The sequence below is a fragment of the Motacilla alba genome, chromosome 20 (assembly GCF_015832195.1).
Source record: "Motacilla alba alba isolate MOTALB_02 chromosome 20, Motacilla_alba_V1.0_pri, whole genome shotgun sequence".
Lineage (NCBI taxonomy): Eukaryota > Metazoa > Chordata > Aves > Passeriformes > Motacillidae > Motacilla > Motacilla alba.
The window spans coordinates 6,257,047-6,374,714 of NC_052035.1; the positions used below are offsets into that span (position 1 = coordinate 6,257,047).

Below are 117,668 nucleotides of genomic sequence, written 5' to 3' on the forward strand. Positions count from 1 at the left end.
CACCTCCCGCGGCCACCAGGCACAGATCACAGCCCTCCTCCACCATCAGCACCAGCTATTAGCAGCTATTAAGCAGGCATTTCCATACAGCTGGCTAATTTGATAATGCTGCAATTATCTTGGTTTGTTAACAAGATTAAGTTGCTAATTGGTTTGATTAAGCACAGAGCTCCAGGCATGGGGTGCCTCTCAGCTGGCCCTGCATAACCTTATGGATGCCGTGCCCAGGGCAGCAGCTCCTCTGCAGACACAAGGAAATGGCAGGAAGGGTTCATCCTCCCAAGACCCGCTGCCTGAGGCCTCCAGGTCTCCCTGTGAGAGGTGCCTCTACCTGCTCTGAGACAGCTTTACTCATGTCACCACTGTCACCCGGCTGCTGGGCCAGAAAGGCAGGAGGAGGATTCGGGCCAGAGGATGCTCTGGGGACATCAAGTCTGTCTCAGTCCTGCTGCTTTCTGTTTTGGAGCCCTGCAAGTCAGAAATCCCAGAGGCAATGCACCAACTGTGCCTCCACCTGCAGCTGTGTCAACAAATCCTCTGCCTTTCTCTGCCCAGGCACAGGTCCCTGCCTCCTGGGCACAGCATTTCCAGCTATCACCAGCTCTGCTGGGGAGCCTGGGGACCTTCCAGCACTGGACTAGGGTCACTTCTACCCCCTCCATGGAGCAGCACCCACCTGGGAGGAGCTGGGCAGTGCTCCAGAACACACACAGGTCAGGATCACTGATTGAGACAAGCTCCTGGCAGTGTGCATTGGCTGAAATCCTTTGATTCAGCTCTCTGGGGAGGAAGGGGATTTCCCTCTTTGTCCTAGATAGGTGCCAGCAGGACAATGGGAAAAGCAGTGAGTGCTGTGCCAGAGATTCTTCCCACATCAGCTGTGTGCCCAAGGCCAGAGCCGCCTGGAGAGGAAGGTGTTCATTTTCTCTGCCTGGGGGCTCAGGACTCACTAACTCTCCTGGGACAGGCCCACCAGGGCTGGTGCTGGGAAGTGGGCAAAGGCTGCACTCCAGGGCCCAGCTTGGAGTCAGAGACATCCATCATGGCACATCACAGCAGCAGCACCATGCAGGGCAGGCTGCAGGTCTGCTCAAACCTTTGCTCAAAGCAAAGGTTTTCAGGCCAGTCGCTTTTGGACAGCTCCCAAAGGAAACATCCAACCCTCCCCAGCATCCCAGGGGATGGAATCCAGAGTGTCTCCCCAGGGATCCACCAGCACCACAGAGCACCCTTGCTCCATGCAAAGTCCTTTGTTCCACTCTGAAATGTACACAGGACAGAGGGTGGAGAAGTCAAGTTTCACCCACAGCACTGCAGAACATCTTTAACATTTCCTTGGAGCCTCCCCCTGCATATATTATGGTCTGGCTCAGAAGACTGGGTGGTTGGGGTCTGAATACAGAACAGTTTGGTGCTCAACGGTGATGTGAGACCTTTTCAAGAGATGATTCAAACCAGCCTAATAAGAATTACTACAGCTTTGACAGCCTTTCAAAGGCGAGGGTTATTTAGCTAGCCTGGCCTAGGAGTGGGAATCTGTAGTCCCAGCAGGATCTCAGCAATCACATTAGTTCCAGAGGAGAAAATACCCTGGGCAGAGCAGATCCACTCAGCAGCAGCTCTGCCCATGGTCAGGAGCTGTGCACAGCCTTCATCATTCCTGCTGAGGGGCAGCAATATTCCATGAGGGAAAAAGAGTCAATAGCATCCTGCTCCCTACCATAAAATAAACAGATACACAGCTCTGCAGAAAAACAAACTATCCTCATGGTTAAAGGAACAAATGTACAAATTCACAATGTGCTTTCGTCTGTGGGATGGTTTACACAAGCTCAGCTCCTCACCTGGACCTAGGCCCTCTCCAGTGGCAGGGAGAGAGGCTCTGGGCCAGAGCTGTCTCACGCCAGCCGATGTCCTCCAGCATTTTCTTTCTGAAGACACAGGGGTGCTTTGTCTTACCTGGCCAGGATGCACCAGTAACCTTTCCCAGTGCCCTCCCACCCTGGCCAGTGAGCAGCAGCACAGGACAGCAGCTCCCACCGTGCTGGGAGGGCAGAGGGGAGCCCTGGAGTGGGGTAGTGGAGGGAGGCAGTGTCTGCCACCAGGGCACGTTTGAGAGCAGGGGTGTGCGGTATTTTCAGGGTCCCCAGATGAAGGGGAGAATGATGAATCTGACTCCATGTTCTTAGAAGGCTAATTATTATATTATATTATATTATATTATATTATATTATATTATATTATATTATATTATATTATATTATATTATATTATATTATATTATATTATATTATATTATATTATATTATATTATGCTATACTAAAAACATACTAAAGAATAGAGAAAGGATACAGCAGAAGGCTAAAAGATACTAATGAAACCTCACGACTCTCTACAGAGCCACGACACAGCCTGCCCATGACTGGTCATTAAGCTAAGACAATTCACATGAAACCAATCAAACAACTTCCTGTTGGATAAACAATCTCCAAACCACATTCCAAAGCAGCAGAACACAGGAGAAGCAAATGAGATAATTTTGTTTTCCTTTTTCTCTGAGGCTTCTCTTCTTCCCAGGAGAAGAACCCCGGGCAAAGGGAATTTTCAGAAAACATGACGGTGACATGGATGGAAGCTGTCCCTTCTGCCCGGCTCTGGCACATCACCCCAGCTGTGCACTGCCCCAGCCCCCTGCACAGTGGGGAGCCCCAGAGGGGTGGGGGCTGGCAGGGGATGGAGCCAGGGCTGAGGGATGCCAGAGCAGCCCGTTGTGATTTCTCTCCTGCCTAAAGTGCTGCCAAAGCTCACAAGCTGCTTGTGACAAAGGCCTTCGATCTGGCAGGGAACAGCTCTGCCTGCCCCAGCCAAGAGGCAGCAGAGCTGTGCTGAGCTGCTTGGCTCCATCCCCCTCCATCCCACCAGGAATCCTCAGCAGGCTGCTCTTTGCTGCAGCTGCGCAGGGCTGTGCACACCCAGGAAGCCTTTCAGATGCTGGCAGGACTTCCCTGAGCCAGGGAGCCAAAAGGAAGGCAAAAAAGGCGAGGCACTGACAGCGCCCTGTAGCTGCGGGAGATCCCTACATGCCAGCAATCCTTTTCCCCATGCAGAAAGAGAGGAAAGGAGACATCTTCTTCCTCTGCAGCAAGCCACACTGCATGAAGACACATGCAAGAGCCCAGAGGAGGCTGGCAGTGGCACAGGCAGGCAGCTGGGCCTCCTTGTGTCCCATGGCAGGCAGGGCAGCTGGGCTCCATCATCCCTGCCCTCTCTGTAGCCCCATCTCTCAGCAAGGCACTCCCTCCACAGCCCCTCAGAGAGGCTGATGTCTGTGTTCAGCCAAGCAGCTGGGATGTTCCACAAATAACAGCTCTGGCAAAGGCTGGTGAAGCACTCTGAGAGTCACATGAAGCAGTTTGCAGGGAGGAAAAGCAGCTCCCAAAGATGCCAGCCCTGCACCAGCCCCTGCTCATGCATCAAACTGCAGCACAGATCCCACCCTGTGGCCCGCACACGGTCAGAAACCCACCATCACTGCCAAATCCACCAGCACAGGAACAAAGGTGCCTGCACACCCCTCCCAAACGGGGCTGCTCGCCTGCAGAGAGCCCATCCCAGCTGAAAGCAGTGCCTCCCCACAGCCAAGGAAGAGGAAGGATGGGTGTTTATGCTGTAGGGAAGCCCAACGAGCTTCTCCCTCTCCCCAGCTCCAGCCCCAGAGGGGAATCCATTTCCCAGCTCCTTCAGGTCCCACCAGCAGCGTTGCAAGGGGGAATTCCTGTCTCTGCAGGCCTGCCTGTGCCAAGGCACACACAGATGCTCCTTTCCCTGACACTATGTAGGTTAATCACATGCAATGTGATGGCAAGACGCAGGGAACCACAAGGCGATGTCAATATTTAGCTTTTACACATTTGGCTAATTAGGAGGCAACCTGTGATTCCCCGAGAAGGAGGCAGGGCTGCTCAGCCCCTCCTCCCTCTGTCCCCTGCTGTACGTTCCCCGTTCAGCAGGGATCAGCGTCAGCTCCCTATTTCTGGAGTTTGCTGGTCGCAAACGGTCTGTCCCAAAATGCTGTTCCCAGGCAGTGGATGTCAGAAATCATTATACTAAATAAAGCTTCATGAATGATTCATGAGGCTGGATTTCACATTAATCAGGGAGAGATGGGCCGAGCAGCAGAGCATCGAGGCCGCCCTGTCGTGCTCCTGCACAGCCGGGCCAGTGGAAGCTTTGGACCTCCAAGGCAGAGCTGTGGTGCCAATCAGCCTGGTCCCAGCATGCTCAGAGCCTGACCCAGCAGAGACTGAAAGAGGCAGCAGATTGCTGCCCAAATGCCCAAATACCTTTCTGCTTCAGGAACTGCTGTGACTGGATCGTGTTAATGAGCCCCAGGGCTGCTGCTGCGAGCATCCCGAGCTGCACGACTGCTTTCTGCAAGAGCTTGGGAATCCTGTACTGACTCCCTGGCTCTGTGCACGATGGCCTCTAAAAATAGAGAAATGCTTTCCTGAAATGTCATCAGGAGGCTCCTTCCAGGGCTCAGGCAAAGGGGCTTCTGCATGGATGCCATGGTGCATCCCAGCAAACCAACAGGCATCTTCTTGGGACACAAATGCTACTTCCACTGCTCCAAGAGTTTGGAAAGAAGGCAGATGTGTTCTCTCTCGGTACCTGAATCTGCCTAAAGAGGCAAGCCCTGAACTCTGTCAGGATCAATGAAAGGATGAGGGGTGCCCTCAAGATTGCAGCTGGTGGAAGAAGGTAATGAAAGGTGGGATCCTGTGTGCATATTGCAGGAGCAAGTGCCTGTGTCTCCCCCAGCCATCCAGACTCAGCCAGCAAGCTCTCATCCACCTGCATCCTGCCTCCTTGGCTTCTCCTCTGCTGCTTGCTCAAATATTCCTGGTAAAAACCCCTCGAAACTACAACAATCCAGTGCCAAGCAGCCAGGATCCTGTACAGCATGGAAAAATCCATAGCCAGCATAGCAAACCTGGGCTCAGACATGGAGACAGCAGTGATTCTCCATGCAGCAGCAGAGGAATATCTATCAGGAGACTCAGGAGCTGTCAGACACCCTGCTCCCCCCTGCCGTGGCTCTGCAGCCTTCGAGGGCTGGCAATGAGTCACCAGCCCTGAACCACAGAACCACGGCATGGCTGAGCCCCTGCCAAGGGCACCTGGGGGGCTTAGGGGGTCCCCTGCCAGTCTGGCCCCCCAGAGGCACCCTGCAGCCCTGGGTGTCACATCACCCCACTCCCCAGTGCTCCAGCATCTCCAGCCCCACATCCTCCTCCTTGGACTGAGGGTCCTGCCCATGCTGGATGATGTCTAAAGGAGGGAGAGGCAGAGATGGGATGGAGGGAATCAGCAAGTCCCTGGCATCTTCAGAGCCTCAAGACCTGAAGACACTCTGGCAGCAGAGCTCTCTCACCTCCCCCAGCACTGCCTGAACCTCCTGCAGAGAGCCCAAAAGACAACATCCTTGCAGAGACTGGAGAGCAGACCCTTCCCTGCACCCAAGCATCTCCAGCTGTAGCTGTCCCTGTGTGTTCATCCCTGTCAGCACAGCGGCAGCTGGAGGCAGAGCTGGAATGGGAGCAGGGCACTCACCCAGAGCCTCAAACCACCAGGGCACTTCCACCTGCAAAACCACCACAGTGATAATTCACCAGCAATTTATAGTTTTGAGTCTCAGCTGTGTCATCACAGCTGGGCAGAGACTGAAGAGCCCCAAATCCAGTGGCCACTCTCTGTCCAGCTCTGGGGACAGGCAGAGCCTCAGGGCAGGTTTGCTGTCCCTGCTTCCACCAGTGATGGGCCCTCACCTGGGTTTGCTATGGGATGAAATTATCCACAGGATCAGATAAATCTCAGGGAAATCACCCTTTAATTGACCCCTTTATTGCATGAAAAGACTGATTTCCAATTTGCCTAAATATTAAATTATAAGGCATTTCCCTGTGCAGTGCAGCACAGGGGCAGGTTGGGACTCCCTGCTCCACCCAGCCTGTCCTTGCTGGCAGGAATCAGAGGCCACCTCTGGCTCCCTCCATGGCCATGGCCTTGGCTGTGCTCAGCTATCAAAAACAAAATGCAGGGCAAGTGTCCTTACTGCACGAGCCTGCAGAGTCATAGCTTGGCTGCACTCTTGGTTACTTGCATCATTCAACATGCACTGTTGTAAGATTTAACTGCAGTTAAAGTTGTGCTTCCATCTTCACCTGTCTCTCTCCTGGCAGCGAATCCAGGAAGTGAGCCCATGCTGCCTGTGTAAGCACAGCTGTGATGACTGGGTTCTGTGGTTTCTCTGTACTGGTGAATGAAGTGTGGCCAGACTGACCCTGACACCAAAGATGGGTGTCAGGGAACAGAGCAAGTCCTGCCATTAACCCCTCCTCTGACACCTTCTGCCCTTCTGCCAGCATCCCTACCTGTGGCAGCTCCTAGCCCTGCTGGGAATGGTCTGGAGAGGGCTTGGCCCTTGGGAAGCCTTGCCCTGAGATGCTCCAACAGGTTAATGATGAGCCTGGGAATAGCCTTTGTTTCTGATGAATTCAGTTTTGGTAATTCTGGGTGCTGGAGGATGGTGAGACAAGCTGGAGCAGAGGTGGAGGGGATTCAGCACATGGAGATTGCAGGTTGCTGTAAGATGGAGGCAGTCCATATGCTCAAGGCACGTGGGAGCTCGCCAGGTAGTAAATCAGTGCTCTGAAATGCCTGACCTTACACTGCAGCATCTCCCTGCTCCCTCACCAGAGGCTCTCCATCTCTGTAAAGAATAGCCACTGCATTGGTACAACTCTCCAGATTTTCTCATGTTTCCTGTTAGAGTTTCAGAGCCCAAACACAAGTAAAGGTCTCCAGCAGGTTCAGTGAGTGTCCATTAATCCTTCCTGGCTCATGCACCCTGTCAGCTCAGTAAAACGCAAGTCCAGAAGAGTTCCAGGCTGTCAGAGGGATGGGCTGTGTCAGGCCATACTGAGAGTGTGTCCCAGGCCTGCTGCAGATGGATTCCAACAAATCACCTTTCTGCAGGGGGCTGGATATGCAGGGGTGTCCAAGGGCCCCAGAGACTGAATGAAGCTGGTTAATCAGTTTCCAGAGTGGAGCAGGCTGATAGCCCCCTGTCAGCAGCATCTATAGACACCCTGTGGCTCTGGGAGGAAGATGGGAGTTGTAGGGATGGAACCCCATGGAATTTGTGTCCTCACTTTTCTCCTCCTGCTCAGAGGACGCTGCCATCACTGCTCGCTTTCTCTCCTGCCCCCCCATGAACTGGCTCCAGGGAGAGGCATGGAAACTGGGACAGTTGACAGCACAAGAATGGGAGCAGCCAATGGCATGGGAAGGAAAAGCCCAAGCCCCTCCGGCTGGAGCAACCCCCTCCCATAGCTCGGGGAGCAAACGCACCAGCGAGCACAGCAACCACCAGGAAACAACAGCATTAAGGAAAGCCCATGTATTTAGTATTAAGTCTTTGCCACTGAGAAACACAAGACCAGGCTTATGCGACTGCCCTAATTTAGCTCTTTCCCTCTGGAAAGGACTATTTGTGAAATGCTTTGTGCTCGTGTCCCCGGCATTAATCAGCCCCTGTCAGCCGCCAGCCCCGCGGATCCCCCTGCACTCGCAGGTGCACTGCTCTATCCCACCCTCCCACGTGGCAGGTACCCAGCGGCTCCAGCCTTTCACAACACATATCCAAGGGGCTCAAAAGTGCCTGAAGATTTTTCTTTTAATTAGAGGAGCTCTGGAGACATGCTATATTCATATGTATTTCCTGCTATTTTTTAAAAATTTATTGCTACATCAGCTATTAAAAAAGAAAAAAAAAAGGCAAAAAGAAGAAAGGAAGGGAGCTGCCACAAGCTGAGCGCCTTTTGGGATGACTCACTGCACTGAAATGGCTGCTGGCTTCAGACTCACCCTGCCTCTGCGATTTGCTTCCAGACTGCAGAAGAGACCACGGCAAGAGGTTTTGCCCCCCGTGCCCGCGTGGAGGATTTGCCGTGTGGTTATCGACACGATCCTGCCCGGCCTTCGGCGGGCGGAGACGTGCCTTCCTCAGGAGAGGAAGATGGGGGGAGACATGAAAGGAAGAGATGGTGAGGCATTTCCAGCTGACCTGATTTTCTGTCTGTTCCCATCTCCACATCGCTGCCGGTTAGCTCAGGAGGGGCAGCGGGGCACGGGGCTGGCCCGTGCCGTGAGGAGCTGAGCTTCACCAGGGCCATCACAAACACAGCTGTGCCAAGGAACAGCCCTTACACCCCAATTCGCTGGAAAACAGCCTTAAAGTGAGATCTCCCTCTCCTGCCACAGCTTGCCAGTGTCAGTGCGAAGGCAGGCCAACAGGCTCTGGCTGGCTCGTGGCAGAGTCAGACCTTTTGCCTCTGAATTTGTGGGGAAAAGGGAAAATTCACCTCAGGTGCCATTGATGCAGCAGCCAAGTCCCCTCTGAAGGATGTCCTGATGCCAGCACAAACCTGCACGAGGCCTCTGCAGCCTGGGACGTGAACTTCCCTTCTCTGCAGTAGCTTCCAGCCAGAGCCTTGAGCTGCAGCAGGAGACATGGAGGTATCTCCTCTCCGTGTCTCTCCAGCTCCTTTCCAGGGTGATCTCTCCAATGTGGGGGCAGTAAGGACAGAGCCCTGTCAACTCCTTTCCCACTCAGGATTCAGCTCCTCCACACGGCTCAGGGACACTCAGCAAACCTCCTCGAACTGAGAAAGCTGATTTTGGGGGGACAGGGCTGAGGTCTATCTGTAGTAGAGCATAAATGGGGCTCTGGTGCAGACACAAAGTGCCAGATGGAGTGGGCGCCCTTGCAGCGCCAGGCACAGCTCCTTCCCTGAAAAATGGCTGGATGAGAACTATTTTCAGAAGGGAAAAGAAAATTCACCCTGATCACCATATGTCAGTGACAGGCAGAGAAAACCCCACGTGGGAGCCAGCCCTCCTCCTACCCTGTGGGCTGCACCCCGCTGGGGCTCAGCACCCACCATCAGCCAGGCTCGCAGCTGCCTGGAGCAGACAAAGATGGGCATGTTTATCTTGCAGCTTCCAGGGATGCTCAGCCATCTCTAATTGCCATAAAAATAAATGCTTTTTGCTTCATATCACAGAACAGAGGAATTTCCCTCCGTTTTTTTTTCTTTTTTCTTTTTTTTTCCCTCTTTTCTGAGGCCTCCCTCAAAGTCATCCCTTCCCCCTCCCTCCGCTGCCTCCTTGCCATGTAAACAAGCACGGGCACACACAGTCTGACACATCACACACATGGAGACACGCTGATGGCCCTGCAGCGGCCAGCTCTGCCTGGCACAGGGACAGGACTGGCAGCACACGCGGGAGGCGGGCGTGCGGGCAGGGGGAAGGATGCTCGCCACCAAAAGGAGCTCTCAGTCCGCCTCGTGCAAGCCTGGAGAAGGCTGAGAGCCCTCAGGCTCCAGCCCCTCGGACGATGATCAGCAAGCCGATGGAAGGGACACAGAGGGTGCTGTGAAGGGTCGCCCCGTGCCTGTGTGACACAGCTGCTCTGTGCTGGCTGCCGGAGCAATGAGCCATCGCTGCGGGGACATGCAGCCCCGGCCGTCACCCTGGGAAGGTCCCTTTCCCATCCTGTCCTTCCCATCCCTCTGCTCCAGCGGCTGATTTCCGGGGCACTGGGTGGGCTCGCAGCGCTCCCCGGGCTGTCTGGGGATGGCCCCGGGCGGCGGCGGCATCTCGCTGACCTGAAAGCAGCGTGTGCCGTGCTCGGGGCTCGCTGCCTTCACCCACCTCCCAGTGAGCCTTTGAAGAGACACCGAGGAGCTCAGCCAGCCAGGGGAGCGCTTCCCCGCGGGGCTGCCCCGGTGCCTCGCACGGTGCCACTTCCAAGGAGCGAGATGGAGATGGATCGCACGGAGGGCAGGGGGGCATCGTGTGCCCGGCGCAGGGCGGCGCCGCTGCCCGGGCCCGGCTCGGCCTGACCGCGCACGGACGGGACGGCCCGGCCCTCCCGGCTGCGGGGGCTCGGCCCCGAGGGCAGCGCTTTTACCCCCGGCGGCTTCGCAAAGACCTGGGGTAGCCCAGGGCCCGCTGAGACAGGCACCCCCAGCGCGGCTGGCACAGCCATCCTGTGAGCTCTCCCGCCTTCCGAGGCACTTCCAGCAGGTAAGACTTCAGGAATGCCAGGGGTACCGCCGCCTGGTCCAGATTCCTGGCTCAGTTCCGCCTGACACCCTCAGCCTCGCACGGAGCTGCGCCGACCTGCCGGCCGGTTTCGCCAAGTTCAGGTCGCTGGTCTCGTCCGGTGCGTTCTCCCCGGCCATCCTCGGCCCCGTCCCCTGTACAGAGCTCGGGAGGGGCTGGTGGGAGGCAGAGGCGGCCACGAACCGGGCACTGGCGGTCTGGAACCGGGAACCGGGAACCGCGCTCTCCCCGACTGTTCCCGCGCCGCGGCGCCGGCGGGCGGGCGGAGGGCGGCTCCGGGAGGGGCGGCGGGCGGGACCCCCGGCCCCGCGGAGCTGCTGCCGCCGCCGGCCCCGCCGGGCTCGCGGCTCCGCGCCGGGCGCGCTCGCTGCGGCGGGGGCGGCGCCGAGGCAGGTGAGCGGCGGCGCGGGGCCGGGCTCCGCCGGCGGGGTGCTGCGGGCTCCGCCAGCGCGGGCACCGCGGCACCGGCACCCGGGGCGGGCGGGGACGAGGGCAGCGGCATCCCGGGGCGGGGTGGGGACCCGCGGCATCGGCATCCCGGGGAGCTGCAGGCACCGACATCCCGGGGACCCGCGGCGCTGGCATCCCGGGGCGCGGCGAGGACCTTAAGATCGGTAACACAGGGACCGGGGCACCAGCAACCAGGGTACCCGGGGTAGCAGAACCCCCGGGCATCGCAGGGGTCAGCAGCCTGGGGTGCGTCGGGGACTCGGGGCATTGGCAGCCCGGGGTGAGAGGGCGACCGGAGCAGCGGCATGCAGGGACCAGCGGGGAAGCGAGGCACCGACATCCCGGGGTAAGCGGGGAGCCGCCGTGCCACCATCCCCACCCCGGGATGCTGCTGGGTGCCGGGGCGCAGGGACACTCCTCCCCGTCCCTGTGCGGGCGGGTGTAGGGGAGTCCCTCGCCCCGGAGCCTGCCTTCCCCGGCGGCTGCATTCCCTCTCCCCGGGGATCGGAGCACGGAGGTCCCTCTGGAGAGCTGTGCACGCTCAGCGTGAGACCTGGGAGTGGAGGCTGGCACAGCGCTGGGCTGTTGGTAATCACCCTCTCCTGCACCCGAGGCGAGCAGGGAGTCCCCCGTCATCTCCATCTCCAGCCCTGAGCATTTTGGTGGCCTCTCAGCATACAGCAGCAGCTTGTGCTCTGCCCGCAGGGAGCAGCCAGTAGTGGGAATCCCCCTTCCATTCTCCCCACTGCCTGCCTGGCAAACCCCCGCACCGCCCAAGGCAGGGCTTGGTCCTGAGCATCTTCAAGCCCATGAGCACAGAGACGCTCAGCAATGGGGATGAGGCTTTGCAGAGGCAGTTTTGGATGACCAGAAGGAAGATGTCTCCCCAGTCCTGTCCCGGGATATGGGGACACCACCCTGCAGGAGCTGGGATGCCACCCAGGCCCACGGACACCCTCAGGTACTCAGCAGGGGACACCCAGTCCTACCCCAGTCTCATGGATGTCTTGCACAGGATCTCCTCAGTGGTCTGCAGCCACCACCCCTGCACACCTGGGACATGCATGGTCACAAGCCCCGGGTGACAGGGCGTTTAGGGTAGGCTACAGGCAAAGGATAAGAGGTTCCTCCTCCTCTACGCATTTCTAATGGCTCCTTTGAGACAAGCCACACGACTCCCTGCTGGGAAGCCTCGCTGAGCTGTAAGTACAGGGTTTTTTATTTGGACTGTTAATCTAAATCCATTGTACCTGGTTGGAAAAGACCCTGTGAGCAATGCTCCCTGCACTTGCTGCATCCTCACTTGAATGTCTATTAGCACCTTCCTTCCCACTCCCTTGAGTTTCCTTTGCCAGGTAGAATAAATATATATAACTTCCATTTGAAAGCCTTTGAGAAAAAAAAATGTTGTCAAGGGAAACTCTTCTAGCATTTCTTATAGACATGCTTGATCTGTTTTATATTTTATTTTTACTGTCATGAATGCATATACCAGGGATTTTTTCCTCCACAAGATAGATATTAATTTGAACGCCCAACACCCAGCTCACACTGGGCTTGTGTAATTCTGACGGTTGTCTCAAAATAGCCTACAATATATTTCAACATCTATCAGAAGGAGACTGGCTTGATCTGTTCCCTTTTTCCAATCATTCATGGAAATTTTGGGTCAACTAAAGGAAAATTTTGCAAATTCACTTTATCCCAGACAGACACATTTGTATTCTCTGTCTGTCGTGCTTTTAAATAAAAATCATCCAAGCTTCCAAAGTGAGCTTCTGTTTCCCAGCTGATTCCCCTGCAAATGTGAATGGGGTGCATGCTTTGGTGGTCCAACAGGGGAGATCACACTGGGTCCCAGTTCAAAGCCCAGTTCTGTTCTAAAGCTGAGCTTAGCTGTTCGTGAAACAAATAGGCAAGAGAGTTATAAAACTATTAATTGCTGCTTTAGATTCCAAGATGAAAGCTGTATGTGGGCAGAAATAATTTGGTCTATTCATAAGGGAACATCATAAAGGATCATCTCTGGCAGTTCGTGACCCTTCTCCTCGCTCTGCTTCCAGTGCAGGAGGGATGGAGGGATTTCCCTGGGGTACAAAGCTTGCAGGGTCCTGACACCCACCTTCTAATTTTGAGCTGGGAGAGAGATAGGAGCCATCCCCTTCTGGCTGTCAGGGTTTGGCACATCTCACCCAGAGCCACAGCTGTGCTCTGGGGATGGTCCTGCTGAGCTGGAGCAATGCTTCAGGCTTGTCCTGCCATCCTGGGCTGCCCTGTGCCCCAGCCCAGCCCCCAAACCACCTGGCCTTTGAGTTTGGTGGCCTGACCTTTCAGAGAGCTGCTCTACAGGGAGGGTGCAGAGAGGGTCTGAGGCTGGTTTTGGGATAAGCTGGATCCCACAGATGCACCTCCAGGGCCCCCCATCTGTGTGTGTGTGCTTATAGCCTGAATGCATGAGCATCCTTCTGGAAGGAACCTGGATTAGTCATCCCTACCCCACAGATGGGCTGTGTGATGTCTTCTCTGGAAAAGCTAATCTGACACTGAAATTCCAATTTATCCCTGAAAGAAGGGTTTACACCCCTTCTTCTCCCTTGCTTTTGGCTTAAGCATTACAAATGGATCCTTCTCCTTCTTCCCTCCCGTTTGAAAGGCAAGACATTGAGTCCATTAAGCTCTGAGGTTTATCACCAGCTGGTTGCCTCCTCCAGACGTGGTGTGATGGAAGTGCTGGTTGTGGTGCAAAGCTGTGTCTTTAAGGAGCCCCGGGCTGGGAGATGCAGCGGAGTTCGCAGATGCCTTTGCCAGGCTGTTTTACACAAATCTGGCATTTCCTGCACCCACAGCCATGCTCAGCTTAAAAAACACCTCTGGGGCTTAACCGTAGCTCCATTACCTGTTCCTCTGCAGCTCTGCTCTGCCCTACAGGTTTAAAGGTGACTGTGTTCCCCAGGTCCCTCCCAGTCTGACAAACCTTTTACACCGAGGTTCTCACACTGGAAAGCAGGTAGAGCCCTGTTGTTTGCCCCATAAATCCTGTGAGATGGCTGGTGAGGAAGAACTCACAGGACCGCCCTGGGTAGTGTGACCCACCTCGTGTCCCTGACCTGGCCTTGGCCCCCGGTGGCTGCTGTGGGACCAGGCTGTTCTCTGTGGGGTCTGCTGGCACCTCGGCATCACTGCAGGGGCTGCAGCCTTTCTTCCCTCAGCTCCTGCTGCCTGTTTGTGCCCTCTGTCCCTGCAGACCCTAAAAGCTTAGAAAATTCTGTGGGTGACTTAAGACAGGAAAAAATGTAATTCCTCCACCAAGAGAGCAAAGCAGTGTCCCTCAAACCCCACCACTCTGTGCCAGGAGCAGGGAGGTCCCGTGAGTACAGGGCTGCTCCCTGCTTGTTTTGATGAATAAGGTAGGTGGAAAAATCTGATTTCGAGTTGGTGCATAAAGATCACGATGCTTTTTATTTGCTTTTTTGCTCTAAAATTCTGGTTGAGACAGGTAAATGCATCTGCATCTAGGAATGCTTCTCTTTCTTTGATGCTTTAACTGTTTCTCATTAGAAAATAGAATTTCTGCTGCACAAAAAAAGCCCAGCTCCTGGAAACTTACAAATCCCTAAAAAACAATAGAAATCAAAACTCTGGGTTTTTATTTTCCCATTGACATACAGATTTGATTCAGTCATCAATGATTCTGAATCATGTTTTTGTTATGTTTCAACATAATCAAAATAATCCTAATATTTTACATGGCAGAACACACAAGAGGAAACAAAACAGGCAGATGAATTGTTTTGACACTTCTTCCTCTCAAATTCTTCCTAAAATCGACACCTTCTGTGACAATACTTTGATTTTGGCAAAACTGCCTGTGCTGCTGGAAAGATTGCACCATCTAAGGACTTTTTGACCAGGTGTAATTAGTAGCGTGGGTAGTGGGGCTACAAAGCACTTTGGCAGAATCACAGCAGTGGTGATTGGACAAGATCTAATTTTTCCTCAGGGAGACTCTTTGGGGAATAAATCTTCTCTTAAGTGACTAATTACCTGTTTGAAGAAGGAGAGCCCCATGGGTGGGGTGCTGGAGGTGAATTAAACTGCCTTCCTTAGGCCATTAGCAACCTGCAAAGGGAGAAACTTTAGCAGGTAAAAAAGCAAGGAAAAGTTTCACATGGAAAAATCACTGGCTTTTCTTTTTTTAACCTCCATGCCACAGGAGAACAACAGTCTAAAGCTGTTTTTCTCCCCTTCTCTCTCCTTGGTCCTCACTTCTCAGAATGCAAACATCTCTCCTCACTCCCCAGGGTGCTTCTGCCCCCCCTCACCCAGGAGCACCCAGATCTGGGGGAGCCCTGTGTCCCCTCCAGCCCCGCTGTCTCACCCACAGGTGGAACCCGCTCCTGCACTGCTGATCATGGTCAACAAGACCTTAAATTACTGGGGTCCCGGTTTTGAGGAGGACGTTATCAACATCAACGTGGGCGGTCTGAGGAGGCGGCTCAGCTCCAGCGCGCTCTCCAAGTTCCCCGACACGCGCCTGGGCCGGCTGCTCTCCTGCGACTCGGAGGAGTCCATCCTGCAGCTCTGCGATGACTACGACGTGAGCGCCAGGGAGTTCTACTTCGACCGAAACCCCGGATTCTTCCTCTATGTCCTGCACTTCTACCAGACGGGGAAGCTGCATGTCATGGAGGAGCTGTGCGTCTTCTCCTTCTGCCAGGAGATCGAGTACTGGGGCATCAACGAGTTCTTCCTGGACTCCTGCTGCAGCTACCGCTACCACGAGCGCAAGCTGGAGAGCCGGCACCACAACTGGGATGAGGAGAGCGAGGTGAGCAGCGTGGACACGTCCCCTGATGAGATCTCTGACATCAACCACGACCTGCTGCGCTACAGCACCCTGCGCTGTGGCAACCTGCGCAAGCGCCTCTGGCTCACCATGGAGAACCCTGGCTACTCCATCCCCAGCAAGCTCTTCAGCTTCGTGTCCATCAGCGTGGTGCTGGTGTCCATAGCCACCATGTGCATCCACAGCATGCCCGAGTACCAGGAGGTGGATGAGAATGGCAACGTGCTCGATGAACCCATCCTGCACAAGCTGGAGTATTTCTGCATCTCCTGGTTCACCTTTGAAGTATCCTCCCGCCTCCTGCTCTCACCCAACCCCAGGAAGTTCTTCAAGCACCCACTGAACCTGATTGACATTGTGTCAGTGTTGCCCTTCTACTTCACCCTCCTGGTGGACGTGACCATGGGCAGTGACTCGGAGCTGGGCAACCTGGGCAAGGTCGTGCAGGTGTTTCGGCTCATGAGGATATTCCGGGTGCTGAAGCTGGCTCGGCACTCCACTGGACTGAGGTCACTGGGGGCCACCTTGAAGGTAAACTGGCTCTCTATCTCCTTACCTACTCCTTTAGACTAGTGCCTAGCAGGCCTGAGAGTGACCTGCTGAGCAGGTAGCAGGCCAGCTAGCAGCTGCTGGGTCTGCCAGCACCAGTGTGTGTGGCTCAGGGCTGCTCCTGTCCCCATTCTGGGAAAAGGGGAACCCTCCTAAGGGCATGCTGCCAGCTGACCAGAGCCAGTGTCCAGCCTCTGGTGTCTGCCCATTTAGGGAAACAGAAATCCTGGTCCAGCTGAGTTGATACTTGAATGCTTCAGGATGCAGTGAGGCTGGGACTGGCACAAAGCAGCAATGGAAAAGCAAAGTGTGAGTCAATGGTGTGGGACAACCAGCCCCTGGCAGGCTCTATGTCCTCAGCTGAGCCTGGGTTTCCAGCAGCTGCCCCTCAGCGTGATGGAAAACTTGGCATGCGGGGCTGGGGGAAGCTGGTCCCAGGACCATGTGGTCCTCAGGAAGAGGGTCTGGAGGAAATGCTGACCAAGTGGAGGACCAGGATTCAGGTATATCTACCAGTGGCATCCCTGCAGGTCTGGTGAGAGGGACCACATCCCCCACAACATGCCCCAAGACTGTGTTTCTCCAGACCCCCACCCACAGCACCCCTGGCCTCTTCAGACAGACCAAGGGCAACTTGAAATCTGTCCTGCAATCTTCACTATCCCGGTGCTGCAGCCAGACCTCCATCACTGCAGCTCAGTGGTGAAGCAGGACCAGCTTCCACACCCAGTGTGGTTCTGCTCACCCTCACCATCTCTCTGCTCCATCCTCCTCCTGCTGAGTGCCGTGTTCTTAAATCTGGGGAGAAGGAAACTCACCTCCTGTGTTTACACAGAAAATCCAGCCTGGTGCAGAGGCCAATTAAACTCAGCCTTTAACTGTCCCTGGTTCTTGGTGATTGCATCAATAGGAATCCTAAAGCTGATCCTTGAGCCTGCTCAGAGTGACACGCGCTCCCAGTGCCCCACCACATGTGGGGCTCATGCTGGGCACGGGGGGATCATCACCGGGGCAAACATTGCCTCTTCTTGGGTCAATTGCACAAATATCCCTGGGCTTTACCCCCTTCAAACAACTGGTGTGCCACATGAATGGCCAAGGAGGCAATCTTAGTAACAGAGCCTGAAATTCCACCAAAGGGCCACTCTCCTCCCACTCAGTGCCTGGCATGGGAGGGAGCTGCAGCTCCTGGTGCTGCTCCCTCTCTAGGGCTATGTCAGGGATGAGTGCTGGGGACACCCTGTTTTTGCTGCTGCAGCAGTGACAGGGCTGGCATGGGGTGTACTGGCAGTGGCTGCTGGGGTTGGACCCGTTCCCGTGGCTGAGTCACGGAGGAAAGCGAGCACTGAGTGTGAATGGGGGTGAGGATGGGCAGCAGGAAAGGCCTTCTGCCAGCTTCTGCTGTGACGCAGGACCAGCCCTGCCCAGAACTAATCTTGCAGAGCCCACAGAGCATCAAAATATTCCTGGCATCCTCAAAAGCTGCTGAGTACAGAGTCCAGGGTGGGATGCTTGAAATGAAGATGCCTGAAGTCCCACCTGCATCATACTTGCTTCTGAACACTCACCTTGAAAGGGCACTGACAAGTGACAGACCCAGGTAAAACCGCTGGTGAAATTTAAGTAAACTTGCACATGTGGAAAGGGTTCCCTAAGTCCTGCTGGTGCTCCATCCAAGCATGAGCACCACCTTTCAGCAGAGCAGGCACTGATGGACTCATGTGCACATTACTAAGCAGCAGATGAGGTCTGGGGAGCCGGCAGCATCACGGCTCTGGCTTCTGACGAGCAGCTGATTCACCCAGTGACGTGCTGGAAAGTGCCCCTTCCTGGGGACTCCATAGCCAGCTCTAAATGGGGATGAGCAAAGACACAAATCTGATGCAGCAGCTTGGCATTGTGATTTAGTGGGCACATAAATTACAACGTCTTGTTAATCATAATTTACTTCCTATGGCGGGAGCAGAAAGCAGGAGCAGAGCAGTGAAGGCTGTTAACAGCCAGGAAGCGGGAGCGATGGCTCTGGCAAGCTGAGTGATTGTTCCCCTGCCACGAGAGTGCTAGCAGAGGGAATTGTGCCATTTGTGCATCGTAAACCCTGAACAGTCCTCAGATTGCTTGGGGCCTGATCCACAGCATGTTTAAATGGAGGAGAGGCTTCCTACACGTCTCTGCTCTTCCTCCCCGCCATGCCCGACATCCATTACCGCTACTGCGGCTCCGTGGCGCGGGTTGGGATCCCCTCTCCCGCTGGCTGTCGAGAGATGTTGGTCCCTGGGTAATTACAGCCCATAAAGGAGTTGCTGTCTGTCTGTCCCCTCAGGGGCCTAAATACATAAAGAGGTTGGAACTCTGCACATCCCATGTCACCCTGCTGTCACTGCCATGGGCCGTCTTTGCTCGGTCTCCACACCCTGTTTCTGGCAAGACTCAAAGTGGCCTCTTCCATTCCGATTGTCTTCTGCTGTGCTGGAGGAAAGATGTGCATTTGGCAGGAACCTGGGGAGACTGCTGCTTGGAGGGCTTTTTGCTGGAGTCTTTTATTACCTAGCATTGCCTCCCCCAAGGCTGGCTGCTTCCCAAGCCTGCAACCCACCCAAACCCTGGTTAAAACTGCATCCCACCCAAACCCTATCCAAGCCTGCATCCCACCTGATCCTTGGCTAAACCTGCATTCCATCTGAACCCTGGCTAAGCCTGCATCCCACTCAAACCATGGCTAAAACTGCATCCCAGCCAAACCCCAGCTGCAGCTGCCTTCCCCCTCAATCAAAGTGCAAACCAGAAGTTTTGCAGATAAAGGGCTGCAAATAGATGGCAGCCAGTGCCTGAGAATCAGCTGGGAGGTTTCTGGAGCCTTCCCTGTGCAGCAAACCCTGACTCTGCATGTAAATTGAAGCAGCAGGAGCTATGGAGCTGCCTGACCTCCCCTTTGCCTTCCCCCTTGCCTTCCCCCTCCAACACATCCCAGGGCCAGATCTGATACTCTTTAAAAATGCATGAGGTTATTTGGTGCTGCTGCTCCCCAGCTGGGATGCACAGACCTGCTGTTAACTTCCAGCCAGGAGCAGTCATTCTTAGCCAAGTGATACACCCTTAGCTCTGAGCTGCTTGTCCTCCTCGAGGAGCTCCCTTGGCACTGCTATAGGGCATTTGCAGCCACAGGTGAGGGAGGAGGAGGAGGAGGAAGAGGAGAAAGAGGAGGTTATTTGGTATTACTGGCATTATCTGAGCAGCTTTTGCCAGCTGTCTAAGCAAAGTCTCCTCATTCCCTGCCATGAATCCACCTCCTTTAAGTCTCATCCTGACCACAGAAGCCTTTTCCCACATCTGCTGCTGTTTGCTTTGCTCAAATGTTGTTTCCTTTAGCCATTATGTGGTCTCCAATAAAGCATTCTCTGCTTGTTAGGAGACTGGGAAAAAATCCCCACAATCAGAGCTCTGTTTTCCTTTTCCCAAAAGATGAAGAGCAAGCTGGCAGGTCAGTGGGCAGAAACATCCAAAAAATTCACTTATGGCAGTCAAAGAGTGATTGGACAAGCCATGCTGGGAGGATGGTGGTGGCAGTCTGGTGATCCCTGCCCGGTCCTCCAACTGCCCCCTGCCTGTTCCCCCGGGGCTTCTGGCACAGGTTTATACTCTGTTCAAATGTTAGGAATATAAAAAGAAAGATCGCAGCACAAAGGTTTTAGGTTGAAACCAGAGAAATGATGTCTTCAAGGAGCTTTGCAAACCACTGCCATCAGAGCTGGCTGTCCCATGGCTCTATTCCCACCAAGGCTCCCAGACCCCTTGGGCTGTATCTCATCGAGCTGGGGCTTGCAGCACCTGTAGGATGGGTGCTAAGACCAGCCCATGCTGACACTGGATGGGTCCCTGGACTGCCCTGATGACCAGGGATGTTGGGTTTCGTGTCAGCTCTGATGTGATCTTTCTACATGTGTGTAACAAAGGGTTTCCTGAATGCTGGAGCTCAGGGGTGTTGGGGTACAGGAGGGACCCTGGGGCTCAGGCTGAGCCTGGGTAAGAGCTGAGCTGAGCCTGCAGCAGAGACCACGTCCTCCCTGCGAGCAGTGCCAGCGACTCAGGAAGGTACAAATTGCTTCTTTTAGTGGCTGCCTTTTAGGTGGTTTCTGGGGACCTGCCAAGATAAAAGGAAAATGTGCTAAATATTGTTAGCTGAGATCAGGCCAGAGCGAGTGCTGGAGGCAGAGGAGCAGCTTCTGCTGGGGATCCCTGGCTGGGGAGCCCAGACCTGTCTTCCCTCCCAGCACTCACAGGCTGGTGGAGTGCAGAGAGGCAGCTGTGGGTGCCAGGAATGACTCCTGGCTGCACCACTTGCTCCAGGTGTGAGTCACTCCTGCCCCATCCCAGCCCACCCTCGGAGCAGGACATCCCACAGCAGAGGTGGATAGAGGCACTGGGATCCCTGTGGAGGAATGCAGGAGTCTGTGCAGGGCTGTGTTTGCACTGTGGGATCTCTGTGTCCTGTCAGTGGCCCCCACTGACCAAGGCTCTGCTTTGCTTTCCAGCACAGCTACAGGGAGGTGGGGATCCTGCTGCTCTACCTGGCTGTGGGGGTCTCTGTCTTCTCTGGAGTGGCCTACACTGCCGAGAAGGAGGAAGACGTCGGCTTCGACACCATCCCAGCGTGCTGGTGGTGGGGCACGGTCAGCATGACCACCGTGGGCTACGGGGACGTGGTGCCCGTCACCGTGGCAGGCAAGCTGGCGGCCTCGGGCTGCATCCTGGGGGGCATCCTGGTCGTGGCACTGCCCATCACCATCATCTTCAACAAGTTCTCCCACTTCTACCGCAAGCAGAAGGCGCTGGAGGCGGCCGTGAGGAACAGCGGCAAGCAGGAGCCCGAGGAGCTGGGGAGCACCTCCAGCCGCGACCGAGACTCGGAGGCCCTGAGCGACACCTCCCTGGACAGGGGCAGCCCCGACCGCCGTGGTCTGACCCCCGGTGCCCACCCCAGCCCCTGACCCCTCGCTCTGCAGCCCTGGGGCTTGTGGGACCTGCTGGGACCCACCCGGGGCGCGTGGGACCTGCTGGGACCCACCCGGGGCGCGTGGGACCTGCTGGGACCCACCCGGGGCATGTGGGACCTGCTGGGACCCACCCGGGGCGCGTGGGACCTGCTCACGGTGAGCTCGGCCCCGGGACACGGCGGAGGAGCCACGGCCGGCACCACCCTGCGAAGGACAGGAGGGGTTGGAGGAGATGCCCAGTGGGTGCTGGCTGCTTCCAGACCCTGCCTGGTTGTGTCTCAGCCTTCACCTTGCTCACCCGTGGCTGCAAAGGGAGCTTGTGGTGCTGGATATAGCCCTGCCAGAAAGGGAGGCAGAAAATAAGAAATAGAAGCGACTCCTGATCAGGCACTGCCCCAGGTGTGTGGAGAGGGATTTTTCTCTGCCCTAATGATTTGTGTTGTCCAGGGTGAGGTTAAATAGCTCAAGGATGAGGCAGCCCTCAACAGGCTGGCAGCCCTTACAGATCCTGTGCCATGTTGACAACTCCAGCCCCAGCCTTGTCCTACCCCCAGCAGGAAACAAGCTCAAAAGGCTCAACTGCCCCTCCAGCCATAAAGGCAAGGGGCCTGGGAATGAGCCTGTATGGGAGGAGAGGGAGTGTCCAGCTCAGGGTGAGCACCATGGTCTCTAGCCCCTGCAGTGGGATCGACTGAACCCCACTTTCTTTCCACTGCTGGGATTTATCTGCTCTCCTGCACTGCCACTGCCGGGACCCGCAGGGATCTGGGGCTGTGCAGGGAGTGTGGCACAGCTGGGAGCACTGCCCACCCACCTGGGGATGACCAGGATGGCAGAAGGAACACTGTGCTCTGAGGCAGCAGCAGTCTAAGGGGTCAGGTTGGGGGAACTGAGGAGCCAATTCCAGTCGGGCTGTCCCCCAAGCCCTGGTCTCCCTCACCACAGCCCCTAGCCTGGCTTTATCCTGCCTCTTCCCTCCCTGTCTCAGGGCCAGGAGGGCTGTAAGGAGGAGTCACACTGCCCCGGGTGTCCTCACAGGGAGCTGAGCTCCCCGAGTGCCGCTGCACTCACCTTCCCCCTGCAGGGAGAGAGCTGGGGCAGAGGGGACCTTGCACTGCTTTTGTCACCACAGCCTCTGAGCGCCTCACAGCCAGGCAGGGAGGTTGGCCTGGAACACAAACCCCTTCCTGCCCGGACCCCCAGCCCACCTGAGCACTTTTGGGGCTGCTCCCAGCACAGCATTAATTCCCTACAGAGCTTTTCCTCACCCTCCCACCCCTGCTCTCTGTTTGGAAATTGTGCAGCTCCGTTGCACACAGAGGAGTGCACCCAGCAATGCCTGTTTTGAGCAGGAGAAACGAGCATCCCACAATCCCAAACCACCAAACACACGCTAAAGGCTGCAGGATGACCCCGGGTACCTGGACCATGGCTTTGCTGCTGCTTGTCCTGGCTGGGTTTCAGCACAGCTGTAGTTGCTGGTGCTGGCTCTGCCTGTAGCCATCTGCTGGTCATGGGCAGGGAAAGCCTACACTGGTGCAGGTCCAGCCTTTCCAAGCCCTGGGGGACTCAGGGAGGGTCCCCAAGGAACGGTGGTGTGGGATGGGAGGGTGCTCACGCTTCTGGCATCATCAAGTCTTCCAGTACCAACTCCATGGTCCTCTCTGTGCTTATTCCTGCTGGGAGCTGGGACTGGAGAGCAGCACCCTCTGCTCCAACCAGCTCCTGCTGCACTGTTACTTGAATACAGGAAGGAGTTTCCCCTTCTCAACATAAATATTCCAGTAGCAAAATGTATTCAAATGTGAAGAGTAAATTATATCTATTAATGAAAAAGCATTATGCAAATAATTAGGAGCATGTAAATTAATTTTCTATCTATGCATGGGATGCATACTGTATATTTTATTAAAGACCTCAATGACCTGCTGTGGATGCTGGTTTCTGTTTTGTGGCAGCTGGAAGTGCTCATGCAGCCCACGGGCTGAGCCAGGGCTGGGTCAGGGTGAGCAGGAGCAGCCAAGCTGCTCCCACAGTGCTGCAGGTCCCTGTCAGCCAGCTCCAGCCCCATCCTGGAGCCCAGCAGAGTTCCCACCTCAGCCCTGCTCTGGATGGTGTGCTGACAGCTGATCCTCGTGCCTGCACCACTGCTGTCACCCTGGCTGGAGCAGTCGGAGTAACCCACCTCCCTGAGGCTCAGTGAACGAGGCATTCATGGGGTGTGAGGGAATGTGGTGGAGCTGGTGGGCTCTGGATAAGCCACTCAGGGAGCCAGGCATCTCAGCTGGGAGGGAGGAAATCCTGCTGCTGTCTGTGGCTCTCAGATGCTCTGAAATGAGGGGGTGTCTGAGGCTGTTGCTCTGCAGGGGCTGGCTGGGGAGGGCACCACTGCTCTCCCTGTGTCAGGTGCATTACTCTGCTGGCTGTCATAAGGGTAAAAATAGAGTTTAATCTTTATTCCTTTGAGAGCTTTCCCATTAAAAAAAATAAAAATCCACATTCTGCTAATCATTGCAAGGCAAAAGCTGCCCTGCCTCGGGGGCTATAAGCAAGGCAGGATCTGTGAGGCCCTCTGCCACACGGCAAAGGTGCATCAGAGGGGGCTGGTGCACGAGAACCCCAAGCTTGGGTTTGGGAAAGCCACGAAAGATGTTTTCTTTTTTTAGCCTCCTGCTCTCTGTGAAGACATTAGGATTTGTATGGCTCTGAGTAAGTGCACCAGGAAAATCCTCCCACTGCTGTGCAGGCAGATCTGGCAGAGCTGGAGCTGTGCAGAGCAGGAAGGTGCCCAGCAGCAGCGTGGGTGAGCACAGCCCACGCTCCCCGGCGAGGCTCGGCTGTGCAGCACCGGGCTGCAAGGACAGCCTCGCTTACTATTGCTAAGGCAAGTAGGAAACTCGTGTTCTTTTGCTAATCCCTAATCAGTTTTCCTGAGTGGCTGCATTTTCATTTGATACAGTGGGTAAATCAATTACACACTTTATCAGGTTATTCCTACAAAGCTGCTTTCCACATTCACCAAATGATTGACTAAAGCATGACTCTCTTGCCTCCAGGGAATGGTGATTAAGGAGTGACCTTATTAAGCTATTTAATGCAGCTGAGAATTAGACAACTCTGCTCAAAGAGACAAAGTAAACTTCATTACCTTTGTTTAAAACTTCTTTTCCTTTGCCAACTTTCAGATCCATGACTACCCTGAGCATGGTCTGTGCACTTGGCTGGTAATTAGAAAACCTGGAGATTTTAAAGGGCTTCATCTATAGGAAGGAAAGCCTCCTCACTGGTAGTGTTTCTGGGATCTCTCCTGCTCACAGATTCTTACAACCCTGCTGACCTCAGCAAAAATCAGATCTCATTGCTTGAGCACACTGCTTGACATGTTGAATCAGTGTTATTCCTATTTGCTGAACTATGTAAGGAGATCAGTAAAAACAAACAGTGCAGTACTTCCATTTTTCTTTTTGTTTTTTCTTTTGCAAAATAATGCTAAACCACTTTTGCCTTGTAGTGAGACAGCCCCAAGGTCTGCATATACTTATGGGTTCCCTTTAGCCTTTACCTGAACCCAAGCTGCTCACTTAGTTGTAGGAAAAACACAAAATCAAGACTTCTATTCTAACCAGCTGAGAAAGCCAAACGAGCAGCCGTGAAGGCATGGGATTAAATTAACCAAATGTGCCTAGACAGGTCTCACCATTTCAGGGAATAAAACCCCCGGGTCAGGCATGCAGGGAGGCACAGCACCAGCAATGCATCTTCACATCCAGACCTTGAGTCTGCTGAGAGCAGCACAGGGGGAAAAACTGCCCCACATTTCTTTCAAGATCATGCTCTCTCTAGTGAAGGAATATTGGTCCAGAGCTTGTGAGCCCCTTGGGCTGAGGAAAATGCACCCTACAGCTCAGCTGTCTGCTGACTGTGCACAGACAGGACTGCAAGAGGCTGCTGTCACCACTCAGGATGGGACTCAGGGACTCTGGGCTCCCTACACGTCCAGCACTGTATTGATTTGGACAGCAACACCCTGGAGGGGAGCAGGACAGTCCTTCATAGATGGAATTGAATTGTTTTAAAGTTTTTAAACACATTGGCTTTCTTCCTGGGCTCTTAAATTAAAGAGCAATTAACTTTCAGTCTTGAAGGAGCTGATGGGTATTTCCTGGTTTGACTCGTCAAAATTTTGCCAAAATGATTAGTGAAATGAAAAATTGTCAACTCTCGAGGCAGGGCTGTCAGCCAACACTCAAAGCATTTATCCAAGCTCAGACCCTTTTGGCCTGTGCACAGCAGGAAATGGTACAAAATGAAGGTGTAGGAAATGAGTAGCTGGGCAAAAAGGACACTGGCACAGCAGCTCCTGTAGCTTAATGCTTACAATTATTAAAAACTGCTGGAGCTATGGGCTTAGTGGAGAGCTGACTTTTTCCCTTATGAGGTAGAAAACCAAGGCTAACCATCAGCCCCAGCTCGTGGCTACCTGTTGTTACTGGGTTTGTTAGTCATGTGCAGAAGTTTGTGCAGCAGGTGCTGCCAGCACAGAGGGAGTGCACACAAACCCTCCCCTGGCATGGCTGCACAACCCTCCCTCCCTTTGCTCTGGGGCTCCACAGTATCCTGGTAATGTTGCTGAGAAGATGTGAGAGCTCCAGGCTTCCCCAGTTACTAGAAAAGCCTGCAGCCTCCCTCCCTTTGATTTCCAAGCTCCTTCCCAACACTTAAAAGCTCAGATCTATTTTGTTTCTTCCGGAGTTGCTAACCAAAGCTGACTCCTGAATGAATTCTGTCTCTGCTCCAGTTAGTCATCCCTCCAGGACAGATTTAGTAACTGCTCAGGGAAACCACATCGAAGCCAACAGTTCACCATGGGAAGGCAGCACCCACTCACTGTCAGCTTCATCTTTTCCTGAGCTGGAAAGCTCAAAGTGCAGCAAGCGAGCCAGAATTAGGAGTGAGCCTCTAGCCTCACCTGTTGTGTAGGAAGGTGGATAAATTGGTATGTACCTAGCCCCAAATCTGCCTGCAGGCTCAGGGAAGCTGCTGCAAAGACAGCAAGAACCCACACACAGCAGAGCTCAGCATCCCCATCTGCCAAAGCACCCCGTGGGGCAATCGTCCCTCCTGCATGGCTGGAGCTCCAGGCAGGGCTGCCTGTGCTCCTCCCTGCTGGAACTGCCTGAGCATCACCTCCTGAACCACACAGAGCTGCCAGCACATGGAGATGCCCCTCTGCTCCAGCAATCTCACCCCAAGCTGCAGAATTAGTAAAGTTTTAACACAAGTGTCTGACATGTTCACTGCCCGTGTTCCTGAGAGCCTGTGCTCTCCTCCAGAACGTTGCATAACGTTGGCTGAGTAGAGGTGCATCATGCCAAAACGTGTCCTGGTAAACAGCAACACCCCCAAGTACTGCAATGCACAAATATCAGACACAACACTGATGCTTTCAGGCAGGGACAGTTTATTTGCCCCTTTGAACAAATAAGGCAAGATATTTGAGAAAGATGAAACAAAATCTCCTGTATCAAACTGAGGAATGCAATAAAAGTTACTGTTCCAGACATATACAAACTAAAGACCCAACACTATTATATACAAACAGCCAGATCTTACAAAACAGCATTTCAAGTCAGCAGTTTATGCCAGTGTAATTTCTTTGTTACAAAAAAAGTTAAAGCTACAAACTTCACATTTTTAAGTCTCACATGACTGACACCATCAGTATCTCTGGGTTTTAGAAGCAAAGAGAATGGTTTGTCCAGAACCCTTTCCAAATGCAGATGGGCCCCAGGAGCACATGAATGCAGCTTCACAGTTAAGCAAGTTTTTTGCTTAAAACATCCTTCCCTTATGGTACCAGCCTTGGTCATAGCTTGGAGGACTCTGAGGAATGAACAGGTTCTGTGCTCCCAGACATTCTACAAAGGGACCAAAAAGGGAAATATTTTCTCCAACAAATTGAAAATCAGTGAAGGAGAAAATAATTCCTCTGCACTACAGCTCCAAATGCAAGAAACATCATTAAGTCTCACCCACTGCAAGCATTTTAGAAAGGTTCAAAGACAGTTAAGCCATTGGACCAGTTTTAGCTATTTTGGTTCGTTTGCTGTATTTTAAGACAATCACGTCAGCAAAGCAGAGTATTTCAAGAGTGCTTACATTCAGTTACAGCAGTCACAGGTTGCATATTCTGTAAATAGACACCACCTCGTGATGTTTCACCTTAAAGTTGGGGTTTCTAATGCCCTCTGATCTCTACAGTTATCTATACAGTGCAGAGGAAAAGATCCTCCCAGCAGAACAGGCTTGACCCACGCCACACAATTTGCCATGTCACAGATCCGTGTCTGTCACACCAGAGGGGCTGTGCCAGATCCACCCAAGTGACTTCTACAAGATCCAACACTGACCAGAGAACTCCCTGCTAAGCTGGAGGAGTTTCTTTGATGCAAAGGATGCTCGTGAAAATTGCTCATCATAAAGACATGGTTAGGGCAAGGCCTATTGCACAGATTCCAGATGAGCAGGGCAGGAGCCCGGATGTTCCCCAGCCCCTGGGGCTGTCAGATTGCTGCCTATCCCAGGATGTAGTCCTCCTGCAGCACCCTACTGCTCACTGCCTCCCTTTTCCTTAGGGACAGCTGTGACCCCACTGCATTAGCAAACGGAGACAAACCCATGCAAGGAGCCCTGCAGAGGGCAAGGATGGCTTGGTTCCTTTCACAGCTGAGGAGCAGAACCGTGAGCAGCAGCCAAGAGCCTGCTGCAGGGGGGAAACAAGACCCTACAGAAACACGAAACAAACACATCACCTCTGTAGCAGCATTGGATTCAGGAGACACTGCTGTTTAATCATCCAGGTGATGTACCAAGGCCCAGTTCAGGAGCACGACGTGGAAACTGTTCCCTCTATCAGAACAAAATAAAAAAAACATTGGTAGAAACACTTGCTTTGCCCAAACGTTCCATCATATGCTAGGCACACCTAGAACTAACAGCTGTGCTTGTCAGAGCCCAGGGGGCAGAGGCATTGCTCAGTCTCTGCCCTGCAAGCAGGCTTTGTTTTCCTCTCCTCTGATGTGAGCTGATTGCACCGTCCTCACAGCGATTGTACACGCTCGGGGCATTGTGGCTGATTGAGCTATGCTGGGCAGGATGGCAGGGAAATTGGAAAAAAAACAACACATCCAGAGGAGCTGGAAGAGACTGAACCTCTTCCAGCAGGACATTGGTAATTGTCTTCTCATCCAGATCAACTCCGCCTTTGCTCCACCACCATAAATGCACATCTTTGTTAATTTAACAGTCTTTACTTTCAGTTTGACTCTATCCTGATATGCTAACCTTGCAGAAATGTGAAGGATTGCGAAATCAAGTTTTTATTCAAGCATCCAAAGATGTAAATTTGAAATGAAGCCTATAAAATATTTTACAAGCTGTGGAGATTTTTAAGTCCTCTTAGACACAGCTGAAGTACCTAATTCCTGAGAGAGGTTCACACAACTTCCACCCATTCAAACGCTGTTTCCTTTTCCCAGCACTCCATTCTCAGCAGGGTCTCGCTGAAGGACATTTCCAAACAGACAGACAAAGGGGTATCAGATCACTGACTGGCTTTTGGTTTTAAGTGGGTGTGGATTTTAAATTACAGAATGTAATTTCTTATGGAGGCACAACATGCTTTATCTACTCGTATAAATTCATGAAGTACACAAAACGAGGACAAAACTGAGGTCTTGAAGATATCACACTTGCTTAAAGCACACAGTGTAAGGCATGGGGCTTATTACAGGCTTTTTAAAAACTGAGATTTAAGTTTCTTTCAAAAGGCTGGAACAGTTTGTACACGTTCTCACCTGCTCTCTTCAGTGACCTAAAACTTATCAGTACCTTAACAGAAGAAACAGTTAACAGCTTGAAATTGAGTCTGTGCATTCACAAAGGAAAACAAAAACAAAAAACCCACAAAAGAATCAGCTGTTACAGACAACCATCTGTATTAACTTAAACCAAAATAGACTCCTGAAAGTTCAGTTGAAAAGAGAGCGAGCCAACTTTCATTAGCCAATTTCTATCTGGTTCCTCTGGTTTAAAAACAATCCTCCTAAAAACAGTAACAGAACTCTTTTGGAATTACGTTTTAAATACATGTCTAACATTAAAACATACGATCAGGATTTTCCACATGATGGCATTCCTGAGTTCACAAAGGTGCTATGGAAAAATAAACGAGCAGAAGTATTGCCCTCTATTTTGCTAGCATATTTCAATAGAAATCAATCTGTTCAGTAGTCATAAAAGCAAGGGGCTGATTGTTTGAGGGTGGAAGAAGGTTCTGCCCGTGGCTCAGAAGTTCTGCTGCCGCCGCTTCTTGGCCTCGATGGCGTCGAGGATGGGCTGCCGCTTGGACTGGTACTTCTGGCGAATCTCCTCGATCTCCTGCTCCATCATGGGGTCCAGGGCAGAGAGCCTCTTCTGAAGCTCATCCACGCTCCAAGACTTCAGCTAGCAGGGAGACAAAAGAGGAACAGACACTGGCATCAGTGCAAGCGCCACCCGCCCACCTGCAGGGATCCTGCTGCTGCTCTGACGGCCACAGAGCATCTTCCAGCAGGGAAAGGCACCACGAGCTCTGCTCCAGGCTGCTGCCCTCAGTGAGAGTGGTGGGAGCCTCAGCTTACTGCTTCTGCTCATTTCACAGGTACATTACTTGCTCTGGTTGCTGGCAGTGTGAGCACACAACCAACCAGTGAAACGTTTCCCCCATGGAGTTGCTTTTCTAATGCTTCACAGAAATGCTGCACTGAGATGGAAGGAAAGCAAAGTTCTCTTCTCCTCCCTGTTCCTTGCAACTAAACCTCCTTATGCTAAAGGACTAAAGGAGACATAGGGAACAGGAAGAAAAAAGTATCATTGACAAAAGCTGCATGTGAAAAAAAATAGGCAATATGTACAATCAGGCTGAATCTCAGTCACGGTGAGGAATTCAGACTCTGCTACACCAGAAATCCCAGAGCACAGACACACACACACTTTGGGTCAGCCTGGTACTGATAAAATATGCGAGTACAATTTGTATTTTCCTGTACACGTGAAGATGTCAGGCTCATCTGGACAAGCTCCCTCTCTCTGAATTCCCTCTCTCTGCCTGACCTTTGTTTAATTGGCTGTCTTTTGCTTGGTGGCAATTTGCCAAGAACTGGCACAGGAAAGTTTTGCTCTGCGATTACAGATGCCAAGCGTGGCCTGGGACAGTCTAGACTGTCCACAGCTACAGCCTTTATGTAATGTTATAATATTGTAACTGGTGCAACAGGCAGGATTTTAGTATAATGTTAAAAATATGGACACTGGAAGTGCTTCAAATGTTTATTTAAGCACCAGTCCTTTCGCCATCCAAGACCAAGTGACCACAGGAGAGACTGTTTTACAGGCACTCCAGAAGGACAGAAATGACTGTGCAGCACCTGCTATCACTAAGCACCTGCTGAGGATGCTAAGAATATGCAAAATAATTTGGGTTCTTTCTTGTGCACAAAGAACTGTCAATTTTTTTTTTTTTGTTTTCAACAAATGTCATAATTAAGTAACTTATCTTTATTTTCCTGCAAGTGGGGCTGTCCTAGTTTAGCTGTTAATTAATCAGCTGTCACGATTATTCTTCAAGCCATTTCTGAACCAAAACACGAAGTGAAATGTTTGCTGCCTACTAAAAGGCAACAAATGAATGTTTAATGGCAGTTTGCATCACTCTTTAAAACTAAGGTATGGAACTCCTTATGCCTTTTCCTGAGGTGGAAGAGAGACCAGTCCCTAAATCACAAAGTCACCTGCTACTTAATTTCTCCCCATGTCTTTTGAAGTTCTTTAGCATATTATGCTAAACAGGATCTTTCCTAGTTGCTGTTTCAAGATCACTAATCCATTTTAATAATCCAGGCACACATGAAACAACCTTTCTGCCCAGGGTATACAGTACTTCAGCCTTTCCAATCAGGCAACTGTTCATTAGAAAGACAAAGCACTTCCTCCACAAAGATATATATTATTTATACACATTAATGCAACTTTAACAGGCAGCAGTTTAAGTTGATGCATGGCACCAGTTGCCTTTTCACACTAATTTATTAAGGAGCAGGTAATTATTCAACATTCCACTTCCTCACAGTCTAGGGAATTGAAAAGTCAAATAAAAATGCAAAACAGAAGAAAATATTAATACAAGTACTGAATACATATACTAAGCAGCTCCACCTCTCCCAGTGCTGGACTGCTTAAAGAGAGTATTGGAACAAATCTAAACCACCTTGCTCAAGGTGTAAGCCCACTGTTAGATGTGAGAAATTGCCCTAGGGCTGCAATCTTCCAGAGATGCCCTTTGAGCCTTCTCTGCCATCCTGCTGAAGTGCCCGGGTGCTGCTCAGAGCCAGAAACAAAGTGCCTGAGCAGGCAGAGCAGATGTACAGCGACGGGCTCCCCAGAACACGTGGCTGTAAGAAAACACTGCCCTACAGCTGTCCTTGAACAGGATGGAGCATCAGGGGACATCCTCCGTGCACACCGACACACCAAGTCTTCCTGCAAAGTCTAAGAGCTGCTTGCCAAGGGACACAGCAGCTTTGACAATTCCTGGGACTGTGCTTGCCAGGACAGATGGCTGAACAGTGTGGAAGATGCTGGAGCACAGCTAAGTCTGGAGTGGGCAAAGCCCACAGATTTATTTGAATATGAACCAACTGGAAGCGGGCTACCTGTGTGACACGGAGCACAGCGGCTGCTCACGGAGCTGATCACGGCTCAAACACAGCAGGGAGGCTGGGAGAAGGAAGGGAGGCAAGTCCATGTGCCCAGGAACCTGGGAGCACAGGAGCAGCCTGTGTGCAGAGCTGTGTCAGTGAGCACGAACGACTCACAGAGCTTTCATCTGGAATAATGGCACACTGTGTGTGAATGCCACACTACTCCTGGAAGGGGTGGAGAAGACAAAGGGCAATGTTGCTGCAAGGTGCAGGAGGTGACTGCTGAGCCCAGATGAGCTGCTGGGAGACTGGCAGGTCCCCAGTGGGAGCCACAGGAGCCACGCAGAGCAGGGACACCCAGCCCTCTGCTCCTGCTGCGACAGCAAGAGCCCGGGGACCCGGCCTGGGCAATGCTCAGCCTGTCCTTCCACTCACACACACATCTTTGGAAGGAAAAAAACCCAGACTGTTCCAAATGTGATGGCCTCCATTTCACTTTGCTGCCTGGCATTTCACTGTAAGGCAATGCCACAGACAGGCTCTCTCCCAGAAATGAAGTTTTAGACTCCAGTATATCTGTTTCTGCACTCCTGGGACACTGACATTATTCTCTTAGAGAAATGCCAGGAGCAAAATAAGACAAGAAGGACAAGGACAGCATCTCATGACAGACAGCTACTCAGGGTAAAGTCTCAGCACTGAGCAGCTGCAATTAGAGCTGATTTTAGCCACGGGCTCAGTCCCATTCCTCTCCTCACTTCTCAGCATTTCCTCTCCTCTAAGAAGTCTAACTGTCTCTGTAAAAGCTATCTATTTTTGTCCACGCTGATCAAATACCTAAGACAAACTTTAAAGGAAGGAATCTCATTTCAAATGTAAAGCTGGATAAAAAATACTTATTCTAAGGTTGGCCAAACAAATCTATCAAAATGGTGAGGAGGCAGCACATGAAACTCTTCCAGGAAGCCTGTATGTTGAGAAAGCTAATTTTTAACCATTTGATTAACAGTTGTATTTTTACTTGAGGTTTTGAGAATGATCTCAACTCTGTAGAAATGCCCAGCTGAAGGCATATGCCAAAGGTGCTTAATCTGAAAGCCTCTCACCCTGTTGGATGCTCTTTGTTTTTAGACACCACTGACAGCAACATCTTGTTTTAACATGCTGATGATTTCTACTGTATAATTCAGAAGGACATACATAATTATATCCTGTGGAAGGACATAACCTACAGCCTTTTCAAGCCTACGCAGTAGTGATGGACAAATCAGGAACAGATCATTTGGAATACAATTTCTTCCTCAAGGAGAAGATTTGTAAGCTATTCATGACATTCCTTTGTCAGCATTTCTGACAGATTTGCAGACAACTACCCCACTGAATAATGTTCAACTCAGCAAACTGCTTCTGAGTTGCAGTTCTTTCAAATCAGCATTTTAAAAACAGGGGGAAAAACCCTCCACTTGCATTTCTTACAGTCAGGTAAAGTGTCACAGCAACATGATATTCTACTGAATGTAAATAAGCCTAAGCAGGAAAAGGAGAATAAGTACAAGCTCTCTGCAGACACAGCCACAGGCTTGGCATTCAAGGGCACCACGGTCTGAACTTTACACCTCTGCTGCTCTGTCCCAAGCAGGACACAGCCCAAAACTCTGCCACCATGCCAATTTCTGTTTCACATAAAACAAACAAACAAAAAAATCTGTTGTAAAACACAAAGCCTAGAGAATTAACTCAGCCTCTGCCCCATCCCCACAAAAACCAAACAAAAACCCCAAATGGTGAAAACTTTTTGAATTAGAAGCTGATGCAAATAATTGCTCACAGTCCTCTTAGTAGCCACAGCCCTCACAGCGAGGAGCAGCCGTGCTGGTTTGCTACAGCAAGGTCTGCACCTTGCCCAGTGTGGGACTTGGCACATTCTCTGGTCCCTCAAGAGCCCTTGAGCAGCACAAGGTCACCACTGCCTGGCCCAGCCTGCACTACTGACATAAATGCAGTCATCCAGTGACCCCTGAGTCACTTCAGCCATCATTCTTATCTGCTCCTCTGGCAAAACCACTGCCAGCCAAATCTCCTTGCTGCATGAATTATGAGCATCAAACAAAAATGAGCTGTTTCCCAGCAGCTTTCACTCATTTCCCTCCCAACAAAGAATTTTGGCCAAGCTCAGTTCACTGCCTGCATAGGAATCAAAAAATATTATCTTGGGGCAAGTGGAAAACATGTTCCTCCTGAAACTTTCTTTTTACTCACTGACACTGCATTTGACCCCTGCATTTAGCACAAAGCCCTTTCTTTGCATGTCTGCAAGGTTTCAAGCTATCTGGGCTTTGCTGTTAAATACTGTCTTTGAAGCCCTGAGGCTTGTGCCAAACAGGAACCCTCCATCCTCTGGGGTGGGGGGTTCAATTTTTCTACCATCACTTTTCAAATGTGCAGATAGAGCCTGACTTCTGGAACTAAAATTGGAGCATGTATGACACTGGTGAGATGAAGTTACTTTCCTCCCGCTGAAAGCATGTGAACAGTTTTTCAGAAAGAGAATATTTTCAAGCCTTGCTACTACAACCAATCCTACAAATAAAATTAGGAAGTTGTTCTCCTCTTCCTTAGCCCTCCAGAGATATTCCTCTACCATAACTCCTGTGACTTTGAACACTTGTCTTCCACATGCTCAGGGTGTTTTCCGAATATCCTCCCACTGCTACCAAGAGCCTGTGGCTTTTTAGGAAGAAAACACCCAGCTGCAGCAATTGCTCTGCCTGCCTTTCACCCAGAGATTCCAGGTGGCATTTACTGCTCAACATAACTTGATGTCAAACTTTTAAGTTTTATATAGCCTTTAGAAAAACTGGCTTGGGCAATTATCACTTCATAAGGGGCAGTGGGAGTTTGAAGACTAAAATACAGAAGTAATAAAATTGCAGCTTCCCACGCTACACAGGGAAATAAATTCTTAGTAGAAAAGATACAAGCTTGATGGGAGCTAAGGAAAAACAAATTAATTGTCTATTTAGCACAGCTTTTATTGTTATAGTTTCCTTTTAAGCCTAGTTTTATGCTGCAATCTAACAGTTCTTGACTGCATACCCAGTGATCAAAGCCCCCCATAAAGCTCATCAATCCCATCAGCAGGGAGCACATCAATCAATTTTTGTGTGTATTTAGACAGGCAAACTCTAAGTGTGGCTTGAGAAGGGGTTTTACCCAAATCAAGTTACCCAAGCTATGCTAAACATTAAATGCCAAATAGGAATTTGCTGTTAGAAATAATGAACAGCACAACCACAGGAACACAGTAGCAACAGTCTGCGCTGGAAAAACAAAACCAGCACAACCAACTGGGACTACAGGTGTGTGGAAGCCCCCCAGGGGAGGCTGTTGATGATCACACTCGACAGCAGAAGTGGCTACATATGAGACAAGTATAAAACAATTCCTGCAAATTGAATTAAATGTTCAGGTGTCCTTTAGGAAGGGAGGCTCTTCACAGAAGAGAATAATTAAACCCTTGCTTCACTTGACCTTGGCCATCACCAAGGCTATCAAGATTTACTCATCTGAAATCAATGGGTTTTTTTCAGAGTAATTTTCCTTGCATTCCCTGTATTTCCCTTGGTGCAGCTTGAGACTGTGTCACAGAATTCACAGAATGACCAGGTTGGAAGAGACCCTCAAGATCATGGAGTCCAACCCAGCAACACCTCAGTAAACCCTGGCACCCAGTGCCACATCCAGGCTGTGTTAAACACACCCAGGGATGGGGACTCCACCACCTCCCCGGGCAGCCATGCCAGAACTTTATCACCCTTTCTGGAAAACACTTTTTCCTGCTATCCAGCCTGTGTTTCCCTTGGTGCAGCTGGAGGCTGTGTGCTCTGCTTCTGTCAGTGCTGCCTGGAGACAGAGCCCAGCCCCACTGAGCACAGGCACCTTTCAGGAGCTGGGAGAGTGATGAGGGCACCCCGACTCTTCCTGCTGATAAAACCAAGGGCACAGTGACACCTCCTACTCCACAGCCCTGCAGATCAGTTTGATGAGTCCACCTCAACTTTCTGCTATCACCTCCTCAAGCAGAGTTTTATTTTTGGGAAGAGCTCTCCCATCAGTGCCACTGGCTGGGGCTGTTTGCAGCAGCCACCTTGGGGCAGAGCTCAGCCTGAGCTGCAGGACTGCAGTGGTGCCACAGAGAGCACGAGCCAGGGAGGGTGTCAGAACCCAGGGAGTCATCAGTGGGAGCTCTGACAAGAGTAAGAGCTGAGATTATCCTGGAATTAGCTTTCTGTAACTTGAAAGACTGGTTAAACAAGGTATCCATTAAATGCTCACATCAAATATACTCTGAGGACACAGATTACTCAAAAGTACTATGCACTTTTTTTAAACCAGAAAAAAAAAAGTCCTCAATTTCTCCGGCCAAAATTAAATTGTAGTAAGGTAATTTCTCAGGCTCAGCAGTGCTCCAGACTTTAGATCTTGAAGATGGTGATATAAATTGGTGTTGGAATAGCATGCCATTTTTTCCCATAGCATTTTTCCTGAAATGCTGCCTCAATATCACTTGGCATATTTTCAATCACTGCTCTAAAAATTAAGTGCCTCGTTCTCGTTTACGTTTCCAGCACAAGAAAGCCTTGATGTAATGTATGAGCAGGCATTAACTATTTATTCACTTTAAGTTGGCAATGCAAAGGACACAAGGACCTACTGGCACTTTCTGACCATTTCTCCTCATCCATCAGGTCCCTACAGCTTCACAGATCTGTCCAGCAGCCATGCTACAGAGGGGCTGCAGTAAATCAGAACAAGCCCTTGTGCCTACACAAGCACTAATTATCTTGCTTTTCCTCCCTTTTAGCATCAGCATGTCAGTGAAGTTTCTCACTGTTATGAAAGCAGTGGATGAAATGCACTCATTGTGGGATTTCATGCAAGATTAAAAATACAGATATTAATCTTTCAAAAGATTTGAAAAATAAGTCTCAGCAGCACAAGCTTCTGCTTTTAAAGCACCTTAATTATTTAGGCAATATACTGGCAAAACACATCATGGGCTGCAGCATCCAGCACCAGCCAAAAGAGCACTGCAGCTACAACTGCCCAAAGAAAGAGAGCAGGAGCTGGGATCAGTGCACATCTGGAGACTCTCCTCAGGCCCCCTCCCTGAGCAGCAGATGGCTTTCCACAAAGAAACACTCTCAATGAGATCATCAGATGGCCCAGAGGCCAAGTCAGCTTCAGCCAGGTAAATACTGAAGTGCAATCACAGCATCACTTTTGTGGAAGAAAAGATGGACACCACCACACACTGAGCTTTTGATCCCCAGCTGAACTGGAAAGTGCATCTTAACAGAGAGTTGTATCAGAGGGGACCCTCTCAAGGGAAGTGTTTGGGGTGGCTCTACCTCACACGCACAGATGTGGAGCTACTGAAAGTGAAGCACCTTATTGTTATGATGCCAGTAAGAATCCCAGGTAATTTTCCATGTAGCTCTGCTTACTTGATTAAAACAAAGGCTCACGACACCAGACCGTGGTATCTGTGCCATCTCTACAGAATTCCTGGAGGGCCATGTGTGCCACCCTTCTCCTTGCCAGCCACACTGGGAAGATCATGTCTAAACTGGGAACTGCCTGTGCAGGAATGACAGCTGCCAAGACCTGTCTCCCCAGCCTGGCATCCTGAGCAAGGCTTGTCCCAAGCAGGCACAGGATCCCAGCTCCCGGGGCAGCTGCCCCTCTGTTCCAGCACCATTCCACTGCTGGGGTCTCACCAGTGCCTGCTGAGGCCACTGCTCTTCTCCAGCAAGAACTGCCACAGCTCTGCTACTCCACTGTATCTTATTTCAGGCTACATTTACACCCATAATGTTTAATCCTGCTGGTCCAGCAATTTCTCAATCCCACCTTGAGCAGCCCATTCCTGTGGCTGCTCTGGAAAAGACACACACACCCTGGACACACAACTGCTCCTCACCAGCTCAGAGGCACCTCTGCCTCACCACCCTCCCCACACTTTGGACGTTTTCCCCAATTCCTTGAAAGCCTTTAGGAACCAGAGAGCAGCCCTGCTGTTGGCAAGTGTCCCAGATGGCAAGGCAATGTGTATTCTACTTGCCACCTGTCAGAGGTGGGGCAGTTCTCTTCTGTTAACTGGGCAGTTTTCCTTATCTCTTCCATAATCCAATCCTCCCTCCAGGAGATCTCTTCTGTCCATGGCCACTGAGTGTCCCTGCATGGCTGATAAAATTCCATCATCCCACGGGGAGATGCTCCATCCAGGGGAGGAGCCAAGCATTCCTACCTGGATACAATCTGAGATTTCAAACATTCCTACCTGGATACAATCTGAGATTTCAAACATTCCTACCTGGATACAATCTGAGATTTCAAACATTCCTACCTGGATACAATCTGAGATTTCAAACATTCCTACCTGGATACAATCTGAGATTTCAAACATTCCTACCTGGATACAATCTGAGATTGCAAACATTCCTACCTGGATACAACCTGAGATTTTGGGACAGCAGAGCAGCTTCACTGGATTCCCAGAGGAACAGCTGCCTCTTCCACTGGATCTTCAGAGGAAGACTACACCCTTTCCTACAGGATCTGTGCTCCACCAGAACCACCCCTGACACTCCAGGAGGGCTGCAGCCACAATTCCAATGGGACTGCTGCCAGTACCCTGACCAACAGGGTGTCAGGTTGTGATCTGACTCTGTCAGTGTTGTTTTGATTTACTGCATTGTTTATTTTATTTTTTTATTTTCTTCCCTAATAAAGAACTGTTATTCCTGCTCCCATATTTTTGCCTGAGAGCCCCTGAAGTTCAAATTTATAACAATTCAGAGGGAGAGAGTTTACATTTTCCATCTCAGGGGAGGCTCCTGCCTTCCTTAGCACACACCTGTCTTTCCAAACTGAGACAGCAAGGTATCAGGAAATTCCCAGTTTCAGAGGATCACAGCAAACATCCCATTCCCCCTGGCTACCCTGACAGAGCTGTGGGAATGCCACAGCCTGGATCAACAGCACTGGCAACCCTGGGCTGCTCCTAGCCAAGAACTGCTCTTCACTAATCCCTGCTGTAATGCTTACAAGGCTCAGGGAAGTTTTGGAAGCTCAGCCATGGAAGCTCTGCAAGCTGTTACTACCCTCAGCATCGTCCTGAAGGACTAAGGAAGAAAACCCATCCAAAGGTGTACTTGCTGATATGAGTGCTGAGTGATCATTTAAAAATACAGCTTTTTAAAAAAAGAGCAATTAATTTTAATCTTCTAAGCTCGAATTCCCTTTTTTTAGCCTTAGTGTCAATTGTGAGTGTGAATAGCCCCATTCGCTTCCAAAATCATCCAAGTCCTGTGCACACTCAGTGTAAACAAAGGGAATGACAAATGGTGTCAGTGTTACTCTGCAGCACTGAACTTCAAGAAGTCCAAACCTTGAAATCCTTTAGGAACTTAGAAAGTGGCTGCCTAATCCTGTAACCACAAAGACAAGTTATCTCACTGCTATTCTTTTTTCAGTAACTGAATTACAAACCAAGCTAAAAGGTCAGCCTGTCTGGACAAGCAAGCAAGAAAAAAAAAAAAGAAAAAAAAAAAAAAGAGCACCGTTTGCTTTTAAAAAGCACTTGCTTGCCAGAGGTTTGATTAAATAAAAACAGCAGGTTTTTTTTCCTTCTCTAAGTGATTACGATTTAATTTTCTTAAGTAAGAATACAAAAATACCTCTGAACATGCTAAAGTAAATCATGTCATTAGGCCATGAAGATCTGGCTAGCTGCACAACTCAGCTATAAAGTACAGAGCTGACCAACGTGGGGTTTTTCTCCTTTTTTTTTTTCTTTTTTTTTTTACGAAGAGCAATCTGTCAGAAAATGCTGATTCCTTTAAATCAAACAAAAATTTTTTACAATAGGAAAGGTTTAACAAAGCTCTTCTAGGAAGGGTACATGTGTCCATAAAGGAGCTCCTTTCCAGTTCCAGGTACCTTTCACCTCTCTCTCCCTTGCTCCTAAGGGCCCTACTTGCTGAAGGATTAACAATTAATTTCTTCATTCAGGATCACTTATCCTGAATGAAGCAGAACAACTGAAGAGGTAAGAATACCTGAACTCAGAGTGATTAATTCATACAACATTTCTCAGTATGAAACACAAATGTAACTGAAGTGGTAACCAATTGATTAACACTAAATCAGTACTTGAATACAGCCTTTATTAATGATGTGGGGTAAGAAGCATCATTAACACATCTGAAGACTTCACACACTCAAATCTGCAAGGCACAGTGAAGGCTTATAACACACAGTTTCAGTTTCAAAGGCTTCAGACAACATCATCCATGGCAAGCAGCCACTATAGCTTTAAATAACTTGGGCCTATTTATCTTGAGAGTATTAAACTTTATTCAACAAACATTTTTGAGTCTTAGTCTCCCATTTTATTTCCAGCTCCAGGAGAGGTGCTGAAAGGGGTTTGTGTTCAGGAAGACCCCACACTGTCTACCCAAAAGTGAGGCTTATTACAAAACCCTGGTCCAGGGCTGCTCTGCCTCCCCTGTTTCACTCAGGGAAAGGAGGAAGCAGCTGCAACTTGAATGCAAAGAAGACAGGAAGGAGAATTAAAAGCTTTCTGAGGAAAGACTGAACTACAGAGATTTCCAGGGCATTCTGGAAAAATAGCTACATGTCCATGCAGTTGTCTTTAAAACCAGGGGCATGTGTTTAAGAGGCAAATATTTTTTGGGACAGTCCCCAAGTGAACCATCTCCACAAAATCTGTCTTGAATTAACCTGCACAATTCACCAGGAAAGGTTTCCCCAGTTGTTCACTATTACTTGGGTATCCATTTATAACCATCCTGCATGATGGCAGGACACAAAAGAAGGAATGAAACACTTCATTCTTGAATAATATTCCTTTTAGACTGTACCAGTCTATATGTATTAAGCTGCTCTTTCTCCCTCTTCCTGAAGGTGAAATCTTTGATTATGAATCATAAAATGGTTTGGGTGGAAAGGGACCTTAAAGCTCATCCATTGCCATGGGAGGATCACATGGGCAGGGACACCTTGACACCTTCCACTACCCCAGGTGGCTCTGAACCCTGTCCAGCCTGGCCTTGGACTCTTCCAGGGATCCAGGGGCAGCCACAGCTTCTCTGGGCACTCTGTGCCAGGGCCTCCCCGGGAAGGATTTCACCCCAATATCTGCTCTAAGACTCCCCAAGGTTGCACACACACAGCAGTTACTCTGGCAAAAAGCAATGCCTCCCTGTTCCTGCAGGTTTTAAAGGAACACAAGAGTGGCTGCACAAGGTCAAATGCACCAGGTCCAGCAGTCAGAGCTGAGGTAACTTTGCTCCTCTCACAGTTCATCATTTCAGGCACTTGTCCAGGTGAGACCCTGCCCACTGCAAAGTGTTCACAGAGCCTGATGGAGGCTTCATGCCCTGACTCCTCCAGATGGTCCAGACTCCATCCCCCACAGGCAACCCAGAGCAGCTATAATAGGCTCTCCATGCAAAGAGTCTCCAAAAGGAGCCCTTTTTGGTACAGATGAGAAAAACCTGGACAAGCTTGTCTTTTTAAGCTACATTACCCTTTGCAAACATTTGCACTGACAGATGAGCTGGAAGAAGATTTCAGCAGCATTTCAAATAGATCTTGTTTCAGCAGCAGTGTTCTTTCTTTAAGGGAGATGCTGTGCCAAGAACACATCCAGCCCTGAAAACAGATCTCAAGGCACAACAAGGCTCAAACAGGTTTTCTAAAGAATTCAGTGTGGTCAGAGGGCATTTTTCCAGCATCACACCTTCAGCTACCAATTCCTCTCCCCTTTCTCCCAAAGCAGAAATGCAGGTTGCAGCCTGACCTTAACCCCGCAGCAGCAGTGGAACAAACCCAATAATCACAGACCCAGGATGGAATTCTTTTAGTTACTTAGCTCATCTGCAAAACTTTCAGTCAATGTCTTAGCAGATTAAATCTACAGTAGGCAAGGGGCCTCCAAGATAGTCTAGGACATTGAATTTACAAGTCTGAGCACTCTGATATGAAGTCGATTTCAGGTTACATTATTTCAGTCTCCATTAAGGGCTATGACCTAAGCAACAAACTACAGCAACTCATTTTACTTCCCACTCGCTGCAGGTTTCATCTAAAAGCCTCATGTCACAGAAGGCCTGCTATATACAAAAATATAGCAAAAAATGAAAATTTGACAGCAAGTTGTGGCAGTAAGTGCTTTGCAATCAATGTCAGTTTGCACCAAAGTGAAAGCAGGTGGTGAGCAATGACCCTGTTACCAAATGGGAGAGAGCAGGAATCTATTCTCTTCCCCAGCACAGACAAGAGTCATGTCTCTGAAGTACCTTTTTCAATTTTAAATATTGCTAACAAATTTTTAAAACAAATGTGGTATATTCTTCTTTTGCTGTTGTTGTTATGAAGGGAATTTGGAAAGGTTTATCAAACCTACGTGCGCAGAACTTGCTGTGAATCACACTGGTGGTTTGACACAGCCACAAATCCAGTGAGGTTTGCAGGGAGGTTCAGAGTGTCTTCCTCATGCAAATGTTACAGAAGATTCAAGTCTACTTAAAACAATAAAAGAGAGAAGCAAGCTGCTCCTGGGCTTATTTTTAAAAAGATTGTTTGACAACAAGGTGACAGAATGAACCATTTGTCCTTAATAAAGATGTCACAAGTTAAAAGTATTTGCTGGGAAGAACATACTAAATGTGCTGGAAAGGTAATGCTTAAAAGAGAAATAAACAATTAACAGAGCTTTAAAAATTCTTGGCAGATGGCTGAAGAGAAAAAAAAAAAGGAAATCCATTCAAGGAATGTCAGTGTTATGAATCAAGACAGGTGACATTTAAAACCAATGAATAAAACATCAGGAAAACCTGTCTCTCTTTATAAATCATACTTCACAGTGGAACTACATCTAAGCAATACACTCAAGATCCTCCTCAGTAAGCAGGAGATACCATGGGGGTACAATTTGGGTTTGAAAGTTAATAATTGTCTATCCTGGACTGCCTCCTGTTGTCATAAAAACAGTCCTTTTATTCATGTTTGTTTCCCTCCTTCTTACAAAAAGGAAAAAAAAAAAAAAAGTAGCCTTAATGCTCTCCCACAGAAAGAAATCTTTATTTTAGATCCAGCACAGCAGAAACAAGTACCTCAAGTTTTCTTGCTTCCCAGCCAGGAAGCTGCCCTAGTTCCATAGTGCCGGGACAGAGATATCAATCAGCCATCCCAGATCTGCCTTTATCTCCCAAACTGATGAATGCCCCAGCAAATAAGTTCACTTCATGTTCAAAGTAAGGCTATTGGAAGAAGTCAGTGCCTGAGAAGTAATTTTTATTCCAGTCACCACTGGGAAAAAGAAGAGTTCATGATAGATGAAGGGAAGAAACACTTGGACAGAGAAATCCCTGAAGATTCACTCTAAGTGTTTGGTCTTCGAAATATGTTATTGAAAAATGCTCTACTTTAACCAAACTTTTTTATTCTTCTACACAAAACTATATGGATTCAGACAAATTTTTTGAACAATCAATCTTCATTCACCACACAAGAGTCAGAGAAACTAGCTCTCTTAGAAAATAAAGAATATAAACTAAGTTTCATAATAATTTCATAGAAGTCACAAGATTATTTGATTTTCAGTGATGCCATTTAAATGACCTACAAATGTGCACACTCTAACACAGCTTTTTTTTTTTTTTGCTGCTGTCCAAGCAGACTTTCTGGTGTCTCAGTAACCAACTCAAATTACTCACTTGAGTAATTTGTCTGGGAGAAAGGAGAAACAGAAAGCTTAGTGCAGAGGCCTGCATCTGACACCTTCACCAAGCTGCTTAAAAGGCAGAAGTAAAAAGAAGATAAACCTAAGAGGATCACAGCAAAGTCAGGAAACACTATAAAATGATCAATTATAAAAAGTCACACAGCAGCAGCTTTCCCATACAATGCAAGTATTCCTAGCATCTGCCTTAACCCTGCATCCTCAGCATGCCTTCTTCCTACTGCTAGCAAAGACCCAAAGACCAATTCCAACAAAATAAGAGCCAATTATTCAGTCTGCCATCATTTTCAAAGCTGGCAACTGCACAGAAAATACTCTCAAGTTTTTAATCGATTGAACTTTTAAAAGGACAAAAGGTAGTAAAGCTATAAAGCATCAATATTAGATTGCTAACAAATGCTATCCAAATGGATGTTCAGAGAAACCAAAGCCGTTGAATGTTCCAGGTACTGGCAGACGAGGAGCTGTTCACAAGACAAATGACACCTCCACAGACAGAATGCAATAAATTAGAGACTCTGGTCATTGTAAAGCAGCGTGTGTTTACTGTTATTGATAAGCAATAAATCACCTGCCCTCCAACAGTTCCTCCCCATAAATCACTGGCAGTGGAAGAAACAGATGGTTCCAGCGTGCAGCCATTGCCAGCAGGGCTGGGAGAGGCACCGAGCTGTGCTGAGCCATGGCCCCGCTCCCTGCAGCTGCTCTGGGGGCGAGGGGAGCAGCAGGAGCTGCAGCCCCTGCCCCTGGGGTGCCCCTGGGGCTGTGCCAGGCTGAGCAGCACCTGGTGCTCCCAGGGCATCCTCCCTGGATTCCAGCCCCCTGCCACCCCTCTGGCTGGGTCCTGCCTGCCCGGAGCACTCCTGACACACACAAGCAGGCTCTGATCTGCAGGCTGCTGTCTACCCTAAAACACAGAATCAAATACATATAAACAAGATACCATGGTGCTAGTGCTCTGGAAGCCCTGCTCTGAAAGAATTCAGCTTTCTGTACACTTCTCAGCAACTCCAATCTTGTGCTTTCACACCAATACCTAATCTGTCTAACCAGAAGGAAACAGATTCTTGTTTTCACTGCAAACAAACAGCCTCTTGTTCAGGCTAAACAAGCTGAAGGCACCATTAGACCAACACACTTCCCTTTTTTGCTGGTAAAGATATCAGAAGTGGGTTTATTTATTTATTTATTTATAAAATCTGTTTCCAATGTAACGTTTTGGACTACTAAATAAAAGCACAGAAATGAGGATGTGAATAATAACAGAATATCCCAAGTCAGATCACCATAATCAATCACTGTCTCCAGTAAACAGAAAATTTTATTTTTCTTTACTACTTCAAGAAAAATAATTACATCTTCACTCAGGGAAGGGGAAGGTTGCTTTTATCTATATTATACTTGTAAAAAAAGAAAAATCTAAGCAGGGGCTGTTAAAAGCCCTGGCCAGAAGCTGCTTACAGACAGAGAAAATATCAGTTTCCTTTCAAATAATCATAAATGGACATACAATTATTCAGCTATTTGAAGGAGACTGCAGTTGTGATACCAACTCTTGCAATTTAAGATCTCCAAAAGATGGAAATACACTTTTAGAAGCTGGACCTAATTAAATTTTAAGAGTTTCTTTGATGTTTTGCTTCAACCACTCGTCAGACCACTGGCTTGGTGAGCCAGCATCCAACTCCTACAGCTTCCAGCTCCAAGGAGTCCTGGGCAGGACTCAGGGTAAGCACACGGAGCCAGAGGCCATGGTAAGCAGTGTACAGACACTTCTGAAATGAAGATGTCTCATTTTAACAGTGGTCCATTTTAAGGAGCACATTCCACAGAGAAGTCACACATGGACAGCAGTTTGTGGCCTGAGCTCTTTGGAAGCAGCAGGAGAAACAACTGGGAAGAGATCAACAGTGGGGAAGAGCTGGGTGTGATCCCACAGCTCACTGAAGCTCCTTCTCTGACAGGCAGGGTGCGTGGACCAGGACTGTTCCTTGTGTCTGGGGGCTCTGCCAGGGCAGCCCTGGAAGAAGGGGCAGCTGATGAGCTCTTGTATTCTTCCTCCCAATTAAAGCAATTAACACCTCCTGCTCATCCTTCTTTGTTTCACCCTGGAAACATTTGCTAAGCCACAGCTCTGTGGCTTGCAGGACAGCCCTCCCCAGCAGCAGGGAAACAGATGCCGCTGTGCACTGAGAAGTGATGCAGGCTGCTTTGGAATGCAGGGAAATCACAGCAATCTCTCCTGTCCAAAGGCATTCCCATCAGCAGCCAGCTGACACTGCTCAGAGGGAGCTAAAAGGATGAGCCAGCCCAGAGAATGGCACTCCCAGCACGGACACAGGGCTGAAACACAGCTTCACTCCCAGCAGGCTGCAGGGTGGTGACACTGTGACCAAAGGCCATGGCAACTGCCACCCTCCACAGAAATCTGACAAACTGGCCACCTCTCCTCCTTCCACTTCTGCAAAGCCTGACATTCTCCTGGGCATATTGTGGTATTTTCTGGGTCCCCAGGACGAAGGAGGAATTGAGAATCTAACTCCATGTTCTTAGAAGGCAAATATTATATTATATTATATTGTATATTATATTATATTATATTATATTATATTATATTATATTATATTATATTATATTATATTATATTATATTATATTATACTGTATATTATATTATACTGTATATTATATTATATTATACTGTATATTATATTGTATATTATATCATATTATACTGTATATTATATTATATTATATTATGCTATTCTAAAACTATACTAAAGAATAGAGAAAGGATACAGACAGAAGGCTTAACAAGAATGATAATGAAAAAACTCTTGACTCCTTCCAGAGTCCTGACACAGCTGGACAGTGATTGGTCATTAAGTTAAAACAATTCACATGTTGGATAAAAAAAAAAAAAAAAAATCTCCAAACCACATTCCAAAGCAGCAAAACACAGGAGAAGCAAATCAGATAATTATTGTTTTCATTTTTCTCTGAGGCTTCTCTGCTTCCCAGGAGAAGAAATCCCGGGGAAGGGAATTTTCAGAAAACATGACAGTGACAGTATATGTTAGTTTTATTTTCCTAAGGACAGAAGCTCTGCTCCAAAGTGTTTCTGCTTCCATGAGAGAACCTGTGAATGCAGATCCTCTCCATTCAGCCAAGGAGAGAGAAGGATGGACCCACATCAGGGCTGTTGATAATTGCAGGCATGGGAACAGGTCTGACTCACCAAGACCTTGCAGATGCAAGCCAATAAGGGTTTTCCCAAAAGAAGCAGCACACTTCTTCAGTAAGAGACATAAGCCTTGATTCTGGTTTTCATCTTCCTTCCCAGCAGGATGGAGAGTGCCAGGGCAGAGAAGCAGGAGCTGCTGCAGGGGAATGGCAGTGCTCCCTCCAGCAGCCCAGCTCCCTCCTGCCGCTCTGCAGGGCAGCACAGAGAGCAGCCACAGAGCCAGGGAGGTGTCTGCACCAATTCAGCTCTCAACAGGCAGCCTCACAAGGCAAGGGATGGTTGGCAGATCCACAGGTGCTGGAATCAAAGAAAGCCTTGGAGCAAACAGCTCCAATTCCATCAAGACTTGATGTCCTGCAGTACTCTTGCCCTGATCTCTGTTACAAGTTCATGTCCTACTTGACTTCACATCCAAAACAAGCCCCTAGGACAGCAAAAATTCACTGATAAATGAAAAAAATATGACTGAGAATTGCAGCAAAACCTAAGCTCAACACTACAGGTACTAAAAAAACCCAAAATTTGAGACTGACTAGGGCCCAACTGCCACTGAACTTTGCCTGTGGAACCACACTCATGGAATAAAACTGAAAAGGTTTCAGTGCTGTCAAAGCTCCCATAAGCCAGGAGTGGCTGGCACCTGCTAATTTGCTAACAAAACAGGCTTTCAATGAAAGGATTACTGATGTAATACCAAACATTCGTGACTGGCTGATCCACAAATATGTGCTACAATGGGTTTGGCAACACTGAGGGCCTTTCAAGCAGGGCCAGAATAAAAACAAGTGATTGTACTTTAACCACAAGTGATATTAGAATACTGACGTGCTCACAGCAGTTAAAAGGCTTTTAAAATAGGAGTAAGTAAAGGATTTGTTGTGTCTAAGGGCAGGAAACACTACACAACTAATTTTCCTATATGTCACAGTACTACTGAAAGATTAAAGTGAAAAAATGTAGGGCATTGTCTAAACAAATCTTCTAGCATAATTAAGTCTGTGCAACAGCATGTGACTAATGTTCATTGGCAAGATGAAATGCAACTACAAAAATTTTGAGATCTGATTATGGCAATTAGGAATTATCCATACAATGCAGCCTGCCTATTATCAGCCTACCCCTGCAGCAATCTCTGCTAGAGTTTATGTTCTTCCTAAAAGCAAGAATTTTTGCCCATAATTAGTATTTTTCTCCCCATGCTAAATAAATCATAATGTTGTTGAAAATATTGTTCACATTCAAACAGGGCTGAAAAGATCCTTGCTCAAACATGAGAGGGGATAAACATTACCAGCATCAGGCACTGACTAATCATTTAATAACAACTTCCACCTCAGAAATCCAAGGCTGGAAATACTCTGGATTAATGCCATCTCTGACCACAACCAGAACACAGCCAGAGCATCCCAGTCAGGAGGAATGGAGTTAATCACCTTTCAGAAGAGGATCTCTGGGTTTTCAGCTCTGCAGTGGATGGGGTTGACTCAATCTAACCCTCATCTAATGTGACATTGCCATTGTGATATAAATAGTGTCTTATTTGCCTGCTTCAGAACAACAATGTTAGTCAAGAAAAGGTCAAATGGTTTTGCCACAGGCAAAAAAAGAATAAAAATCTTTTGTAATTTAATATTGCTTTTTTTTTTGGTTTTGGAGGACAGGAGACTCCAGGTGCTAGTCACACAGGAGGGAGAGGAACACAGAAAAGGAGAGAAGGCATATTTATCTAGTCTGCAGTAGCAGAAAGCAATAATATTTCAATCATTTCTTAAGGCCCAGAGGAACAAAGATTTACCAGGCATCTCACTGATCTCATCTCTACTTGGAATGCTGCAAACTGTAGAAAAAGGCTGCTCAAACCTGCCTACTTTGGCAAGGCAGAAGTTATAGCTGCAGGCAGGTCTAGGACAGATGTACTGGATACAACTGATTAATGCCTTTCTTATTCCACAGTGCTTATTACATTGATGCTTTCAATTAATAAATCATTAATAAGCATGACTTTTACCCATAGATAGTCATCAAATCAATCAATTTTTAGCCAAATGGGAAAAATACATGATTTTAAGTCTTTGACTACATTATACAACGTGAGCTTGTACTAACCCTCAGATAAAGGCAATAAAAACACCCACATTATTTATTAAGGCTGCTTTCAAGCAATTTTCTCATCCTACAGGAAAAAAAGTAACTCTGTTCCAAAATTTATATGCAAGGCAGGCTGGTACATTGATTCACAACTGAACTAGAGAAACACACAGAGCTGGGAAGTGAAATTTCCACAGATTACTTCACAAAGGTGACCCAAAGGCTGATTTATTGCTCACTTTCGTTGCTTCCAGCACAGTGGGAATCTGTGCACATGGCAATACCGCAGTACTAATCAGTAAACAGGGTCACACATGTCGCAAGGGTTGCTTTTCATGTTCTAAAAACATTTGTGGGTCCTGCTTGCTGGAAAGGCAGCGACCTTTGCTGGGGTTGCCTGTGCTGGCTGGGTGTGCCCTGCACCTGCAGCACCCAGGGGAGCACATCCCACTCGGAGGAAATCCACTGCTAAACTGGTTATCAACCAAATCAGAAAGTAAAATAATTACAGGAAATTCCCCCCTGGGCCATCCCCTGCAGACTACAAAAGACTCTGAAGCAGCTCATGTCTCCTGGGAAATGCCACTCATTAAAAAACAATTGTTTATCATTCAATTAAGGGACAGCACGAGGTGAATGAGATAAATGAAGTATCTGACTGGACTGGAATCGTGTGTTGGGCCCAGGCCCTGTGAGACACAGGCAGCTTGAGCCTTATTTTTGCACAAAACACATTTATGCAGCGGCTTTATGCCTTGAGACCAAAGATAACAGAGTTAATAGTGCAAAGGGCTACGAGGGAGGGAATGCAGGAGGTCCCCTCAGCTACTCTTTGCAGCCTGAACAAGAAAATAAGAAAAGCAGGAGCAAAGAGAACAAAATAACAGCAGTAAATCCATACAATCTACAGAAAGAGAGTGAAAAGCTCCAGCTGTTATTCCAGCCTGGAAGGGAGGCATCTCCTCAGTTGTGAACAGCGGAGGGAATTTGCTTTGCGCAGTTTGGGGAGTGAATATCCCCAGCTGAACCACGGGCAGCACAAGCAGGCACTGAGAGGGCAAAAAGTGCTCACAGTGAGAGATCACTGCAGAAAAACGAGGAGGGAGCAAAGCTCAGAATCTTCTGGCTTTTTGAAATCAAACGTGAAATTTTACATCCTCACACACACACACACAATTAAATCAAGTTTATGAATAATAGGTCTTTCTTTGAACTTCTGAAAAGTTCCTGAAACTTCTGAGCACGTCAGCCTTAGGAAGGAAGAATGAAAAAAGGATTTGAAAAGAGAAATGAAGACAAGCTTGATGTTTGTATAATAAAACAAAAATCCAGTGCCAAAGCTTGAGAAAAACAAGGAAATTCAATAGTTCTAACACTGTTCTTTGTCAAACACTAGACACTGAGGATTTGCATTTTCCAACTGCCATCTGGAATTATTTTTTTTAAATTTTAAATGCATAATGGGGAAGTAAAGCAAGACAGCTTATACCTTCATGTCCTCAGGCTTTTTTGTTCCTTTGTTTGCTTTTAAACAAGGAACGTTTACAGATAATGACTGGCTATGATTACTGAGAAATACATAAAGAAAACCAGTTTCTCAAAATGCCCCATCCAAATGCATTAGCAATTAGAACCTCCTCAAGTTTCCATTAGTCTGTCAAAACAAGAAATAATCTTATGGCAGCTGACTAAAATTCTTAAAGATTGTCACACTGATTGAATTTCAAAGTATAGACTTACAAATTCGTAGTCTCCATCCTGTGGTACTTTCCAATCAGATGAATTTTTTGTCTGGCCAGAAACATTTTTCCCAAAGCTATTGATTTGATTCTCCTTCTCCTTCTGTTCAAAGTATTCCAGGAATGATGGTCTGGCTGGCTGCATTGTTTCATCCCTCCCTGGAAGTATTAAAAATCAGAAAAAAATAGTTGTTTTGAAAAATACAATTTTGGTTATACAGCCCTACATCATACCCAGGAGTGATTTTATTTTTTTAGCACACACTAAATCACACAGTACTGCTAAAGTACTTGCTAAAATACTATTTTTCAGCAGCTTTTCCATCATAAACCTGACGGCACAGGGAGAGAAGTGGAGAAGGAAAGCTGAAAGCCCAGCACAGAAGTGATTACAGTGCTGGAGGCCTTGGCCTCTGGACCTGCAATCCATCCCTGCCAGCACACTCCAGGTAACAACTGCACGCACTGAACACCCGAGCTGAGCAGCTGCTGGCCAGACAGGCTGGGCTCCTCCATCCCAGCCAGGCTCCAGGCACTGCAAAAGCAGCAAGCTTCAAAAATAAACAGTGCTGCTTTGCAAGAAACTCACCTTTCTGTTTGTGAACAGAACTGGACAAAAATGAGGCTTTCAATGACCACAAACACCTTATAAATACCACAAAATTGTTTGGGTAGAAATGCTTATTTAACTTGCAAAACTTTTTTTTTTTTTTTTAATAAATAGTCAGTAGGTGTTCAAGTTTACTGCCCTAATTTTAATTTTGTAAATTAGTTCTTCTGAACCAACTTTCTTAGTGGAAGAAAGGCTTATACTTAGACTCAAACAAGCCAGATATACAGATTAACCATTCAATTTTAGGTGTAATTGAGAAACTTGGGGTAGTAAGAAATGGGAGGGCAGCTTCATTTGTAGGGTGATGACAGCACAACAAGGAAGGAAGTGATGAAACGTGAGAGGATGGAAATGCTAATTCCCAACACAGACAGCAACAAAAAAGGCCAAAACAGGAAGAAAACATGAAATTCAACTTCACAGCAAGTCAAGGTTGCAAGGCTTCCAGCAAAGGGAAGATTTCTTCAGCAGTGCAACCAGTCCAGCACCAGATGCTGCCCAGGCTGAGCACACTCAAACTGGGCTGTCCTGAGCTTCAGCTCAGATAATTCCTGAACAGTCTCAGTCCAAACTAAGAGGCAGGCTTGCACAGCAAATGTGCTTTAACAGGGCTGCAGCACAGCACCATGAGAGCTGCAGACACAGCTAAGGGCTGCTCACAGCTCATGGCACTGCCCTGCTCCTGGTGATGAAATCACCAAAACCTGCGAGCAGCACGGAAGCAAGCACTGTAACCCACCAAATGGGCCTGTTCTGTAACACAAGGTTCTCTAGAATAAGTTACTCATACTTGAAACATATGTTTTAGGTGATGCAGGAACCATAATTTTCAGAAAGGAGGATCAGGACTGGAGTTAGCAGAAAATGGCATCAGAACAGCCTAAGTCTGGAGTGCAGAAATAAGTTCAGCGCTGAACGCCATACGTTTGAAATAAATATAATCTGTCAGGCAGGCAACCAACCAAGAGTTTAGAGCTTCAAACAGGCACACAGGGGATGTCCTGTGATGGGTTGGCAAGGTCTGTGTAATGCAGAGACTCTCCCACAAGAGTCTGTACAGAAGGCAGGCTGTCACAAAACAGTCCTCTCTGAGGACATTCAGCAGCGCTTTCTTCTTGAAAAAATATTAGCTGCTCTGGAAACTCATTAAGATTTAATCACAGAATATTATTCTTGCATATAAAATTGCCACCCAGTGATCCAGAACTTCCCTGGCAGACTCTGAACCTCAGAGAAGTGGATGAAGTCCTTGGTCAGCTACAAGATACTCTAGGAAATTATTTGTCTATAGACATGTTAAACATGGAACAAATTTCTACAAAGTATGAAAAATCTTGGCAGGATATTTGGGTTGTGATACTGAGAGAAGTGTGGCTCTGCAGAGCCCTAAATGTCATGATGCATTTTGAAAAAGCCCTGCATCGTTCTGCCTCTCCAGGGCCAGCTAAAAGCTCAAGCATGAACTGAAGTGCTGATACTTTTGCACCACGACAACTGGAGCAAAGACAAATTATTATACCCCTGGCAGTAGTTCCCCTTTTTTTAAAACACAAAACTAAAAAACTCATCATACATAATTAGATCAAGAAAGACACCTTCAGACCAGCAGCGTGAAGGTCAGGCAGAGAACACGTCTGAGAAGGGGAGAACAGCTTTGCTGTTGGGAATAATTACTGAAATACAATCACAATCCAATTACTGCTGAGTGATAAAACATTTATTTAGAATGAAGTAAACACACCCCTTGTACTCTGCTGCAGCTCAGCCTGCTTGAAGCAGGAGGTAAGTTATTATGGACAATCATGGCAATGTTTAACACCAACTAATTTTGCAGAAAGAGAGGAATTCATAACTAGCCAGGCTAATCTATGCACAGCTCACTGACAGCCAGCCTGGGTCTCAATAATTCAGACTTCCTAGGGGGAGAAAAAGAGAAAATCTAAATCATCTTTACATTCTGTTTTGAAGATTACTGTTTGCAGCAGAAGAGTCTGTGAAAGCAAATGTTTCACTCCAGTGACATTGGCTTATTCAGTTCTTGTCTTTTTACTTTCTAAAAAACTGTTCACTCAAAACAGAGCTTAATTCGGGGTGTCAGTTAAAATAACCGTGCTCATTTCCTCACATCTTGTGCTTTACCAAGAACTGCAGCACTTGCACTTGGCAGAAGAGATTTGCAGAGTCCCACCTCCCCAGTGTGCCCAGTCCCCCTGGAGGGCATCCCTTCCCTCCAGCACGTCAGCTGCACCACACAGCTCAGGGCTGTCAGTGACAAAAGGAAGAAGAGGGAAAATTAAGGACCTACAGAAGGTTTTCTTGCTGCCCTTGATGTCCCTGGCCATACTTAATTCTATCAGGGTTTTAGCTTTCCTAACCTGATCCCTGGCTGCTCGGACAATCTCTGTGAATTTCTCCTGGTTACCTGTCCTTGCTTTTACCCTCTGTGGGCTTCCTTTTTGTGGCTGAGTTTGTCCAGGAGATCCTTGTTCATCCAGGCAGGCCTCATGGCATTTTTGCCTGACTTCTCCACTGTCAGGATGCTCCCGAGCTTGGAGGAAGTTAGCCTTGGATATGAACCAGCTTTTTGGGCCCCTTTTCCCTCCATGACTTTATTCCACGATACTGGACCAAGCTTATTCCTGAAGAAGACAAAATCTGCTCTCCTGAAGGACCGGGCAATGAACTTTCTGTGTGATCTCCTTACTCTCCCAGTGAGAGGAGGAGGGGAAATGAACTGCTGCAGAGGGTAACTTGGGTAAACAAAAGGAAGGAAGTTTCACAGCAAGGATGGTTGTGCAACAGAATGGGACTGCAAGGCCTTGAGCAACCAGATCTGACTTTGCATTTGTCCCATTCCAGGGACAACTGCACACAGGGAATCAGCCTGATGAGCACCAGAGCTCCCTGCCACCCAAGAGCTTTTGTGGCACATGCTCTTCACACCCACCATCAGACACCTCTCACCCTGCAGCCACCTTAGGCCTTACAAGCAACATTTAGTCACCAATTTAAGTATATTTAGTCACCAATTTAAGTACATTTAGTCATCAGATTTAGTACATTTCCACACATCAACACATAACTGCATCTTAGTGCTGCTTTACTTTTTAACTGATATAAAGCAGAGATTGTTAAGTGACCAAAAAATGGGGGGAAAAAAGAGATGGCAATAAAAAGGAGAAATAGCTGTGATGCAGATCTAAGATATCTGAAATTTCAGATGTTGCTATGATCTCTGTAGGGGTGTGGATGCAGCAAGATGGACAGAAACACTCCCGGAGACAGAAAGACATTACACCAAATCAATTATCATCCCAGCACAACTGAACTTCTTTTCGTCAATCTTAGCACTTAGCAGCAGTGTCATCTTTCCAAAGATGACCTGCTATTAATTCAACACAAGAGTCACACCACTATATCTTTAAAATTTTGATAACAGGCAGCCAAAGACAAAAATCGATCCCTGCTATTTGCAGAAGCAGATGCTGCTGAAAGATGACACCGCACCGAAAGCGTCCGTGCCAAAAAGCATTTAACTTCCTAATTTTATAGGGTTAGGCTAAAATATGAACATTTGACAGAAAGTGAGATCACAACTGTGGTGGAGAAGAGCCTTTTATGAGAAGGTCACCCCGTGGTGACAAGAAAGGCTTCGCTGCTGCGTCTATTTTGGAATCTAAAGAGTTGCTTATGAGGATGAGCCACGAGAGCTCCCTGGAGCCACTAAAGGTCTATCATTTAGATATGCAGTCATCTTTTAGGAGCTATATTAATTACACAAATGGAACACCACAGCTCTGCTGGGGCTGCTCCAACTGACTGCAGAATTGCAGGTTCAGAGTGGCTGTGCAGAGCAGGGAGGGCTGCTCAGAGCTCAGCCTGCATTCTGTGAAGAGCAGAAGCCCTCCATGGAAAACTCACAGGTGGGCTGGTTTTAAAGTCATGCTTAAAAGGTATAAAAACATCAGTGCTATTGTGTCTGAGAACAGAAAAAGGTGTGAAACTAGTGGGTCCAAAGGTAGAGAATGCTCTAAGTTGGGCACAACAAATATCCCAGTAAACTTTGATTTCTGTGTTACCCTTCAGCACTGGAAAGCAGTGTCCAACTGCACGTGACAGTGTGCAGGCTGGGACAGTCCCTCTCCAAGCACAAATAGCTCAAACACAACTGACAGGTACAGGCAGGGCTCTGAAGAAGCCAGCACTTGGATCCTCTCCTCTGCCAGGCTACAGCAAGGGCAACTTGAAAGAAAAAAACTGAACAATAGTTTACTCCTTTCCAAAAATGTCACCTGTCTGAGTAGCTGAGGGAATGGAATAGGTCAGTCATAGGGGCTGACTGCAGCACACAAACCACCTCACATGAAGCAAAAGATGACAAAGAAGGTGTGGAGAGCCTCCAAGTCATTTGCATTTCCACACGATGCTGCAGAGAAAGCAGAATGATAAAGAAGAAACAGCCTAGTCAATCAAACCAGCAAGAGATTTATTTTTCATACCCAGCAGGAAAGAATATCCATGAAACCAGATCTCTTGCTATCATCTAGCCCCAGAAATCAAAAGACTCATTTCGTTGATTTTGCCAAGTTAGCTCTCACAATTGAAAATTTTCAGAAGCTTACCAGCTTCAAAGAATGCTTTCAAAAAGAAAAGGAGATCTACAAAGACCTTCTATCTATCTGAACAAGCTTGCTGAGAAATGAAACTAAAATTTCTGCTTTTCTCCAAAATTATTCTTCTCTACTCAAACTTGACATCAGAAGAATCCTTGTTTTACTATTCCTTCCTCTTGAAAGGGATTGCTAAGGTCTACCTGGGGTGAATATTTTGGAGTTACAAAGCTTGTCATGAGAGGGAGAGTAAGACAACCTCAGGAACACATTTTGTGTGCACTTTACTCAAGGCAGTTTATACAGTTGAAACTCAAATGCCTGTTCTTGAAGTCACAACGATTAGATTTCCTCCCTACACCACAAAAATTGGAGCTGAAATTATGGCTGGGCACAGTCAGGAGATAATGCTACAAATTAATTTACAATGAAGCTGACATAAATCAGCAACAATTAAATGATCAACTACTACATTAGTGATTTCCAGCTAAGACATGATCCTTGGTATATGTATGTGCATTTGTCAAAAATTCAGAGGCTGCAACCTCTACTAAGCCTTAGTCCTCACTAGTCTCAGTAAGCTGCTGCTTTATATTCAATTATGTAACTTTAAGACTGAAAATACATACTTAGGATGCACAAAGAAAGTGCCTGATGGTCATGTGTAAGCAACACTTCATTAATATTAAATAGAACTGCAGTTTTCTTTGCTTTGGGCTATTTTTTAGAGATCACAGATGAACTTTAGCAGCTGGACAGCATAATTTGTACAGTCTGAAGAGGACTGAGTCATTTTAAGCAGCAGAGCAGAGAGATGTCAAATTATTCAACCGGAGCAAAAATTGCTCCATCATTAATAAGTTCATCCCATGGCAAGAGGAGCTGAAATTTCTCGCATTAAAAGCAGAACACGTAACACTTTTTATCTCTTTGTGAGGACAAGTCTCCCCATAATTATGGCCTATCTCAAATTAAATCAAACCAAAACACTCCCAACAGGTTTTACTATTAATAAGAAACTCCTAAATGAACATAAAAATCCACCTAAATCTCTTAATGAATAAGGTGTGAAAGACATCTGAGGAGAAGAGCACCAACACTTACCCAAAGCTGTAACATCTATGGAGAAAACCCTTCCAAAAATAGGGGAGGAAATCCTCACAGTAATTGAAGGTGCTTAAGGTCAGGTTCCCTCCTTTTATATCTCCTCTGCTTTAAATCTCAGACATGATTATAAATACAGAGCAGCTTTCTTCCTCCATCACAGATTTTCAGTGGCCAGCTCATGTCTTTCACCTCATTAGCCTGAACTGCTAATTTAGTCCAGCAGCCACTGCACGTGACAGGCAGGGAGATGTGAAGGTGCATCCAGAAAGAAGTGAACATTTCCCACTCTGCATTCTCTGGCTCAGCTCCTCATAAATCTTAATGAGAAACAAGCTCATCAGCAGGGATGTATTCTTCACATCCAGCACCTGTGGGTAAGAGCTCAGGCTCCCCAGATGGCACAGAACCAAGCAAGCACTTCCTAACTCCCTTTCTATTCATAAGCCAGAAACTCATTTGCTTATCTAGAGAGAACAGAAAACAACATTGCAATGAACATTTTTTTCCCCTGAAGCTTGAAAATCTGCTGGTAAAAACAAATTTGGTTTTGAACTTCTGCAATGAAGGAATTTGAGAGTTTACCCTTTTTCTTATTCCTGCTTAGGAGTAAGGTTTTCTCCAGGATTTATTTTGATCCAGCAGGGAGTGAGTTTATTCTTAGAAGAGACAGGTAGGCTCCAGTTTGCCTGTATGTGCAAATGCATGAATGTGCATGGAACAGAGGTGTACTTACTAAGTGATTTACTACTACTCTGTCTCTTGGCTGAGTCTCCTGAAGCACTCTGCCTCCTGCACAGTGCTCAGGACCCTGCTAATCACATCTCCCATCTTCTACAAGAAAAAATGCTTCTGTCCAGAAAAAAAAATAAATCTCCTCCTTTCTAACTAAATACAGGAGTGCTCAATAATAAACTGCTAAAACCAGCAAAAATAGCTCTGTTAAACACATACATCCTCTCTCCAATTTCAGTATCTCTGACAAGATAAACAGGTAATTAACTTTGTCTTAATAATGAAGCTTTGTCAAATGTGCAGGACAGCCAAAGGTGGACAAGCTTAGATCCTGGATTAACTTTCCTTCACTCTCCAGCCTGCACAGAGTCTCTATTTCAATTACTAGGGCCAGTGTTCAAAAAGAAAAACAAAACACACGACAAAAACCCCACAACAAAATGACAGCACACACACAACACCTCCCATCCCTCAGAAATGCTGTCTGCATGTTCACACAGCTCAATACACTTAAGTAAATTTTGCTGGCCACTGCTTATGTCAAACTTGCCAGCAAGGCTGCTATTAAAAGTCAGAAAGCAACAGGAACATTTCTCTGTGCAGATTTGTATTCTCCACACCCCAAGAGTGGCAGTGGGATGATTCTTACAGTTTGAGAACAATTTAATCAATGTAGGAGTTTGTATCAGCAGCATGTTATTTAAATGCATTATAATGCTGGGAGTGTTTTATGGTTCAATTATGACTAAATGGACCAATTTGCTTTAAACACAGAACTGCACCACTGGACATTAATAACACTGAGTAGTGGGAAGCTGCTGCAAAGAGCTATTGTTGTCCACGGAGAAAAGCAGAGGCAAAACAAGAACCTCTGGTCAGTATCTTTGATGCACACATGATGTAAACCCTGACAAGATGTGGAGTTATTCTCCACAGTAGCTGTGTGAGCAATTTGGGTAACGTGCCACTGCACTTTCCTGGATAACTAATGGTATTATAGCTACCTCAGCCATACACCAGTAATACTTTAGTCAATTACAATATTAATGCAATCACATAATCCTTCTGCCACCCATTCTCATTCTGCTGCTCACACTGCAGGTTTTACAGTCATTGCTTTATGTGAGAAATCTCAGGTTAATTCACAGGGAAAAAATGTTTCCTGAGTCTTGGCAGAAACATTTCTCTGGCTCGGGTTTAAGTGTCACCCACTGGATGTCTCACACAGCCACCAAGATGACAAGCTTACTCTGAATCATTTTTCAAATAGGAAATTGCCAAGTTTGCGTCTTAGCTCATTTAATTTGCTAATGAAGCCCAATTCCCCCTCAAAAGGGGAAATACTTTTTTAAAATTACACAATCATGCTTAGCAGTGTGGGCATGGTAAAAGCACAACAAAACCCAAGCCACCTCAAACCGGGTAAGAATGAAGCCTGGATTTTTTTATTTTGAACATTTGCAAACTCTAAAGAATTTTTACCAGCACATTACATTATCAAGGTAGAGACAGCAGTCTTATTAAAGCTTCTGGTCTATCTCTGCACCAGACCCTGTACTGAAGGTGTGCCACATGAACAAAAACCCCACACCCACAATCCTTCCCCTGTCTGCAGATTCCTCATCCACCTCAACCCAAACACCAGACAGCCCAACTCACACTGCTGCTGGCAGCTCTGCATTCTCCAGTGTATTTCACCAATTATTTGATGCTTAAACAAGCAAGATGTACTTTAACAGAGAAAATAGGGCAGACTATAGTACTAGACAAACTAGATCCAATTCCACTTGGATCTGATTGTATTGCAGCGTTCAAGGAAGGCAACATTATTATAAAATTATGTTCCATTCTTTAAATCAAAGAGACAAGTTCATGCCAAGATTCTACTATCTAAACAAGTACAGCAAGTAAAGCAGAGAAAGGAAGAGTAAAAGCATAAAGAGTAAAAAATGCTTCACTGTTTACTTTCACTATATATTCTCCCATAGAAAAATTTAAAAAGGGACATTTCCAGACATACTAACAGCCCAAAAGTTATTCCAGCTCTCAAGCACGATGGAAACGCCTGTTATTACAAATCATTGCTCATCTGTAGTTCTCCAGCTACATTTAAAGTTTTCCTGGAATGGTTTAACTGCAATCCATAAGTAATCTTTCAGCAATCGATTTAGAAGTAAAATGTGTCGCAGCACAATTTAGTATCTGCAGTCTCAGGCAATCACTTGAGTGCTTTCAGAATGTGTAATAGAATGTCACAGTGACATTTTTAATGATGCCTGACTATTTATATTGAGTGCCCAGAATAAAGCCAAGCAAACGAAAGAATTTAAGCAAACACAATTACGGCTCAATTGACTGCAAAACAAAACTTCCCCTACAATGTAAAATACTGGAATTTAAGATTCCTCTGAGCTAAGAGGTCACAAACTGATTTATGCAAGAATCACTTTCAAGACTACTGGAAGTTGTTTGCACTTTCAAGGCCATTGGAAGTTGTTTGCTAGAGATTTCTAAGACAATCCTATCTATAAAACACTGAAATACAACACTTTACACACTTTTTACATTAAAAAGAAATACAACCAAACAAAAAACTCGTTAAGACACAGATTTATTTCTTTTAATTAGGAAGAAGGGCTAGAACACAACTTCAGAAACCTGCAGTTAAAAAGCCCAGGACACCTAGGGAAGCTATAATGCCAAATAAAAAAACAAACCAGAAGTTTTTTATTGACTTAACAATAGGTTATATTGTGAGTCATAGGACAAACTGCCAAAAAAATTATAGGTGTCCTTAAAAATATGATTCAATGAAGCTCCTTAAAACTCAGCTGTTCTCACACAGCATTATTATATTTATATGTAAGATTACAAAAAAGCACTTTCTCCAGAGGGTTCTGCAGCAGGCTGATGAGCTCTAGGGCTAAATGCATTTAACTGAATGTTATAAATATGTAAATGGAAAGCTGAAAAACGGAGCTGCAGGGAATTCTCAAAGGGCAAGCTGCTCAGAGACACTGCCCTGCATCCCCAAAACAAACTGAGAAGTGCTCCGTGCAGCAGCCAGCGTTTCAGAGTTACACCACCAAAGGAGGAGAAAAGGGTGCTAAGATAAAGTTACCATTTTCATTAACATCAGATTTGCTGGAATGAAGGTACTAGCAGGCAAAATGCAGCATAACCTGCAGCAGAGTGGGCTGACTGGGCACCACTGTGTGAAGCCCACGGGGATGAAGAGGTCCCGGTGCCAGCCAAACCTCCAGGACTCCAAGCACTCCAGAGCTGCTGCAGCACCTCTGCCACACACCTGGCTGGGAACACCTTGCACAGCAGCAGCTGAGGAGCAGGGAGTTCTCAAGGAGCCTGAAGTCTGAGGAGGGTTTGAAATAAAATCTCCACTTTCCAGTCACGGAGCTCTGAGGAGCCAGAGCTTGTTGTGGAGCTCCCTCTTGAGGGTAGAGCTGCCCCGTGGCAAAGGCATCGCTGCATCCCTGTAACTCGCTCTGCTCAAAACCTGAGCTGTCCTTGCTGAAGAGAGACTATCAAAGGCATCTCCTCGAGCCTCTGAACACCACTTCACACACAGCACCAGGTGCTGTTGAGTTACAAGCACCGCAGCCTTTCAAAGATAGCGAGAAGATAAGCACCTGTCAAACACGGCAGATAAATGCAGGAGGTGCTTTGCTTCCACAGCGCTGGCAGAGCAGGAGCAGCAGACAGCAAAACCTCTGATCCTGTGAGCCATGAAATGGAACAATACACACTGAGGGTGAGAAACTATCAGAGCTTTAGTAAAGAAACTGCAGCTTCACCAGGTTTATTTAGAACTGTTAAAATGTCCCTTTCTTTGGATGGCATTTTGGTGCTCTAAGCCTCCATCTCCTTGCTAGACCAACCTTGTTCCACCACACCATTGTCTTTGCTGCCCCAAGCTGCTACATGGACTGACACCTCTGGGTTTTAATGAGCTGAATCATGTTTAGCAAAGTCTGGAAAAATCTTTGAAGGGAGTCTGCTGAAATCTCCCTCTCAAACCCAACATTGTTTCACAAGCTTCAAAGGGCCCTGACAGGGAAGAAGCTTTCAGCACAGATATTCCTGAGGAAAGGATTTTTCCAATCTCCTGTGAAGAACAGCTAAAGGCTCAATACCAGATGGCCAGGGAAGTCTTCGGAAGCAGTGCCAGAGTCAAAAAAACACGTCTTGCATGTGATGATCATACTTGAGTACTGCTAAGCCCTCAGTCAGCCCTTTCTCCAGCCCTTGAGCAAACAAACATCCAGGCTGGCCAGTTGAGTCATCCCTGAGTGCCTCTGCCTCAGGACTGGGAGGTTAACAAACCAGTGGGAATGGTTTCCTAGGAGAATCCATAATTCAGAAAAATTCCTTCTCTTGTAGTCATACTTTCCTAGGAAGGCTCTCCCTGCCATTTCTTTAATCAAAGAAACATTTTCAACCCTTTTCCAGCTCAAGCTGTAGGACTATCAGTCACATAATTTTAAATCTTACATCCCCTGACAAGGCTTGTGGCTTTAGTAAGCTTTCCTGTTTTCGGGCAGCATGGACTTCAACTCCAATGTCTGAAACACAAACACAGCTCTGCAGCAACACTAAAGAAGCACACCACTCCAGAGAGGTGCCAACCCCTTCCACTGCATGCCCTGATGTGATGGAGCCTTCAATATATTGCTCATTTCATAAATCTGTCTCTTCACTGGATGCATCACTCCTAAAACAGACTAACTGCTTTCAGAGGCCAGGTTACAGCCAGATCATCATCTAAAGCAACACACATTTTGTGATTAACCCCTTGTTAGAGTTCCCCTCTACATTCTGTGAAAAATACAAAACCAGCAAAATAGAAGTGACAAAAAAGCACCCCAAACCACTAGCTAGAAGCAGATCTTATTTAATTAACACAAAACCTTGTGGAAATTGTGCACTTCAGCTATACCAAGTGCAAGACTACAAAGCATGGCTTGAAATTTGAACCTAGAAAGGTTTCTCAGAGGGCACTGACCTAAGAGTTTTGGCTCCCTACATCCAAAAGACACAATAATCGACCAAAAAATATCAAAGCAGGTTGGGAATACATATCATAGCCCACACGAAGCTTTAAGCAATATTCTAGAAGTCAGAGATGTTTCCTTACTTTTCATGGTGCCCTCCTCCTCTTCCTCCTCGGTGTTGATGACCATGGTGCCCAGCTGGGACTCCAGGGTGCCATCGTGCTCTATCATGGTGTTGGCTCCATCACTCATGGTGTTCACAGCTCTGATGGTGCCAGTTTCATCTCCGCTCGCCCTCACCATGGTGCCTGAATCTGTCTCATCCTCCTCCTGTTCAAACACGCCACAAACACAGATTTCACTGATGAAGGGCCATGAAGAATGTCTGTGTTTAAGGACACTGGCAAGTCACACTAATTCAGGGGTTTTTACAGGCACACACAGAAGCAACGTTTGGTTTATGCACTTTGTTCTCTCCCTGACATCTCCAAACAGGTAATGAAAACTAATGAATACTTTTCTGCCACAATGATAAGTTAGAGAACAGATAAATAATCAGCAGAAACTTCTCAGTGCAAGTTGTATCTCATTTTTAAGCTGGTGAAGTGTCTGTAAGAGTAGATTAAAGACTCAATCAGTCATTAAGTGTTTCTATTCCTGCAGGCAGTTCTGAGAGCTGGCCCTAACCCACTCTCTCCAGTGGTACAGCTCACTGAGGAGTCACCATGTCTAAGTCTGGAGAGTATGTGGCACATGGGAAGAAAAGCCCCTCATCCTGGTTTTTTTCTATTTTTAACATTTAAGTAGTTTTACTCATTATAAACCAAAAAAAAAAAAAAACCAAAAACAACTACATTTGCAAATCTTTAAAAAGGATTCAAACAAACTATCAAAGTTCAGTAAATTTTTTTCAATGAAAATTAATTTTTATCTTTCCATTTGCTTAAAGGAACTAACAACAAAAGTTGGAATTACTGCTGCCAAGGCTTAGGAGACTGATTCTGTAGAAAACACTACCTCTTCAAACCAATTCTGGCAGAACAACTTCCTGGCAGAGTTATGTTAGCCAGGGATGGCAGTTCCATCAGGTGGTGTGTGCTTCACTAAGTGTGTATTGTGACTAGGACTTCATGAAGAACAGGGTCAGGATTTCCACGATCCATTTGGTTTCTTCAAAATGTGGACCAGCTATCCAAGAGCAGGGAGGGAAGTGCCTTTCTAGGTTTACACGAGAGTTTCTAGGCATCTCACCTTAGATGAGATCCTGCTTTGTTCTCAGGATTAAGCTGACATGCTTTATGTGACCATGGCCTTACTGATCTGTGTTAGTGTGAGAAGGAAAGCACACAGGGGTTGCACATCAAGCTGTATTTCTCCATCTCAGTGGCATGGAAAGGGAGAGGTCACCTCTGCATGTTCTGGTGTTCCCAGCAGAACATGTTGTGTCAAGTTGTGTCTATGTTGTGTCAAGTGTGTCTATGAAATTTACTTCCCAACCTCAAAACCAATAGCAAGAGAGGAGAAAACTACACAAGATGTTAATAGAGGAGAATTAATTTTGTGTGGAGTTGAGTGGGTGAGAGGAAGTAATAAATTTGTTAGCTACACATCATTTAACAAAGGACTGCATCAGAAGTTTTCACATCACTTGGGAAGTGTTTGGGAAGCTTTTCTGCTAGCAGACACTGAGTAGAGAAGCTTCAGGAAAACACACACACCAACAGGGAGGACTCAACTCCATCACACAGACACCACCTCTCAGCACTGTGACCCCCCATCAGTCAGAAATGAAGAAGGGATGGCAAAGACAAAACTCAGGGTAGGGACACTACTCATAGATTTGACATCATGGCAACGTGACCAGTAAAGTTACTTCCACACTGAATAAATATCCAGTCCTAGACTGCAAAACCAGATGCACAACGTGTTCAGCACAGATACCATGGACCATGCTGCTCAAGTGTGACCCCTGAGCAGGGCTGGCATACATTGCCTTGTGCTGCCCATTTCATTTACTCAGGCTGAAGCAGGCAGAGGCTCAAAAACCAGCTTTCAACATGCTTCCCAAACTCACATGCTGTAACCACTGAAACAAAGAGCCAAACTGAAATTCACAGCAAGCCCTGAACACTTCCCATGCCCTCACCTCAGGCTTCTGTCGGTTGCTCTTGTGTAGAAGAAAGTTTCTATAAGGGATGTTCTAAAGCACAACAGTAAAACAACACAACAGACTTATATCACAGTGCATCAGAGATGATATTATTATTCTGTACAAGGAGAGCTGTCTAAGACCTGAACCTACAATGAAAACATTCTCACTACTGCATAAATAATATAATCCAGCTGGGAAAATGAATCAAGTCTTTGCATACAGCACTTTGCAGCCCAGCCTCAAGCTGCACTATCAGGTGAACAGTACCCCACACATGCTGCCTGTCCCACTCAAATACAGCTTGAGCAGGGACCCAGCATCAGGTTACACAGTCAGAAAGTAGAAAACTCCAGAACTAACTCAAATCCACTGGCAATTGGACAAAATGTTGCAAAAACAGAACCTGAAGCAGTTAAGCCTTATGAAAGGAGCGAGAGTTTGCACAGGGCTGCTATTAAATACTCACTGAATTTTCTTCATCCTCTTGGTCAAGTTCACGCTGCTGTGCCTCTTGGCGTTTCAGCTTGATGTCCATGGCTTCATTAATCAGGTCTCTCAGAATTGATACTCCTTTGGCACTTTTAACAAATGGATGCTGAGAAATATTTTAAAAACAAATAAGCACTGCATCCAAAGCAGGACAGAACAGTAAAACACTGTTACTACGGCCTACTTCAAATCAAATTAAGGTTTAACTAGAAACATTACTAAAATAAAGATCCAGTTCTTCTGTTTGGCACAAGAGGGAGACCTTCCACCCTCCAAACAAGATCAAGCTCCAAGGGCACAGCTGCTGTGAGACCTTGGGCTCATTCACTACCAACAGCTCTACTTACTTCTTTCCTTAGCTTAGCTAAGGAAAGAACCAATTAGCTAAGTCAAGAACCAATTACACAGACCATTACCATGCCTGGAACATTCTGAGCAACCACTTACACTTAGCCTGCCCTGTTTTGTGTTTTAAGAGACACTTTCTTGGCAGTGCTGGTGGGAATTTGAAAGTAAAACAACAAATCCAAACGAAACCAGCAAACCAACAACAAACTCTGAAAGCCAAAACAACAAAAACACCCCAGAGAAGACAAAGGAAGTTGAAGCCAGACTGCTTGTTAGAGAAGAACTGAGAAGTTGAAGTTGAATGTGAAATTTTTAAAATGAGTTACTAAAAAGAAAAATCTGCAGTGAGCAAGAGCAGCAAGAAACGAAACCAACATCTCAAGAGCCACACAGCACAGCCTGCCCTGGGCGAGCCTCCCCCAGAGCTTATGTTCTCCCAAGAAAAGGCAGACCTGCAGCAGCTGTGTCGCAGTGGCTCTCTGCTCCGGGCTCTTCACAAGACACTGCTTCACAAAGTCTGTAAAACTGTCCGACCACAGCTCCGGTTTGCGGAAGGTTGGAGGTGGATTGGTAGGAATCATGAAAATCGCCTGAAAGCAGAAGAATATTTCAGATTTCCACGACAAAGCTTAAAACCAACAATTCAACATAAATACAGCCAAACACATGCTGGTAATAAAGAACAGTGGGCTTTTCCAGGTGCTGCCTCTGAGGAGTTTGTGCCAATATTACACACAAATCTGCTCACAGGGATGAAGCAGCAAGAAAACAGAGGTTTCTCACTAGGTGCTCACACCTGGCTGAGCCATTATGTGCCCCAAAAGTGCCAATTTGACATTTTTCAGTCTCTAAAATTTGTGCTTGCATTTAAAAAAAAAATTCAAAAAATTATTTGGATAATGCAGCTGAAAATATCCTTCACGTCCAACACAGAGCACCAGCTATGTCTTAACAGATGAGGATTGTGATTTTTTTTTATTCCCATGCAGATTCTTCTTCACAAAGACGTGTTTTTCATTTAATCAACAGTGCAAAGAACTGACAGAAAACAACTTGTTCTATACATTAAAAACAAGATTGCATGCTGATATATGCCTCAGCCAGCTATGATATCAAACCTCTTCCATCCAGCAATACATTTAAGGCCACAGTCCTTACCCTCATGGGATGAATATCTGCATATGGTGGCTTTCCTTCAGCCATTTCTATTGCAGTGATTCCCAGGGACCAGATGTCTGCCACACAATTATACCCAATCTCCTGAATCACTTCTGGAGCCATCCAAAACGGGGTCCCTATGACTGTGTTCCGCTTTGCCATGGTGTCCTGAGGAGAACAGGATAAATATCCAGACAACCGCAACTGTATTAGCCACAAACAGTCATTAATGATTAATTATCATTAATTATCACCCTAATTATCTTGCACGCATGCAGATTATCAGACTCAGCAAGACTAGAATACAGAAGTCTGCAAAGATCAATTAAAATGGGCTCACAGAACTTAAATTATACTAAAAAAAGCAGCAAATGCTATTGCAAACCATTACTTAGTTGTAACAGCTTCCACAGAGGCAGATCTGTCCTAATCTGCTGCTGGTTTAGCATCTCATGTTGAGGCAAAGTGCTAAAAACCAGCTATGAACAATTTGTCCAGCTCCACAATCCCATCACACACACAGGTTACAAAGATAAACTGAAATGTACCCAGGTTTTACTTACTGTAAGTTGTCCTGCCACTCCAAAATCAGCAAGTTTAGCATGTCCCTCTGTATTTAGCAGTATATTTCCAGCTTTGATGTCCCTGTGTATTTTCCTCATAAAATGCAGGTACTCGAGTCCTTTCAGAGTCGATTGCACTATTGTAGCAATTTCCTCCTCTGTGAGCTGAAGAAGGGAAGAGTTACTGCCAACACACCAGTGCCTGAGACACAGCACTATTGTGCTTTGGTCTGAATTTTACTGGGATTCACTAATTGCCACTTAATTGCCTCCACTAAGGGTTGCCATACCAATGGGGAATCAGTTAGTGACTTACAGCATTATGCAGCAGAATTAGATCACAACCAGCATGAACACACTACCACATTTCATATGCCACAACCTTTTCTCTGCTAGTAATTCTTATCCTGAAATAACCAAAGTAAGGCAAAGTAGGGCCTTACTTGGAATCAATCTGGGCTTTCAAGAAACCCAACACACCAATTAAATTGTCCAGATAACCAAAACTCAGTGTAACCAGTTTTCTCGTTTTCAGAGTAACAAAGGACCTGCAGCTCAAATTATGGCCAATGGTTGTGTCAGGCACTGAACACTGAGAATGATGCCCTAACTACTCAGCTTCCTTAAGCTGCTGGACACCCATACTCCCCCCCATGCACTCAGGAGAAAGGACAGACGTACGGTTTTATTTCGTAACCGAATAATGTCAGACACAGATCCAGCACCACAGTATTCCATGACTATCCACAGGTCCGTGTTCTTAAAATAGCTGCCGTAGTATTTCACCACATGAGGACTAGGAAAGAAGAAGGATAAAACAAAGGGTCAAACACCAGTAACCAGCATCACTGAATAAGCACAATACACTGCAGAGACCCTAAGTACAGTTTAGAAACTCAGTGCTGAAGTGCCACTGAAACCCAGAGCAGAAGTATTCCAGAGCACCCTGAATTCTGCACAGGGCTCCCCAGTCCTGCCAAGCCTGTTCCCACAGCAGGGCTCATATGACCTGCCCGTAAGTCACTCCAGGGAGCTAAACTGTCCAACAAATCCCACGGAAACAAGGAGTGATTAGCCTTTCAGTCTGGTTCAGCTCCCTGAGCCAGGTTACAGCAGGGTCAGGGCTGGGGCAGGACAAGGAATGGGAAACAGGCCACAGCAGCCCCTGGAAAAGGTGCTGCAGAACATTTGCAAACAAACATAAACAATAAATAAAGCAATTGCTTTATTTATTTCCACAATTTGCTGGAAAATAGCTATCATGCTCATTAAGACATGCTCCTCACTACCACGTGAACCTACTTGTCTCTTAGATTTAGTCCAGGATTTATTTTAGGATCTCAGTACAACCTCAGACTCTGTCTCAGTCAGCTATCTGGATGCCCAAAAAGCAAACAACCTAATAAAGTACACTGCTCAGAAAGGCCATGTGTCCTCTGGAAAAGGTAAAGCAGAAACTAACAGAAAGACTGTTCCTGATTTGATGGGAATGGAGTTAAGGAACAAAAGCATGTTTAATCTATTATCTGCTGAACATTTTCTAATGAAAAAGCTTTAAAACTAGCAAGTCAGTCACACTGCACAGTGTCCCTTGATGCTTGCACAGAAAAAGTGATGCTCCAGTGATTCACTCCCTCTGAGTTCACAACTCTGAGGTCTCACTTTAGGCCTTACAATACTAACATTTAATTTAAGGGAAAATAGTAATGCATTTCAAGTTACACAGCAAGATTTTTCAGGAACAATTTCTTTCAAGATACACTCTGCTGCCTGGCCCTAAGTCATCTTCATTTAACTACAGTGAGAGTGGAATGCAATAGAGTAAGTGACTGGGACCACAGTTCTATACTGCTCATGTAATTTATTTTAAATGGCTTTCCACACAGGAAGTCCTTCAAAGTAGTGTTTCCTAAGGCCAGATTCATAACACCAGAAGAAATGAGTGTATTTTAAACCTTCAGCCTTGGACTTTGAGAGGGTCTTCCCTACCCACAAGCTCTTCACTGGCTAAGTCACTGCAGCATCCCCTATAAAACATGCACAAAGGGCAACAACCACCCTCAGCCCACAGGGCTGCCAGCAGGTTATTCAGGGGATGCTCAGATCAGCAGCCAGCTTGTACTGCAGCACAGCCTGCAGAGCAGGACAGGACCAGGAAGGACAGTCCTGCCCCAGGAGCAGGTGACAGCACGGAGGCTGTGCACACGCAAGAGCAGTCATGCATTAGTGGCTCTCACCCACGTGCCCTTTAAGAAAGAAACAATAAACCTCCTTCTAACAGTTCTCTAGCCTTGCTGGGAAGCCACCAGCACCCCTGTGAGCAGGGCAGCTGCTGCTCAGCACGCAATCAGGTTCCCACTGTCCCAGAGGTGACAGGGCAGGAGGCAGCGACTGCTCACAGGGCTGGCTCTCGGCTGGCAGCCAGGACAGGGTCACCCCCTCAGCTCAGGGCCCTCTCCTGCTGCAAGCCACACCTCTGCTGCCTCGCCTTTGCACCACCCAAATGGTCAGCTAAGGTGGCTCAGTTGATACGAGGTAACTTGGTTGTACAAGTGCAGCCTGTTAAAACACATTTAAGGCAACATCACGGCTCTTGTTTGATTAAACCCAGGTCACGGGTGATTCTTTTCCTTGCGTGCCAATGAAGGGATTTGCAGCACACACTTACCTGTCACATTGTTGCATTATGGATATTTCCTTGATGATTTCTTGCAGGTCAGATTCCACAGGAACTTGTTTAATTGCAACAACTTGACCCGTCTCTTTATGGATGGCTTTGAACACACTGCCATAAGAACTGGAAAACAAAACATTAAACAAATACTGAATATAGTAATGTTTTAAAAAATGCACGTGTTATGGTTTTTCTTTTTGCAAGTGTAACCATCAGGTAAAAAATTAACTATCCTTCTATTAAAAATATTTTGTATTTTAATGTTAATAATCAGCCCACTAACTTTTAAACACTGTAATACAAATAAGTCAGCAAACCTAGTGAGGAAAGAGCACACCATCATTACACTGACCATAGCTTTGGAATGGCCTTTCACATAAATTCAACACCTAAAAATTCTCTTTTTCCAGCACAGAGTACAAGCTGAGCTCAGTAAGAACTACAGCTCTGGTCAGAGAGGTTTGCTTGCTCCTGTCAGATATCACTCTTATTTCCAACTTCTTCACTTCACAGCAGCCAGGCAGATTTAGAATTCAGTCTTTTCAAACTGCTTAAGGCAGTGAACGTGTCACTGCAGGAGTGTTCCCATGCTGCTCTGCCTCACCAAAGGGCACAGCTTCAGTCAAGTTCACTTCCACCAGGCAGATCTTCCTCAAGAGGGACCAGGGATGAACTACAAAATCCCTTGAGTTCCCACAGAGCTCTACCAACTCCAGGCTGGGATTTTTCATGAACTTTCAAACTCCCTACTGCTGACCCATAACCTGCTATTTGGATTGAGATCCTGAGAATCAAATTCTTTATTCTGGTATTAACAAACAATGCCACTACGTCAGAAGCTACCTTTCAGAAACAGGACCATGACAAAAGTGACACATCAGAGTCCACTGAACACACCTCTATTACATAGATGTGTTTTCCTAGAAAAATGTACACTGGGCCCACTGGAACACAACACATACCCTTCTCCAAGCTTCTCCAGGACATCAAATACTTCTTCAGGTTGTTTGGTTAAACTGTCTTCATCTAACTTCTTCAGCTGCCTGAAAGGGCAAGAAGAGAGATGTTATTACATTGAATTTTATGGCAGCTTGGGCTCTGCTGAAACAGAAGAATAAATAGCACCACTTAAACATACAAAAGGTTTGGCATGAAGTAAATTGATTATGAAGTAAGTTTATTTCACCTGATGAGGAGACTGAATATTACTAGCATCCAATAGCAAAAAAGGACTGGGAATTACAAAGAATAGAATGTGAGCAGGCAGACAATTCTACAGCTCCTCTTGGCAGAAATCAGTTTCAGGATCAGATTTCAGGTGGTCACATCTCAGTGTGGCACAGTCCTGAAGCCACTGAACATATCTGCTGAATTTCAGTATCTGCAATGGAAGGATACCACCAAAAAAAGGGAACATCATCTTCCCTGATGCTTAGAGTATGTGTGGAATACATTTGTTGGGAGGCAGAGGGCAATACTGCTCTCACCTGTACATTTTTAACATCAAAACTTCTGATCTGAACTTCATGGGCCTGGACATTTACTAGGAAGATTCCATCAGGAAAAACAAAACTGTATCTGACTCTCAGGATATTAATGCCATCCCTCTTAAAGTATTGCTAGTAAGAGTCAGCTGAAGTTATTTCTAGGAATAAAAACCTGCCATGTGCTGTGATTCTTGACGTGGCCCCCCTTTCCCCCAGTACAGCTTTTAGGGAGATGCTGTACACAAAGCAACAAGAAGCTCAATCATATTTGTTTGAGTCTACACAGGAGAGCTGTTCACCAAACCTCCTGAAACAGCTAAGGACTACATAACAAAAAGGTCTGAAAACATTATTTTATTGTCAGTGGTAAGAGTATCCAACTGCCCACAAACAAGTGCTCTTTCACTTTCATGTGAACTAAAAAAAAAAATCTGAAACAACAATGAACAAAACCAAAAAACAACCAACAAAGCCCCCTCCAAACTCCCTAAACCAGCTCATTTAAGTTTTTTAAACACAGAAACTTAAAAGAGTCTCAGAGTTTTTAGCACTGACTGGTGTTTAAAGTAAAACACGTGGTTGCCTGCAACTGTGAATTACTCCTGAAAGCTCTTACAGCTGTTGCTAAAGATCAGGACTCCAGTTACAGGAATACTAATTTGTATACTAAATATAGAACTTTTTAACCCAATTTCTTCAGAAATAGAATGAAAAAGCATTCATTGATCCCTGGCTATTATGTTCATGTACAAAAGCCACACGGGAGGAGCAGCTCACGCATGGGGCACATACAATGGCTTCCTGAAGCAGAGGAAACATTATATAGAAGCAGACTCAGGAAGTGGTGAAATACTGAAAGTAGCTGCTGGCTTCCCTGCTCAGATAAGCATTAAACAGAGTTTACTTGTCCCTGTGAAAATGGAGAGGGAAGAAGGTGTGGGAAAAGGGGAAAAGCAAGTAATACATGCACCAGAAAACACATAAGCCACCATTGCCATGGGGCCCAAAATGTGGTGACGCAAGAGGCAGACCCTTCTAGTTTGAGGCCTAAATTCTACCAGCATAAAAGGGAAAAAAAAGGACTTTTCATATACCCAAACACAATAACCAGACAACTACTGTGCTTGCAGCAAACAGCCTAATTCCTGCTACAGACCAGGAGCCCAATTACTTTGCATTGTCCTGCTCCACGGAGTGCACTGCTGTCTGACACACTCTGCCTTCTCCTGGAGGTTTATACCACACAGAGGTAACAGCAACACAAACCCAATCTCATCTCTGTTGTAATTCAGATCTAATCTTAATCACCTGCCCCATAAGCAATTATAGAATAAAACCAAGCTTGTTTTGGTTTTTAACAGAATGCACATCACTGTTTAACCAAAGGGGCCAATGCCACTGGGGACCAGCGCCAGCAGCTTCCTTTGTTCGCAGCCGAAGCGCTGCCGGGCCCCAGCTGCGAGCCACTGATAGGATTCTGACACTGACACCTCATTCACAGCCGCCGATGGCCAGCTGTGCCCCGCAACCCGGCCCGGCAGCCCGAGATACGGACTCACGGCTTCGTGCGGGGGCCGCCCCCAAACCCCCGAGGCTCCGGGCTCGGTGTGCCAGGTGTGCTCGGTGTGCCAGGTGTGCTCGGTGTGGTCCGGTGTGCCAGGTATGTCTGGTGTGCTCGGTGTGCCCGGTGCGGTCCGGTGTGCCAGGTATGTCTGGTGTGCTCGGTGTGCCCGGTGTGCTCCGGTGTGCCAGGTATGTCTGGTGTGCTCGGTGTGCCCGGTGCGGTCCGGTGTGCCAGGTATGTCTGGTGTGCTCGGTGTGCCCGGTGCGGTCCGGTGTGCCAGGTATGTCTGGTGTGCTCGGTGTGCCCGGTGTGCTCCGGTGTGCTCGGTGTGCCAGGTGCGTCTCGTGTGCCCGGTGTGGTCCGGTGTGCCCGGTGGGAAGGCGGCAGTGCCAGGGCTGGGCACCGCTCCCGGACACGGCACCGGGGGCACAGACCCGCACAAAACTCACCCAAGGGGAGACGCGGCGGGAGAACAAGTGAGCGGGGCTGTGTCACCGCACGGGCACGGGCCAGCACACCTCGTACAGCCGCGGAAGCCGGCGGGAGCTCCCGCAGCAGTGCCCTCTCCCCAGCGTTCCGGTTTAAGCCGCTTTCCGCACCTGAGTGCGGGGCTGTCCCAGCAGGGACCGCCAGGCGCTGCCCGGTGCCACGGACTGCTGCCCACGGCCCCGCGGCTCCGGGCAGCGGCAGCGCTCCGGAGAACCGAGGGGGCCGGAGCTCGGCGCGCCCGCAGCCCCGCTCCCGGCCCCGCTCCCGGCCGACAGCAAGGGGGTGACACGGGCCGGAGCACGCCCGGTCCCGGCAGGGACCCACCCCGCGCTTACCGGCGCGGGTTCCGCAGCTGCACCGTCTCCATGGCGGTCCGTCGGCGAGCCGGTCCGTCCCTCACTGCTCCATGGCACCGCTCCGCCGCCGCTTCCGCCCGCCGCCGGATGCCAGCGGGGAGCGCCCGCCCCGGCTCCGGCGGGAGGGGCGCGGCTTCCCGGGCGCGGCGGCGGCGGCGCGATGGCCGCGTCCCCGGGTGCGCTGCGCCGGGCCGGCAACGAGGAGTTCCGCCGCGGGCAGTACGGCCCGGCCGCCGAGCTCTACTCCCGGGCGCTGGCGCAGCTGGAAGCCTCAGGTAGGGCGCGACCCGGGGCGGGCGGGGGCACCCCTCTGAATCGCGGCTGAATCGCGGCTGTGCCCGCGCAGGGGATGCCAGCGCCGAGGAGCGCAGCGTGCTGCTGGCCAACCGCGCTGCCTGCCACCTCAAGGACGGTGCCTGCAGCCTCTGCGTGGCCGACTGCAGCAGGTGAGCGGCGGCGGGGCCGGGGGCGCCCGGCGGGGCCGGAGGGAGCGCTCGGCCGCTCGCCCCGGCTCGGTTGCGGCGGGCGGGGCGCGCTGGCTCACGGCGCTCTCCCCTCGCCGCAGCGCCCTGGAGCTGGTCCCGTTCGGGATCAAGCCCCTCCTGCGGCGGGCAGCGGCGTACGAGGCTCTGGAGAGGTACTCGCTGGCCTATGTGGACTACAAGACGGCGCTGCAGGTGGACTGCTCCGTCCAGGCGGCGCACGATGGAGTCAACAGGTGAGGAACGCTGCCCCGGGCCCGCGGCTGGGCGCTGCTGCTCCATCCATCCCTGCTCACTCCTGCTGCCCTGGCACGACCAAGCTGGGTCCCAGGCACGCGATTAAAGCAAGGCCTGGCCATGCTCCCTCTGCTCCTATAGCTCCTTTCAGGGTGATGGTCGAGGTCTGGGAATGATTGCTGTGGGACTGTGTTTGCTTTACTCCGTGCCTGGTTTAAAGGAAATAATGAACTAAGGCTCGGTACCCTGTCCTTTAAGCCTCTCTATGTTTACAGGCTGCTACAGTCCTGTTCTCTTTCTGGTGCCCTCTGCTTGCCAGACCAAGCAGTGAAATGCATGTCTCTTGCTCACCTGAGCAGTCACAGCCCCAGCCCGTGTCCTGTTGTATTTTTAGCCCTGCTGGTGTGAAGACAGTCTTTTTGTAAATGTCCTGCCTGTAGAATAAACCTAGCTGAGATGCATGTAAAGAAATTAGCAAACAGAGAGATGCCGTACTTAACACACAAGCCAGGTTAAAAGTGACCTGGCTGGCTACTGCGTGGCCCAGCCAGCCAGCAGCCAGGGTGACCGGGAGCTGTCTCTTCCAGGATGACTAAAGCCCTGCTGGAGAAGGATGGTGTGAACTGGCGTCAGAAGCTCCCACCAATCCCCACAGTGCCTGTTTCTGCCCAGACGAGGTGGAGCGTTCCTTCTGCCCAGGCCCCTGGGGCAAACACTCCTCCTGCAACTGCACCACAGGGAGAAGGAGGTGGGAGCGTGCCCTTGGGCTGGGCAGAGAGCCCTGTAGCTCCCAGGATGATGAACAAGCCAGCTACCACACCTGCTTGGTGTGTCTGCAGCCAGGGCTGAGGCCTGGAGAAACCCAGGCCTGGTTCTGCCACAGCCTTTTGGGTTGATTCTGGTTTCTTTGATGTCTGTGTCTTGCCTCTGGTATGGGGATATTTGTTTTCTGTGTGGCTGTGATATTCTTGTTGGTTTTATAGAGTTCTGTACCCTTTCACACCATTTTCAGACAAGTCTGCTGCTGGCAAGGAGAGAGCTACAATGCTTAAGGAAGAAGGAAATGAATTTGTAAAGAAAGGAAACCATAAAAAAGCAGTTGAGAAGTACACTGAGAGTTTAAAGCTCAACAAGGAATGTGCAACTTATACCAACAGGTACTGTTCAGCTCTTTGCCCAACTATTTCTTGGCCCTGTATAAAAACCACCATGGCAGAACTGTTTAATGTTTGCTCCCAAATTAATGAATAAAACAAAACCACCCCCTCAGGTTCAGCCCAAGTGCAGCCTCCCCTGTAGTGTAACATTCTTTGATCAGGTAGTGCAGAAGCCCTTGGAGACACTCCCCTCTGGGCTGCCAGGGGATTTCTCCCCTGACTGCTTTGTCTGACAGGACTAGGGTATGTTGAGTGGTCTCTGCTCTCCTACAAACCTCAAACCGCTGTTCTTAAACACTCAAAGTACTTGTAAGGCAGTTGCAGCAAGCAAAGCAGGTGCTGCCCTGGCAGAGGCAGGATCCTGCATCCTCCAAGTGCAGGTTCTTTGGCTTTAGGGCAGGTTGCTCCAAACATCTTCCTTGTTGTTTCTTTGAAAAACCATTTCATTTTTTCCCTCCCTGTAAATGAAACAAACTTGAGCTCAAGAATAAGATGACATAAGACACGAGGATGGTTTTGGAGCCCAGCTCTGTGCGGCACTGACAGCTGCTCTGGTGTGGCAGTGGACGCTGCTTTCAGGCAGAGCTCTCTGAGCAGGTGTGTGTGTTGCAGAGCTCTCTGTTACCTGAGCCTGAAGCAGTACAAGGAAGCAGCACAGGACTGCACTGAAGCTCTGAAGTTGGATCCTAAGAATGTCAAGGCACTCTACAGGCGTGCTCAAGCACTTAAGGAACTGAAGGTGAGTCAGGAGTTTCTGAAGGGCTTTAGGCTAGGACTGGGTGGCTGTTGATGCATGGTCAGAGCCAGAGATACCCTTTAGGGCTTGTTTCTGTGCTAGACACCCTCTGCCATCAGACCTTTAAGGACTAAGAGTCAGATATCACACTTTGCTGTTTGAATCTCATGAGTTTGTCAGCATTAGGTCCTATTTCCAGAGATGCTGAAGGCAACTGCTTTTCCCAGAATCACAGCCTGTGCTGAGTTGGAAAGGGCCCACAAAGACCCTCGAGTCCAGCTCCTGACCCTGCACAGCACCACCCCAGCAGTGACCCCCTGGGCCTGAGAGTGTTGTGCAAACACTGCTTGGGCTCTGTCAGGCTTGGTGCTGTGACCATGGCCCTGGGGAGCCTGTGCCACGGCCCAGCCACCCTCTGGGTGAAAACCTTTTCCTAATACCCAAACCTCCCCTGACACAGCTTCAGGCCATTCCCACAGATCCTGTCCCTGGTCACCACACACCAGGGTTGTGTTGAGCTTTATCTTTTTGTCTCATGAGGAATGCTGGAGTCAGTACTGGAGTACATATTGCATTGGTGTTGGACTCGGAACACGCTTGAGTGATGAAATTATCTTCTCAGCCCTAGTTTGAGCATGTTTTAGAACAGCTGCATCAATGCCAGTGCTTGAGCAGTTACAGAGAGGGAGGCACAGGCTTAACTGTGCTCTTTGCCTCTGTTGCTGGGCAGTAGATCTGCCTTAGCCTGCTTTTTTAATGCACTACCCCTTCTCTTTCTAGGATTTCATATTAATGAAATAAAATATATATGAAATAAATGATTAATGAGAAAAATATAAAATATTCTCTTTCTAGGATTACAAATCAAGTATTGCTGACATCAAGAGCTTGTTGAAAACTGAACCAAAGAACACAGCTGCACTGAGATTACTGCAAGAGCTGAACAGAGCCTAGGGTAACCAAGCAACAAGGAAAGCTTTCTCCCTTCTGCTGTTGATACAGGGACCAGTTGATGCAGGATTGGTGTTGAAATCTTCCAGTGCTGCTGAGATCGAAGAGGTTCTGTACCAGCACAACGATTGTTAAGACATTATCTGTATCAAACTCTATTAAGCTGGCTCTAGGATCATGCATAGTTTTAGTGCCCCTCTCCAAGAGGCATTTAGGTTAAGTTTCCTGGTTGAAGTCAACTTGCCTCTAACTATTGGCCTCAGGGACTCTTTACATGTTGGATAAGATGCACAGAAGTGGCTGTTCCTGTCTGAAGAGTTACAAACAGAGGGGGTTTAGTCCTTATTCAGGGGACAGTTTTGCTGCATTTGTGCTGCTATTACTGAAAGAAAGTCGCTGCAAGAGCTGCTGTAGTTGCCAGAGCACCACGTACCCTTCTTGTGGCAGGGGCATGGTTACTTGCACAGGGCTGAGCTTGTTCCCTCTCTGCCTTGATGGCTGCTGGCCCTCAGCTGGCTTCTGCTGCTTAGTGTGGCTGGGCAGATGTTTACAGTAGCAGCTTTCTTTAATTATTCTGCACATTTAAGAAAACAGCAGCAAGTTCAGCCTGCCTTGTTACACTGTGCACTATTCTTTCAGATTCTGGGTGCTTGGGGATTTTGCAGTGTTTTTTTTGTCTTGTGTTTTTAAAAAAAAAAAACCAAAAAAACACTTTAGCTCCTCTGTGCCTTTTGGAGCAGTTGCTATGGGGTGTTACAGGGAGGAAAATACACAGTAACAGCCCAGCTGAGGTCTGGCTTACTACTTCAATGCATGTTTAAATTTCTCCTGGTCTGGTATTGATGGCACTGATTTTAAAAGGTAGATAAGAGATACTTGGAGTTACTTTGTGAACTGTTAAAACCTGTTCTCATTAAAGCCATGTTTATTTTCACTCTAGGACTGTGTTTTTTGTGATGGGTGGAATAGGGGAAGGGAAACACTTGTTTAACCATTTCATACTGTCCCCTCTGTTTGTCAGAGGCCTTCAGGCACTGTACTTCAGCTCCCAGTTGCCATTAGAGTTCAGAGAAGCAGAAAGCCTGCAGCTCCAGGGACACTGGGGCTGGGAAAGGCATGCCAAGGAGAGCACAGCCCTGCATCATGGTTTCCAACCATCACTCAGCCAGTGAAATGCTGGGCAATGCTAGACCTGATCCAACTCATAATACAGAATAATAAGATAAGAAGCTAGCCCTTGGTCAGGGTTCAAAAATATTTGTTTCCCACCTTACCTCTCCCAGCAGTGTTTCAGGCAGGTACCCCACTGAACTGAATTTTGAGAGCAATTGAATAGAGAGCAATTCCTCTAATGCCAATGAAGACAAAGACCTCTTACCTTAGCCTGACATTAAACAGCTTTTTGTAGGTCCCAGGGCTGTACTCCATCAGCTGTAATGTGCCAAGGCTTGGAACAAGTCCTCCCTGAGGGGCACAAATTGCTCCATTCACTCCATTCCTGCTTCTAAGCCTGGCAGCTCCATTGATCCCACAGCCAGCCCTTGCCCAAGCTCTTAGGGCAGGTGTGATGGATTCCAGGGTGGGGAAGCACACAGCAGTACCCAGACAGAGCAGGAGTAGGAGGCCAGGAGCAGGACTGGCTTCACTTGATTAAGAGCTATCCTTTTGGCAGCCCTGCTGTTTCCTGAGGGGCAGACACCTGCCCTGTTCAACAGCAGCTCATTACAGCCCCCCTAAGCAGCAGCAGTCACCATCTCCTTCCCCTCAAAACAGCAGTTCTGTTTGTGCCTGGTACCAAAGGCTTCCCGAGCAGCAGCAGCAGCAGTGGGTGGACTGAGGTCACACACAGCAGTGAGACACTGCTGCAAGCTCAGGGCCACTTCTGCTCCTGCTGAGGGGCTGCTGTCTGTGCTGGACACTTCCCAGGTGGGCAAAGGTAGTGCTGGTCACAGGGCAGCAGAGAGGGTTTGTCAGAGGGACTCACCTTTGTCTGCCCCACTCACCAACAGCTGCTCCAGACTCGTCTGCAGTGCTGCCTCAACTCCCTAAAGCCTCAGACTCCACCAAGGACCAGGGAGCTGCTCTGCATCATTTCTAGTGTCACCAGGGATCCAAGTGCCAGCTTCACCTTTTCTGATCATCATTTTAAAACGTGTTTTCCTTGTTCATATCCTTTCAGAGGCTATTCTGAGATCCCTGCGTTCCTGGGCCCCACCTCTGGTTTTGAAGAGGGCTCACCCAGCACAGCCAGCTGGCTCTGTAGGTGGTGTCACAGGCACACCTGAAGCGCTCTGTTACCCCTGAAAAAAGGCTGCAGCCAAGCTAAACAACAGCAGAATGAAGTTTACCTGTACAGCTCCATTCCAGCTCTCCTTGTGTGTATTACACTCATGCAAATACATGTTTTTCCTCTAGAGACCAAGCAGAAAAGCTTCCAGCCCGTGACACTTGGAGAGAAATAACAAATCAGGGTCCTGTATATTAAGTGAATTAAAGTCCTTTATAAGCATCTCACAGAGGAGATGAAATCTAAACAGTGAACAGTCCAGGCTGAGGCATCCACTAAGAGGAAAATAAATATTTAAGGACGTCAGAGGAAGAACAGGTGACATGAAGGTGAGAAACAGGAATGATGAAAAGCCCCAGTGAAGAATCCCAGTGGAGCAGAACAGACACCATGCAGGAGCAAATGTGTAAATGGTTCTATTAAAATGCTGGAAGGAAAACAAGAGGTAGGAGGGGGTGACTCAGCAGGGAGCTGGAGTGAGAGTATGATACAGCACAGAAGGAAGATTGAGACAGCAAAACCAGCAGAAGCTGCACAGAAAGAAGGTGGGTGGTGCTGGTGGAGGTGTGCTCCTGCCAGCAGTCAAGTGAGGTCAGTGCATCACCAGCCTCAAGCACTGAGGAGTCTCTAGGGACTGAAATTCCTTTCCTAACTAGGAAGAGCAGAGCTTTAAGGCCAGGGTGATGACAGCAACACAGGGAGCACAGCCCAGCAGTAACAGGTCCCAGCTCCCCCTGCAAGCAGGAAGTGTCCTCGTGGGACACGATGCAGTCATGAATGCTTGCAGGCTCTTCAGCGACTCCTGGAACCTCTGGTCAGAGACACACATTGGAAACACAGCTTCTGATTTACAGCTGCTCCACAATACCTGAAAAAGTTGATCTTGTGCACCACAGACACATAGACAGACCCTGTGGTGAGCAGCAGGGGACACTCGAGGCCATTACTGCAGGTGTATGAGGTTCATTACTGGAGAACAGCAGCAATCCATCCTGTTTTGCTTAAATCCACCCTCCTAGGGAATCAGAAAGGATTAGAGGAGCCTGTTGGTTGGCAATTTGTTAATGTAATGCTGTATGTCCCTTCTGTCAGCTCTCCAGACTGACACCCCACCAGCACCACAAACTTTAGTCACTAATCACTGCAGCCTGATCCATCCTTCCACCTGCAAGAAGCAAAGCATTGGCTATCTCCCTGCCAAGGGAACTAACCATGTGTGGGGGTGGAAGTATCAGTTCTTTACTAGTGTCAGCTACATGAACAAATAAAACTACAGAACCCAATAAATTCACTGAAATGATGATTCATCAGCACTTGTCATTTTCTGGGCACCTGACCCAGGCTGGGTTCCACACAACATTTCTCAAGGTGCTTTCAGTGGTGAGAAGAGATTTAATGTGAGGATTTTTACAGGTGCAGGAGGAAGCAATTCTACAGGGGTTACAATACACACAAACAATAGGATGGGGCATGTGAAGACAAGCCGGGGTCACTGTATGGGCATGATTCCAACAGCATGGTGGGGTTCCTGCTCCTGTTCTTCAACAGCAACGTTCTCAGGGCTTGCTCTCAGTCTTGCAGTCTGCAAGAAACAGAGAACCCACACATGTAGTTTTCAATTACAAATTCAAATTAATAATTACTAAAGAAAGAGTTTCATCCAGAAAACATGAAATTCACCTGAATTTGGATTAACACAGTTACTTTGATATCATAAGTCAAGAAGATATCTAAAATATCTTCAAAGGGGTACATACAGTCTGAATTGCTTTGTTCGTGTGTCGAGCCCAGCCTCAGCAGCAGGGCCAGCTCCCTGATCAAGCACACAAAGGATATTTCACAGGGTATCTACTGTCAAGGTTCTGCAGAAAAACCACTGGGAATTCCCAGGAAAGATTGTGCTGGTCTCCAATAGACCTACAGGAAAGCAAGGACCTTTCCTGTATTCCTTTCTAGTAGCAGAATCATTGCCCTCATCAACACAAAGAACCCACACAGGTCTCTGTGGTACAACTAAGTCCAGAAAATAGAGGATGCAATTTAAGAAATGGAATATTACAGTCAAAGACACTCATATTGCTCATTAAACCTTGCTAGGCCTGGATGAGAAACCCAGTCCCCAATTCCAGAGTAAGAAACCAGAGGCTTTGAGCACAGCAGGGCTCCCAGCACCCACCTGGAGTCAGGGCAGGAACGCCCCAGCAGTGCCCTTGTGGGGCGTCTCGGTGCTCTGGTGTGCCTGGAGAACAGTGACTGCTTCCTCAATCTGACAACAGAGCACAAGGGGAGGAGGTGAGTTGCTCCAGTGTAGAACTGCACTGCAGCAGGAACTCAGCATTTCAGGTCCCAATGCAGCCTCCACACAGACCTGCTCTCAAAAGGCTTGAATAATTACAAAATCCAGTCCTCTTCTGCAGGATACTGATCAGCCCAAAGACCTTTTCTGTCTCTTACCAAGGGAAATTCTGGGGCGTCTCTCCTTTATTATTAAGTCAAGTCAGAACTTGCTAGACAGAAATCAGATTTCACAGGTGAAGCTACCTGGCAGCACCCAGCAGCGCCCAGGCTCCTCAAAAAAACAGCAATGGAAGGGTGAAAGCAGCTCCTGACTCCATGGAGCAACGAAAAGATGCCATCAATTCACTCCGACTACTTTGATGGGAACCAAAGCTAAACATTTACCAGCATTAAGAAGGAAACTGAAGAAATACTGCAGAGAGGCAGCAGTTTGCCTGGTTTCTGTCCTGAGGAAAGAGCATCTTCCTGGCTGCTTCCATGTAGAGATACCACCCTGCTTTTCCCCTCTTGCTTCCCAGCCACCTCCAAACCACCCTCAAACTTGGCTGTGCTTTCAGGGAGCTGCTTCCAGCTTCTCCTTTTGCTGCAGGCAGGCATTCAGGCACTGGGTGTGGTGACATCAACCCGGGGCTCCTTTTTCACTTGAAAATGAAACCAGCAGCTACTTGCTCTTCCTGCAGTGCTCAATGTCCCGGGCAGTGCTCACCTTCCCTGGCAGCAGCAGGTGATCAGCCTTTGGAAAGGGATTGTTTGGGCATGGAGTCCCTCCTACCTTGGAGCGCAGGGAGTCTGGGGACTCCAGGAGCAGCAGCAGCTCGGAGTTGTCAATCTCCAGCAGCATCCCAGTGATCTTGCCAGCCAGTGAGGGATGCATCACATGGATCAGAGGGTAGAGGCGTTCACCTGCTCCAAACACCAGCCAGGACATGAGCACTAGGCAAGCCCCCAGCATTTTCAATCCCACTGCAAGCCCTCCCCTCTCAACCAAACTGGGATACAAGGGTGGGGATGGTGGTGGGAAAACCACTGCTCACAGGCAAAGCTACTCCAGCACGTCTCAGCAACAGGAAGCTGCTGGGTGAAGTCAGCAGCAGGCACCTACAGTGGGCACAGGGCAGTGTGCACATCTGCCCACCTGTGCACAGTTTCTGCAGGAGCAGTTTCCTCCTGGGAAGCAAGAGCTGGTCTATGACCTGCTGTGCTTTGGCCAGACCCTGTGATGCTGTCCCACACCAGGGCACTGCCTGCTCCGCCACAGAGCACCTGAAGCCCAAGGGTTGTGCGGCACAGCTTAACCCCTAAGGCCACCAAGCTGTTCATCAGTGCCCAGGAGCAGCTGTACAGGATGGTCCAGAGCTCAGGGGAATTGGAAGTGCCCTGGCACAGCCTGGGAACACAGGCAGGCTGGATGGAGCTCTGCCTCTCTGCAAAACTTCACCAGACACTCTCTCACTGTCAGGCAGCTCGCACAGACAGGGAGTGGCCTTATTGCTCCCATCCAGTTCCAACACAGACTGAATTTATTATTATTTTTTTAAGCAGCACATTATCAGAGCAATCCCACAAAGCCTTGCAGCTTCTCCCAGCAGTTAATTTTGCCCTGGTGCATGCAAACCCATATGCCCCCAGGGCCCTCCAGCAGAGCAGCCTGGCACTCACCGATCATTTGCTTCTGCTCCTGAGGGGGGGCTGCTGCAAGCAAGGATGCTGTCAGTGGCTCCTGCCCCTGGACATGCACAGCAGGTTCTCCCACCTGGGGGAAAAACAGGGAAGAACAGCAATCAAAGGCTGAAAGGGACATGAGTTACCTGACTTGCAGGAATGGTGCTCAATACCAACCACAACGGGGCATTTCAGCCTTCCAAGATGCATTGTGTGTTTGTTTTCAAACACCAGCTTGCAGAGAAGCTGGAGTCAAGCATTAGAGCGGGGTGGCTACTGGATCCACAGCCCCACAAGGTCCCCACAGCACCACTCGCAGAGCATGGGGATCCCTGGGGTCAGCCGTCACACCATCCCAGAGCAGGACCAGGAATGTCACACTTTGGTGGCTGCAGAGCACTTGCCTGTGGGGCCACCACGGCTGGCATGTGCCCCATGGGCTGCATGTTCCTGGCAGATGAGGAGTACTTGTACTGCTGGGCACCCCGTGGCAGGGCAGAGGAGGAGGGCAGCCGGGTGCTGACTGTCTGTGTCCCGATGTTGGCTGCAGTGGGGACAAGAACATTTGTGAGGAGGAGTCCTTAAATGCGTGCCTGTGTCAAGGAGGCTGAAGCCACAAGGACAGCGTGCTTGTTTGGAGGGCCTGAAAAGTCCTGCATGGGCTCAAAGCAGCCCCCAGGTGAAAGGCAGCTTCCCCATGAGAGGCAGGGCACCGCTACCCTTGGGGTGGGGGGGGTCTGATGCTGTGCAGGGGGCAGGAGAGCTGGCAAAGGCACCCACGCCTCATCAGCTCTCCTCCAGAAACCCATCTGCATCAGCAGCCAGAGAAGGGGAACAGCATTGGGCAGGGTGAGCTGGGAGACCCTCATCTCCCAGCTCATCCTGAAGGGAAGTAAAGGCAGAGAAATGAGAGGACAACAACAAAAGGAGAGGAGACAAGCCACAGACAGCCCTCCTGGTCCCACTGCTCACTTCAGCAGTGACAAAGACAACTTTGGGCAAAATGCCATGAAAATGGGAGGCTGTAGGCAGTCACTGCCCCAGATGATCGTGTGTGGAGAGGACACCCCAAGACCCAGGGCCAGCCTCAGCACAGCCAGGCACTGGGGGTGCCAGCAAGGTCTGGTTCTCAGCTCCAAACCCCTGTAACATGAGGCTTGGCATTGGCAGCTGTTCAGCCAGAGCCTGTAAGACCCCTTTCTGCACCCCAATGATCCTGTCCCACCCTCTGCCTTTGTCCAAGCACTAAGCCCAGGTGCTGTGGCTGCATCACCATCTGCTTTAAGGATCATATTCAAGGTGTAGCCACCAACAAGAGCAACCTGCACACCAGAAATCTGTCCCATTACCTGAAAGATCCCAACCTTCCCCAAAAGTTACATACTTAGTTCCTACAAACATTGTTCCAATTCCATCACACCATCAGGCTCCTCCACAAGCAATCCCACAAACCAATCCATCCTGTTGGAGACCTGAGCTCACAGTAAGCACCCTCGCCACCCCAGCAATGCCCCAGCTTGATACCATGGGGGTCCTTGCCCCACTCACCCACTCTCTGGGCCTGGGGGGGCACACGGGGCACCTGGGTGGAGGCCTGTCTCGTGGTGCTGATGTTGGACAGCAGGCGCCGGGGCGGCACGGCAGCCCTCAGGATGGGGGTGGCTTCAGGGTACACTGCTGCAGAGAGAACGCACTCAGTGAAGCTGCTTGCTAGCAGAGGCATGGAAGGAGACGTGGGGAGAGTGGCTGTGGCTGGGGACAGTCCAGGAGCGCCTCACCTCTGGTGTCACTGCCAACATCTCACCTCCCGGTGCCCATCACCGTGACCTTGCACCGAACCCCTGCACGCTTTTCCAAGATAAACCCCCATGGTTACACACTCGCACTGTTTTTAGAGACCCTCAGTCCCTGGCTGAGCCCAGCTCGTGGCAAGAGCCCCCAGGGAGAGACAGGCAGACTCACAGGGAGGCCGGGAGGGCTGCGCACTCCAGCGAGTGGCAGGGCGGACTGGGACAACAGGGCTGGGGCCATAGAAGGCAGTTCTGGTTTGTGGCTGGAGAAGAAGAATACATTATCCAATGTGACTGGGGAGCTGAGCGAGCCAGAACTAACCCAGAGCCTCTTGGTGGCTGCTGCACACAGACAGACAAGCCAAAACCATGCACTGCAGGATGCCAAAGCACTTTAAGGACCTGCTGTCAGCATGTACACCAGCAGCTCTACTTCATGCCTCCTCAGGAGCTTCTGCACCTCTATAACCCTTCTCCCTTGCTCTCCATGCTTCCCTCCCACCAAACTCCTCCTGCCTGCCTTCCACAGCAGTAACTGTGAAATCCCCAGCCCGTTTTCTGGAGCACCTGCACCCCACCCTGCTGCCCACATGGAAGCCCAGGCAGATCCCACTGGCTCCACAGGGTGTGCCCAGATCTGCACAACCCAAGCTCTGCTTCTCAGCCCGACTGCCACCCCCCTCCAGGGCAGACTTGGGTCCCTGTGCAAGGCTGCCATTGGGGAGTAGGACTCACCTGAGGCATGGGGGGTAGGAAGTACCCTGGGGGGGTCTGGAAAGAGCCCAGGAGAGGGCCAGGCAGGGCCCTCATGGTGGCCAATCTCTGCATGTACTGGTTGGTGAGGATTGCTTTGCGCTCCTCTTTCCTCTGAGCCAGCGCCACGTAGAGAGGCTTTGTGCTGACAATGCGCCCGTTCATTTCTGTCACGGCCTTGGTGGCCTCCTCTGGGGAGGAAAAACATACAAACCCAAACCCTTTGCTGCGGCCACCCTCTGTCATCACCTAAAACAGGATTAGAACAAGACAGCTAAGTCCAGAGATCGCTGCAGCATCCACAAAACACAGTGTGTGTGGGGAGTGTGTGTGTGGGATCCAGCCACAGGCACCCCATGTCAGCCCCCACACCCAGGGTGGGAAGGATAGGACTGCACCCTTCCCACAAACAGGTTTCTCTGGGAAGGGCAGGATTTGCTCAGTCAGTAGGTTTGGGAAATGAAGATGGCAGAGTGTGGACCAGCCTGAGATCGGGAGCCTGTGATCATCTGTGTGCCTCAGTCTCACAGGGCCCTTGGGACAGAAATGCTCTGATGCTGAATGCTGCAGGAGCAGCAAGGGATGGGGATCAGAGGGACACTTTGCCCTGACAAGGGCCAGGCAGCATCTGTCCCTGGCAGGTCACAGGTAGCTGACGCTTAAAGCCAGACCATCCCTTACATGTTGCCTTCCAGAGAATCCTGACACCAGTGCCAGCGAAAAGAGTCAACATCCATGGCGTTCCGAAGGCCAAACACCAGCCTGTCACCCCACTGTCCTGAGAGAGGTGGCTTGTGGGTCATTTTCGTTTGTACCAGTGTCACAGAGCAGCTGGGCAATATTCAGAATGTTGCAGCTTTAAGGTCCCATACCTGGCAGCTCACCAGGGCTGGGGTAACTCAAAGCTACCAAATATTTGCCCCTCAGGAGAGTGTGAGGTGAAGCAGCATGTCCCTTACACCTGGCTTGAGATACAAGCCATCAGCAGGGAAGTGTAATTCAACAGGATGACAATCCCTATCCATCTCCAAGGGCTGAGTGCACTGCTTTACTGACCCCAGGAGCTCCAGTCCCTCACCTTGGCACTGGTGATGGTGCCATAGGGGGAGAACTCCTTCCTCAGCCTCTCGTCGTCTATCCCATCATCCAAATTCTTCACATACAGGTTGACCCCCTGCACACAGGTGAAAAAAAAAGCAGCTTGGTATCCCAAAGTTTACAGCAGTTTGTCACACTGGATGGACATTTCACCAGCAGCTCAGCTGGAGGGTTGGACATCCCACAGAGACATCCCCTGCAGGAGCAGTGACATGGAGAAGGGCCAGGATAGTGCATAAACTCCACTTGAAATACATCCCAAGTGAAGAGGGCACCCACACCATCACTGGGAACCTGCTGAACCTCATGAAGCTGTCTCATTCCCAGACTAATATTTCTGGAAATTATCAGATCCATTTGTTCACTCCCCAACATCATCCTGGGTTTAAATGTCTCTCCCCTTTCCTGATATTGCTTCCCAGGACATTCCCAGATGCTGACTGGACCCCTAATTGCAGGAGGTACCCACCATGCTGATCTGCTCTGGAGAGCTCTGTGCTGTCCCAGGCTGAGTGTCCCTGCTGCAGACCTGCAGGATGGAGCACCCTGCTCTCCCTTACCTGGTACCTGTTCACCCTCTCTTGCTTCATCTGCTCAAATTTCCTCTTGAGCTCGCTCTGGCGCTCCAGCCGCTTCTGGGCGCGGCCCACGTAGAGCACCCGCCCGTTGATCTCCTTCCCGTTCATGTCAGCCACCGCCTGCCGGGGAGGGAAGGGCTCTCAGCTCAGCAGGAAGCCCATGGCCACAGCTCTGCCCTTCACCCACCACCCCAGGGCAGCCCCAGCACAAGCAGAGACCCGCTCCCCTCGCCAGGTCCTGCCCATCCAGGTACGCGGCGCCAGCTCCCAGACAGGCACAAAGCTGGTGAGGTTCCCCCTGAGGAGAGGTGGGGACATCACCAGGTGACAATCTCAGGAGATAGGTGGGCAGGGAGGAGCCTCTTGCCTTCTGGGCTTCTTCGTGCTTCTCAAAGTTGACGAATCCGAAGCCCTTTGAGCGGCCGCTGTTGTCCATCATGACCTTGACACTCAAGGTCTTGCCTGCAGCAGGGAAGGAAAGTCCAGTCCCAGGGGTGCCCAGTGAGAGAGGGGGAGCTGCCAGTGTGCAGCACCGTGCTGGGGAGCCACCACGAGAGACCAGCTCAGCAAGGACACTGGGCAGCCACGGCAGCCAGAATCGCCCAGCAGGAGGACAGAAGCTGGATCCCCAAGAGGCAAGGACAGGAGGCTGTGAGGTTTGGTGAGGGTGATCCCTCCAACCTGGGCTGCTGCTCTCATTGCCCTGGGCTCTTCAGCCTCTCCAGCTAGTGCAGTGAGTTCCTTTGGCTAGAAAACCTCATCTCCTTTATATAAGAACACATAGATTGGGTTCATATGAAGGATAACCAGAAATTACTTGGGATGACACTGACCAAGTATGGCCCATGGATAGGCACAACACTAAAACCCACCACAAGAGACATCCTCCAGTAGTGGACTAAACTGAAAAGCCTGTTCTCCTTACACTGAGACTCAACAATTCTTATTCCCGGGGTTCCTGTATCTGGACAGCATGCTGGTAACAAGACAATTTTTAAAAAACTATCTAAGAAAGAAAAAAACCATACATTTTTCAAGACAGCACTAAGTACAAGTTATCCTCTGCCACAGCAGGAAAGCACATGTTACATCCTGACAAATGAAGTGACTGCAGTCCTTTTATGTGGGGGATGTTTAAACAAGTCACATCTCGCCAAGAAAAGAAGTTTGCTATTTCAGCCAAGCACTCCCCCCACTTCCTTTTAGGCTGCCCCAACTCCAGTTTATCAGACACGAGGACATTACAACAACTGCACTCACCAAACCTGGAGAATATTTCCCGCAGTCTGTCATCATCCATGTCATCCCCAAAGTTTTTGATGTAGACATTGGTGAATTCTATTGCCCTAGCCCCAACCTCTGCCTCGCGCTCTTTGCGGGATTTGAAGTGTCCAACAAACCTGTGGGAAGGTAGGAATAGGCCTCAAACCCTGCATGCCCCCTGCAGAGGGAAGATGGGCTCAGGCACACCTGTCTCAGTACAGGCCAAGAGAGATCCCATCACCTCAGGCCGTGCTTTGCTCACCCACAGACTCACCACAAGTTTCACATACACCACCCTCAGCATGTCCCCCTCTGGTGTACATATACCCAAACTCCCCATTGTCACTGCCAAAAGTAGGGATTTGTCACCCCAGGAGACATCAAAAGACTTCGAAGGATGCCACCACCACAAAAGACCCCAAAGGATACCACCAAGTGCCAGCTCTCTTCCTCCAAAGCATTCTCAAGCACTCGGGGCGGCCCTTGCCTCTGTGGGATGTAGAGTGAGGTGATGCAATGTAAACAGAGAGAGGAACAACAACAAAACCTCTTCCTGCCCAGATTGTCTGATGGCAACAGCCAAGATCAAGGACCAGCTCCACTTTGTGGGCACTCATTACACCTCCTCAGCAATAAAACCCAGCCTGGGGCTGGACTCCTTCCCCACCATCTGGGAGCGGCTCCAAACCACTATCACACTTCCCCCAGCACCCACCACAAGTGACTCACTGTCCCAGAGAGCAGCAGAGCTGCCATGCCCAGCAGGGATGGAAAAGGGAAGAACACAGAGCAGCAGGAAGGGGATGCCTGAGCAGGGCATGCTTTTACTGCCAATAGTGGACCAAGGCAAGGGAGGAGCAGAGCCAAGTGCAGAGCCCAGACTCCTCTCTCTGGCACTTACACCTTCCTGTCATTGAGCAACATCCCATTCATGGTCTCAATGGCCCGAGTTGCTGCCTCATGTGTCTCAAAGTGGACGAAGCCATAGCCACGGGATCCATTTTCATCACAAACCACCTACAAACACAGCACGAGGGGCAAAGGAAAGAGACAGACACTGTTTTTCTGCATGTCTGTACATGACTACATCACAGGAAAACCCAACCCCATTTTCTAGGGGCATTTCCCCTCTCTGACATCCTGCCCCCACTGCAGCTGAGCTCTTTTGGGATGTTGGCAGCAGGTCAGGGAGGTGGGCAATCCCAGGACCAGATCCATGCTGCTTTTTATGATATCCAGGAACCTATGGCTCCCCAAGACCCACAAGCCACTGGTGTACTGAGCTGGGGTAGGATGGCACATAACATCTCTGTGCATGGGGGAAAAGCCCCCATTCTGGGGGGAAAGCATAGCAAGGCCTTTTGGCTTCAAAGCAGCTGGAAATTTAAAGGAGATGCTGTGGGAAGTGAAATGAGAAAGGGAATTCCAGCTGGCTGGAGCATGTTTCCAAGAGTGAGGGCAGCTCTGCAGCAAGTCCTCTCCTGCAGGGCCCTGGGCACACCTACCTTGCATGACAGGATGTTTCCAAAGGTAGAGAATGTGTCATACAGGGCTTTGTTGTCAATGGAGTCATCCAGGTTCTTGATGAAGACATTTCCAACCCCAGATTTCCTGAGCCCCGGGTCCCGTTGGGACCACATGATGCGGATGGGTCGGCCTTTGATCACCTCGAAGTTCATGGTGTCCAGGGCTCGCTCAGCTGGCAAAGAAGGGGGAGGAGAGGGGAGTAACAGAGGCAGATCTGCCTCACATTCTGCAGCAGCTGAGATGGGCACAAGAATCGGGGACAGGGGCTTGTTAACCCAAATGAGATTGGCAGCTCAGCCTCCCCACTCCTCCAGCCACACCACTCTTTGACTAATTACTTGTTTTCCTCTCCAAAGGCATGCCTGACTCCCAAGGATCAACCATTTCACAACAAGCTCCAGTCTGGCAGATGCCCAGCTAATTTACCCAGTAAGGATTTTGGTCTCTAGGGCAACTAAATCAACACCTTCCCATCAGTACAGCCTCACTTAAGCATGGAACACCTTCCAGTTACAGCACTGTGTCATGGCAATGCCTGCCAGGAGAGTGGCCTCACTTCACACTGTGAGCCAGTGGGCAGCTGGGTACCTCAGGGGAAGGGCAGAAGGGGTTTTTGTGCCCTTCTCTGATGGAGAGGAAGGAGGGAAGCAACTCTTGCAAGTCACCTTCAACCCCTCACCAGAGCCCAGCAGCTGCATCCCATCCCAGACGCTAAGAAGAGATGGAAGCAGGATGGGTCACCATCAGAGAGCAGGGTGGGATTAGTCAGAACCAAGCCCCAACAGCAATGCAGCCATGCAGACAACTGCTGCCCCCTCTTCCATGGCCCACCCAAGCCCCTGCTGTGAGGCAGTTCCTCAGAGCTGTAATGAGGAACCTACCATCCACGGGCTGCTGGAAGTTTATGTAGGCGTAGCCCAGCGAGCGGCGCGTGGCCACGTCCCGGCAGACTCGGATGGACATGATGGGCCCAGCAGGGGAGAACTTCTCGTAGAGCATGGCTTCGGTCACATCTGGGTGCAGGTCCCCCACATAGAGAGAGGCTAAGGGATAGCCAGGGCCACTGGCATTCATGGTCACCCACAGAGCTCAGCTGCAGAAGGAGACAGAGCCGAGGCTGCAGGACACAGGTTTCAGGTGGCCTGTGCAATCAGACCCACACTGGGGCTGGCCCCACTGTAGCAGCACAAGTCAAAGCAATGCCCTTCCATTCCACTAGGGTCAGGAATGCCCCAAGGAAGCTGCAACCTCAAAGCTTTCCAGAACATAACAATTTTGGTGCAAAAGTTGAGCTGGAGTGATCTACACATCACAGCCCTTGCACACCCTGGAAGGACAGCGGGACACACTACACACACAGACAATTGCTTCTTAAAACACACAAACCCCAAGAGAAATAAAACTGAGTTTAATTTCTCAGAAGGTAAACAGCCCTTTTCCACCAGAGACTTCCATTTTAACTCCTTAATGGCTCCCCCCAGCCAGAGCAGACCCAAGGAGTGGGGGTTTGTACTGATGGCCAGGGAGCAGAACTGCAGCCCACGTGTGTCCTGCAAACACCTCCACCTCTAACAAGGCAGACAAAGGCTTTTAGCCACCCCTTCCCAGTTTCTCAGCTTCTTGACTACTGTCCCAAAGACGGCAAATTGATGCTCAGTCTCTGCCTGGTTTCAGTTGAGTATAAAGTTCTGTGTGAAGACAACAGTCAGTGCTCGAGACCCCCGGGCTAATGCCTAGGAACACAGAAATGCAGGTCCTGCCCCTAAAGTGTATAAATCCAGCCTTGGGGCTCTTACCTTAAAGCTCAAAAGTCTTGAGACACTTGTTTAGAGACCTATAGATACCCAAAATTAATACACATCTATAGGAGAGGTGCATCAAGCAATCCCCCAGCCAAAAGCAGGCCCCCACGGCGGGGAGCCCACGGCAGAGGCGCGCACCGGCTCCGTGACACAGCCCCGCTCCTCGCACCGCCCTGAGGCCCCCCAAAAACAAACACAGGCTGACAGAGCAGCCCCAGCGCCCCCCAAAACAAACACAGGCTGACAGAGCAGCCCCAGCGCCCCCCAAAAACAAACACAGGCTGACAGAGCAGCCCCAGCGCCCCCCAAAACAAACACAGGCTGACAGAGCAGCCCCAGCGCCCCCCAAAAACAAACACAGGCTGACAGAGCAGCCCCAGCGCCCCCCAAAACAAACACAGGCTGACAGAGCAGCCCCAGCGCCCCTTCAGAGCCAGCGGGGCAGGGAGGGAAGGGAGCTCAAACGGGGAGGAGGCGGCCGGGCAGAGGCGGCACATCCCCGCCGGGAGCCCGGGGCAGCGCGCCCCGCCGGGCACGGCTCGGGGCTGCGGAGGAGCGCTGCTCACCCTGCCGGAGCCCGCCCGCCCGCCCCGGAGAAACGGCCCCGGCAGCCGGAGCTGGGCACCGGCCCCGCACTCACACCGAGCGCTCGCCGTGGCAGCACCGCTCCACTGCGGCTGCCGGCACCGGCGCCTCTTCCGCGGCGGCCCCGGGGGCGGGACGGGACCCCCGCCCACCGCCCCACCCCGGCCAGGTGCGGCCCTGCCCCGCCCCGGGCGGAGCGGCACCGCTGCCCCGGGCAGCGCAGGGCAGCGCAGGGCAGGGCAGGGCAGGGCAGGGCAGCGCAGCGCAGCGCAGGGCAGGGCAGGGCAGCGCAGCGCAGGGCAGGGCAGGGCAGCGCAGCGCAGGGCAGCGCAGCGCAGGGCAGGGCAGGGCAGCGCAGCGCAGGGCAGCGCAGGGCAGGGCAGCGCAGCGGCGGCCCCCGCGGAGCTGCGGGGCTCAGGCGTTCAGCAGGTGCAGTGCAGCTCCTCATCTTCGCGAATCGCGGCTCCTGCGCATCTCGTGCCGTCCCAAAGGGCCGGGGAATTGCGCTGCGTGTCACCCTGGAACACTGACAGCGTGTCCCACCCACGCGCCGTTAGGAAATCACATTCACCTTCTGACATGTAATTGCCCGAAGTTAAGGAGTACAGGCAGGAGCCGTACACAGCTCGGTCACAGATCACTCATCACCGGGCACTCATGCATTTCCGAACTCCACAGCAATCTCCCTCAGCACCCAACAGAGCGCCAGGGAACATGGCCTCTGCCATCATCACCTCTTGTCTGTATGGCCAGGAGTTCTGTAAGCTCACTTTCACCCACTGAGATCGCACCCCGGCTGTTCTGCACGTGATTGTGCTGCTGAAGCGCTGGATGAAAGCACACAGGAAACTCGAGCCGCAGGCAGCGCAACTCCAAAGCAGCTCCCGCAGCACCCGGCTCCGCCCCATCCTGCACCCGCGGAAGGGTCAGCTGCGAGGCAATCAGAACCATCACCTTCACAAAAGCCTTCTGGTGGTTTCCCAACTCAAGAGGCCTCACCCGAAAGTCAGATCAGCATCAGCACCAAGAATAAGAAGCTGCAGCAGCAACAGTTGGATGAGTCAAACATGTTGAGTGCACCTGGACCCTTACTGCGGCTGGGCCAGCTGCAGTGCCCTTTCCCAGAAAGACAGAATTACATAAAGAATGGAGACACCCCCTCAACTCATCCCTGCTGCAGAACAGCCTCCTCAGCTCACAATTTCCCCAAAAGAGACAGCAAGGATGAGAGATGTTATGTGAAAGGGTGAACACAGGTGGTGGTCTCTCAACAGGAGCAGCTAGCAGATGCAGGGATTTTTCTTCTCAGTGCTGATAATGCTATCAACATGAGTCACACTGGGAGTTTGTGGACACCATAAAATAATTTAAGATGTGTAGTATGTGCATACATTTAGGTATGTCCATAATGGCTGAAGAAAATGACAAAGTAGCAATAATTACAGACATGGAGGGATCACCACGTAAAGCCATGGCACAGGGCAGAACAGCGGTCAAGCAACAGCTGGTTCGATTTTGTCCTAATGCCTTCATTGGTCAATCATGAGCAGCCAAGTGATACTTTCCACTGTGCACACTTCTGTGTTGCCACACTCTGGGAGCAGGACCAAGCTTCCTTGAAGCTTTCAGGCTGCCTGGCATCTGCTGCCTGGCTGCTGCCATCCATCCCTTCAAGTGCTCTTGTGTCCAGTGCACCTCTGCTATTTTGCACTCTTGGTGTTCCTTTAGCACAGCCCAGTGTGAGACCTCTGGGTGTGCAGAGGTGAGGCCAGCCCTGTGTACAGAGCAGGTATTAAAAAGACTCCCAAGAAAAAATCTCTGATATAAGCAACAGGCTTTTCTCATTTACAGTGTGTTTGACCCTACAATATGCAATGACTCGGTAAATGGCAATATGTTACAAGTATGCCCTTGATGAAAAAGAAGAGAAATATTGTTTTCTCCTCCAAATCTGGGAGGGTGTGTGGGAAAGTCTCCCGGTAAAGGAATGAGTAACTCAGTATTTGTAAACCATGAATCAACTCACACAAACTGAAAACTGAACACAAGTGGTGATTTTACTACCACAGGTTTCAGCACTACTACAGCAAAGACAACAGACAACCAAATGATAAAATTTTTTTTTATTATTCACTTTTGAATTCTTTTACACTTTCCTGATTATTTTGTGTAAGGTGAAACTAGAACTGTTTAAAAGACATACACAAATCTAGTACATCAATAACCAGGTATTTCTTTTTGCTATACTATTCTCACAACCACGTGTGTGCTAGGCAATATAACCGTCACAGAAGCAAACTTTAGGCAGAATACTGGTCAGTAAAAACAAAGCGAAAAGAGCTACCAGATATACAGACAGGCTCGGTTCCACATTCACTACTGCATTTATCAAGCGCCAAGTATTAACTGCACAATTTGTTCAGCTAGTAGAGGGGAGTTTTAAAATCAGTGCATGAAATTCTCTTCAGCAGACAGATGGACAAACAGATGGATCCTATACCTAAGTGGAATGTGAAGGCAGGGGATGATACCACGGGACTGATAGGTGACTATTCCTAATCTTTTCCACTGCATTATTCACGCAACTCTTACTAGGTTTTGTTTAATGGGACATGTTTGAAACATGACAAGGTGAGGACGTTTGGAGCTCAAATATTACAAGCATTACAGATGTGTAGGTCTGCATTCCAGTACAAGATGGGAAATCCTGAATATTTGAGCCAGTACTTGAGTTAGTTTCCTGGTACTACCAAAGAATGGCAGACAAGAGCTGAAGAATACAACAGCACTGGCAGCCCTCAAACACCCAAGGGAGAAACCTGTCCTTGGTGAGGTGCAGGCCTCATCCACCATCCTGACAGCACCAGGAAGCAAAGAAAGGATGATGCATATGGGAGTCCAAAACTGCTTCAATGGAGTTTAAACGGGTGAAAGGGTCAAGGATGAACAGAGTCCAGTGGGAGAATAAAGTGAACTAAAAGATGGCTCAGTGGATTACTTTAAAAGTTTTCAGGATAAATTGAGAATGGGAATACCATGGAGATTCTGATTTACCTAAGAGTAAAGTAATGCAAAAGTGGCAGATCACTTCATGGTATCATTCAAACTAATAAGGCCATTCAAAAAATTGAATCTTCTCCTATTGCAAGTCCATGGCAGCGAACCAAGAGTTTTTACTACTGAAGAATATCTAAGTTGTAACTAGGTAAAAGTTATTGCTGTGGGAAGGGGCTTAGTCATGCATGTGGTATGAGCATGAAAGCACTTTGAGAAGTCAAACCCCAGTTATCTGCCAGTGTAAAGAGTTTGGAAATCAAGCTGCTAACTCCCCTGTTTCCCTCCTCCCCAAAACAAACCCCATCCCCGGAAAGACAGGATTGACAAAGTGAGCTTTTGACTGAAAGTGGTGCCTCAGACTCGGTTACAAATGTCTACAGAGTGTGCCTGTTCAACTACCTCATAGCAGTGTCCCTAACTGGAATGCCATACATTGGATTGTTTTCCTTCCATGCCCCAGTGTCACAATAGAATCTCTATAACTTTCTGTACAACTTTACAACAGAATTGTACTTCAACTATTTTGGTGCCAAATTAAGCTCGCCAGAGTTACATAATTGATGTCTACTTTTCTACCAATAAGAGTTTTGTAAAGTCAATTGCAATCACAAAACCCTTTATTATTATTATCATCACAGTGTTCAGTTAAAAATATAAACACGGTAATCGGAGCTGTAAATGTTCGGAATAGGAAAGTTCGGAATGCCATTGGAATAACCGACCTCCGCTCTAGGTACACAAACACCAACCAACCGGTTTTACCCCACAGACAGTTTTTGCTACGTTGAGGTTGTGAAAGTCAATGTACTATTCTTTTTGCTTGTCGCACAAAGGGATTATGTGTAGGATACAGGGTGACATTGAACATATAGTGAAGCGTGACAGCCATTAGTTCTCTCCCTCCCCAGCATCCCCTTCATCTCCCTGGTTTTCCGACGTCCATAGCTGTAAGGAAATACAAACACGTGTTTATGCTGGAAGCACAGTTAATTACAATTGTCAGGAAAGGGAAGACAGCGTAATTAGTAGTAGCTGTGCAATTTTCTCAGCTAAGAGCAATGCAGAACTGAACTTAATAGTAAAGCTGAAGAATAATAAACTAGAACATGAATAAAAGATAAGCGAGAAGCTAGCACAAGCCAGGAAGTTCCACATAAAACTGTTGAGAACAAACTCCACTGTGTGTTACAAAAGGAATCTGAGTTTGTTACAGCAGTTAACAAGTGATTCGTAGTTTGAACAAGCAAGTCTAACTGGTCTGGTTACAAAAAGCACCGCAGTTAACACATGCAGTTAACGCCTCAGAAAAAGCTTTTAACGGCACAGAACCGCATCAGCTTTCAGATGCTGAGTCCCACTTCAGAGTGCAGCAGCCTAGAGTGCAGTGGTTTGCCCCATGGTACTCACAGTGAGGTTGTCCCTAAGCAGCTGCATGATCAGGGTGCTGTCTTTGTAGGACTCTTCATTCAGCGTGTCCAGCTCTGCTATCGCTTCATCAAATGCCTGAAAACATAAACACGGCCCTTTCACACTCAGCTTTCTGAAGTCACTTCTGCTTATACAGAGCTTAAAATCTGCCACATTACTACCCACATTCTATAAAAACTGGAAATACTAGAAGCTATATAAAAGCTTCTAGTATTTTTCTTTTCCACCACAAGAAGAAATGTAAAATGAAGTGAGCACCAGATCCTAGACAGCCAGGGGAAAACAGAAGTCTTCAGGGGTGTCCAGATAAAAGCCCATAAAAACTTCACTAAATGCCAATACCAAATACAGAAGAGGCAAGAGCACTCTATGTGTCATGCTGAAAAATGGTTCACACAGCTTGAAGTCAGGTTTAAGACAACACTTAAAAAACAGAGACTTTCATTAAAAAGGAAGGTCTCCCTGTGAATAAGCAGTGAAAGACAAAGGTACCATTACTTGAATGAGTATATATTTATATATATTCTACATGAGTCAGTAGACAAGAAAATGGAACACAAGATTTTTCGACAGTGGGGAGGAAGGTTTCCAATTTCTTTTCAAAACAGCAGAGGAAATCAGGTATGTTCCACTAGAGATTAACAAAGCCATTCTTCCCATCCATCTGTTACACATGAAAATCAATACAGTGAGTCTGAGAGCTGTAACTGCTATTTCTTCATTCAGGTTTCAAACAGATGCAAGCGTTTTAACTAAAAAAAGCAAGAACAGCAGCAGCATTTTACAGCACAGCATCACTTCTTGCTACAAAGTCTTACTCAAGTGCATAATAAGAACACAAAGATTCACCTAATGCCATGCTATTCAAGTTACTATCAGACAATTTTCACAGACACAAAAAGCTCCATTTAGAAGACTAATCCTATTTTAGGAAGAAGGCTAAGGAAAAAATGACTGGCTATTTGTTTGCCACAACCCATCACAAAAGCTCTCTTTGGTCTCTGGAGAGAGGCACACATGCATATGGATAACAAGGACATTTAGGGCTACAAAGACTGGCACACAGACAACACTTCATGTACTGGCTAAGTGCTTCAATTTAAATAAATATTTCACTTTAGAATTGCTAAATTAATTCAAGTGTTTTCAATTCTGACACAAACACATTCTAAGAGAATTAGGTGGACATTAAACAGAGGCAATTTGTCTTCTCTGTCACTGGAACAGCTGCAGTAGCAAATTAGCCTTACTCAAAGCTAAGCTAGACCAGCAAACCAACTTACCTGAAAATATACTACAATGACAACCATTTTATGACAGCATTCTTAAGGAATTTGATATGAGAAAGCATAATCATCTACAAAGTGCTACTGTAACCATGTAATTACCTCCTCAGCCTCCACAAAAATTGGTGATATGAAGAGTCTGCTTACCGTCTTTGCCAGATTACAGGCTTTTTCAGGAGAATTTAGGATCTCATAGTAGAAGACAGAGAAATTTAGAGCCAAACCGAGTCGAATGGGGTGTGTTGGCTGCATCTCTTTCTTGCTAATTTCAAATGCCTCCTGATAAGCTTGCTGGGAGTTTGCTACCGTTGCTGCAAGAAGCAATGACAACCACATAAATACACAGTACATCTCTCTACTTCACGAAGGAAGCAATTAAATTCTCAGCCTAGACTACCATGCCACCAGAAATTCATACAATTACCTATGCATAGACACTTCTTTCAATGTTTTTACGTGCAAAAGCCTTCCACTTGCTGAACAATTAATGCTGAAGTAGTTTTTTTTAATAGAAACTAAAGTAAAATTTATTCAATAAATTCCAACCAATCTGAATGGACACAAACTCTACTTAAGTGTTCTGGTTTAAAACATTAATTTCCAGCCCAGCTGAAGAAGTCACAGTTATCAATAATAAATCCAGATAAAACCACATGGGGCAGAAGAGGTAACTAAACTGCTGCAGTTAGGTCATGAACTTTGTATTTCAGGTTGGGGTTTCAGGGCAAAGCCAACAGTCCCTTCCTGGCTAATGAGTAACAATAAGCTCCATACTGACATCAAGCTAAGTTTGCAAGACATGGACTACATCAGACACAGGAATTCAGACAGTTCAACACTGCTTTTCCATTTCAGAATTTATTACTCTAGAATCCAGGAACCCAATATCCTATATTTGTATGCAGAAACTTTGCAAACAGTAAAGACTTGAGCTGAATTAATGGTTTAAACATGAGATCAAACTATGCATTTTCTGTAAGAAAGAAACCTACATTCTCTAGGAAAGTGATTTTACACTGCCACATATGCTTGAAAACTAGCTGCTGTGGTCAGGGGCTGCAAGCAGAGTTTGACTGCATTGATGAACATCTGTCAAACACTTTTATTAATTTCAGTGAAGTCTTTCTCCTAAAGTGACTTGCACTGCACCTATCTTCATAACTACAGAGCAGCAGTGAAAAGAAATAAATATGTGATGTTGGGGAAAGGAATACCAGTGGGTTTTATACTTGATTCTGCTTGGTCCATAGAGAGAGATTTAATTTCTACTTACTTTGCTTATTGTCCCCAGATGCCACTTCTGAAAGGTACCTGTAGTAATCACCTTTCATTTTCAAATAGAAGACCTTGCTTTCTGGCTGCGTGGCATTGACAATAAGGTATTTATCCAGGAGTTCCTGAGAAAGATTAAAAAAAAAAAGTGGTGTTTCCTGAGTCATAAAAATAATGTCTGAAACAGAGCCATTGTTACAATGGTGAGCATGAACTGTTCAAACAGTAACAATGACTTCTGTCACGGCTTACGCAGACTCCCGTGTTAATCTCTTTGCCTACTGCTGTCTAAAGTCTGGGAAAAAAAAGATAAACTACTCGTAGCCTAATCTATGGAGAGCTGAAAATGTGCTCTGTTGATCCTACCCACAATTCCCTCCTGCAGGATCTGAAGGCTATCAGGGCTTAAGCCTGCTGATGCAAACCCACATCCATGACCAAACTAATGAAAAGCAGCAGCTGGAAATTAGCACATCTGGTCACTTTTGCTGCCACAAATTTGAATTCTATGCAGAGCTGTGAAATTGTCCACAATAAACTGATTCTGTCTCCAGCTGAAAAGTTTGACAGTGGCACAGGCAGCACATGTGCACTCAGAAAGAGATGCAAAGATTGACTGCACCGACAACATCTGCTCCTGACTGATGTTAAGCAAATGGAACAGCAATAAAAGGAATCCCTCTTGTCTGAGTGAAAGGAAGAGCAAAATCAGTCAGGGAGAAAAACTACACACCTTCTCCATGAAAAAAAAATTACTAAACAAGACTCAGGACATCAGCATTCATTAATTAAGGAATTTAAAGAGCAGGCTTTTTAGTAGGACTCATATCAGTGCCCCAGATCTAAATTTGTCTTCATGGCAAACCCCCTCCAGCCAGCAGCCAGGGGTCTTCAACATGGCCTTGTTTGCTTTTTGCTGCCAAAAAAAAATATACCCTTTTATAACAAATTCCCTAAGAAGCAAGCTAAATGACTTAGCTCCATTCTAGGAGCTAGAATTGGACCCAAGTACGTAGCTATGCAAAATTATTCCCCTGCTAAGGTGCTGCAGTGTCTACAGCACTACTAAAATTCCTTAAGCCTCTCTGAAGAATGCTGCAGTCCTAACTACTGTTATTTTTGCTGTTGGATTATTACCAGAACATCATTGCAGATATCCTGCAATTCAGCCTCAATTTTCTCACGATATTCTTTTCCCATCTGCTGTTTCTTCTCGTTTCTCTCTGTTTTCTGTTCGATGCTGGAAATCACACGCCAGGACGAGCGACGGGCACCGACCACGTTCTTGTAGGCCACGGAGAGGAGATTCCTTTCTTCATTGGACAGTTCGTGTCCCTGCTCAGTGACAGCTTTCATAGCAGCAGCCATGTCATCGTAACGCTCGGCCTGCTCAGCCAGCTTGGCTTTCTGTACCAACTCACTTTTATCCATGGCTGTCCTGCAATGAGCGAGGAATAAAAAGAGAGAAAAATGTCTCGATGGTCTGCACTGGGAAGGTTCATGCTGAGGCAGATCTTACAGGCAGTAATAAAAGGGAAATCTATCAACTGTAATAAAGTAATACAAAGGGTTTCTTTTAAAAAATGTATTTGACCTTTCGCCAAATGTGTATCACTTCTATGTGTAAATGACTGATGACAATCCCGAAGATATGAAAGCATCATTCTTCAAAATGCAGCAGAAGTCATACTGGCATTAAGCACAGCCCTATGAGAATCTCTCCTCTCTCCTTTACCAGCCATAGCTCACTCAGCTGGGGAGATATTAACCAAGAAACTGCCAGGTTGCTGGGGCTTTTTCAGCTTTGTGTGTTTGTTGTTGCCTGTTTCCCTCCACTGCAGTACAAGAGCAACTACTGAGGAGCACTGAAGCACTGGACAGCTCCTTCTAACACTGAAGATTTTTGGCAAGTTAGAGGAGATGTTTCTGTGGGTTTACATAAACCATACCCAGGAAAGCTGTAGTGTTGGCAACTATGAAAAGTACATTTATAATGTTCTGCCAGAAAATAACGTGGGTTATTTTACTTTTGCATCAACATACACACAATGGACGACTCTACACAGCTAGGGTGGCTGCAACCTCAGGTTTTCAAGACCTTTTAAATAACATTGACATTCATAAAATCTGAATGGAACGTGGCCCACACAATGGTCACTGCTACAAAACAAATTGCTTATATGGAATCAGCTTGTTTATCATTTCTGATAATACCATTTAGCAACCAAAGCTGTGAAAGCACGTCACAAGGCCACAGGGTCGCTGAAAAGCTTATGCCGGGAGAATGAATAAACCATCAGGGCCAGGCTCACAGGAGAAAGAAAATAAGTTTCTTTGCCTTTATAAAATGGACCTTGATACTTCACAAACCTACAGAAAACCCAAATTAATCCTTAAAATTTCTCCAGGTGAGCAGTTTCACTTTTGTACACATCCAGAACTGTTATTCTCATCAGTACTGAGCAATAATTAGCCTCTCCCACTCCTAAATCCTAATCAGGGCTCTCACTGTCTAGGTAAGTTGTCAGGCTGAGACTTACAGCCTAAAAACCACTTCTAAAACAAAAATAAAAACCAAACAAGAACAGTAAGTTTACATTTGTATTTCACAGACTTCTGATCATTACAGAAGCACCTACAGTCCTATTAGAAAGAAGCAACACGCTGAGAGACATTGCTGCAGACTTTTTCCTGGCTCTCATCTTTGAAGATTCCAGTCTGACAGGCTTCTGATGGAGAACATCTTGCACGCACTGCTCAGCTTGTATTTTACTCCAAGGATCACCTACCACACTTTTATAGAGGAAAACCAGTCCCCTGTACCAAATCCTCAAACAGGACAATGAGACACAGACCCAAATTCCAATTGTGATACATTCCCAAATTCACACACTGCTCACACTGCTGAGGATGATTCCAAACTACAAAATTATTTTGAGATGAGCACATTCTGTACCTCCAGATGAAGATATTCCACTTCAGAAAAAAAAAAAAGAAAAGAAAAAGAAATCACCCAGGATATCAAGTCAAACACTGTTATTTCACATAAAAGTTCCTGAAGTAAACCCAGCAACCAAATGTACCTGCTCTGTATCTGCAAGTCACACTCACTCCTGCTTTGTGTTTGATTCTTTGTAGATTCTAATACATCCATCTTCGTAAGGCACTCAAAGTAAGGACAAGGAATACTAAAACCAGCCTCCTGGAAAGGGATCTGGTAAGTAAAGGTGTGCTCCACTTCAAGTGCTGTGTTTCAACCAGTGGATTCTGGGACCTATTGAAAGGTGCCACAGAGACTTCAGATCAAAGTCCTCAGATTTGTTTTCATGACAGGGTGACTGGGGGCAGCAGTGTGACAACTTGTGGTAAGGCATGATTCATTTGGTTCTCTCTTCCCCAGTAAGCTTTTACCCTGGGGATATTACCATTGGTTTCCACAGGCTTATCAAACAGCTAGCTCCTGATGACAGAAAAGGTTAAGTGGGATTTGTGATGTGCTTTGTTTCTTCCTACTTTAAAGGCTATCACAGCACCAATGCAGGACAAGCCCAAGGAAATCATCAGACCATTTCCCCTTGAGACAGTCTCTCCCACTTTTCCCTGTTGAGTCTATCAAACCTTGTAAACCATTCCCTAAACTCAGCACTATTTGCAGACTATGTGCTTAAGGCAGGAAGTAATTTGTGAGTGGTATTTCTCTAGTCACTCACTAAAATCTGAACATGAGCAAAGTACACCTGAAGAATGCATTTTACATTACAAGAGCCAACTTTAAACAACAGGACATTGAAACGAAACAGTTTCAGAGCACTTTTAGTTTCTTCATTGTCTGCACAGCTTCTAGAAGTATTTCTACAGCAAACACCTCATCTTCTCCTCTTCTTCTCATGGAATGTGATTGTTATGTGGAAGCAGCCTGCTTGTTGAAATGCAGAGGCAAGTAGCTCCAACTGAGTTTACATTTTGCCATTGAAAAGTCACTTAGTTTTATCTTTGATCTGCACTTTGCCAATAGTGGTCTAATCTGTAGACAAGTCATCTGTGCAGAATTCTGTTTACAAACAATATAGTTTAGTTTTGAAAGGGTGCAGAGTTTGTTTTATCAAGCTCACTGACATATTTATATTTAGATGCAAGACAGTTCAGAGGAGTCAATCGGTTCATATAAGGACACATGAAGGAAATCACAAAGGGAACAGCACATGAAGGAAAACACTGGGGCACACAGACCTAATGGATAAAAGAGATCCAGAAACTAGTTAAACATATCCATTATACAAGTAAAATACCAGCACAAAGATTAGAGTGTTGCTTCTCATCAAGCAACTTTCCTCAGCAATGTAACTAATTTATGCACATGAAAGTCATTTATGCATATATGAAATTCAAACTCATCACTAAAGATGGAGCTCCTGAGTACTTCACTGGCTTAGTTTTGACACAAGAATTCAGTGTACAGAGGCTTGAGTTTAGTTAATTTGTGTTAATATCGGTACTGTTAGTAGGCTTGCTATGAAACACAAGTATTATTCAGTAACATGGATTGAACAGAACTTAAATGCAGTAAGAAAATCATTGCCCACACCAAAATATCTGCCAATGACAGTAAGCCTACCATTACTTCCTTCCCAGGATGCTGCATAAAGGAACACTTAAAATCCTCATTTGATTCTCCATTGCTTACCTTGTTAGAAGCTTGGAGAGAGCTTTGCAGAGCTATGCTGGCTTGAGCTCCAAAAGAGGGAAGTGTTTGCCAGAAGGAAAAAAGATACAAGGAAAGGAGTGATGTTTGAAAAGGCAAAGAAGCAACTATCAGTTATAACTGGTCCCTCCCAGAGAGGAGATGAAAGCCACACTCTAACAATGGACCAGTGTGCCACAGTCTGAAACAAGCAAAGCCTAGAGCTAAAAATACACCTAGGCCACACACAGAAGCCATCTACCAAAGGTTACCTGCAGCTAGGAGCAAAACACACAGAGGTGAGGAACAGGAGGCTGACAGGAATGGTCTATTCTAGCACTGCTAAAGCCATGCCATGGTGGCAAAGGGAAAAGAGGGAAGACAGAAAAAGGAGCAGAGACGTGCAGATCACAGCCATGGAGGAGTCCTGAAAGTTGCCTGTTCTAAGCAGAAGATTCTGATATTAGATGCATTAACACAGTTCAAATTCTTAAGACACTGTCTTCTTAAGAATCTGTCCAACACAACTTAGTAGCCCTCGAAAAAGAAGTGGCTGGACATGGTTCACAACAAGGAATGCCAACCACTGCCCAGCAGTCACAGCCAATAACACCAGCCACCAGAAATTTCTATCACCTGAAGTCCCACACTCAAAATGCAATTTTTTTACTATTTTTTCCCTCCATCTCCCATACGGCCTAGAGCTCTTTCAATCGCTCCTACAAATGCAGAAGAGCATGTATGCAGGCACTGTAAGTTACAAGTGCTTACTCACACTCCAGAAAAGCTTTACAGCTGTGTGGACAAGACTGAAACATATCACAAAGCATCAAAGGGAAAGGTCATACCTGCAAAACTCATTAGTTTGTAGCTGCCTGCATCTTTCAGTGAGTGGAAGATGCAGTGAGAAGGGGATGGTGTGGCCAGCCTGGGAACAGCACCTGGAGTCAGTACACCCATGGATCTTTCAAGAGTGGATGGACACACAGAACTGGAGGTTTACATCTCGTTAACAGCTGAGGGGTAAAACTGCAGCTACTGCTCTTCAGAAGACTGCAGGATTTTGAGAACTACAGCTTACTCCTTAGCACTTATTCCATCTGCTCTGTAGCCTTTACTGGTTCCCATTCCTATGGGCTCTTTAGGACAAAGCAAAAACGAATCAGAACTAACCGTGCTTAAAGTCTGTAAAAATCAAATGAAAACTGACACTGAAAATAATCTGGCTTATATAACATATCGAACTGACAGAACAATGCTAATAAGCTTACGTTGGTCTGAAGTCTGCTGCTCGTGATGACCTGTTCTTCTGATGCTAATTAAGTCATTGATTTTTGTGCAATGTTTTTCTCTCTACAGCAAGCATGAGAATCTATCAGACCAACACTTCCACGTTGTAGAAAAGAACTGGTGAGGAAGCAGTGTAGTTATTGGTTTGACATACTGGTCCCTAACGAGTTGAGCAGAGCTGCAGGTTAACAGACCTGCATATTTCACAGTGAGAAAGGAACACAAAACGAGGTTTGGTGAAATGGGAGGCAATCATACTTCCCAGTCATAAGCTCTGTAAGTCCACTCAAATTCTAACAGAAAAAGCAGCAGACTGGTACAGAACTTGCAGTTCAATACTCCAACAATATGTGAACACACCTTATTTGATTTCTGGACAAGCAATTCATTCTGAAAATAAATGTTCACGTGAGGTGAGTGGTATCTCAAATTACAGGTCTATAACTACAGAGAGTAAGAGCTCTGGGGACATTATTTCTAAAATAAACAGAAAATCGTTCTCCACCATTCAGGTACACACATGCTGACACAAGCACCTGCAGGATGGGGATGGCATTCCCTGTCAACTGGACAGTGCTTCCAACATTTTTTTTTTTACAGGAAATGGAGTGCAAGATGAGTGCAAGGAACCTTCCTTGCCTTCCTGCAGTATTAGGCATTGGATTTTATTACTTGTGTTTCTCTAGATGGTTCCCTCAAAGGCTACCATGGGTTGTTAAATAACTGGTTAGAAAATGAATGGCTCTGGTAAGATCTGAACAGCAAAATCTTCCTGTCAGAAGCCTGGGTATAACAAGTTCAGTAAAATATCCTGCAAACATAATGAGGGAAAAATGAACATGACTTCACAGCTGTGATATTCTTGCTGACCTTGTGCAGCACGTAACTTCAGCCTCCTCTGCATCTACCCTGGCCTTCGGCTCAAATCTCTATGCAAATGTTGAGATAAAATTAACATTCTATAAAGCCATGCCTCACCCTGCTCTGGCCATCTGCTGCCATCATTACTTGTTGCTTTGTAAAATTGAATAAAATGACACTCAATGGTTTTCAGTCTCCATAGAGAATTACAAAATGCCTGTGACCACTACCAACAGCATGTGGGACACTGATATTGCACGGACATCTTAAATTTAGTGACAGCAGCCTTGTTTTCCTAATGCCAGGCTGAAAAGCAGAGCTCTGCTCCTGCCCATGGCCCTTTGCTCAGGACAGCTGCAGGTGGAGGCATGCTGGCACTCCCACAGCACAACATCCCCACATGGCAACACCTTTTTGTTCCAACCAGCACAATTGGTTTTGGATAGAATCCAGGTGGAAATTGTGAGTAAACCCAAAAAATCTTCCCCCGGGCATAAAGTTCACGCCAAACTAATGTATTCATATCACAGGTAAATCACTTTTGTTAATAATAAACTGACAGTATTTATATTACAGGGTGGGGCAAGAAATGTGGCCATGTAACAGACACAGTACTGTAATGCCTGGTATTAGGATACCACACGGATCAGAGTAGGAGCTTTTACCTCATTAACCAAATAATTATTTACTGAGCTCCTCCTCATCCGAGTTTATTCACATGCATCACAAAAAGCTGCATACTGGCACAGGCCTGCTCAGGAAAAAATAAAACGACTCAACATCAAAATAGCAGAGATCAGAACATGCGGTACTGACATAATGAGGTTGAGAAAACTGCACCAGGCCCATCTGTGCAACGAGTCTATCACTTTATTGGTATCGATTTAATAAACAAAATATGATACAGGGGATATTTCTGCAGTCCTTTAATATGAAGGGAGAAAAAGGCACTTGTGTTCTTGTTTTCTTTTCTAGACCAGATTACATCTCATTACTGCTTTAAAATAAATGTAAGCACATCTTCTTTGATATAAAAGAATTACAATTTTTGACTGAGGTGTCCTGTGTTAGTGAACATGTGAAAACACAAATATTCCTACAGCCACTGAAGACATAAAACATTACAAACATTGCCCAAGTCTCTGATATTTTTCCATGGGAATTCAGCTTTTATGGTGCTGCATGATGTGTTTTTTTGTTTTCCTATCACTGGAAATGTATTTTAACTATAAATAAGGAATCTATCTGAAAGCAACCAATTTATATTGTGATCTTTGTGTGAGAACAATTTATGACACTACAGTGATTGCGTGCCACTGTTATTTCAACATCCCAATTAATACCTGGCTATACCTACCTCAAACATAACCCACAGCCGTTAGATCTGGGCTACTGCCCAGCCTTTCTGTAGGCTGGGACTGGCTTGAACCAACCTTCTCTCCCTCTGGAGTCCTCCTAAACGCATCTCCATTCCCAAATGGACACGAACGATCAAAATCGGAAAACAATACACGCATTTTGTTCCCTTCTAAAGCGCTCACACACGGCCATGACCACCTACGCGGGCCGGCTCCCAGCCACGGGCACGGCAGCAGCGCTCTCCCGGGCTGGGCACGGAGCTCGTGGCCCCGGGAAGCCCGAGGCCGGCCCAGGCGTGCCGCGGTGCGGGCGAGCTCCGGGCAGCGGCGCTCCGGGCCCGGGCGCGCAGCCCTTCCTGCCGGGCGGGCCCAGGTGAGCGCGGCCGCGCCCCGGGCACCGAGTGACTCACCGGGGCGGGGCAGCGCCGGCCGCTCGGGGAGGGGCGGCGCCGCCCGCCCGGACCCGCCGGGCGAGGGTCACACCGTTACCCGGGCCGGGGGACGCGGGACCGGGGAGGCGGAACCGGGGACCCTCCCGCGGGGACCCCCGCCCGGCGCGCCCGCCGCGGCCTGCGGCTCCCCGCGCGGGGTGGAGCGGAGCGGAGCGGGCCGGGCGGGGGCAGGCCGGGGCGGGCCGCCCCGCGGGCCGCGACGCCGATGCCCCGCGACGCCGATGCCCACCCCGATGGCGGCCGCGGGCCCTCACCTGGCGGCGCGCGCGGATCCCACGGGCGGAGGCGACGGCAGCGGCGGCCGCTCCACGGACACGCGCACACACCCTGCGGCGCTCGGCCCCGCTTCCGCCGCGCGGCACGCCCCTTCCGGCGCCAGGGGGCGCCACCGCCCCGCGCGCCGCCCCGGCGGGACGGTCGCCATGGCGACGGGGCTCATCCCGCCCGGCCCGGCCCGGCCCGGCCCGGCCCTCAGCGCGGCCCGCCCGCCGTGTGAGCTCGCCCCGAGCGGGGACAGCCCCCGGACACACCGCTCACACCTCGGCACCCGCCGCGCTGCGCGCTCTTTGTCTCCGCGGAGCGCCCTGGTGCCGCAGGAAGCGCTGGGGTGGGAGTCCCCCGGGGAGGGGGTGCTGCGGCCTGGAAGTGCGGCAGATTCTCCGGCAACAAAAGAAAGAGTTTCTGGTTTTCTTGCCTTTTCGCGCTGCTGTTCTTTGGCAGGACCTCACGGCTGTGACCTTCTGTGGTCACAGAATCACAGAACTCATTAGGTTGGAAAAGACCTCTTAAACCATTGACTCCGACCCGAGACTGACCACCTCCGTGCCAGTGAGAGCATGGCACGGAGCACCGCACCCGGTCTGAAACACCACCGGGGACACTGACTCCACCACCTCCCTGAGCAGACCATTCCAAAGACACTTATAAAGCACATATCCTCAGAAAACAGGCAGTGAGGTTATTGTGTGTGCCCTCAAAAATAAAATTTCACTAATGCTTTGAATTGCAAAATCACCTTTACATGCTGTTTTAGTAGCAGCTCTTCCCTACAACTTCAGTTGCTTGTTTTCACTGAAAAATCAAGATCCTTACTGGCTAGATAAGTTTTATCCAACTAATCAACTACATTTTCTTGGGAAATGGCAAAAGAGAACATTTTTGGGGCATGAGGAGAAGTCTAGCTTGGTCTCCAAAAAGGAATCCAAGAAAAAGAGTTCAGTTTTGTAATCCATATAATCCTTTTGGATAAGAAGTGACAGGACACACAACTCAATTGCACTGCACCCAGATCTCAAATTTATGGCAGCAGCACTTGTCAAAATGTTATTATTTGGGCTCAGTTCAATTACAGCATCCCAGAGTCCAATTTTCTCTTTACTTTCAGATACAGTCCTGGGCCCATCAAAGTCACTGTCAGATTCCTTTTTGGTGATGGAAGGACTTCATTAATTTCCTGCTTAGTCTCAGTCCAAAGGTTAATTACTTTGGAAAGTCAGAAGGAAAATTACTTGGCACCCACAAGTTATCTTAAGCTGCAAACACTGATTCAGATCCATTAGCTGCTGTCATCACTCTCTTTTTTTCTTTTCTAGGCAAAACTTGTTTTCCCCCTGATCTACTCCATAGTCCTTATCTTCTCAGTTTCTATTTGGGCCATTCCCAGTGTTCTTGCTGAGGCCTTGGGGGTGCTGATTCATGGCAGAATTACTTGGTTTTGGCACTCCTTGCCTGCATATCTGTGTATCACACTCAGTTTGCAGAGGTGTGCTGTCGACACCAGTTCATTTAGACTCCCACTGTGCCTCCCTCACCCTTCTCCCCTTCCTGCCTGCATTGTCACAGATCATGCCTCTTACTTCCAGTGAGGTGCACCGAGCTCCTTTCATGCAGCTCCTCCAGTTTGTCCACACAAAATTCTCATCATCCCTGCTGAAGTGCTCGCAGTCCTTCTCAACTGGCACTTTTGGACCATGCAATCCCCACCCCAGTATCCAGGTAGGACAGTTCCATGCTGTGTAGTCATAGAGGGGAAGCATCACCCTCTGCTTCCACAGAGCTCCTGCAGCTGGGCCCCTGCTGGGCCAGAGGCCACTGAGACATGACTGTGTTAATGACACAGGTCATTCCTCCCCGAGCTCTTCCTACCCTGGGGCCTTCCCAGTCCTGTGCCTGGTCTGGTGCAAGAGATAAGCAGGACACCCTATTGTCACTGTAGGTCTACTCATGAGGGAAGAGAATGATGCATGTGACTCTATGTTCTTAAAAACTGAATTTATTACTTTATTATACTATATTATATTAAAAATACTATACTAAAATTATAAAAAACCCTTACTAAATACTAAAAAAATAATCATGAAAACTCATTACTCTTTTCAGTCTTGACACAGCTTAACCCTAATTAGCCAGTGAGTTAAAACAACTCACACCAAAATCCAATTAAGCAATCACCTGTAAGTAAACAATTTCCAAACACATTCTACATAAACACAACACAAGAAAAAATGTTTTATTTTTCTCTAAAACCTCTAGCTGCATTTCAGCTTCCCAGAAAAAAAAAATCCTAAACAAAAAAAATAATGTTCAAAAAATGTGAATACCACAGCACCCTGCAGTTCCTCCAGGGATGGTGAAGGCTGGAACCAACACCAAACCTCAGCTCTAGAAAAGCTTGCACCAGCAGCAAGTGGTTCAATGTGTCACCTTTCTGAGGAGGAAGTGCACATTGGCTCGAAGGATCTGAGACGGGAGATGCCAAACTCTCTGCAAGACCAGCCTTTAGCTCAGGGACAGGCTGGATCCATGAATAAACAAGCACAACAGAGAGACCAGCCCGCCTGGCTCTCCAGCAGAAAACATCCTGCTGTGTGCTTTCCAAAGAGCCACATTCCAGGTGGAGAAGTGTGAGGTATAAATGGAACTTGGCTTTAGAAGCTTGTTGGTGTTAACCCTGTTGCTGCCCTGAGAAAGTGAGCTGAGCTACAGCCTCGCAGAGAGTAAACCAGAGGGGAGGAAATCACGGGATTTGCTCTGGAAGAGGAGACAAGGAAAAGGGGGAAAGGGGCCGAGGTGGAGCCCCTTTGCTGGAGGAGTGGTTCTTTACAAGGACCGAGACCTGAGCCCCTCCCCGGACACAGCCCAGGCTTCACCCCTCAAAGGAGGCTCTGCAGGACGCCGGGGCTGCAAGGACGCTTTGTTCCAGTCTTTTGCACCTGATTCACTATCGAGAGAGAATTTCCATCTCCAAACTACTTCTCTTGCACTGAGTTAGTACTCAGTACCAAGAGCAGGTAGAAGTGGAACGAGCTCTTTGACAAAGATGTCAGCTGCCAAGCAGGGAGGGCTGGCCCTGCTCCCCGTGCGAGCAGCAGTGTCAGAAGCTGTTCCCAGCAGATGGCACAAGAGCTCGAGCTGCTCCAGTCTCCGCTCTCGGCAGCCCGGACCTGCCCTCAGGTGTGTGGCTTCTGCTACAGGAAAAATGAACCTGAGATTTGTACTAAAATAAGCGCATAAAGCTGTGTTCAGAAATGCCATGCTGACGAGTCGCTCAATTTTTGTGATTTTTTTTTTTTTGTTTTGGTAATTTGTGTAGAAAGCAGTAGGTTTCAGCTGCTGTGGGTACCAGAAGCAAACAGTTGATGGCACTGCATGATCACTGTCCCTGCAGCCTGACTGAGTGAAAATCGAGTCCATGCTGTAGGAAAGACACTCACAAAATGAAATTGCCGCCTATTAAGTATATTTTATTTCTTGATTGTTCTGGTAGTCATTTCCCCAATCCTCTGCTCTGTGTATGAGAGTGTACAGCCTGGATGTTTCAATCGTTCTAGAGCTGGATCTGACAGATCACTAAACAGTGGATTAGGTGATGGATCCCACATGGAACTGGTGTAGTGGTTTATGGCAGCTGACACAACTGACCTGCTGGAGCTGACAGATGTCCACCAGAATTCCATCATTTGCCAATGCTGGTTGTGTGTACTTTGAATTGCACATGATGGCCCTAAGAAAGGAGACTGGTAAGGAAGCAACAAGGAACATGAAAGAGCAAAAAAGTATTTTTAAAATTAATATTTCTGCAATAGGAATTTTTAAAAAGCTCTAAGGGAAAAACTTCTGCAAAACATCTTGTATTTTCTCTGTGAGTAAGCTGCTTGTGACATTACAGACTGCTGTGATGAAGTTAAAACTAGAATTTGGTTAGTTAGAACTAAAATTACTACTAAACTGGGCTCAGGAATAAATATCTTGCATAGGATAGAACTATTAATAAGTTTAATTAAAGCAACATTTAAAGCAAAGAGCATCAGGTTTTCCTCATGGTCTGTGCCAATTAAATGCTAGACTAAATAATACTTTGTTTGGGCATCTTTCAGTCCTTCCTTCTGTCCAAGAAATGCAAGTGATTTAGTGCAGCTTCTCTATTAAATGTGATTTGGACAAAAGTCAAATGGCTGTTTTAATTTGAAGGTGTTTAAAGGTCTGAAGTTGACTTTAGAGAACTCAGTTAAGAGCATAATTGCAAAGCAACTTACTAGAAGTAACTGTGGGAGCATGAAAATATAAATGACCTAAATAGTATAAAATAGTATGATGGGAAATGTGGTTGGAACAAATGTCTTGGATGGGATAGGAATTCAGCTCCAGGAATGCAATTTTGGCAGTAGTGCCCCAAACAGAGAATGCTATTTCTGGGGAAATGCACTGAACTCTGGGTCATGAATTAAACTCAGGTAATTTATGTTCTGCTCATAAAAAGTGGCAGTGCAAAAAAACCAAGCAGAAATGGAATGGAATATATTGCTGTAAATTTTGTAGCTGCTGGGACCTGGAGAGTTGGCGTGTACTTCTGATGCCAGGTAATGCCTAAGAAAAGTTTAAGCCAAGGAACACATAGCAAACCCTTCAAAGCTGCCAACTCGGTGACCCTAAGGAAATCCAGTTTCAAAGAAGCATGTGAAGAGAGGTTTGAAGAGGTGACGTCCCAAACCCTGAACTTTATTTATTAGCTGTTTCTGACAAGCTCTAAAGAAAGGCAAATGTCTTGATATTTTGAAATTGCCTGGCATGTGTTCATTTTCATAGGAAACTCTGATCTTTAGGAAATACCAATATTATTCCATTTCCTGATTTCTCATTCTTTTCTCTCTTGGTATTTAATACCAGTCTGCTGTGTAGAACTTCCAAGCCAGTGTCTCTTCCAAGACTTGGCTGCCTGGGTCCCACAGAGCTCCAGCTTTCTCACAACCAGCTATCTTCCAGGTGCCTTTGAAGTGGGATTTCTGCTGGAGAAGCAGCTATGGGAGAAATAACCCTCCCTGTGGTAAGGACAGGTAGGTCTGCTGAGGTTTTGATCTTTCACTCCTCAGCATGTGCAGGTCAGCTGGAATTCTTTATGGGGAGATGCAGCCAGACGAGAAACCTCCACTTGGCAGAGGGATGGGTCCCTTTGGGATTTGGTGAGATCAGCTTGGACAAGTCCAGGCCCCTTATGGAAAATTGGGAGAAAAATCTCCTTAATACACAGAGTGGTGGAGCTCCTTCTTTGGTATAATGCATAGGGGAGCCTGGCATGATGTTTTCTCTGGATGTCTCCGGGGAAAGGCAGCTTCTCTCCCAGCAATATGGATCTGTTTCAGGCCATACTTCAAAGTCCAGCCTGGGTTTTTGGTGTTTGCTTTTCTCCCTTTAAACAGGAACTGTCCAAAGGGCTAAAAATCTGAAGTTTAAAGAGCTGTACAAGCTGCCTGGAGCTCCAAAGTGTTTCTTTATAATTAGTATAAATGCATTAAATATTTAACCTTCATGCTGTGAAAACCCTGACTTTTAAAAAAGAATTTACAGCACAGGGTGGAGTTTTATCTGCTCCTAAATAGGGCAGCAATTTCCTTCTTTCCATTTCTGCCCCAAATCTCAAATTCCAGAGTGCAATGAATCAATTGCAGAGGAGGAAATGACTGTTCATCCACCTCCCTGTGCAATTGACTCTCAAAAACTTGATTTTTTTCAGACGAGGCAGGGTGAGAGTTCTGAAGGAGCACAACTCCAGCTGGATATCTGTTCTTCATTCTGGCTTGTGGTTCAAGGTGTCTTTTTCTTAATAAGCACCTGCCACTAGACTGTTAATAGTTTAATAGTCCACAGCTTCCAAGGAAATGCTTGCCAGCAGTCAGAGCTGGAAAATAACTCAGAGAATGGCATAGGCCTGATAAAAGGATTAATAAATCATAGCCCTGAGAGCTGTGAGTTCAGTTTTGTCTGACACTGGCTCCATGGATTATTTTGTGCATTCAGTGCTCTTAATTGCTTTTTCTCCCAGGAAGTTTGTGTGCAGCTCTGGGATAGATTTAGAGAGTTTTCCCAATCAAACTGAACTAGATTTCTTCCTAAATTATATTTAAACTCTGGTCCTTACAGTAGACACTTGTATTTGAGCTGTACTGAGGGGGCTGAAAAACAGAGAGGGGAAGGAGTGACACGTCTTCTCATGGCAAAAGTAGAATATTTTTGCAGAATAAAACTGCCAGCCATTTCAACCTAACTCTGCTATTCCACTTTTACTGGAATTGTTCCGTCTGTTTCTCTGAAAATGAAAGTCTGTTTCTACTCCTGCCACCTGCTATTTCCATATGAAAAAGCTGTTTGGTTATAATGAAGGTACCATTTCTCCCAAGGGCGAAGTAAGGACATTTCATCACACTGCTCTTCCTGAAATTTCACTAACCAGATTCAATATGTTACTAGATCTGATCTACTTTTCCACAAAGCTTAAAGCCTTTAAGGGAAACCTCAAGTTCTGTGTGAGTATTTACAAAACAAAATGTCATTTCCCTGCTGAACTGTAAGACAGTCTGATCTGGCAAAACAAAAAAGAGAATCCAAAACCAAGATTCACTTTAGCTTTGAGACTTACCCAGTGACAAGGTTTTGGAAATCACAATGCTTTCCAAGCACAGAGCATATTTTTATCCCAGGCAGAAGTCAACAACAGCGTAAACAAAAAGTTCCTTCATGCTGACCTTGATGTGAGCAGTGGGGGGCAGTTGAGATGGCCAGAATTTGGGTTCCTGAGCAAGTCAGCATTTTGCAGATTCATTTGTGTTTTTAAGAAGCTGTTTAAACTGTCCCTTGACTCCAGGAGAAACTCTCCAAATGAGTCACTTTTGATATCCACCTTTTAATGAACCCCTTGACATCATGAGCATTGTTCTCCTGCTTTCCAGGAACAGAGCAAGAAAACAGTCTGAAGGCTGATACTGGGCCACCTGAGTTTCCTCAGCAGGATTCCTGGAAAAGAATCATGGAAAATTGATCCTGCTCTTAACATTTGTACAGCTGACTCAGTATCTAACCCTTGACAGAATGTACTCTGGAGTACCTGACACCCAGGAGTTGATAGCAAAATTAGTTTGATCTTGCAGGCCTGGATCCACTGCAGGAGATTCCCAAGTGGCTGATAAAGGCTTTGGCAAGGGAAAGAGCAGGGGGTCTGCCCTGGGCCATTTGCTGCACTTTCAGCTGTGCCTCAAGTCACCTTTTCAGAGCAGTGCAGACACAAACATGAATCAGAAAAGATTGCACAGTTACGAAGCTCTTTTCAGCACTGAATCCTTTTTCCTGGTAGCCTGGCAATCCCCTGGGCTGAGATACACTCTGTGCTTTGTCCAGGGTTAATAGGTATCATCAAGGTTGGAAAGGTACAGGCTGCATTCAAGACTGAAGAGAAGACATAGCTGAATTCTTTTTTTTTTTTTTTAAATCCCCAGAAAGCCATCAGCTGTTACAAGAGCTCTGGTCAGGATTCTACAGCTCCTTGGAGACTATCCAGGCTCATAAAACACACTAGGCTTCTTGCTGCTTCTTTGACTCCTTTAGGTTCCAGCCCAAGTTGAATCCTGGAGGAATAAGGATTGGGGCCCATAGCAGACTGAGGCTTTCTTGAAAATCCCAATTGACACTTCCCTATTAATATTTAAGATCTGCCTGCTTTTTTTCAAGTCATCTTTATTTCAGGCCTGGTTCATTTATCAAATACTCACAGATCAACCAAAGGCCAGGACAGTACATGGGAATGTGTTAACACGTTCACTCTTGGATTGCCAAAACATTATCCAATTATCTATGCTAATGCCAGCTGCTTGGAACATGGAAAGCCTTTCAGACAGAAAAAACTGTGGTAAAGAAACAATGAAATGAGAGTAGCTGAAGATGTCTCCCCAGGCTGGGTGAGACAGAGATGCAAAGGAATCATCACAAATGCACACCTAAACATTTTGCAAACATGAATATATCAAGGAATGAAGTCTGTGTAGCCCCAGGAATAGAGGTAGAGTGTGTCTTTTTTGTTTAAATCGGTTTTCTGACAGATTTCTTGGAGGAAGCGCCACAAAACTGCTGTAAGCCCTTAACTACAAGTGCTACCAGCCACTAGATGTCCCAGAGCTGCACTCAAACTGCACCTATCAGCTGCAGACAGGGGGAGGGCAAACTTGGCAGTGCAGGAGACAAGGTATAATTTAACAGACCAACTGATTTGGAATCAGCACATCTATGTCCTTCTTTAGGGCTTGTAATGTACCTCTGATGGTGCAAAGAAATAAGGGATCTGAACACATGGATCTGAGGAAGAGTTTCCACATCCCAAAGCTGGTCTTGCTTTATTTATTGTTACCTTAAACAAGGGTACAGCAACACTGCTGCCACAACAGGATAGCAAAGAGGGATGGGAAAGCTGACACTTCAGTGTTAAT

At 47.8% G+C, this 117,668-nt stretch overlaps 5 protein-coding genes across 14 annotated transcripts; 2 read left to right on the forward strand and 3 right to left on the reverse strand.

Moving 5' to 3' along the window:
* Nucleotides 1-9,236: 9,236 nt before the first annotated feature.
* KCNS1 (potassium voltage-gated channel modifier subfamily S member 1) lies at nt 9,237-22,963 on the forward strand. 7 transcript variants are annotated; one of them, XM_038159344.1, is made up of 3 exons: nt 9,237-10,156; nt 15,030-16,022; nt 20,573-22,963. In XM_038159344.1, the coding sequence occupies exons 2-3, from the start codon at nt 15,057-15,059 to the stop codon at nt 21,026-21,028; spliced, it is 1,422 nt and encodes a 473-aa protein (XP_038015272.1). In that variant the 5' UTR covers nt 9,237-10,156; nt 15,030-15,056; the 3' UTR covers nt 21,029-22,963. The 7 variants fall into 7 exon arrangements, with proteins under 7 accessions (XP_038015272.1, XP_038015276.1, XP_038015269.1 ...); XM_038159348.1 differs by lacking the exon at nt 9,237-10,156 and adding an exon at nt 10,510-10,588; XM_038159341.1 differs by lacking the exon at nt 9,237-10,156 and adding an exon at nt 10,653-11,606.
* A 3,525-nt stretch (nt 22,964-26,488) lies between these two features.
* Nucleotides 26,489-74,156, reverse strand: STK4 (serine/threonine kinase 4). 2 transcript variants are annotated; one of them, XM_038158832.1, is made up of 12 exons: nt 74,007-74,156; nt 71,094-71,174; nt 70,126-70,254; nt 68,139-68,253; nt 67,458-67,622; nt 66,895-67,062; nt 66,189-66,326; nt 65,366-65,494; nt 64,894-64,947; nt 62,891-63,077; nt 50,678-50,835; nt 26,489-29,539 (listed from the first exon to the last, which is right to left on the reverse strand). In XM_038158832.1, exons 1-12 carry the CDS (start codon nt 74,036-74,038, stop codon nt 29,381-29,383), a joined length of 1,515 nt encoding a protein of 504 aa, XP_038014760.1. In that variant the 5' UTR covers nt 74,039-74,156; the 3' UTR covers nt 26,489-29,380. The 2 variants fall into 2 exon arrangements, with proteins under 2 accessions (XP_038014760.1, XP_038014761.1); XM_038158833.1 differs by lacking the exon at nt 64,894-64,947.
* Nucleotides 74,131-78,529, forward strand: TOMM34 (translocase of outer mitochondrial membrane 34). Its single transcript, XM_038158834.1, has 7 exons — nt 74,131-74,302; nt 74,374-74,473; nt 74,593-74,745; nt 75,334-75,494; nt 75,759-75,903; nt 76,516-76,642; nt 77,495-78,529. The coding sequence occupies exons 1-7, from the start codon at nt 74,188-74,190 to the stop codon at nt 77,591-77,593; spliced, it is 900 nt and encodes a 299-aa protein (XP_038014762.1). The 5' UTR covers nt 74,131-74,187; the 3' UTR covers nt 77,594-78,529.
* Nucleotides 78,530-81,293: 2,764 nt separating this feature from the next.
* PABPC1L (poly(A) binding protein cytoplasmic 1 like) lies at nt 81,294-91,920 on the reverse strand. 2 transcript variants are annotated; one of them, XM_038159063.1, is made up of 15 exons: nt 91,728-91,920; nt 90,825-91,018; nt 90,221-90,336; nt 89,317-89,456; nt 88,424-88,518; nt 88,039-88,176; nt 87,459-87,554; nt 86,363-86,629; nt 85,800-85,890; nt 85,320-85,514; nt 84,242-84,381; nt 83,835-83,928; nt 82,948-83,078; nt 82,054-82,143; nt 81,294-81,459 (listed from the first exon to the last, which is right to left on the reverse strand). In XM_038159063.1, the coding sequence occupies exons 1-14, from the start codon at nt 91,918-91,920 to the stop codon at nt 82,060-82,062; spliced, it is 1,974 nt and encodes a 657-aa protein (XP_038014991.1). In that variant the 3' UTR covers nt 81,294-81,459; nt 82,054-82,059. The 2 variants fall into 2 exon arrangements, with proteins under 2 accessions (XP_038014991.1, XP_038014992.1); XM_038159064.1 differs by lacking the exon at nt 81,294-81,459 and having other exon boundaries at nt 82,139-82,195; nt 85,386-85,514.
* Nucleotides 91,921-95,341: 3,421 nt separating this feature from the next.
* On the reverse strand, nt 95,342-109,299 carry YWHAB (tyrosine 3-monooxygenase/tryptophan 5-monooxygenase activation protein beta). 2 transcript variants are annotated; one of them, XM_038159065.1, is made up of 6 exons: nt 109,173-109,299; nt 101,414-101,714; nt 100,278-100,401; nt 99,152-99,315; nt 97,698-97,793; nt 95,342-97,235 (listed from the first exon to the last, which is right to left on the reverse strand). In XM_038159065.1, exons 2-6 carry the CDS (start codon nt 101,705-101,707, stop codon nt 97,179-97,181), a joined length of 735 nt encoding a protein of 244 aa, XP_038014993.1. In that variant the 5' UTR covers nt 101,708-101,714; nt 109,173-109,299; the 3' UTR covers nt 95,342-97,178. The 2 variants fall into 2 exon arrangements, with proteins under 2 accessions (XP_038014993.1, XP_038014995.1); XM_038159067.1 differs by lacking the exon at nt 109,173-109,299 and adding an exon at nt 104,961-105,365.
* Nucleotides 109,300-117,668: the final 8,369 nt, after the last annotated feature.

Coding starts and splice junctions, on each gene's coding strand:
- KCNS1 (XM_038159341.1), top strand. CDS start 11,550: ATGGGGACACCACCCTGCAGGAGCTGGGATGCCACCCAGGCCCACGGA. Junction 11,607..15,029: donor AGGCCCACGGACACCCTCAG/GTACTCAGCAGG, acceptor TCTCACCCACAG/GTGGAACCCGCTCCTGCACT. Junction 16,023..20,572: donor CACTGGGGGCCACCTTGAAG/GTAAACTGGCTC, acceptor TTTGCTTTCCAG/CACAGCTACAGGGAGGTGGG.
- STK4 (XM_038158832.1), bottom strand. CDS start 74,038: ATGGAGACGGTGCAGCTGCGGAACCCGCGCCG. Junction 71,175..74,006: donor CAGCTGCGGAACCCGCGCCG/GTAAGCGCGGGG, acceptor TTGCCCTTTCAG/GCAGCTGAAGAAGTTAGATG. Junction 65,495..66,188: donor CTGCGACACAGCTGCTGCAG/GTCTGCCTTTTC, acceptor AATATTTCTCAG/CATCCATTTGTTAAAAGTGC.
- TOMM34 (XM_038158834.1), top strand. CDS start 74,188: ATGGCCGCGTCCCCGGGTGCGCTGCGCCGGGCCGGCAACGAGGAGTTC. Junction 74,303..74,373: donor GGCGCAGCTGGAAGCCTCAG/GTAGGGCGCGAC, acceptor GTGCCCGCGCAG/GGGATGCCAGCGCCGAGGAG. Junction 75,495..75,758: donor TGCACCACAGGGAGAAGGAG/GTGGGAGCGTGC, acceptor CACCATTTTCAG/ACAAGTCTGCTGCTGGCAAG.
- PABPC1L (XM_038159063.1), bottom strand. CDS start 91,920: ATGAATGCCAGTGGCCCTGGCTATCCCTTAGCCTCTCTCTATGTGGGG. Junction 88,177..88,423: donor AGCACGAAGAAGCCCAGAAG/GCAAGAGGCTCC, acceptor CCTCCCCGGCAG/GCGGTGGCTGACATGAACGG. Junction 87,555..88,038: donor AGAGGGTGAACAGGTACCAG/GTAAGGGAGAGC, acceptor ACCTGTGTGCAG/GGGGTCAACCTGTATGTGAA.
- YWHAB (XM_038159065.1), bottom strand. CDS start 101,707: ATGGATAAAAGTGAGTTGGTACAGAAAGCCAAGCTGGCTGAGCAGGCC. Junction 99,316..100,277: donor ATCTGGGGACAATAAGCAAA/GTAAGTAGAAAT, acceptor TGCTTCTTGCAG/CAACGGTAGCAAACTCCCAG. Junction 97,236..97,697: donor TGCTTAGGGACAACCTCACT/GTGAGTACCATG, acceptor ATTTCCTTACAG/CTATGGACGTCGGAAAACCA.